The 113,082-nt window shown below is 32.3% G+C and overlaps 4 protein-coding genes across 35 annotated transcripts; 2 read left to right on the top strand and 2 right to left on the bottom strand.

The window, feature by feature from the left end:
• The first annotated feature begins 2,737 nt into the window (after nucleotides 1–2,737).
• Nucleotides 2,738–33,689, top strand: LOC139511982 (uncharacterized). 3 transcript variants are annotated; one of them, XM_071299231.1, is made up of 3 exons: nucleotides 2,738–2,848; nucleotides 11,051–11,172; nucleotides 30,744–33,689. In XM_071299231.1, exon 3 carries the CDS (start codon nucleotides 30,748–30,750, stop codon nucleotides 33,292–33,294), a length of 2,547 nt encoding a protein of 848 aa, XP_071155332.1. In that variant the 5' UTR covers nucleotides 2,738–2,848; nucleotides 11,051–11,172; nucleotides 30,744–30,747; the 3' UTR covers nucleotides 33,295–33,689. The 3 variants fall into 3 exon arrangements, with proteins under 3 accessions (XP_071155332.1, XP_071155329.1, XP_071155330.1); XM_071299228.1 differs by lacking the exon at nucleotides 2,738–2,848 and adding an exon at nucleotides 8,287–8,423; XM_071299229.1 differs by lacking the exon at nucleotides 2,738–2,848 and adding an exon at nucleotides 8,294–8,428.
• LOC139510817 (probable basic-leucine zipper transcription factor E) lies at nucleotides 25,085–26,839 on the bottom strand. The gene has a single exon (XM_071297350.1). The coding sequence runs from the start codon at nucleotides 26,837–26,839 to the stop codon at nucleotides 25,085–25,087; it is 1,755 nt and encodes a 584-aa protein (XP_071153451.1).
• A 6,338-nt stretch (nucleotides 33,690–40,027) lies between the features above and the next one.
• Nucleotides 40,028–58,827, bottom strand: LOC139511983 (protein PF3D7_1417600-like). Of its 2 annotated transcripts, none has more exons than XM_071299232.1 (3): nucleotides 58,722–58,827; nucleotides 47,326–47,414; nucleotides 40,028–45,489 (listed from the first exon to the last, which is right to left on the bottom strand). In XM_071299232.1, exon 3 carries the CDS (start codon nucleotides 45,478–45,480, stop codon nucleotides 41,668–41,670), a length of 3,813 nt encoding a protein of 1,270 aa, XP_071155333.1. In that variant the 5' UTR covers nucleotides 45,481–45,489; nucleotides 47,326–47,414; nucleotides 58,722–58,827; the 3' UTR covers nucleotides 40,028–41,667. The 2 variants fall into 2 exon arrangements, with proteins under 2 accessions (XP_071155333.1, XP_071155334.1); XM_071299233.1 differs by lacking the exon at nucleotides 58,722–58,827 and adding an exon at nucleotides 57,768–57,837.
• Nucleotides 58,828–58,873: 46 nt separating this feature from the next.
• On the top strand, nucleotides 58,874–107,849 carry LOC139511984 (peptidyl-prolyl cis-trans isomerase G-like). Of its 29 annotated transcripts, none has more exons than XM_071299243.1 (12): nucleotides 59,129–59,264; nucleotides 66,360–66,444; nucleotides 69,411–69,604; nucleotides 88,009–88,163; nucleotides 91,231–91,260; nucleotides 91,759–91,775; nucleotides 93,015–93,039; nucleotides 97,144–97,194; nucleotides 98,523–98,587; nucleotides 101,217–101,369; nucleotides 102,167–102,222; nucleotides 103,281–107,849. In XM_071299243.1, exon 12 carries the CDS (start codon nucleotides 103,468–103,470, stop codon nucleotides 106,456–106,458), a length of 2,991 nt encoding a protein of 996 aa, XP_071155344.1. In that variant the 5' UTR covers nucleotides 59,129–59,264; nucleotides 66,360–66,444; nucleotides 69,411–69,604; nucleotides 88,009–88,163; nucleotides 91,231–91,260; nucleotides 91,759–91,775; nucleotides 93,015–93,039; nucleotides 97,144–97,194; nucleotides 98,523–98,587; nucleotides 101,217–101,369; nucleotides 102,167–102,222; nucleotides 103,281–103,467; the 3' UTR covers nucleotides 106,459–107,849. The 29 variants fall into 29 exon arrangements, with proteins under 29 accessions (XP_071155335.1, XP_071155344.1, XP_071155347.1 ...); XM_071299246.1 differs by lacking the exon at nucleotides 93,015–93,039 and adding an exon at nucleotides 93,233–93,260; XM_071299258.1 differs by lacking the exons at nucleotides 93,015–93,039; nucleotides 97,144–97,194 and adding an exon at nucleotides 96,520–96,539 and having other exon boundaries at nucleotides 91,170–91,260.
• Nucleotides 107,850–113,082: the final 5,233 nt, after the last annotated feature.

Here is a 113,082-nt window from a genome sequence, read left to right on the forward strand (position 1 = left end):
TGTCGTAATGTTTATAATTTGGGGCCCATATACTGTAAATAAAATATCTTCTTCTTCTTCTTATGCTGATTTTCTCAGTCAGATGCACAGTAACTGTTTTATATTAAAAAAAATAAGTGCAATACGAAGTAGGAATTATTTTGTTCTTGCATTCCATTTTTTATTAGGCACAATATGTCTATTGTTTTTTTTCTGATATTGTTGTGGGAAAAACTGTAAGGAGAATTGCTTCGGTTTCTAGAAGACATAACAAGAATCAAAATAGATTAAGATGCACGATGCTACTTCTATGATTTAGCCAGAGGAATTAAACTGTTTATCTAAAATGCAACCTTTAGGAGTAAACAGGCCTGGGTGGGTATATAATATGACGAATATATGGATTTTATTGTAGGGGCTTTTTTCAAGAACATATATATATATATATATATATATAAAAAAAATGGACATTAATTCAGTATTTAATGATATATTTAGAAGGAGTTATGCTTCTCAATTTAAATCATAACTCTTAAACTTTAAATTTGTAAGTGTTGAGGTTTAAGTTTTTTTCATTTTTTGAAGACAGCCGATTTGGGTAAGAATTATAATTAAAAAAAGACTGATTTGAAAGAAATGTATATTATGACTTTTTGTAAGCATAAAAATTCAACTGATGTTTCAATTTATATCTTAATTAATCAAAACTAGTATGTGTTACTTTTTAAAAGAAAAAAGTTTTAAATTTGTGTAAATGAATAATACACTATAGCAAAGCCCAATCATTTTACATGCTTTTTTGTTTCTTCTTGATACATTTTTAGTATATTTATTTGGCACCTAACACAATCTTATTCACAGTGTTAATCATGTTTAATAATAACCATCTTGCAACAGAACTGTGAATTTAGTTAGAATAGCTAGATTGATTAAAAAAGCGGTTTGTTTTCGGCCCAAAACAAGAATTTTGGGTAAGAAGTCTGCTCTCAGATGGAAAATAAAAGAACATTCATTTAACAAGAGTTTTTTTCAATTAAACTAATTTATACATTAAAATTAAAGTGAATCTTAAGCTTGACGCTCGAAGGATTGGGTCACAAACAGAATTCAAACACTGTAGAAACCTTGATGACAGCCATGCGAAAAGCTTTGAAAAGTGTTCAGACATCATTCATCGCATTATAAATGCATTTTGATACTACTTTGCTCTGTGTTAGAATTGGCAAATTTTGTTTTTACTTTTATGATTACAACATGAAATTTTACGAATTAAATAACTATCAAGTAACCTCCAACTTCCGGGGTCCCTTCAGACACTTTTCAAAAACAAGAAGATAAAAAAAAAAAAGCCAGATAATTTAATTTCACATTTAAAAATATTTGATGATCTTCTTTCCAATAACAATCCAACTTTTCTAATTGGGTTTCATAAATATATCCTTCAACTAGACATTTTTAAAGAAACGACAGATAAAAATTATGGTTTCATATACCTATTTTAGACTTATACCTCGAATTTGACATAAACAGTTATCTCAGTACCAGAATCGAGACGATTTTAATTTTGAAATAATCTATTCCTTAACCTTAGTAGCAATATACCAACCTAACCTGAATATCGAATACACATTTCCCAACTCATTCGGTATTCAAGAGCTTGCAGATGCTACTCAGACTTTGCAAACGTCATCAGTGTTCGGTTGGGGGGGGGGGGGGGGGTGATAAACCAGGGTAATGTCAAAGAGCGCCTCGTACTTTTTCTCAAAAAGTACATCGGAAGATAACAAGACCTGACCTTGTTGATAAAAATTCCGTATCTACTCACAAATGATACACGAATGTCTGGAAGTATAGATGATAGGAACTGACGTTGTTTATCGTCTTAATTACGCGTTAAAGTAGTTGTGTCGTTTTACTTTGCTGAATTTTTATATTCTTGTCTTTCGTTTTGCTTATGTGCTTTGTCTGTATGCCTTTTTGCTTTTCTTTCTTGACATACTTTGATGACCACCATGTTCACACATTGTTGTCAATGTAATTGACCTTTATGCGACTGTCATACATGTTAGAGGTTAAGCTAGCTATAAAACCAGGGTTAATCCAGCATTTTTTACATTTAAGAAAATGCCTGAACCAAGTCAGTAATATGTCAGTTATTAACTTATTATCCATTCGTTTGATGTGTTTGACATGTTTGAGCATTTGATTTTGCCATTTGATCATTGGGATCGATTTTCGGTTTTGAATTAATCCACAGAGTTCGGTATTTTTTTTACTTTACTTTTTAAATTTATTAAATATCCTTGTGCAAGAATTTTTTCAGTGTTATAGTTTTTCAAGATGCAAAGCTGAAGGCAAACCGGAAGTAAAAAGTTGCATAAAATTTTCTGTTTTAATAATCAAATATTTAATTCATAAATTGCAACGGACTGAAATCTATGCAAGCTCAATTTACGCTTTCATTGTCTGTATTGTTCCTGGTGTGCTTATGAAGTATGTCAACTGTTTGTCCCTTTAAATAGATCTGAAAACGAAAGTTCTCGAAAATGGACTATGATATTTTGTCAGATACATGTTTTATGAGCTTTCTTCAAGTGTAAAATAGTATACCATGTCCATAAAGTACGATAATCATGATAATACTGATAAAAGATGGATAATAAAATTTCAATGAAAAGATCTACAGTTGATTGAAATTTAAAGTAGTTTAATCTTAACAAACGTATTTACAACTTAGTGCATGGTCAGGGGAGATAATGAATTTATACAATTTTCCGCCATTTTGTTGTTTCCTTCCTTTGCTGCGCATTGTACCTGAAGTTGTAAAAAGATTCTGCAATAACTTCGGTTTAAACTTCGAACAAATTTGGTAAATATTGTTTAAAAGGGGTGATGTAATCTTCAGGATATATTTGAAATACAGGTTACGCATGTGCAAGTGTGAAGACTACAGTAATTTTTACTTTTTGGCTGAGCATATTATTATGTATTTAAAGCAAAACCTTCTTATCTCGAATACTATGATAATTTAAGTGTTGTCACGGGTGTTATTAAATTGGGATGTCATGTAAAGATTTCGCTTTATATATTTATATAGGTATACTATTTTTACAGTGAAGGATTGGTTCAATATTTTTTGTGTGTGCATGAATTTACAGTATTTTAAAGGCCAGGTGAGCTGAGGCCATCGCTAAGCTGTTGTTTTTTTTTTATAGCTCTGGTTGACTACTAGTATGTGTCTATATAAAACAAAATGATGACAATATATGTAATCATATTAACTGGATATATGAAAGTATAGGGCAATAACACGGAGACATCACAATTCAAGCAAATTCAATGCACGAAAAGACATATAGAGCTTACCACATGGTCTTCAACGGAACACGAACTACCACACACAGGCAGTCACCGCTAGATAGCCACAAACACAATTAAAGCAATAAAATGATACAACTATATAAAACAAATAATGTTGCACTGATATCAATAAAATTGAGAATGGAAATGGGGAATGTGTCAAAGATACAATAACCCGACCAAAGAGCAGAAAACAGGCAAAGGCCATCGATGGGTCTTCAGCACAGCGAATAAGTATAGGGCAATAACACGGAGACATCACAATTCAAGCAATTTAATGCACGAAAAGACATACAGAGCTTACCACATGGTCTTCAACGGAACACGAACTACCACACACAGGCAGTCACCGCTAGATAGCCACAAACACAATTAAAGCAACAAAAAGATACAACTAGACACATCAATATAAAATAAATAATATTGCACTGATATCAATAAAATTGAGAATGGAAATGGGGAATGTGTCAAAGATACAATAACCCGACCAAAGAGCAGAAAACGGGCAAAGGCCATCAATGGGTCTTCAGCACAGTGAATAAGTGTAGGGCAATAACACGGAGACATCACAATTCAAGGAAATTCAATGCACGAAAAGACATATAGAGCTTACCACATGGTCTTCAACGGAACACGAACTACCACACACAGGCAGTCAACGCTAGATAGCCACAAACACAATTAAAGCAATAAAATGATACAACTAGACACATCAATATAAAACAAATAATGTTGCACTGATATCAATAAAATTGAGAATGGAAATGGGGAATGTGTCAAAGATACAATAACCCGACCAAAGAGCAGAAAACAGGCAAAGGCCATCGATGGGTCTTCAGCACAGTGAGAAAACCCCGAACCTTCATGTTTTGTTTTGGTGCATCACACCTATCTTTTGAGTTGGGCCAAGTGCTAAGTACTATTTTTTTTGTTCTTATTTTGTGCTGTTACACTGCTATCCCAGGTTAGAGGGAGCGTTGATTGCTCACAAATATGTTTAACGCCCCACATTCTCTATGTACATGTTCCACGTCAGGACTCCGAGCCTGTAGTTCTTCAGTGATTGTTATTGGTTCGTGTCTGTCGACTGATATTTGTGTTAGTAAATTGTCCTGTTTGAATTATGCCGTTGATTTTCTCGTTTGAATAGTTTTACATTTTTCATGTCGAGTACTTTTATAGCCAACTATATGATATGAGTTTTTTCATTGTTGAAGGTTTTATGGTGAGCAGGTTGCCTATAATTGCTTACTTTATTTTAACTTTTGTTGATAGTTGTCTCATTGGAAATCATACCACATCTCCTGATCTTTATATTAATATTGCCTCCATTTAGACTGTCTTTACTGTTTTCTTTTCTGACATTTGGATTGTTATCTGCTCTAAAAACTTTTGACTTTTTTTTTTAGTTTAACAACCATTTGGTTTCAAGCATTATAATACTAATTTAAAAACATGAATCGTCGAAATGTACATATGTGATAAATGGTATCGTTCGTTATCACTTATTTCTTTAGCACAGTACTGGAACAAATTATTTACACCTTTTTCTAATAACATTGATTTAGTTTTTCGTCGTTTTGTTTGAATTCTAAGTGCAAACACTTTATTCTATCTTACAAATGCAAACCTTTTTTAAAAATTCGTCTCTATAAATTTATCATTTTTGTGTTCTAGATATAAAAAACTTATGTGTTTTCGCTTTGTATTTTTTCCGCTCTGTTTCTGATGAACTATTTTTCTGAAAATTAAATTTTAAAACCTTTTCCCTGTCATTAGTACTGAAAAGGAGAATTTTTCTATATTTAAAAATGCGTTGATACATCATGTACATGTTGTGAAGTATATAGATACAAACTCAAGCCTGCAGTTGGAAGTTATTTCTTCAAATGTTGTTACTCAGACGTAAACCTCTTATACTATTTTAAAAAGTTCGGGTGTTGTGTATAAAATTTACATGAGCAACACGACGAATGTCACATGTAGAGCAGCGAGAGCTGCTTACCTTTCCCATGAATTAATGGTATATATTTAAATTTGTAACAAACAAGATATTTTCAATGTTGAATATCCAAGATTACTAAGAAGACAATCATTTAATATTCTGAGGGAGGGGAAGGGGGCGGAAGCAGGATTTTTTTTCAGTCGATATATGTAATTCATTTTCGTCTTTACGAGCATCGCTTATCACTTTTGAACACATTTATGTCATGCATTTTTTAGGGGTACAACGTTAATTTTCATTTCTTGATATTCACTATCAAATAATCGTCTAAAACAGCTACTGATTAAATATATGGAATATCTAATTTTGGGATAGATCAATGCATAAACAATAAATGATAATCTAAGATTCAGAATACCTCTTTGTCTGTTGAGTGTTCAATATATTAAAACAAAAGTAGAAAGGCAGACTGGATTAAAGATAAATAAAATAAAGTAGAAAGGCAGACTGGATTAAAGATAAATAAAATAAAGTAGAAAGGCAGACTGGATTAAAGATAAATAAAATAAAGTAGAAAGGCAGACTGGATTAAAGATAAATAAAATAAAGTAGAAAGGCAGACTGGATTAAAGATAAATAAAATAAAATATTATTTCAATCTTTACTGAGTTATGGATTATATTACTTTAAAAAAAAAATCCTACAAATTTACACCTCTTTCATGTCTAAATAAGCATGAATGACGGGAGTCACTCGTGGGGAGGGAGCTGGTAAAACTCCAAACACATAATTATGTTGTTGTTTTTTTTGTCATTTCTTTATTATGCAAGATGAGACCTGCGAAATAACATAATACAGTTTAATTCACACAATGTATAAAAATAACGAAACACTTGTAAAATTAATCCAGTCATAAGGATATAAGAAAAGATATCAAAGCTGATTTGGTTACTCATTGTTACTTAAATATTGCTTCAAACGATTGTCAGATCTGATTTATTTTAACTTATTGTGCAGGGGTTAAGAAAAAAAACGAGCATTTTTCTATACTAATTCAATAATTTATAATTTTAAATATTCTATCCCACCATATATATTTCATCATGGATAGCCAAAACATGTATACAAGTGTGATTTAATTGTTTTCTGATTTCTGAACAAAACTACACATTTAAATTGATTTCCTTTTTATTACGGAAGAAAAGGCCTATATTTTAACTCCCAAAAATATTTGAAATGCCGGTAACGCCAGTAAGAGCAATCAACTATCGATGTTCGCTAGAATTGCAATAATCTAAGAATAATTCCGGTTTTACAGTTTTAAACCAGTCGTAATTAATTGTTTACTGATGCTACACATTCCTCACTTTGAGGAGGTTTTTATTTAAATGGTTTCAAGTTCATTTTCAATAAGAAAACAAAGATTTTTTTTTAGAAAGCATTTAGCCTATGAGGTGACACATATAAGGAAATAATTGATTAAATAGCTGTTTTTAGTTGCAAATCGCGAGTTTCGGCTTTTGAATTTGTTTCATAAAGTTGTCATAACAAAATGTGGCGTATATATAATGTTGGTGTACACAAAAGAACACAAACGAAACTGATATTTAAGTTAAAAGTTCAAAAACTTCTTTTGTAAATGTCCATCGCGATGCTCGTGAAATAAATAAACGAATTTGATACTATTTCTACCTTTTCTTCAGTATTCTCGTTACTGCACAAAATCTTCAGATTTTACAATTTATATAATCTTTCTATAGTTATTTCAGCAAGTGTGCAGGTAAAAGTAATCGTTCAAGTGAAATGTAGCTAAACAAAACTTTGTGACGAGGACGGCAAGACTCTTCATTGTTTTTTTTCGATTGATTGCGTGTAATCAATTACATGCTGTTCGGTGTGAGCCAAGGCTCCGTGTTGAAGGCCGTACCTCGGCTTGACTTATAATGGTTTACTTTTATAAATTGTTACTTGGATGGAGAGTTGTCTGATTGGCACTCATACCACATCTTCCTATATCTATGTACAAAAGATCGGAAACTCAACAAAGTTTATGACGTTCATTAAACTTCATTTGTTTAAAATGTACTTCCTTGTTAACCATGTTCAAGTTCACTTGCTGATTTAGATTTAACGGGATAGTTATTATATATGCCGTTTATGCGTGCAAGTAAGTAAGGTCGTAAAGCTGAATAAATGTACCAAGCCATTTGATTGATGCGGCCACAGTCCTTTCCTCTAGCGAAATTACTATATGTATGTGACCTGTCACGGAACGTTTACTTGTAGAAGACAGGTGCGACACCAGGGTGCCATTTCCCAGAGTGGTGATCTTGGTGAGCCGGATTATTGTTACTTTGATTCTCTGTGAAATGTTTTGTAGACCATGTTATTGTTCGTCCTTTGTCTTTTTCTCATAGCATCTTATTTAAAAGGTACATTTAGTAGCAGGATCAATTTGTAGAATGCTATTAATATAAGTATAACATAAGTATAGATAAATATTATTACATTCAAATTTACGAATAACGAAGGTACCGTGTTTATTCCAACCTAATTGTGTATGCTGCAAACAAACAGGAGAACATACCACGACAATATTTCTTTGTATTAAAACTTTATCTAGAGGTCATTTGGATGATCTTGGATCATTTAAGACACACGACGCAGTAAAATACAGAATCTTCGTGTTTCTTTTTATTTGCTTGGTTGTTTTATTTCTTTTCGTCAATTATTGGTATTCATTTCATGAATTAGTTTCCCTTAATATAAAATGATATACTTTAAATGTATGCATCATGAATTAATCCGTAACAAAATGATGATTAACTACCATAACATCCTTGTAATCATCCTAAAATTCAGATAATTATTTCATTATGTATAACTACTGAAAAAACAACATTCATTTTTAATTTATATATATTAAACACTGCGTAAGTAAAATTATTTATGCAAAAAATACCGTGAAAAACTGGCAATGCGGCACTTCCTGAGATTATACCGGAAACTACAAATCCGCCATTTTGAAAAATTTACATTGTTAAAAAAATACTGAAAAAGTACGAATCTAATGGAACAGCAGATCTTATCGTCTATTGCGGTGGACGAACACAATATACAAGGAGACTTTCAACACAACGTAAAGTATTTGCATTTTATAAATGACAGTGTGATATAATAATCAAGTCGTATGCTAAAAATCAACAGAGAATATTAGTCTTTTTATTTTACATTTCCTTCAAAATTATGTCTTACCGAATTTATTTTCATCATATCGGTTTCATATATATATATTTTATTTTAATTTTAATTTTAATAAACTTATATTGCCTTGCTTAAATTTTGTGTCCTAGTATTAAATATGTGAACTTGTACAGTTAAGTAATGCTCTCAACGTGTTCAGGTAATATTGTAAACAAAAGTCCGCCATTTTGAACTCGTGAATAAGGTCAACAAACTTCTGACGATCATGTCGATTAGCAATATTATGGCTTGTTCGTAATAACTTAATGCTAAATATGATTTATTATTTGAAAAAACCCATTGTTTAAACAAATTTAAAACAGATATTAGTCAAACAGCTACTGGCAGGATTGTATTTGTTTATAGTTATAAACTGGTATTTTTAGTAGTAGCTATATAGCAACTATTTATAGAATTTTTATGAATATAAAAGGAAACAACACGGTGTACAATAGTAAATCTTTCCGGATCGATGTCCAAGTTATTATTGAAAGTGATTTCCCTCATTTACACGATATTTGGAGGTTACGAGTATATCTCTGTTGAAATATGTTTATCATTGCATACAGATCGATATATGGAGATCAAATGTTCTTTTTATGAAAACGTAAACAAGCTAAAATAGTAATATAAATAATGAATTATGTATTGAATATGTATATGATAACGGTTTCATAACATTTATTCTATGCCCGTCTAAAGAAATAAATTAATTTTTATAATTAAACACTTTAATGTTTATGTTTGTTGTTGGAAATTATTATTGTAAAGTATATTGTTTAAGATGAAACAAAAACAATATAACAAGACACAATAGAAAAAATATCACATATCATCTTCTATAAAACAATTAACAAAAAATCTGCAGGTGAAAAACGTTATTGTTTTTTTTTCTTTTAGAGAAAAACGCATACTTTATTTGTCACTGAATAAATACAAATGAGAATTTAATAATGAATAGAAAAATAAAATTCATGATACTGTAAACTCTTAAAAACATTGTTTGAATAATTGAGGGATTTCATGTTTTGTAATCATCAGTAGATTTTTTTTATTGTTGTTTAAACAAACTTAACTAATAAACTAAATGACTAATTTCTACTAATTTTGACTTAATTCTTGTTGATTAAAAAATGGTAAAAATGAAATGTAAATAAAAGACGGTGTCGGGTAACATCATTGCATTTTCCTTCTTTTTTCATTATTTCACGTTTACATGAGATGTGAATTGAAACAAGTATAAATATCAAGTTTTTCTATCATTGAAAAATAATTGTCCAGAGTCCAGTCCGTACATTGTTTATTTAAAGTTACGCTGACTATTCCCTGTTATGTTTATCATATAAATTGTCACAAAATTGTCACTTTTATTAAAAATAATTATTAAAGAGAATATTCCCTAAATCAATGTTGTTCAATTGCTATAAAAACACAGAGGTTTAATTTGTTTATTTAATATTTTTTTATCTAAATTCACATTTCGCCTTAGTTTAATTCCCATCTGGCCTTAGTATATATCTTTTACCATTTTTACTTGGAATTCACAGCTAAGGCGAAATGAGAACACACCATTTATACTGTCCGCAATTATTGTTGTTATATAAACATGTACCAAAATGTTATTAATATGGATAACACTTCAGTCTATCCGCCTCGTAACAGGACCACACATCCAGGCTTGTTACTGTATCAACGAAATTTTACTTAAATGTAACAGACAAAAAGTATTGATATATTTCTTTTGTCAAGTTTGTATACGTTTTAATATTCGACAAAACGAGCACCATAGCTAAGAGAGCTTGTGTTTGTATGCTTTTTTTTTTTACTGTAGAATCAAAATAAATAATTCTATTCTAATCAATATAGAGAATTTTCCAAACATTGAGCGTTGGCTTTGTGTCTGTAAGTTTATTGTGAAGCAGGACTATCATGATATCTTAAACATGTACATTAATATAAGATACACGATCGTGCATGTAAGATACAATGTACCTGTGAGTTCGTTTTTTATAAATGCTTTTGTGGGGATATCTGTTATTAATTTTTTAAGCAAACTTGCCAGTCGAGTGTAGGAATTGTGAAAGTCTTAATTTTTTGAGTGATTGACACTTTTATGCGATGCATTTCGTCTCTAATGCCCATTAAAATCAGCTCATAAACAAGGAGTTAGGTCATTTGATGTTCTCATAAAGCTTTCGTGACAGTGATTTGTTTCGTGTTTACAGAATGTGATGAACAATATTTGAATGCTTAACGATGTAAGATGCTTTTCAATTTTGGAATAAAATCGTTGTTAATTCATTGAGTCATCTTACATATTTATATTATATAAAAAAAATTTGACAGGAACACATTGCTAAAAACTTATATACACTACACACATATACTTCCGTAAGTTCTACACAAACTTTGATTTTGCTTCATACAAATCATTATCTGTTTTTATATTTCGTACGCCAGGGTTGCTTGTCGTAACTTGCCTTACTATGTACTTATGCACAGCATTTTGTTTTTATCTTACAGGTTTGATCGAAACTGAGTACCAAGCATCCTCCAAGAATCAAAGACAAAGAGTAGTTTTTTGTTTGTTAAAAAACCCCAACACAGCTGAATATCACATTATATTTATAATTTAGTAAGAAAGGGTAAGAATCTACATAAAATTGAGAATGGAAATGGGGAATGTGTCAAAGAGACAACAACCCGACCAAATAAAAAACAACAGCAGAGGGTCACCAACAGGTCTGTATATTCAATATTTGGTTGAGGCTACGAAGAATTCCTTAAAATTAACAGGCAACACCATTGCCAAACAAAAACAAGTTATAAAAATAATAAATAAAAAAAACCAAAAAAAACCAACGTTGACAACCTTAAGCAATGACAACGACGGTTCACAAAAAGAGTTCAAGAGTTCCGTAACGAATTTGCCCAATAAAAAAATTTCGGCGAAGAAATGTGCTTATTTCAGAAAGGATAAGATACCAACAAAATATGCATTTATTTCCTGTCTGCTTTGTAAAGAAAAAAATACTGATAGTATTTCACTTGTAGAAATGGTTTGTTTATAATATAGGAACATGTTCAAGACTGAAAAGTGATGAATAAAAAATGTTCGGACGACTATAAACCCAAAATGTCTATAAATATGTTAGGGTACTAAGGGTAGATACGCTATAAATGGTTCTTGATTAATAAGTTCTTGTTCCACGTAAGTTATTAATTGCGGAGCTCGGCGTACAGTTACAAAAAGGGAAGTAAGGGCAGATCGCAAGTTAGTAAGATTTGGGGGAAAACACGCAGTATGTGATTGCTGACATATGATATTTCGACTTTGATAAAAGACTTTTCCTTAGTTGCAGAGCCTTACATCTATGAGGGAAATAATATAAAGTGTAGGAACTAGGGTTAATGTTTTTGCAAAAGATTAAAACACTTGCCATTGAGCCAAGGACTTCGGTGATAACCAAACGAAAAAAAAAAACAAACTCTTTGTTAATTTTAAAAATACGGGAATTGTAAAAGAAGAAAAAACATGCCCATATGACTATATATAGATATTCAAGCCAAAACATGATTATGTTCAGTTGAACCAATTTTAACCAATGATTTTAAGTTATCAAAATGATTTCATTACATGTATTTGAAACTCTGCGGGCTCAATGATTACACACTATCTGTGACATAGATGACCACGGGTATGATCAATTTTCTTTTATTTCGGTTATGTCGTCACATTATGCGATTAATTACCAAGTTTTTATTTTGCTTAAGCCACACGCCCGAGGCCGATAATTGAGCAAAACACCCGAGGCGGATATTTGAGCTGCACGTTCGAGGGCCGATAGTCAAGCTTCTGAGTTCCCATTATGATGTTTAGTTTAAGGGTTGGGGTTTATGTGTAATTGTTTTTAGAATTTAATGCTTATTTTTTCATAGCGGTGAAACGCGTCGACTGAAGAACATTTTCTTTCAAGCTGTTCTGCCACATACTAATAATTTGCACATGTTCTACGCTTTTTCACCACTCTAAATTTAAAAAAAGAGGCATTCGATTCTTAGAACCATGAACTCAATGGAACTAGCTTTATTGATTGTTTTGCTGTGTATTGTTTTAACGTTGTCCCGTACTAGCTTGCACGTGCAGTCATATGTAATGCATTTTATACGGAAATAAAAGCTATAATGCAAAAGTCAATAAAATTTACGGAATCGTATGAAACTTCTATGTCATATTATGTAGTTAAATGTATATATTTGGTGCATTTTAATTTCATCCATGCTTATTCTGTATCTTTTTGTTTTGAAAAGCTTTTCATTTCAAATTGTCACAATCGTTAATGTATTAAGATTTATACAGAATTAACGTACAAATGATTTACGCCTCCTAGATTAACAAGATATATCTACCCGTCCGCTAATGGAGGATGCATTATCACTACTAAGTTGCATTATCACTACTAAGTTGCATTATCACTACTAAGTTGCATTATCCTCTATTACAAAATTACGGGCCAGTGTTAGCCTATCCTATCACTTAGCGTCTGTTTCTGTCGTCGTAGTTCGTTAACTTTTGAAAAAGGAGTAGGGGCAATAGGGCCCTAATTTGGCCTAAATATCACTACCAATTTTAAAGATATGATACATATACTGCCTTGAAATGATGTATTTTTCAATTTTTATTCGATTTTAGCTATTACATTGAAAACTCTAAGAGAGTGAAAAACTTTAAGAAGCAACAATGACCAGTAAGACCAGATCTACAATTAATACGATATGGTCGAAATCGTCAGTTGAATCCTTAAATGACTATTTGTTTATGCGTTGTTGTCTATTATGTTAAAAGTTAAGTAGATGGAAAGGATTTTTAGGTACAAAAAAAAATAAAAAAGACGTTATTTAACATGACCGGAATAGATTGTCAACATCTTATAGGTGTTATTGCTCTTTATTTTATAAAAAATAAGATGTGGTATGATTGCCAATGTGACAACTCTCCACAAGAGACAGAATGACACAGAAATTAACAACTACTAGTATAGGTCACCGTACGGCCTTCAACATTGAGCAAAGCCCAGACCGCATAGTCAGCTATAAAAAGGAAAGAAATGACAAATGTAAAACAATCCAAACGAGAAAACTAACGGCCTTATTTATGAACAACAAATGAACGAAAAACAAACATGTAACACATCAACAAACGACAACAACTGAATTTCAGGCTCCTGACTTGGGACTGTATGTATGTGCCTGTTTAAAGTCAGGATGTACTTATAATATAACTATCTTGAAAACGGTTTCACATAAAAAGAAACTTTAAAAGTCAAAATTGATCAGAAAAGCAAGATCTATATGAAAATCAGATAAATAAGCATACACGACTCACATCAATTGAATTTACCTTTTTCCTCCAAAAGTCCTATATGGCGTAATTATGCTTCTAAACTCCGTCCATCTTTTCGACCGTGACTATAAAAAAAACCCACACACACACATGATGACATCGCTTCTTTGCTCTCGTCCAAGCAGACTCAATCCGAGTGCAGAGGTCGAAGGTACGGAACCTAGCCGGGTCATACCAAAGACTTAGATTTGGTTGTATGAGCAGAGCGTGGTCGGTTCAACGTGTCGGTCAATAAAATGCATATTTTGTTATCATATCATATTAACATGTTATCGCCCTGATTTGCTACTGGACATTGAACAGCCATCCATCATATATATGGGATGCCTTTTTATAAGACCGCAAACACACATTTTGCAATCGTATATTGGTATCACGTCAACGTCGTCGTCGTCTGCGTCGTCCGAAAACACTTAGTTTCCGGACAATAACTTTAGTTTAAGTTAATGGATCTCCATGAAATTTAAACGCAAGGTTTGAAACCACAAATTGAAGGTTGGGATTGATTTTGGCGGTTATTGTCCAAACAGTTTAGGAATTAAGGGCCTAAAAGGGGTCCAAATAAGCATTTTTATTCTAGTTTCCAGACAATAACTTGTGTGGAAGTGTACGGAGCTCTCTGAAATTGTACCACAAGGTTCCATACCTTAAAAGGAATGTTGTGATTGATTTTGGGGGTTATGGCTCTAACTGTTTAGAAATTATTTCTTGACCAATTTAATTGGGTTTTATTCCTGAATTCTTTGGGCTCTTTAATATGCTGAATATAACCGTGTATAAAGTTTTTGGATTTTAGGCCCGTTTTTAAATTGGTCCACATTGTGGTCCAAAGGGTCCAAAACTAAACTTTGTATAATTTCATAAAAAAATGAATTATTGGGGTTCTTCGATATTCCGAATCTAACCGTGTATTTAGATTTTTATACGACCGCTAAAATTGAAAATTTTTTGGTCGTATATTGGTATCACGTTGGCGTCGTCGTCTGCGTCGTCGTCATCGTCGTCGTCGTCGTAGTCCAAAGACTTTTGGGATTCGCACTATAACTTTAGTTTAAGTAAATAGAAATCTATAAAAAATTTAAACACAAGGTTTATGACCACAAAAGGAAGGTTGGGATTGATTTTGGAAGTTTTGGTCCCAACAGTTTAGGAAAAAGGGTCCAAAAAGGGCCCAAATAAGCATTTTCTTGGTTTTCGCACTATAACTTTAGTTAAAACAAAATAGAAATCTATGACATTTTGGCACAAGGTTTATGACCACAAAAGGAAGGTTGGGATCGATTTTGGGAATTTTGGTTCCAACTGTTTAGGAATTAGGGGCCAAAAAGGGCCCAAATAAGCATTATTCTTGGTGTTCGCACAATAACTTTAGTTTAAGTAAATAAAAATCAATGAAATTTAAACACAAGGTTTATGAGCACAAAAGGAAGGTTGGGATTGATTTTGGGAGTTGAGATCTCAACAGTTTAGGAATAAGGGGCCAAAAGGGGCCCAAATAAGCATTTTTCTTGGTTTTCGCACCATAACTTTAGTATAAGTAAATAGAAATGTATGAAATTTAAACACAAGGTTTATGACCATTTGGAAGGTTGGGATTGATTTTGGAAGTTTTGGTCCCAACAGTTTAGGAATAAGGGGCCCAAAGGGTCCAAAATTAAACTTTGTTTGATTTCATCAAAAATTAAATAATTGGGGTTTTTTGATATGCCGAATCTAACTGTGTATGTAGATTCTTAATTTTTGGTCCCTTTTTCAAATTGGTCTACATTAAGGTCCAAAGGGTACAAAATTAAACTTAGTTTGATTTAACAAAAATTGAATCCTTGGGGTTCTTTGATAGGCTGAATCTAAAAATGTACTTAGATTTTTTATTATTGGCCCAGTTTTCAAGTTGGTCCTAATCGGGGTCCAAAATTAAACTGGTTTGATTTCATCAAAAATTGAATAATTGAGGTTCTTTGATATGCCAAATCTAACTGTGTATGTAGATTCTTAATTTTCGGTCCCGTTTTCAAATTGGTCTACATTAAAGTCCAAAAGGGTCCAAAATTAAACTAAGTTTGATTTTCACAAAAATTGCACAGTATTCAGCAATAGCAAGAAATCTTCAATTGCACAGTAATGTGCAATAGCAAGTATTTTCAATTGCACAGTATTGCGCAATAGCAAGAAATATCTAATTGCACAATATTGCGCAATAGCAAGAATTTTTCAATAGGAGTTATCTTTCTTTGTCCAGAATAGTAGTTGAATCAACTTAAATCATTGTTTTATACAATATACAATGTATATTCACTACCAACTGATAAATTAAAACGATCTTTACCATTCAGTGATTACAATCACTTTTTTTACATTTTAATATTTTATGATGTATTTAAATGAGTAGTTATTGTTGCAAACTCCATTAGAAATTTGAATTGAGATCAGTTTTGGAATAAGGGAAAGGGGATGTGAAAAATTAATTGCGGGGGGGGGTTCAATTTTTCTCATTTCAGATTTATACATAAAAAGAAAATTTCTTCAAACATTTTTTTGAGAGGATTAATATTCAACAGCATAGTGAATTGCTCAAAGGCAAAAAACAAATTTTAAGTCTATTAGACCACATTCATTCTGTGTCAGAAACCTATGCTGTGTCAACTATTTAATCACAATCCAAATTTAAAGCTGAATCCAGCTTGAATGTTGTGTCCATACTTGCCCCAACCGTTCAGGGTTCAACCTCTGCGGTCCTATAAAGCTGCGCCCTGCGGAGCATCTGGTTAATTCTTGGTCCCGTATTCAAATGGGTCCACATTAAGGTCCAAAGGGTTCAAAATTAAACTTAGTTTGATTTTAACAAAAATTGAATTCTTTGGGTTCTGAAATCTAAACATGTATTTAGACTTTTGATTATGGGCCCAGTTTTTAAGTTGGTTCAAATCGGGGTCCAAAATTAAACTTTGTTTGATTTCAACAAAAATTGAATATATTGGGTAATTTGATATGCTGAATCTAACCGTGTATTAAGTTTTTATACGACCGCAAAATTTGAAAATTTTTTCGTCGTATATTGCTATCACGTTGGCGTCGGCGTCGTCGTCGTCGTCGTCGTCGTCCGGCGTCCGAATACTTTTAGTTTTCGCACTCTAACTTTAGTAAAAGTGAATGGAAATCTATGAAATTTTAACACAAGGTTTATGACCACAAAAAGAAGGTTGGTATTGATTTTGGGAGTTTTGGTCCCAACATTTTAGGAATTAGGGGCCAAAAAGGGCCCAAATAAGCATTTTCTTGGTTTTCGCACTATAACTTTAGTTTAAGTGAATAGAAATCTATGAAATTTTGACACAAGGTTTATGACCACAAAAGGAAGGTTGGGATTGATTTTGGGGGTTTTGGTTCCAACAGTTTAGGAATTAAGGGCCAAAAAAGGGCCCAAATAAGCATTATTCTTGGTTTTCGCACAATAACTTTAGTATAAGTAAATAGAAATCAATGAAATTTTAGCACAAGGTTTATGACCACAAAAGGAAGGTTGGGATTGATTTTTGGAGTTGAGGTCACAACAGTTTATGAATTAGGGGCCAAAAAGGGGCCCTATTAAGCATTATTTTTGGTTTTTGCACCATAACTTTAGTATAAGTTAATAGAAATCTATGAAATTTAAACACAAGGTTTGTGACCATAAAAGGAAGGTTGGGTTTGATTTTGGGAGTTTTGGTCCTAACAGTTTAGGAATAAGGGGCCCAAAGGGTCCAAAATTGAACTTTGTGTGATTTCATCAAAAATTGAATAATTGGGGTTCTTTGATATGCCGAATCTAACTATGTATGTAGATTCTTAATTTTTGGTCCCGTTTTCAAATTGGTCTACATTAAGGTCCAAAGGGTCCAAAATTAAACTTAGTTTGATTTTAACAAAAATTGAATCCTTGGGGTTCTTTGATATGCTGAATTTAAAAATGTACTTAGATTTTTAATTATTGGCCTAGTTTTCAAGTTGGTCCAAATGGGGGTCCAAAATTAAACTTTGTTTGATTTCTTCAAAAATTGAATAAATGGGTTCTTTGATATGCCAAATCTAACTGTGTATGTAGATTCTTAATTTTTGGTCCAGTTTTCAAATTGGTCTACATTAAGGTCCAAAGGGTCCAAATTAAACTAAGTTTGATTTTAACAAAAATTAAATTCTTGGGCTTATTTGATATGCTTTATCTAAATATGTACTTTGATTTTTGATTATGGGCCCAGTTTTCAAGTTGGTCCAAATCAGGATTCCATATCAAGTATTGTGCAATAGCAAGACATTTTCAATTGCACAGTATTGCACAATAGCAAGAAATATCTAATTGCACAATATTGTGCAATAGCAATTAATTTTCAATTGGAGTTATCTTTCTTTGTATAGAATAGTAGTTGATAATATATGTTGGAAATTTGCCAGACATGACTATGATGTCATTTTCTATTTTTATTTGCCAATAACTTTATGTAAATAACTTCATTGGAAATTTGCCAATATAAAATGTTGCTGATGAAGCTTTTTTTCCTTATCTTATCTAAAATGTTTTAGATAATGTATGTTGGAAATTTGCCAGACATGACTATGATGTCATTTTCTATTTTTATTTGCCAATAACTTTATGTAAATAACTTCATTGGAAATTTGCCAATATAAAATGTTGCTGATGAAGTTTTTTTTATTGTTTTATACAATAAACAATGTATATTCACTTTTACTACCAACCAATCTTTACCAAATCAAATCAAATCAAATATTTTATTGTCATATAAACTTTACAGTTTGTGACCAACATATATTAATACAATAAACACAATAAACATATATACATACATATTAAACATACAAAATATTAACAGCATTAAAATTTATAACAACAAACAAGTTGTTAAGAGTCCCCTGCCCTCAGTTCTAATGACTTTTTCAAGAAGGATCCTAACTTATTTGTTTGTAAAGGCGATGATGGATTTAGTAAATAATGAATTTTTTCTTCTTCATTTAAATTATTAAAGTTATTATTTTCTGTACATATGTGATGAAAAAATTCATTTCTTAGAGTTTTATTATACTCACAATATAGTAAAAAATGTTTCTCATCCTCTAGTATTTTACATTTATGGCAAAGACGTTCCTCTCTTGGGATTTTAAAATATCTCCCCTTTTCAATCAAGAGGGAGTGATCACTTATTCTAAATTTAGTGATTAATCTCCTTATCTGAAAATTATATGTATTTAGATAATATTCTAGTTTGTAATCTTTTTTAAGTTTTTTATAGAGAAAAAATTTACTTTTATCATCGATGTTTTGAAATTTATTTTGAATTAAATCTTCATATCTATTTTTCATTTTTAACTTTATATCGTTTTTTATTTTATTTACATCTTTTATGTCCTTACAAGTAGAAAGAATATTAAGGTCAACGTTAGTCTCTTTAACAACATTTTTAGCATATGTATACCATGAGTAAGTTCCTGTCAAATCTAGAGACTGTGCTAGAGAAAAAGCTTCCTTTAACAATGGATTAATATTATTATTATATAGTCTAGCTAAATATAAAAGGGTTTGTGTTTTAATAAAACATTCTATAGGCAATCTTCCTAATTCAACTCTTGCTCCTAAATTGGATGCATTTTTTCTTATCCCTAGAGTAGATTTACAAAATTTAAGATGCATATTTTCTATGGGGGTTTTGTCTATAAAATCAAGTTGATTAATTTCTTTTCCTGAAGTTAAGGCTCTGCTTTTGGCTCGATGAAAAGAAATATATGTATCCAAATATGTTACTTCTGAATTATAGGTCATAATTGGTTTTACTAAAGAATCAAAAAGATTATTTGCTACTTTTATAGGTAGATTATTCAATGATTTAGTATATGATTTTATTGCAAAAAATACTTTTTTTGCTTTTTTTGTCAGCTCTAAAGTACTTTGTGATAAATTTCCATTACATTTTATCAACATTCCCAAAAATGAATATTCTGTTACACTCTCTATGGCTTTATTCTCATAGTAAATATGTGATGTTTCACTTTTATGTTTTGACTGACTAAAAATCATGGATTTAGTTTTGTTTGTATTCAAAGAGAGTTGCCATTTGTTACAATATAATTTAACGTTATTTAAACTGTTTTGTAGACCCTCTTTTGATTCTGACAGGATTAAAAGATCATCCGCAAAAAGAAGGCATCTTACCTTACTATTTATAAGTTTAAGGGGACTTGAATCATTTCCCTCAAAATTTTTTACAATATCATTTATAAAGACATTAAATAAAGTGGGACTTAGTGTGTCTCCCTGTTTAACCCCTCTAGCAATATTAAAATATTCTGATACATAATCTTTATATTTTAAAGATGATTTAGTATTTAAGTATTGTTGTTTTATAACTCTATAAAAAGACTTGCCAACTCCCATTTTACATAATTTATAAAGTAAAGCAGTTCTCCATACTGAATCAAAAGCCTTTTTCAGATCTATGAAGCAGGCATAAATCTTTTTTTTCTCTTTATGTAAATATTTATTAATCAAGGACTTTAATAAAAAGATGCTATCAGCTGTTCTGTGATTTTCTCTGAAACCAAACTGACAATCACTTAATTGTTTGTCAACAATCTTGATTAGCCTATTATTTAATATGGCATTAAAAATTTTTGGTAGATTACTTATAAGAGAAATGCCTCTATAATTATTAGGGTCTAACTTGTCACCTTTTTTATGTAAAGGGATCATGAAAGATAATTTCCAAGAATCTGGATAATTACCTGTCTTTAAAATCAAATTAAAAACTTTTACAATAGAATTAATTATCACAGGTTGTGAGTGTTTGAGTATTTCATTCACAATTCTATCTGGACCTGCTGATTTGTTTACTTTAAGGTTTGAAATGACCAGTTTTACTTCAGCAAATGTAATTGGTGCATCAGTTTCCATATTCAATTCAATATTATCTTCTATAATGTTTAGTTCACGTTCCAGTTTATTTACAAAGGATTTATCATATGAGGCTGGTGTACCCTGATCCTGAAAATGTTTTATGATTTTATTTTCATTCATTAAAATTTCAGGAATATCTTCTTCAATATTTGGTTTCTTTTTTATTGCCTTTAGAACATTCCAGTATTCTTTTGGATTATTTTTTAAATTATCTGAAAGTGATTTATAAAGTTTTTGGTGATATTCAAATTTTTTCTGTTTAATCATTTTTTTTAGTTTTTTACATAATTCAAAATATTTAGATTTTAAACTTTTGTCATTTAAGTTATTCTTGATTTTATTTCCTAAATAGTTTATTTGTCTTTTTGTTTCATATACTACATTATCTGACCATACTTGTTTAATTTTTTTCTTTTTCTTTTTTGTTGGTTTAGATATGACTTTACATGTATTTTCTGCAATAGTTTGTAAAATTTTGTTTAGTTTTTCAGTTGCACCATCAACGCCTAGTTTATTGCTATCAAAATGTTCCATCTCTAAATCTAAAATTTCCTTTTTAACATTTTCTGTTGATAGAACATCAATTAATTTTGAAGATGACAATTCTGTCCATTTGTATGATTTTATCAAATGCCATCTCTTCTCATCTAAACATTTCTTCATACATGTATCTGATATAATAGAACAATTCATATATAAGTTTATTTGAACATGATCTGATAAATATGTAAAGTCATTTGTTTTAAAGTATTTTACCTCAGGCAGGAGACTCTCACTTGCAATAGCATAATCAACTGTACTGAACCCAGTATTACACATATAAGTAAAATATCCCAGGGAATCTCCCAAAAAACGACCATTAAGTATACGAAGCCTTGAGGACGAACATAATTCAAGTAATTTATTCCCCAATGTATTCAAAGTGCTATCTTGGTTTACTCTTCTGATATCAATATCAGTTATATAGCTCTCTGGAAGAAGGTCAATACCATCAAAATTATTTATTTCATCCGAGTCATTTTCTATGTAATCTGCTTTCATTGCAGTCCTAGAATTAAAATCCCCTATTAAAATAATTTGTCCTTCAATAGAAAATGAACTAATTTCATTTTCAAGATTTTCCAAGTCACTATCATAATGTGCTGATGAAAAAGGGGGAATATAAACAGCACAAAGATATAAATCTTGTTTAAGTCCAAAGAAATACTTGTCAAGCTTTAACCATAATCTATTCTGGGATGACGTAGCATCTTTAAGATAAGAAATCCCCTTGTAAAATTGTTTTTTAATCATGACTATAATGCCTCCACTATGTCTTTTGGCTTTTTTTGTTTTCTTGCGTACTTTAGAGATAATGTTATAGCCTTCAATTTTAAAATCTTCTGACCCCCCCTTCCAGGTTTCTAACAATATATTTATATCTTTATTTAAAAAATCCAGAAACATTGGGTCTTTCATTTTATCCCCAAGGCCATGTACATTCCATGAGGAAATTGACAATTTTTTATGAATTCTGTTCATTTTTTATACGACCGCAAATTTTGAAAAAATTTTCGTCGTATATTGCTATCACGTTGGCGTCGTCGTCGTCGTCCAGCGTCCGAATACTTTTAGTTTTCGCACTCTAACTTTAGTAAAAGTGAATAGAAATCTATGAAATTTTAACACAAGGTTTATGACCATAAAAGGAAGGTTGGTATTGATTTTGGGAGTTTTGGTCCCAACATTTTAGGAATAAGGGGCCAAAAAGGGCCCAAATAAGCATTTTCTTGGTTTTCGCACCATAACTTTAGTTTAAGTTAATAGAAATCTATGAAATTTTGACACAAGGTTTATGACCACAAAAGAAAGATTGGGATTGATTTTGGGAGTTTTGGTTTCAATAGTTTAGGAATAAGGGGCCAATAAAGGGCCCAAATAAGCATTTTTCTTGGTTTTTGCACAATAACCTTAGGTTAAGTAAATAGAAATCTATGAAATTTAAACACAATGTTTATGACCACAAAAGGAAGGTTGGTATTGATTTTGGGAGTTTAGGACCCAACAGTTTAGGAATTAGGGGCCAAAAAGGGACCCAAATAAGCATTTTTCTTGGTTTTCGCACTATAATGTTAGTATAAGTAAATACAAATCTATGAAATTTAAACACAAGGCTTATGACCATAAAAGGAAGGTTGGTATTGATTTTGGGAGTTTTGGTCCCAACAGTTTAGGAAAAAGGGGCCCAAAGGGTCCAAAATTAAACTTTGTTTGATTTCATCAAAATTGAATAATTGGGGTTCTTTGATATGCCGAATCTAACTGTATATGTAGATTCTCAACTTTTGGTCCCGTTTTCAAATTGGTCTACATTAAGGTCCAAAGGGTCCAAAATTAAACTTAGTTTGATTTTGACAAAAAATGAATCGGTTGGGTTCTTTGATATGTTGAATCTAAAAATGTACTTAGATTCTTGATTATTGAAGTTTTTTGGTCCAGTTTTCAAATTGGTCTACATTAAGGTCCAAAGGGTCCAAAATTAAACTTTGTTTGATTTCATCAAAAATTGAATCCTTGGGGTTCTTTGATATGCCAAATCTAACTGTGTATGTAGATTCTTCATTTTTGGTCCTGTTTTCAAATTTCAAATTCTACATTAAAGTCCAAAGGGTCCAAAATTAAACTAAGTTTGATTTTAACAAAAATTGAATTCTTGGGCCTCTTTGATATGCTGAATCTAAACATGTACTTAGATTTTTGATTATGGGCCCAGTTTTCAAGTTGGTCCAAATCAGGATCTAAAATTATTATATTAAGTATTGTGCAATAGCAAGTCTTTTCAATTGCACAGTATTGTGCAATGGCAAGAAATATCTAATTGCACAATATTGTGAAATAGCAAATTTTTTTTTAATTAGAGTTATCTTTCTTTGTCCAGAATAGTAAGCAAGAAATATCCTATTGCACATATTGTGCAATAGCAAGAATTTTTTTTAATTGGAGTTATCTTTCTTTGTCCAGAATCAACTTAAATCTTTGTTATATACAATATACAATGTATATACACTTTTTACTACCAACTGATAAATTTAAATAATCTTTACCATTCAGTGATAACAAGCAGTTTTTTTACATCTTAATATTTTATGATGTATTTAAATGAGTAGTTATTGTTGCAAACTCCATTAGAAATTTGAATTGATATCAGTTTTGAAAAAGGGAAACGGGGATGTGAAAAAAAAGGGGGGGGGTTAAATTTTTCTCATTTCAGATTTCATAAATAAAAAGAAAATTTCTTCAAACATTTTTTTGAGAGGATTAATATTCAACAGCATAGTGATTTGCTCAAAGGCAAAAAAAACCTTTTAAGTTCATTAGACCACATTCATTCTGTGTCAGAAACCTATGCTGTGTCAACTATTTAATTTTAGATTTAAAAAGTTTGAAGAAGAAATCTTTAATTGATTTGTAAAATCTTGGCATTTGTTTTGTGTAAAAAAAACCCATGTAATGTCAAAAATTTGATCACAATCCAAATTCAGAGCTGTATCATGCTTGAATGTTTTGTCCATACTTGCCCCAACTGTTCAGGGTTCGACCTCTGCGGTCGTATAAAGCTGCGCCCTGCGGAGCACCTGGTTAATATTTGCTATTGTCAATTGTATAATAAACCTTTTTGTTAGCCTGAAAACCTTCTATTATAATTACACAGTTTGGTTAATGTTTCTATAAACATGATAGATTAAACAATAATCATAGTTCCAAAATACATTAATTTTTTTTACTATTATCCATGACTGCTAAAAATACAACAGTCTAAGGGAAATAACTCTTTTCATTGTTAAAATGAATATTACAAGTGTTCTGTATAACTAAAAATTAACTGAATCTTACAAGTATTCTGTAAAACTAACTTTAACATAATAAATCACCTCAAAAAATATACATACAGATATTTCTACCTTTCATCATGACACCAATATGTTTTTTCTGAAACACCCATCACTTACATGCATTTACAATGTATATTCAAAATAAGCATTTTTTATCTCATTACATGCAAAAGAAAATATTGGTTTTTTTTTTATCATCTTATTGTTGTGATAATACTAGTTGATCCATTTTATTATTTTGACTAAAATTTTTTATCAAAACTTGAATATTTACATTCTAAAATGCAAATTCTAAAGTGTACCTACATGTACATTTGATATTACTTATTTTTTTGTGCTTTTTACCTCATATTACTCATTTCTTGGAGCATATATTCCATCATTTCGAGCATTCTATCTCTGTTTCCATTACCCTCAACTTGATCTTTCCTATAGTTATTAGAATGATTACTTTGTGAAAACATGTTTTGATTTTGACCATAGTAATTATTAAATTGATCTTTTTTCATATAATTACCAGTGTTTGACTGATAATTTTTTTGCATATATTGTACACCTTTCTGACCATAATTTGATACTTTTTTATAATCAGATGCATGTGTATTCTGATCTCTTCTATCTCCTGATTTTACACCTATTAAAGGATTAATTACCCTTTTCATACAACTAACAAGTATTGCAATACCATAACCTTTAAGATGTATGCCATCTCTAAAATGATCTGGACTAATATAATCATATTTTATGAAATGACAATTTGTTTCTTTACACAGTTCAGACAATTCTAAATTTAGAATGTGTCCACGTTCATTGAACTCTTTAGTATGTACTTTGTCCCTGTATATTCTTGGTAGGCATTCCCCAAAGGTTATAGTAGCTTCAGGTACACATTCTTTAGTTTGTTGTATAAGATTTTCTATCTCCATAATGACTTGGTCTGCCTGTCGTTCTTCAATGTCATTTGATCCAATCTGGAATACAATATTTTTGGCTTTTACCTTGCCTGATGCTATGAATTTAGTTGCACCATAAACTGTCTTGTCATGTAAAGTAGTTACTTTTACTCTTTTGTATTGATACATTCTTTTTGCATCTAAGTCTTTAATGATCGACGATCCTATAATCCATACATCTGTAATGTCTTTCATTTCATTTTTGATTTGTTCTGTTGAGCTGCTATTTGAAGCTGTGTTGGAATTTTTCGTATTTTTGTTAATGTTGTTGTTTTCGTCATTAGTTTTGCTACCAATGTTGGTCAAAGGTTTGTTGTTGGAGTTTCTAGTACATGTAGCTACATGATCAGCTTGATCTGCTATCAATTGTTGAGTTTCAGTAATATTTTTATCACTAGTGGAGTTTTCAGATTTTTCCTTTGATTTTTCCCACATCTCTTTCATTTCAATTTTAATTCCATTTAATTTCTCTATGTTTTTTGCGTTATTGATGTTGTTTTCTTGACGCACATCTAAAGCTAATTGTCTGTTTTGTTGCTCTAATTGTGTAGATTTTACTTGAATTTGTTCATTTATTTCATGTTTTATTTTCTCTTTAATAATATTCATTCGCATACACATTTTATCTTCATCAATCTTTTCTTTTTCCATTTTGTCTACCCTTGATTTAAGTTCTTGACATGCACTTATAAATAAGTCTAATTTTACATCTTTTTCCACCAATTCCTTTTCTAGATCATGAATTGTTTTTGTAAGATTTGAGATATCTGCCTTTTGTTTCTGTAGTTGGCATATCATAGATTGATCATCATGTTCATGATTAGAAAGTAACAATTCCTCACCTTGTTTCATATTCTTATTGTTGATATTCTCATGAGGCTTATTCGATGTTACCAGCTGATCTGACTGTGAGTTGTTATTGTTTTTGTTTACCTGTGTTTCTTCACTCTCGTCCCTTTTCGTTTCGTCCCTTTTCGGAATTTGATTTAGTATGCACATGTTTGACTGTATTTCACCAAAAAGTTTATCTACATCATAATTGTTATTTTCTTTCTTTTGTAATTCTATAATAGTGTTAATCACTTCACTGATGGACTTGAACTCTGACTGTAGCCAGGTATTGGAGGCCTGACCCTGAACCATTCCAGTTTTTGTTGTGTAAAATAATGTAACTACAAACTGTTTTTGTTTCCCAACACTAACTGATACAGTTGATTTAAATAAATCTTTGGTTGTTTATTTGTAAATTTGTTTTTTTCATCAGAAATTTGAAGGATTTGCGATCTACGGTCATAGTCATTCCATACAATTCTTGAACTCGGGTCAGTTCCATTTATTGTGATATATCTAACGATCAATGCTCTTCTCCAAAGAAATATGGAGTCATTTGTTAAGGAAAAACTTCCTTGGTTTGATCCAGGAGTATATTGAAAGGGCATGGTGCCCGTTTTAAGCCTCGTGTTGTGGAGCGCTTTTGGACTTGGCATGTTTTGCGCTTAATCCGCAATTCTACTTTTATTTTGATAGTTCTATTTGTAATATGTTCCTTACATTTCACTATTTGATATGTTTAAAAGTTCATTCTTTCAGTTTTCAGGCCACAATTTGGTTAATTTATACTTGTTCTTGAAAACACATGGGCGCCGCCATGCTAACCGGAAGTTCTTCCATTCAGTGATAACAAGCACTTTATTTTACATTTTAATATTTTATGATGTATTTAAAAGAGTAGTTATTGTTGCAAACTCCATTAGAAATTTGAATTGATATCAGTTTTGGAAAAAGGGAAACGGGGATGTGAAAAAGGGGGGGGGGGTTAAATTTTTCTCATTTCAGATTTCATAAATAAAAAGAAAATTTCTTCAAACATTTTTTTGAGAGGATTAATATTCAACAGCATAGTGAATTGCTCAAAGGCAAAAAAAAACTTTTAAGTTCATTAGACCACATTCATTCTGTGTCAGAAACCTATGCTGTGTCAACTATTTAATTTTAGATTTAAATAAGAAGAAATCTTTAATTGATTTGTAAAATCTTGACATTTGTTTTGTGTAAAAAAACCCATGTAATGTCAAAAATTTGATCACAATCCAAATTCAGAGCTGTATCACGCTTGAATGTTTTGTCCATACTTGCCCCAACTGTTCAGGGTTCGACCTCTGCGGTCGTATAAAGCTGCGCCCTGCGGAGCACCTGGTTTTGATTTTGGGGCTATTTTTTAAATTGGTCCACATTGAGGTCCAAAGGGTCCAAAATTAAACTTTGTTTGATTTCATATAAAATTGAACTCTTGGGGTTCCTTGATATGATGAATCTAACCATGTATTTTGATACTATATACTGGAATTTGATGGACAATAAACATTAACTTCATTTCATATCATTTTTTTTGTCCAATCAAATCCCAGTATATATAAAATAGACTTAAACTCCGCCTACCATAATTGTTTGCAAACATCCAAGCAAACATAGCAAGCAAGTTGATCAAAGGTTTGCTTTCATAGAAGAGCTGTAAAGGTCCCAAAATGACAAATATGATGCTTCCGCAAAAAATTATACTTGTACATAATTGTTTCTGTTTACTTGCGTGGTATGGAAAATTAGATTTAAATACGTAACTTCGTACATGCTTTTTTCTTCTACGCTACGTTAACCTGATGGTACCTGATATCATACCGGGTTTTATTGGGATTCATTGCTCAGTCTTTAGTTTTCTATGTTGTGTTTTGTATACTGTTGTTTGACCCTTTCTGTTGTGGCTTTATCAGTTTATTTTCGTCTTTTTTTAGTTGAATGTCCATTTGGTATTTTTCGTCTTTCTTTTAAAAAGGAATAATGTTATCCTATTTAATTTGAATGTAGAATGTATTATTAATTACTCTTACACTGTCGTATGTTTTTGTTTTTTTGTTTTTCAACATTTTGTTTTAGCATATTTATAAATTTTCTTTTATATATTTAAATTTTAATTATATTAAAACAAAGTTACAACTCAGTCCCTGGTGTAGTTGGTATACGAGGGAAATGACCATTCTGTTAATGTGTTTTATGGCCCCGCCGTAACGGGGGTAGGGACATTAAGTTTAATACTTGTACGTCTGTACGTCCCGAAATTGGTTTCCTTACTCTAATTTTACCTCAACAAATTGTTATTAAACTTTTACACAATGCCTATTACAACGAAACGCAGATCACCTTTGAATTATGGTGGTATCTCTTTTACCATTCTAGGGTTATGCCCCTTTACAAATGAAAAAATTGCTTAATTTTTCGTTTCCATTCACTAACTTAAGTTTGCATCTACCAAATGTTATAAAACTTATACACAATGCTAATTACCACAAATCACAAATAAAATTTGAATTACAGTGCCCTTAATATTACCATTCTAGAGTTATGCCCCTTAACAAATAGAAAAATTGCTGAATTTATCGTTACCATTCCCTAACTTTAATGTGCTTCAATCAAACTTTATGAATCCTATACAAAAAATTTCCACAAAGCAGAAATCAAATTTGAATTTTGGTGCGTCACTTTTACCGTTCTAGAGGTATACCCTTCATAAATTGAAAAAAATGCTGAATTTTTCGTTACCGTTCTCTAACTGAAGTTTACTTCATCCAAATGTTATGATACTTAAATATAGTACTTACTACCACAAACTACCACAAAACTCAAATCAAGTACACATTTTAGTAGCGTCACTTTTACCATTATTGAGTAATAATAATGTTCTTTCACAAATCATAAAACTTGGGTAAAATGTTTTATGCCCCTTTTAGGTGCATTATGTTTTTCGGTCTGTGCGTTCGTTCGTTCTTGCGTTCGTCTGTCCCGCTTCAGGTTTAAGTTTTTCGGTTAAAGTTTTGGTCAAGATAGTTTTTGGTGAATTGAAGTCCAATCAACTTGAAACTTAGTACACATGTTCCCTAGGCTATGACCTTTCTCATTTTAATGCCAAATTAGAGTTTTGACCCCCTTTTTCACGATCCAATGAACATAGAAAGGATAGTGCCAGTGGAACACCCGTGTTTTGTGTACACATCTTTATTGAGGTATAAAGTAATTGTAAGGTTATCATGGCCATTTTGCAGGGTTTATCTGTGTTTGACCTCAATTGTATGGTTCATTGGTTAATGTAATGTTTTTACAATCAGATGCGTTTTTCGGGTTCTATCAGTTCTAGGTCAACTGTACTTGCAAAAACTCTTTGGTTTATGAAATGATTGTACGATGTAAGGTGAGCATGTCTATCTATTAGGTCTCATCTCATCTTAAACCCATTTTCATGGTTCAATGGTAAATGTTAAGTGCTTGAGGTTTCACGGATACTCTAAGCAATATGTCAGCTATAATACGTGTATTGACTGATGGTAGGGTGTCTGTCAGGTTTGTCTCATTTGACCTTAAATCTTGGTTCTGTTACGTGACGTGAAGTAAACCTTAATCTTGAGGACTTTCTACATTATATGCAATCATAATCAGCAAAGCAAATTATACATTCCAGCGTATACACTATTGTATTACTATCAATATGAATACATGTATGTCATACTTTCAATAGTTGAGCGATTCATCCCACTTGGAGTCTCTAGTATTTATACGAAGTATGAGCGTTATCAAAAGGGATTTAGAAAATTATAAACAAAAGTCACTCCGAGGTCGCTACCAAGCATACGAGTGTTACCGTTAGATTCAACAAAAGACATTATTTTCGACGTTATATTCAAATGTGACAAGCTTTTTCGATTGCTTCTTTATCGTGCTCTAAATGCAACTTACTGCATTTCTGTTTGTCTTGTTCACGGCTGCAGCAAAGTAAATGTATGGCTTGCCCATACAAGACCATTTTAAAACAAAATCCGTAATTTATGCGCACAAATAGGACATGAGCTATGTTGAAAGGTTTTCATATTTTTTTACACAAATACTATCCTTAAAACCAACGAATTGCAAGTAAATTGTAATTGTATATTTCTTTCCATGATAATAATAACATGTGTATACCCCCATTCAACTTACTCAATAAGTTTATTTACTGTTTCAGCTGAATGGCTTGCTTTAATGGAACAGATGATTCGTCCGCGGGTTTCGTGATTGGTGCAGTTTTCTCTTTGGCAGATGACCAAGAAAAAATAATACCCGAAAACGACGACACCAACATACAAGACAAACGTTCACAAACACAGCAAAAAGCACATGACGATGATATATATCTTCAAAATTTTCTTAGCAGCAGTCCTGTTCCTGTTAAAAAATGTTCAGTACGAGTAAAAAACTTTATTGAGAAAGATATTCGGAACACACTTACAGAAGCTTGTAACAATGCTATCGTAAAGCAAGAACCCGCTGTCGAAAATGAACAACAGTCATCAAATACCGAAGAGAATATAACAGATCGAACGAATCAAGTAGATAGGCGGCCATCTAGGAAACGAAAACCAAATTCTTTAATGTCATCCGATTTTTTGTTCAAGGCGACAGAAATACGTGAATTCCAAAAGTCAATATCTAGAAGGACTATAAAGCAAGATTCAGTTACTTGTCAGATTGACCATGACCTTGTAATGTCGGTCGCCGAGAAGTGTATTCCAGAAGTAGTAGAAAAATCCGGAACAGAAGATATCAAGATGGTTAGCATTTTGCCACCAACATTAAAAGTGAATATAAACGACACCTCAGTGCTAGTAGATTGGAAAGCGAAAATTTCTCATACTGTATCTGAATCTGAAGTTAAAAAACGTAGCCGCCCACAGACCGCTAGAACTAAAAAGAAGCTTCGCACTCAAGAACAAATTGACTTAGAAAATTCTAAAAAGAGTAGAAAATCCAAACCTAAGCCTAAGAGTAAAAAGAAAACTAACGTGGCTGATCCTTCACCACCGCATTTAGAACCATATGGTGGACAGTTATTAAATATTCATTCATCTAAATATATGTCATCTCCAAGTAGCCCGGATGGTTTACCACCACAATTGAAGCCTTATGAAATAGCTTCAAGTGAAAGCCGTACTTCAATTCATAAAAAATCAGACGGCCAAAGTAATTTGAAGAAACCATCAAAGCTTGATCAAATAGTTAGAAATGAACAAAGCAGTCGAGATCACAGCCCATCAGCTGATAACAGAGTTCCGTGTAGTTTAACAGGGCGAATGCGGAAACCAAATCAACAGTTTGAAAAGGACTATCTTACTGGAACTATTAAATATAAAAAAGAAGATCCTTACAAACAGATATCGAATAACAAATCGAATAACAAGGATTCAGATAACTCAACATCGCAAAACAAACTTGAGGAACAAAATAGCACCATTGATCACGACAGAAATAAAGTTCATGTGACAATGTTACCAAACAATAAACACTCAACAGTATCGTCAGATACAATGTCTTACATTATACAAACGGCAAATCAGTTTGCAGACAAGCACACAGAGAAAACACAGGTTATTAGTAGTAAAGGGATTCCATCTTTAGGGACTGCTTTACAAATACCAAAGACCACACAACAGAAAACATCAACAAACACAAAATTAACATCTGCAATAGGAGAACTTGCAAAAATGGAAAATACTAAGAAATTTTTTCAGCTTATAGTAGGAGATAAAGTAGTTTTGATTCCTACTAACGGAGAAAGTGTTGTACCTAAAGCCTTTGTGATGGACATTGCCGCAACTCGACCTGGTTCTTCAATTGCTCTTAATAAACAAACAGTTTCTGCATCTAACAATCCAAAAACATTTATGATGAATATAGCAGGAACAAAACAAGAAAACACCATTTCTCAGCCACAATCAGTACAATCTTCGAACTCTGTTTTAATTGCGTCATCACAGGGTCAAAATGTTCAAACGCAGCCAATTGTAAATAAAGTGTTGATTCAAAAGCAGAGCACTACTCAAATATTACAAACCACTTCCGTTTCATCATCACAAAATATACAAGGTACTCAAAGAATGCCACTTCTTGCCAATGTGTTAGAGTCCGCCACAAGACCAACGATTTTGCCGAATACGATATTAAGACCAGTAACAGCTCCTTTATTATCGAACATAGCCACAACAGTTGGTCCATCAGGACAGACGATTTTATATCCGTTTGGTAGAAGTACTGCCCCTAACAGTGGACAACCATTTCCTACATTCATTATAACAAACACTTCTCAGGCAGCAAACGGACAGCCTCCAGTGGTTACTTCTGTTTTAAAAGACGTCAGATCTAGTATATCTACGTCACCAGGAATTACTATAAAGACAGAACCGGCTAGTACAGTTTCTAATCCTGCAAGACCTGCTATAAAGAATGAACCGAATAATATCAAAGATTATGAAAAGGCAGCATCATCTTTCAAAGGAGTTCCTGATGATGGCAGTGAAACAGAGAGTGATGACGAAACCCAAAGTGCTCAATCAGAAAGACAGTCTAATAAAACGAAGGTATTAGTACCCGAAGTGGGCGTTCACGTACCCGCTTCTGAAAGTGAGACAAGTGAAAGAATCCGTAAACTCAAAGAAAAGCTTCGAGAACATCAAGTGCAGGTTGAAACCATGCGAAAAAATATGCCATCGAGACACGAAATCAATGACCACAATTCGTAGAAACGATATAAGAAAACGGTCCAAGTGAAATTTATATTCATTTTATATGATAATATTAATAAGACTGTGTTACCTATAAATGTATGCCTCGATGCATTGTGTTTGTTGCCATGAATGAAAGAGGCCGGTGGCTATAAAAATCCATGAATACATAATAGGTTTGTTTGTCTATCTTTTAACTTGAAGTCCTCATTTTATACCACATCAATTGCTTTTTTTAATTTTTATTTAATATTTTACATAGTGCTGAATGATTTCTTTTTTTCTAATTCTGATGGCACCATTTCAAGTTTGCTTTCAACGGAATTAAGTGATGTCTTCTTTTTTTTTATCATGATTGAACACGCAGCTTCTAATTGTTAATGAAAATTAAAACTGTTTGAGGAAGAACAAAACACAGTTGTATTGCATTTTTGACGCCACTATTTTAACAAAAATCTTAGACGTAACCTATTTGAAATAAAAGATTTTGGTTGGAAACAGACCGTAAACTATTGGATATGATGGTTTCCTTTAATATATGTGTAATCATACGGATGATCTTAGCTTCCCTCATATAGATATACGATGATGTGGTATGATTGCCAATGAGACAACTCTCCATTGAAGTCACAATTTGTAAAAGTAAACCATTATAGATCAAAGTACGGTCTTAAACACGTTGTTATAATCCATGTAATCAAACAAGAGCTTTCACTTATCTGGTTCTAAATGACAATGAGCAACACGTTGACACTATTTATTTTCTTCCTTGACAGTTTGTTTCAGTTCCTTATAATTTACCTTTATCCTTTTGCCGAGATAATAATGTTATCTTTTATTGTAAAATAAGAAACTCGGACGCCTTTTAATTATAAGTTATTTAATCATTATGGATGTAGAGATGAGTGATTGATTTTCCTGTCTTTAAATTGTTTGACCTATCCCTATTCGATTAGATAAATATGGAAACAGTATGTAGGATGACAACCATACTAATTAATAGTCCCTTGTGAATATACTATTTGAATTATATTCAAATAGCCAGGTACATACATCGCATTGAAATACAGAAGAAATAAAATCAATTGCACTGCTTAAAAACACGAACATCTCTCGTATAATATAAACGGTACAAAATTTGTCTGTACCAAATGCGGATTTTAACAAATGAATATCTTCTCAGTGATGCTAGAGGCAAAAAAAAAAAAAAAAAAAAAAAAATAGAAAATCCAAAGCTTATAGAAAATGAAGAGCTTTTTAATGAATCCCATAGTCAGGTAAGCAGTCAGAGCGTTACACGAGGGAGAAAAATGTAAATTATGTAAATAAAAAAAGTAAAATCACACACAAAAAAAATGAACTCCGTGGAAAATTCAAAACGGAAAGTTCCTAATCAAATGGTAAAATCAAATGATAAAACACATAAAACGAATGGACAACAACTGTCCTATTCCTGACTTGGTACAGGCATTGTCAAATGTAGAAAAAGGTTAGATTGAACTGTTCTAATTGAAAATTTCAAAATAAATTCCCAAATTTTGTAACAGCAACATTTGATAGCACAAAATCCGTATTTTCATACCAATACTGAAGCATTGTTTACCGGCCATGGGGTTGTGACACCAGTATACACTGCATTGGATTGTGAACAACTATAGTGGAGGAAGTGGGATAAATCTAAGGTTAAGCTATCTATTGTTACATTTGGGCAATGTTGCGCACTGAAGTGGGTATAATACGATAACATTATTACGACATGGTGCACAGTACTGATGGACTGTTTATCCCCAATGGTATTTGGCCGGTAACTAGTGATTCGGCACCTAGTTGATTTTTAAATTAATGAAACAATTTTGTAAGACCTTTTGAAATAGTTATGCTTATCAGATTAACAGGCTTAATAGGTCATTTGAGCTGTTGCCATCTCATTGCGACAGTCTTCCGTCCTTCCGGTCTTCGTCTGTTTACTTTTAAAGAACTTTAGCTATTTAATTCAAGGAGGGGCGAAAGATACCAGAGGAACAGTCAACTTCATAAATCGAAAACAAACTGGCAACGCCATGGCTTAAAATGAAAAAGACAAATAATAGTACACAAGAAACATCATAAAACACTACTGGAAGGGTAAGCAGATCCTGCTCCACATGTAATAATAAGTCAAGTTTGAATGATCCTAAGGTTATCTTATATAGAGTTCGTGTTATTTTAGTCGAGTCAGTCAAGAACCGTGCCCGCCGTTGTTGAACATATTCGAAAAAAAAGATACCTTAAAAATCCAGGTAGTTAGAAAAAATCTTTCGAAAATATTATTATTAAAGTTAAGGTCCATATCCAGCTTACAACCCGTTTTGGAGTTATTGCTCATGAAGAATCATGTTTGGCCGATATCTTAAACTCTTCAGAAGCAAATATGACATATGTAGAAAGATCCGCAATAATTGGGAGTTATTCTCCCTGAAATGTTTTAGTCAATTCTGCAGTATTTTGGTATTTATCTTGAAAAATGTTACAGAACAAGGGGAGCTTTGAATAGTAAAACTTGCTTGAACAATAATATAGATCTACAAATAATTCAAAGGGTAAACATGTTTAAACGACTCCTTTTAGGAGTTGTCGTCTTTGAATGAAATTGTTTATCTCTTTTTTTGCATACTTTTTAAGGAATGTTTAGTTTGTTTGATAATGAAATTGTTCAACAAAATATGATCTACACAGATTGATGTTTTCTATCGATACTTTTTTTGGTCAGATTGACCTTTTTTCTTGAATACTTCAATACATTTTCACACCAAGGGGTGTGGCTTCCATACATCTTGGTTGCACACTTTAATCAAATCTGTTATTTTAAGTCGATGTGGAAGTGTAAAAAAAAATTAGTCAGTTAAAGAAATACGTCAGAGGAATCATATTTTCATAGATGACATTCATATTCCCATAGTTGCACCCTCACACCAGATTACTAGTACATGTATGTGAATATAATTATCTTTTTAGATTAGGAAAAAATGGATTATAAAACTTTATCATATATATTTAGTACAAAATACAGCAATTTTATAATCCTGGTACTTTTGATAACTATTTACACCACTGGGTCGATGCCACTGCTGGTGGACGTTTCGTCCCCGAGGGTATCACCAGTCCAGTAGTCAGCACTTCGAGGTTGACATGAATATCAATTATGTGGTCATTTTTATAAATTTCCTGATACAAAACTTTGAATTTTTCGTAAAACTAAGGATTTTCTTGTCCCAGGAATAGATTACCTTAGCCGTATTTGGCACAACTTTTTGGAATTTTGAATCCTCAATGCTCTTTAACCTTGTACTTGTTTGGCTTTATAACTATTTTGATATGAGCGTCACTGATGAGTCTTATGTAGACGAAACGCGCGTCTGGCGTACTAAATTATAATCCTGGTACTTTTGATAACTATTATAATATATCTAATAAAGGTTCTTTTTTTTCAGTCTGTATCACGTACCCTGTATCGCATACCTGGCGTGACGTCATAATAAGAATAACGTCAACGTTTGACCTTTGACGTCCAGTTGCTGCATTTTCAGGCTTAGGAAAAAAAATGATTTCTATTAAAAAAAAAAAGTCCTATCATTTCAACTAAAATCGATTTTTTTCCAAATAATTATAACCCAGTAACTTGACGAGCGATTTTTATATAAAGTAGTACAATAAGATGTAGAAATATCTGAAGTTTTATTGTTTATTTGGTCATAATTTTCGTGAAGTTTGTTTCTGCACAAATGCATTTTTTACAATTTTAATTTGGTTTTAAAAAATATATGATAAACAGAATAATACATGGCAAAATCCATATCACACGCCGTATCACCCTCGACCAATATCATCCTTTGGGCCTAAGGCCCTCTAGCTGATATTGGTATCTCGGGTTGATACGGCATATGATACGGATTTTGCCATGTATTATTCTCTATGTATTAAAGTCTATGAACAATGAATTATTGATCATTTGACAGAATCTGGTCTGTCTTTTGAAAATGCACCTGTTTCCTAAGTAATATTGCCAATTAATTTCGTCTGGCTGTGAACACAGAAACCAATTCAATGCAGGTTTGGATGACAGGTGTTCTTCGTGAGTCCTTCTCATTTCCTTTATCGAATTGTCAAAGTCCAACCTCCAACTTGATATCCTTATTTTATTGTTATCAAGAACAATATTAGTGTGTTGCTATTTTGCTAATGCACACACTGGTTCTTAGTCTTGCGAAATTGCAATGAAGTGAATCTAACCTTTTCTGTAGTGTATACATTTAACAAAATGTCGTAGAATTTTCCTTAACATTGTTTAGTCTGTCTACGATAATTTAAAATCTTTAACTGGGGACAGTTCGAGAGGGACTATGGTTATTAAGTTATACAAAACGATTATAGTTTACTGATTTACAGAGACAACATAAATCATATGAAAAGGAAAATAACAAAAATACCGAACTGTCAGGAAAATCCAAAACGGAAAGTCCCTTATCAAATAGTAAAATCAAAAGATGTACCATACCAAACGAATGGAACACAACTGTCAAGTGACTTGGTACAGACATTTTCTTATGTAGAAATAGGTGGGTTAAACCCGATATAATAACTTGCTAAAACTCGATATCGCATATAATTCCATTTTATTGACTACATTGTGAAAGCAAAACAAACTGACATAATTTGTTAAACGTCATAAATTTAAAATTGAAAGGATTAAGATATTCTTTTTCTATTTGACTTTAAAAAAGTTTTATGCATAAATAATTATGAGGACAAAAAAGTCAGCAAGTATTGGTGTCATTTTATCAGTTTAATACCGAATGTCAATTTGAAAAACAATCTATACGACTGTCACTAAAGTGAGAGGCTTGACTAGCTATATAACAAGGTTTAATCAACCGTCTTGTACCTCAGGAAATGCTTGTACCAAGTTATGTTTTTTACAATTGTTTGTTTATTCTAAATTCTAAATAATATTTAAGATGTCCTTGTCCCAGGTGGACAACCCTGATTTGTTTAATGATGTGTTTGATATTTTGAAAAAGGACTTTTCAATTTGCATTTTCTTTGCAGTTCGGTAATTTTTGTTACTTTACTTTTTAGAATATCAATCATACTCATAAATCTAGTTGATCAAGTCTTTTGAAAACCCCTAAAATTTTCAATAATCATATGGAGTCCACAACGAGTAACAAGATACAAAATGTCCAGACTTAACACATAAATAAACGATGAAAAATTAAAAAGAAATAAATGGGGAATATTTCCATAGGACAGATATGATACCCCGCTTGCTTATAACGCTATTAAGGAATATAACTTAAGAACTGAAGAAGTGAAGCTACCAAATTTTGTACTTGATCTGAGTTATTTTTGGGAAATAAGCATTGTTTATAGGTATAACATTTATTTAAAGCAAACACAAAGTAGAAACAGAAACGAAAAATTCAGCAATTTGTCCACTTGTAAAAGGTCATAACTCTTAAAAGGGTAAAAGTGACACCACCAAAATTCGATCTTGATATGTGTTTTGTGGTAATGAGTATTGTTTATCAGTTTCATAACAATTGGTTAAGGCAAACTAAATTTAGAAAACAGAAACCAACGGTTCACCAATTTTTATGTTTAGAAAGGGGCATATTTTCTTTGGTTACATCTTCTGACATCAGACTCGGACTTCTCTTGAACTGAATTTTAATGTGCGTATTGTTATGCGTTTACTTTTCTACATTGGCTAGAGGTATAGGGGGAGGGTTGAGATCTCACAAACATGTCTAACCCCGCCGCATTTTTGCGCCTGTCCCAAGTCAGGAGCTTCTGGCCTTTGTTAGTCTTGTATTATTTTAATTTTAGTTTCTTGTGTACAATTTGGAAATTAGTATGGCGTTCATTATCACTGAACTAGTATATATTTGTTTAGGGGCCAGTTGAAGGACGCCTCAGAGTGCGGGAATTTCTCGCTACATTGAAGACCTGTTGGTGACCTTCTGCTGTTGTTTTTTTCTATGGTCGGGTTGTTGTCTCTTTGGCACATTCCCCATTTCCATTCTCAATTTTATATCTCAAGAAATGTATAAGTGACCACAACAAATTTCGAACTTGATCTATATTAAGGGGCAATACGCAGTGTGTAAAATTCTCATAGCATTTGGTTAGGCAACCTTAAGTTAAGAGAACGGAAACCAAAATGTCACCAATTTTGATGTTTTTATAGAGGCATAGCTCAAAATAAGCAAAAGTGATGCCACTCAATTTCGAGCTTGATCTGTATTGTGTGGTAATAAGCAGTGAGTATAAGTTTCATAACATATGGTTGAGGCAAAATTAAGTTAGGGAACGGAAACCAAAAATAATGTTTATAAAGGGGCATAACTCAAGAACCGTAAAAGTGAAACCACCAAATTTCAAACTTGATCTGTATAACGTGGTAACAAGCATTGTGTATAAGTTCCAAAATATTTGATTGAGGCAAACGGAAACCAATTTTGGGACGTATGGACGGACGTACGGACAGACGGACAAGGATAAAACTTAATGGCTCCTCCGCTACGGCTAGACAAGCAATTAAAATGAATTTAGTGGGTAAGTATGTCATTGTTGGCATGCAATTCTTGGCTTTGGACAAACACACAAGCTGAACAATATCAAGGTCGATCTACGTTTTCCGATTATATGACGCGTCATGCCTTACTTGGATCGGGTTTTTAAGCTTATCTTGTAAAATAATTATACGCAGAGCAATATCTTTTTGTTTATTAAGATCAACAATGGGTAAACATAAAGCAACATGCATAAAATACAATTCAAATATATATATTCTTATCAGATAATTCAACATTACCTTCAAAAAGCACTGTTTGGGATTTCAACAATAAAGAGAGGAAATAAAATCCTTAAGCAATTTAAACTTTTTAAAACTATAGAAAAGGAAAAGAAATTCAGAAAACCCAAACTATTTTGAAGTTCATTTGACAAATAAGTATCAAAAATGTCTACTTTAAGGTAGATCATAAGTAAATTTGTTTTTTAGACAGAATTTTCTTATAATTTGCCAAAATGAAGATTTTACTATTTGTTTATCAAAAATATAATAAAAAGTATGGGTCACCGTGCTATTTTTCAAGTTATGAGTCGTTGAAAATTGCCTAGATTTGGTTAGTTTGTTCATGAAAAAACACATAAGAGTGCAAAAAAAAAAAAAAAAAATTGTGAGGAGATAGGTTTCATAATATCTTTTAAGAAAATAAAAAGAAAACATGGTGTCACCTAACTTGTTTTCTTGCCACAAGTAAAAATTAAAAAAATCCCTATTAGCCCAGTATAAATTTTGCACTAAAAGAGTTATCTTCCCTTAAATGGCTCATTTGAAAGAAATGATTTAAAAACCAAAAAGGTTGATATTTGTTAAAATATTTTGAATAATACAATGAATTAACAAGTTTTCTTTATATAAATAAACAGTCTAACCATTATAAAATTGCAGATGTGTTGCCAAATTTGCTGATTTGGGCAAATAACTAGACCGATTTTGTAATGTGATTGTACAATTCAAGATGGCGGTATACCATGGATCTACCTTAAAACGCTGTAGATAAACTTATCAGACTTTACACATACATTGATAACTAATGAGCTATGGTTGTCTGTGAGAATAACTCACAAAAATTTTAGCCTGCAGAATGGTAGAAGAGTGTTGATCTATCTTAAGATTAACCTATTTTCTGTTTTTTTTTTCTTTTAATACATAGGAAAAAATAGAAAATAATAACCACTTCCGTTGAATAAGAATTTAAAAAAATCTATAATTTCCCTGTTATGAAATATACCCCATCATAACTGGTATGAATACAATGAAAATTATATCAATACCTAACACAAATATTCTAGCATCCAAATTCTGAAAAAAGAAAAAAAGAAAAGTACTGGTACTGCATGAATGCCCTCTCGTGCAACATTTTCTAACCAAAACAAAATTAGTCAAACTAAATTAAATTTAAAGTCGACATGCGAGTCATAAAAAAACGACGAGTACAGAGAAGTCCTATAAGGAACATATACTTCTGACAAAAGTCGGTCAACAAATATAAAACACTATAACTAGATCTGATTCAACATTATTCAATTATGTACCAAAAAAAACCCAGAATATTAAAATGACGAACAAAACGTCGGACAACTCGCTGAATTTTAGAAGGACGGAATGACGGGTTTAGGTCAAACTCTATTCCACGTTTAATGAGTGGTAAACATAACAAAACTAGCCTTTACAGCGGAAAACTAACTTTATATACACAATGTTTTATTCGACAATGCTACAAAATGTAAATAAGAGAGTACATTACGTTACAGGCGTGTAGAAAATACATGTCTGTTTCCCTGTTAAGTATGTTTATTAAGGAACAGTTTATTGAGCATCAGCTTCTGGATAGCTGTTTCAACTGAGTTTTGTTTTTTTTGAAGATTGGGTATATTTTTCCCCCGTAGTTCTTCCAGCATACTGTCTGGTATTCTTAGTCCCCTTTCAACTATAGTAGGGTCTATTCTTGGAGTTATCGATGTCGTTACTGCTGTTGACACGGAACAGGTACGAATATTAAACATTGAATAATCTTTTTCAGGACTCGAAGTTTCTTCGTCGACATCGATAGCATCAGGGTCAACACGAACAACAACCTGAGGTTTTCGTTTGCTTCTTTTCACATCCATGGACGTTGAGTAGTTGCCACTTTGCAATGATTTTTGCAGTAAAGGATGCGTCTCTGCAAGATCTTTAACAGTCTGAGTAACCAACGGAGATGCACTTGTTAAGTTTTGAGGACGAGTTGTCAACGCTGGAGACTTGGCGTATCCTTGAGCAGGTATTACAGTTTTGACCAACGTGTTTCCATTTTGGTGATTGTTTAGTTGGACCATTGGTTGGATTATGTACTGAGTTGCCGAGGAAGTGCGTATTGTTTTTTCACTAGAAGAAGGTGTAAATGCAGGAGTCACATTTTGAGGTCGATTTCCTTGCTCGATAAAAGGTTTTACAGTTGAAGTTGGCATTATATTTCCAGTAGATGTTCTTATGAAAATTGGTACAGGCAACGACCTAGTCAACTCCTTTTTTGAGTTTTGTGTTGAGATTTCAGCCATTTTGTTCATTTTTTTGGACTGACTGACATTCATTGCCGTGTCTTTACTTTCATTAATAGCATAAGTAGTAGGGGATTTTATATCTTTTTTGAAATCCCGCACCATAGTCTTATCGAACTGCACGGAAGACCAATTGCATGCAGAACTTGGTGCTGAATATTGGTGTTGCGAGGATTTAAATTGTGTTGTGGGTGTCTGAAATGAACAGACAGATTTCGTGTCTACCTCTTTACCAGCGGATGATACAGCAAGAGGCCTAAGTGGCCTTTGAGTAGTAATATGTTGAGATGATGTTTTACCAGTTTTGAGTTGAATATTTGCAGTCTTTGAATCATTGCTCACATTCCCCGTTTTAACAAATTTACCATCTGTTGCCGTTTTCATTTGAATGTTACTATTTGTCATCCTGGGTATATTTTGCGGAAAAGTAGACATAATTGGAGGATTTGCTGTCGATCCGGTTATAGTCGTTTTAGCTTGACCAATCTTGTGAGATGCTATGTTCAAGAGAAGCTGACTTGCTGATGGAAGTTGCTTGGCTGACGGTGCTGTTTGCATGTTTGGAACGGATTGTGTGGGTTGTGCCAACTGACCCAATAGTACAAGATTTTGTGTTGGAGTATTTTGACCTAACTGTAGATTAGTTAGATTAGAAAATTGTCCTAAGATTGTACTTATATCTAATCCTGGATTAAGTATTTGGTTTTGTCCAATCGCTGTATTGATAATAGGCATTTGCGAGATTCCTTGTTGCATGATTGGTAATTGTCCTCCATTCAATCCAATGATAATTGGCTGAGTCTGGCTATTAAAAACACCTTGATTATTTAGTTGTTGTTGATTCACTAGAACACTCTGGTTAAGACTAGACTGAACAGGGTTACTTAATGCACTCTGGTTATGACCTTGAGACGAGCTTATTAAAATATTCTGTTTTTCGGTTTTGATGTTATTACTTAAAGCTTGTTGGAGACTGATCTGCGGTTGGATGATCGGAATATTATGATTCACAAAATTTGTATTTGGATTGAATGATGCATTTTGGTTAGTTGTTACCTGTTGGTTTAAAGGAAAAAGTTGTTGTTGATTACCTATATTGCTGTTTGAGAAAAATCCTAAAACCTTATTGTGTTCATTGTTCCCTGGTGCTGTATTTTTTTGTCCTTCAACTGCAGATGATAATTGCAGGCGGCCGTCTGGTAACATATCAAACAAAACATTTTGCTGAACTCCGTTAATGTTCACTGGTAATATCAGCTTAGGTTGATTTGCCGGTACAAAGTTGTTCACATTACCTTGGGATGATAAATTACCTGCATTTTGATGAGACGCATTGAGGGTGTTTGTTATTTGTAATGTTCCTTGGGAATTTACTGCATTTGGTATCATTATATTTTGCTTAGAACTACTAGAAACTTGTGGAGACACTTGAGATTTCAAATCACGATTCAATTGGTTTACGAACTGAGGTAATATATTTGTCATGTTAGTCTGAATACGACCTGATTTTCCTTTCCCAACATCAGCGAGCAAACTTGGATTCGGAATTTGTAATTGACCTGACATACCTGGAGTGGATATGACTGAACCTCCGGTCTGAAAAGTCTTCGTCTTTGTATTTTCAATATTAAGATTCGTTTGAGTATCTGGTTTCGAAGGAACAGTTGTCTTACCTTCCAACAAAGGTAAGAAGAACTGTTTGCCATCAGATTGTGTGATAAGATGACCATGTAGCTCTTTGGGTTTTGACTGAGCGCTGTTTATTGTGTTAGTCTGATTCTGAGAGGGCAGAGATACTAAAGTGATATTGTTGTTGTTTACTGGGTACCTCTGGCTAACGTTTGAATATAAACTGGTTGGAGCGCTAGCGTTCACATTTAATGCATCTATATTTTTTGATTGACATTGGCTCTCTGATGATTCCACGTTCTGGTCTGCATTAGCTTGCATAACAAATTGTTTACCACCAATATTAAACATTTGAAATGCTGCTACAGTTTTAGTACTGTCAATTTCCAGAGTAGATTTGGTACAACTTTTAACAATTTTATTTTCATTTAAACTATCAACATTTTTCGGATCATCGTGAATTTTAACCTCAGATTTCCTATCTTCCTCAGTAGCTGCATTTTCGGCTGTATCATTAATATCACTTTCATCCAAAATTGACCTAAGTTTTTCAATGTAAGAAGCACGTTTTGCCTTCGGTGTCTTGGCAATTTTATCACATATGTCACGAAACGACTGTTCACTTACTGGGTTTTGCAAATCTTGAAAAACTTGTTGTTCCACGTTTTTCCTTGTTTCGAATTCGATGTCTGGTTCTTTCTTTATTTTTTTATGTGATGAAGGTTCGTCAATTTGTGGTTCGTTATTGGCTGTATTGTCGTGTGTTTTACCACTATATATAGTACTTGATATGTCATTTTTACTATCATCGTTTTTGTCCAACTTTTGTTCATTGTGTTGCCTTTTTGGTGTTCTTACACGAAGTCGTTTTTTTAAATTACCTTTTATCAAACTCGTACTAGGTATTATACTATCAAGAGCAAATTTTCCATGTTCTGTGTCATTTTCAAAAAAATCGTGATATATCTTTACACTTGATTTGGAGTTTCTGACTTTTCCAGTTCCTTCTAAATTTCCTACATTGTAAAGTTCAGTATTTCGATAATTTGTCTTATCATGTGTGGTTTCCACTGTACGTAATTTATTCAAATGCGGATTTTGGTTAGTTTCTGTATTAGTCAGTTCATGTTTTCTTTTCCTTGTTAAACGTCTATTGTCATCAATAACATTCAATTCCTCACACTGTCTATCTCCCCTCTTTTTAAAGCAGATCGAAGAACAATGTTTATGATTTTTCATCCATTTTCTATAAGAGACATATTGTTTGGTGCCAAGGTCTATTTTTTCAAGATTTACAGCACAATACTTTTCAGTTAAAGAATTAAAATTTTCTATGTCTTTTGTACAATCAGATGAACTCCCAGATGAATGTTTATCCTGAGTATTCAACGAAAACACTGAATCTATCCGTATATTCATTTCGCTCATTATTACGACCTGCAATTGATAATTGTAAAGAAATTATTCTAATGCAAACGTGTGATTTAATATACTGCTACCTTCAAAGATCCTTATCTTTCGTGGGTAAATTGTGATGGGGTGTAAAAAGAATGGGGGAATAAATGTTTGCCGTTACAGTTCAATTCAATCAGATATACCTTTCTCTTAACGTTTCAACTGTTTTCAATGTTATAAATGGACATAAATCAAGAACAGTAAAAGCGACGCTACCCAAATTCGTACTTGATCTAAGTTTTATGATAATACGCATATTGTATAAGTTTCATTACATTTTGTTGTTGCTAAATTAAAAGTAAGAGAACGGAAAACAAATTAGCAATTTTTCCATTTGTTAAGGGCATAACTATATAACAGTAAAAGTGACGCCAACAAAATTCAAAATCTGTGTATAGTGGTAAAAAGTATTGAGTAAAATATTGTATTTATAACAGTCACACGACAGTGGTCGACTGTGGAGCAGGATCTGCTATCCCTTGCATATTACACGAGAGCACCACGGTTTTTGATTGGGTTCATTTTGCTCAGTCTTTAATAAAAGAGGGACGAAAGATACCAAAGGGACAGTCAAACTCATAAATCTAAAACAAACTGACAACGCCATGGCTAAAAATGAAAAAGACAAACAGAAAAACAATAGTACACATGACACAACATAGAAAACTAAAGAATAAACAACACGAACCCCAGAATAAGTTTTCTTTGTTGAGTGTTGTTGGTCTTTTGTTAGTTTGTCGTTTTCTGCCATGGCGTTGTCAATTATTAGTTTGAATGTCCATTTGGTATCTTTTTTTATCTTTTTTTCCAACTTACGTCGTACATTAGAAGATATACTTGCAATGCTAATACTTGTATTAACAAGAATGTGTCCCCAGTACACGGATGCCCCGCTCGCATATGATCATGTCATAAGGAACATGTGTACTAAGTTTCAAGTTGATTGGACTTCAACTTTATCAAACACTACCTTGACCAAAAACTTTAACCTGAATCAGGACGAACGGACGGACGAACGAACAGACAGACGAACGGACGTACAGACCAGATTACATAATGCCCCTCTACTATCGTAGGTGGGGCATAAAAATGGTTAATGCAATGGTGTCAACCGATGGATGTTTTTAAAAGTATTATATATATTATACATCTTATCTTCACTGTTGACTGGTTGTATCAATGGTAAAGATCGAAGGTTACTGTTGTACAGTCAGGGCATGTTTACTCTTTCATGACACAAGTATTGACATACAAATTGGTGAGGGTGTTAATCCATAGATCGTTTAACATTTTATTTGTTTTGTTTTTGTTCTTATATTTATCTATGTCTGAATAAGTTTTATTTATGCAAAAAACAAACCTACAAAAATATATATTTTGGTGAATGTGTTTCATATTATTTCAGATACCACGTGTTTCAAGAGTTGATGAGTAAACCACGCCATATTCTGAATCCTGTTGATTTGGTGCCAAAGTCAAACGGATTTCCTTTTCAACTATTATTACACACTGGTTTCAGAAATGTTAGCTTTTACTAATATGTGCTTTAGTACAGAAAATGAGACTGTTGAATAGTCTTGTTACATCAAATAATCATGTTTACATTGTATCATCCTTCCAATGGGAAACATTTAATATAATTCGGAAACACGTTGTTGTGTATGCTTTTTCGAAAAGAATCGATTCGACAATTTTTATCTTGGTTTTGATAATTTAAATGGTGTTCTGTGACAAGTTCTATACCAGCTTTCAAAGACCTCCGTGTTTGAGAAAACCATGTAAGTTCAAATAAACAAATCTACAAATAAATAACCATACCTGCTTAACTCCAAAACATTCCTATGTGGTCATTTTTGCTTATTCCTGATTGATTTTTGTGACGATCCAGTCCGGTACAGGCAGACGCTCTGAAAATTAAAATATGATATAATTCATAAGGCGGATAATCTAAAAATAATATTAATAGATAGACAAAAGTATACACAATACGAAAATCCGAATCCTTAATACAAAACTACATTCGCCATATCCAAGAACGCCAAGAATTTAAGACTTAATCAAGTTATTGTCCAGAAACAACAAAAACTAATTATTAAACAGTGTGAGTCATGGCTACCCATAATCCTCTTTTAAAGACTGTGGTCTTGTGATGAAATTTCATAGAGATCCTTAGTCTTCTACTTAATTTACTGTCCTGAACCATAAAAAATACTTGTCCTCCTATTGTGATTTGGTACCTTGTGCTAAAATTTCATACAAATCCATACAAATTCATAAATTAATACTGATTACTCAAGTTATTTTCTGCGAACCTATTTATTGTCTATGAACCAGTAAAAAAACCCGATAGACTGAAGTGTATACTACCAATGTTTTTCGATTACCACCATGAATTTGTTAACCGATCGATTTGTCGGTGTCTTAAGTCATTCACAATATTGTTTTTTTTCACATTCTAAGATCTTCAGAAACAAACTAAGTCGTCTGCTCTGTGATTTTGTCCTTTGTGACAGCCTGACTGGTTGTGAGTTTGAATGATGCACGAATTGCAAGAGACGTTTACCCTGTCGCCACATCCGGTCTTGCTTTTGGAGGTCATGCGAATTGCAGACAATGTGTTGAAAAAAACATCTAAATTCAACCAATATGTTCATCAATAATAAAAAAAAACAAACTCCAGCAACTGATCACTTGTTTCTTGTGTAGCATGGTTTACTTTTTCGATCACTATTAACAAAATATGCTGTACATTTTTCTTCAGCAGAACATTTTAAGCGTATTCTACTATTTTCCCATTGAAAGGCACTGTGGATTCGTTCTTTAATATGCTTTTTTTCCAACTTCACATGGTGGTAGGAACATGATAAAAGGGTTGATAAATCATAGGTTTTGATCGAAGTAATTTCAGAGAATGATCAGGATTTAAAGTTATCCCGAAGTCTTTTAAGAGTTTGTTTTTAAATCATTACGCTATCAAACAGCTTCACAATATATTTTCGACTTTTTTTTCACTGCGGACATAATGTTCGTCAATCTAACAGACATATTTTTCGTAGAATATTCAGATGAGCCGACAGTGTACCGTTTTTTTAATGGAACTATGTGGAGCTTATATATTCAGTTAAGTCCTTAGACAAAATGTTAGATTGCTGTTCAATTATGTCAATGTAATGTTCATTCAAGCCATGGATGAAGGACTTACGATTTGCCACAATCTCATCCTATGTGAGATTACCTGAATGCTCATTTTCCCTTATGCTTTTGCAAGACACTCGTAGTAGTTCGATTAACATACAAACACAATATTATTTGGTTCCAACTGATGTGTCACTTTTTGGAAAATGGTCATGTTGAATTATGTTTAGATGAAACAATATGAAACGCGCGTCTGGGGTACTAAATTATAATCCTTGTACCTTTGATAACTATTTTTATTTATTTTAAACATATTTATTTATAGTGGATTGGGAAACAAGTTTTGCAACTTAAATTAATCCCTTTCCACTTTGCGGGTGCTAGTGCTGCCTTGTAGCGGCATTAGACTACTCTTTTTCGAAATCTACAAGGGTGTCTTTAACGTGCAAGAGATATGGCTCTCTCTTTACACGGGTCAGCCATTTATCGTCCCCTTCCGACGGACTATCATCGTTTCCTCAAGACCATACTCGCAGATGGTGTCAAGGGAGAGCTATATTCATCATGTAATGGTTCCAATCTTCCAAAAAGATGAAATAAAGCTACATCATAAATGATACTAACCCGTCTTTATATTTGAGAAAATTGATTTATGCATTCCTTGTCAAGTGCGTAATCTCTCAATATGTAAGAAAAATTAAAGGGCAGTTAATAAGATTGTTATTATGAAATGTAACCCTAGCGGATATGCAGGATGTGAAAGTAGGTCATCAAAGCTCCAAGAAGGCGATATAGATTTTGAAGACGTATTTTACATTCGTCCAATGGTAATCCCCCCCCCCCCCCCCCCCATGACAAGTGGGTCTTAAATGGGTCTTGAATACGCTCGTTATATTTACATCACTGCAGGCCGGACTTGACAAAACTTTTAACCTAATAATAGTTATCAAAGGTACCAGGATTATAATTTAAATACGCCAGATGCGCGTTTCGTCTACATAAGACTCATCAGTGACGATCAGATAAAAAAAATAAGGTGAGCTTTCAATACAAGGTAGCGAAGATACAAAAAAAACCCAGACAGGTACCTTATATCAAACCAACTAAAATATCAGCAATAGCAAGACATCAATAGATGCAAACTATGAAAGACCATCTTCAATTGGACACTTTAATTTAGTGGTCACAGAAATAAAATTGGTCAGAGACAAAAGAACAAGTTACCAGAATTTTGAACAAACAAAAAACCTTAACAACTCAAACAACAATTGGAAAACTGAGAAATGTTTTTTCAACCCATGGATTCTTGAAAGATTGGAAACAGGCAAGGAAAAATCATTTGACATTTAGCTCAAATTTATTTCCAACTTTTCAACTGAAACGAGATTTGATCACCTGAAGATAACACCAGATAATCCGAGGGAATATGGCAAAGCAGAGATTTTTAATAACTTGCGATTACTAAACAAAACGGAAAAAAACGCTCATATGAAAGAAATCACAGTGACGATGCGATTCAGGTATGTTAATAAGATATAGATCAACACCAAACCAAGCAACAGTATTCACACCTTATGAAGTATTTGTGAACTGAAAGGTGAGGATTAACGTACATTAGTATATGTACGGAACAGCGAAACATGAAGAAGGTTCCTATGACAGAGAGATGAGAAATACAATCACCGTTTTTAAAATAAACATTCATACAAAAAGGAAAACATTAATTTAAATTCAGGGAATGTGTCTTATTCAAGCAAGAAAAGGGCATTAAATGGTCAACTGCACATGAACATAATGTATATCATATACAACATGTTCAAAATATCAGGTCAGACTCTTTACACTTAAAACCCTCAAATAGCATTGACATTCCAAGCTCAAATGGTAATTGGTAAGAAAGCATTCTGATGCACACATTACTAGATGGAGATAAACCCATGGTAGCACCAGGACGATGAGATATCTTTCCGAACCTTGAGAGTACAAAGAAAGGATGTATGAAACAGTAGAGCACGAAACAGAAATATAAATGAGTGAACTATCATATTAAGATGATAGAGAGCCATCCAAATGTCATTAGATATGATTGAAAGACATCCATAATCTAGTCGGCATGGCGTTCAAAAATACAAACTAATGATAGATACTATATGACCGATACGTGGGAACCATTGGAGCAGAAACTTTAGAACTTCAACAAATGGAGAAGGACGAATTACGTAGTATGAAATGGTTTTGACAGCTTTTAAGCACTAGATCAAGCCTCTATTAGTATTCACATTTAACCAACTAACAGACAAAAGTTGTATGACATAAAGAAACAAGATATTCAAAATTAGTTTAGGAACAACAAAAATATGGCATGAAATTTAGGTTATAGGGAGATATTGCAAGACATCTAGAGGACAGGGAAATATTAACGAGATTATAAAACTATGGAAATATACCGCTGAAACAACTAAATTGTCTGCTGGATAAATGCTGAGAGAATGCACGCAACTTCTTTGGGATGGAAACGGCAAACAGAACAATTTGTTAGATGTTTTTGAAATTCAAAAATTCAACAGAAGATAGACCTTTATTTGTTAATCAATTTAACTCAGGTCAAATTTGCTCTTATTGCTTCAGTTTTTGATGTATAATCGAAAATCTACATTTCCCTCATGTGTTTTATTTTTTCCATGGCGGTCATCTTTTTGGACAAAAGCTGCATACTAGATATCCCAAGAAGTTCATTGAAGGACCATTCAGCTCAATTTTGTTTGAAACTGGTGCAGATCTTTAAAAAAGTTAACACCGAAAAACGACAGACGGACGAAAGATGCAAAGGAGTCGCAAATCTTGAAATGGCTTTTTAGCTGTAAAGACCAGTTTCAGAAAAAGGTAAAATTCGTCTTTTTATGGCAATAACTGCTATAAGAAGATGTCTGAGTTTTGATGCCAATGGACACCATCTCATAATGCTGATTCTGATTATTTCTACATCTGTCATATTTTCTCTGTCTATTATAATTTTAAAACAAAAGAAACAGACTTTATCCATGTCCTTTTTTTATTTCAATCATTAATTTTATATAAAAAAAAAGAATGGCCAACGAAGAAAAAGTATCTTGTCTTAGGGAGGGATAAATTCTACTTTGTAAAGAATCACTCTGATTTAAACAAAAAATTCTGACAATATCAAGGTGCTTTATTTCTTGATTGACAACATATTTGTTACGTTTGGAGGACGTGTTTTTCAACAAAGTATCGCATTCCCTTGGGAACCGATTATTTCCCTCTTCTTGTCGACTTGTTCCTTTATTCTTATGAGGCTGGCTTTAAACAGAAACTTCTTAGGAAGAAACAAAAGAAGTTAGCAATATACTTTAACTTTACTTTTCACTATATCAAATGTATATAGATGATGTTCTCCGACTAGATAATTCAAAATTTGGTGACCATGCTGAACGCATCTATCCCATCGAACTACAGATAATGAATACAACAATGAATATAGTTAATTAAGTCTTCATTATATCTTGATTTACATCTAGAAATTGACAATGAAGGTCGGTTGAAAACAAAACATTACGACAATTCATTCCAGCAGCGCCTGCATACATAGTATATATCTCCCAATTGATAAGATATTCCCTGGCTTGTATTTCCTATCATGATTTCCTTGATAGTGGTGTGCTGCTCACCAAGAAGCTATTAAACCAAAAGTTCCACATGGTGAAGTTGAAATCATCCTTTGTAAATGTTACGGACGCCATCACGAGTTAGTTGATCGTTATTAAATATCCGTTTCACAGATGACTTATCGGATATGTTCCTTATGTCGTAACTACAATCCCATTCCCTTTTCACGAATGTGACCTACCGAATAAGACCATTTACCGGGTTCATCATGACATGAGCAACAGGACGGGTGCCATATGTGGAGCAGGATCTGCTTACCCTTCCGGAGCACCTGAGATCATCCCATGTTTTTTTTTTTTGGGGGGGGGTCTTGTTGCTTGGTCTTTAGTTGTCTATGATGTGTCGTGTGTACCACTATTTGTCTATTTGTCTTTTCCTTTTTTTAGCCATGGCCATGATGGCGTTGTCAGTTTATTTTCTTTATATGAGTTTGGATGTCTCTTTAATATTTTTGGTCCCTCTTTTATAGAAAAATATTGACATAATACTTCGATAATTAGCTGTCAGATAAGTTCAATTTTTACATAACAAGCTAAAAACAATATCGTAAATGTATTATTGGCTATAAAGTCAATATTCTAACACAGTTGAACCTGTAATGATAAATCATGCAATCTTTTATTTGACCCTGTTACGTTTACATGCTAGCCATGTAGTTCGGATATCAAAGGCAAGGAAACTGAAACAAGACAGCCACCAGGAAAAAATATAATAGCTGGTCCCAAAAAATATGCAAATATACAGGTCAAAACCAGGATTTACATTTTAAAATCTAAATTAAGGCAACAGTAGCATACCACTGTTCAATAGTCATAAATCGGTGAAGCGAAAACAAATCCAGGTCTCAAACCAAAACCGAGGAAAACAACAGAATTACAGAAACACTGATTGCTACAAAAACAAACGTCAGCATAAATGTAAAAGAGGGACGAAAGATACCAAAGGGACAGTCAAACTCATAAATCTAAAACAAACTGACAACGCCATGGCTAAAAATGAAAAAGACAAACAGCACACACGACACAAATAGAAAACTAAAGAATAAACAACACGAACTCCACCAAAAAACTAGGGGTGATCTCAGGTGCTCCGGAAGGGTAAGCAGATCCTGCTCCACATGCAGCACCCGCCGTGTTGTTTATGTGATAACAAATCCGGTAAATAGTCTAATTCGGTAGGTCACATTCATGAAAGGGAAGGGGATTATAGTTACGACGTAAGGAACATATACGATATCATTTGTGAAACGGTTATTCCATAACGGTCAACCAACTCGTGATGGCGTCCGTAAAATTTACGAAGGGATGATTTCAAATTCACCATTTGGAACTCTTGGTGTAATAGCTTCCTTGTGAGCAGCAACCCTCTATCAAGAAAATCATGATAGGAAATGCAAGCACGGGAATACCGTATCAATTGGGAGATATATACCCCGTATGCAGGTGCTGCTGGAATGTTGCTACTTAAGAATGGAAAGTTCACAATTGGAAAGCTGAAATCATCTCTTTTGTCGTAAAGTTTTGTTTTCAACCGACCCTCATTGTCAATTTCTAGATGTAAGTCAAGATATGAGGCCGACTTAACTGTATCTGTAGTATCCTTTATCTCTAGCTCGATTGGATAGATGCGTCCCACATAGTCACCAAATTTTGAATTATTTAGTGAAAGAACATCATCTATATAGCAAAAAGTAGAGTTAAAGGATATTGCTAACGTCTTATCTTTTCTTCCTAAGAAGTTCCTGCATGAAGTCAGCCTCGTAATAATAAAGAAACAAGTCGGCAAGTAGATGGGCACAGTTTGTTCCCATTGGAATGTCGACAGTCTGTTGAAAAACACGTCCTCCGAACGTAACAAATATGTTGTCAATCAAGAAATCAAGCACCTTGATAATATCAGTTTCAGAGATTTTTTTGTTCGAATCAGAGTGATCCTTTACAAAGTAGGATTTATCCCTCCCTAAGACAAGATACTTGTATCTACGTTGGCCATTCTTTTTTACGAAGCAAAGCAGTACCAACTCTTTCAATTTGTCTTTTAGTTTGGAATGTGGAATACTAGTGTACAGAGTACAAAAGTCAAATGTTTTAATATTGTTACAAGATGAAAGAGAGTTAGATTGTATTTACTCTAAAAGATCTTTGGAATTTTTAAGTATCCACATCTGATTCACGCCCCCTCTAGAATAGGCAGTTTCACAATAACTTTGAAGCCCGTCTTTGAATGCTGATAAAATAGATGTTAATAATTCAGAAAGAGGTTTCGTGGAGCACTTGGAAGACCCAGCAATATACCGTTGTTAGTAAGGACACTTATGTAGTTTAGGTATCCAATACAGTGATGGCAGATCCAGTTCTTCATCTTTGGTTGAAATTCCAAAGGAACACAGAACAGACCTATGATTATCCAGGATTTCCTCTTTGGTAAGTGTCGTGAGGGTATATGTTGAGTTTCCAAGTGAATTGTCAATACCTAATTCGTTTATCAAGCAGTTACTGTAATGAATTTTACATACAAAAACGATGTTGTTTGGGGCTTTATCTGCGGGGACAACAACATATTTGTCATGGAGGTAGGATAAGTGTTTTGCAACATTTGGGTCTTTAAAGATTGACGTACCATGGGTATTGATAGACCCATTCAGTTTCTTAACTCTGATTTGTATCAACGACCTCACTGCCTTAATCCATTCGGAAAGAGTGTCTATGTTTTCCTTCTCGCGCTTAACCCATTGCCTGGCATAATTCTCAACTGAATCCATCAAAATTTTAAAGTTGTATTTCCAATTGATGGATTTAGGCTCACGATATTTCGTGCATGAAGTCTTATAAACGTGAAATCAAACAGACCTACATAATTGCACGTGTATAATGTTGTCTTCATACTTACAGCTATATCAATATCAGGTCGTAAGATCGTCGGCAGTCACCGTCAGTGGTAAGATTTCATTTCGTCTTAAAAAGACACGAGATACTTATACATTATAACGAGTTCATGCATTGTTAAGGGTGCATTAGTTGTCACGTTCACCTATTTTGACTCATATTCTCATATTTGATTTATAACACTAAAACTTATATATATCCAATTTATAAAAGTATAAAGTAAACAATTTTGTCGAGAGAACATCTAATTATTCCTCGATAGGACCCCCGAAGACTGCCGACTGCCATAGATACAAAGTTCTACATACATATAAACAGATAGCTTCCACGTGCAATTAGATTTTTTTCTAGGTCTGTTTGATTACAAATTGTAGATTTAAAAGTATGAGTTTATCGTCATTTGTAGCTGTAGAAAATTGATTCCTTGGTGGATCCGATCATCGAGTCAAACAGTCATATGCTTCATCCTTTTAAATTGTTAATAATGACATTATATTTCTTTCAATGGTCCATTTGCCAATTGCCGATTTGATTCTGTTATTACACACCTTTTAAGCAAATTACTTCCCTTTGTCAATCGTCGACTGGTTCCATACCGGACAAAATTGGCGTTTTCCAATGCAAAGCATGATGAATTGAAAGTGAAGTATCGTCGGTTTCACTAATTTTTCATTAAAAATAATTTCGGATGTCAAAAGTATTTAGCATGTTTAGCTGAATAACAAATTAATGTAATTATAAGATTTAAAAACCATAAAGATTACTCACATTACGCACAGGTAAATTTGCTCTTTCTGCTGGCTCTCCATTGTAAATAAAAATTAATGTCCCTCATAAGGGATACAACTAAAAGAGGGATCTCTAATTACAGTTTCAATTACGGGAATTGGCAAGTATAGCCTATTGCTGAATGAATACGTAACCCATCTCCAGCTATAATGGGTTAAATTGAAGGTCGTATAAATAAGGATTTACCAGGTCGAATTATTCACTTGCGAGTGAATTGTTCATCAGCGATGCTTATTTGCTTATTTTTGGCAAAATTTAAGGAAAATGTCTGCTAAAAGGAAATCATTATATCACTATATCTTGTTCAGTAATGATTGAAGAAAAAAATTAATCACATTTATTTTTTTTATATCTCGTCCATCATTGAACGTGTCGTAGCTAATGCCCTATTAATTGTTTCTTTGTTTGTTTTTGTAATTTGAATATTTATGTGGGGACGAAGTCCACTATTACAGTAGAAAATTCAATAATAAAAAAAAAAATCGGGAAAATTTCCCGAATTTTTTGTTGTACTAATGAACTCAAAATCGTTCAATTTTTTTTTTGTTGGGTTTTTAATTTCCGGATCTGCGCAGAAAACATAACTTTTCTTCCTTCTTCCGGTCTTGTTGTCGTGAGACTTTGATTAGTCTTTGGTATGAACAAACGTTACCTGATGCATTGCGTTTCTTTGTTTACATTGAACATGACGTCATAACTTAAATAACGTCACAAGTAAAATCCCTAACAACAGAACCAAAATCGGAAACGTTACGGTATTTCCGTTTCTTTTTTTTAACAAATATTTAAGTTACATAAAAAATTAATTTAAACAAACTTCGTCCCCATTCACAGGTAATGTCTGCCTCATATTACGTTTTAGTATACATTAGATCAAATATGAAAATGTGTATCAAATCTGTTATCATGGATTTAACAGCTAATTAATGCCACTTTTAAGTATTTCTTTTTCTCAATCATGTCAATATACAGACTGAACTTTTGTAAAATGGTAAGAGAAAACAAAATCGTGAATGAAATGTATTGCATGTTAATATGGGGACGAAGTCCCCTATTACAGTAGAAAATTCAAAAAAATAAAAATAAAAAAAAAAATTTTTGTCGTGTTTTTTAATTTCCGGATCTGCACAGAACACATAACTCTTCTTCCTTCTTCCGGTCTTGTTGTCGTGAGACTTTGATTAGTCTAGTAAAATATAGGAACTCAAGGAACACAATACCAATATTTCATTTTTAATCATTCTTTGTCTTTGGTATGAATAAACGTTAGGCCTACCTGATGCATTGCGTTTCTTTGTTTACATTGAACATGACGTCATAACTTAAATAACTTTAATAACGTCACAAGTAAAATCCCTAACAACAGAACCAAAATCGGAAACGTTACGGTATTTCCGTATCTTTTTTGTAACAAATATTTAAATTACAAAAAAAATAATTTAAACAAACTTCGTCCCCATTGACAGGTAATGCTTGCCTCATATTATGGGGACGAAGTCCCCAATAACAGTACAAAATTCAATAAAAAAAATTTAAAAAAAAAATCGGGAAAATTTTCCTGATATTTTCATTGTACTAATAACTCAAAATCGTTCAATTTTTTTTTTGTCGCGTTTTTGAATTTCCGGATCTGCGCAGAAATCTACTTCCGTTTACGGTCTTGTTTGCATGAGACTTTGAATAAAATGTATATAATTTATCAGTCTAAGAAAGGAACTCAATACTAATTCATTTTTAAAATTATTTGTTATAAAAAAAATACGTTACCTGATGACAGCGTTTCTTTGTTTACATTGAATATGACGTCATAACTTAAATAACGTCTCAACTAAAATCCCTAACAACAGAACCAAAATCGGAAACGTTACGTTCTCTGTTTACATTGAATATGACGTCATAACTTCACAACTAAATCCCTAACAACAGAACCAAAATCGGAAACGTTACGGTATTTCCGTTTCTCTTTTTAACATGTTTGATTTATAAAAAGATCATACAGACTTCGTCCCCATTCACAGGTAATGCCTGCCTCATATTAACTATAATATATATAGAGAAAGCAAAAAAAAAACGCCCCATAAAATATGGTTATCATGGAAAATATTTGGTTTAATAACTTTTTCTGTTAAAAAATATTGAAGTAAACACACAACACGTGATAGTTTGCTCTGATAATTTTCTAAAAAGGTTCTTTTTCTAAGCTTTTTCTAAATAAACTTACTTTTCTACCTCATGACGTCACCGATTTATTTACGTAATAGTAAGAGCGTTTATCTACTCTTATGTAAATTATCACGTGCACTCTCTCCAAAAACATCTATCCTGACTTATTTGTTTTTAAATATGAATGATAAATTATGCAGTCAAACTTTTCTTCTGTTGAAATATAAATTCGTTTATAAATTGATTGACGTGTAATATTTGTATCAATTCGTGTCGTAGTCTTATCGATTTCTTTTGTACCTTTTTAAATCCACGTCGGAAACGGTTGTCAATTTCAATGATTAAGCTTTCAAGCATGAATGCCAAGACACGCCCATCATTATTATTCATATCGATACAAAGATGGTGTCAGTAAAACATAGCATAATGGCGGCTATATCCAATCATATAAGTATATGGAACCAACTTAAACGATTGGCTACTTTTAAATTGTCATACTTTAACAACTAATAGAGGGAAATACGTCGTCTGCTTTATACACAAAAATAAGAAACTTACCGTTATGTCAGATTTGTTACAGACTTCTTGCAGGCAATATCAGACAATATTTATAACTATAAATAGGTCAAGGCGTAATGAATCACGAGGGTCATGCATAATTATTTTTAACCAATCAGATTGTTGACAGGTGTCTCCGCCTATCGAATCAAATGTCACAACGTCATGTGAACGCTTTTACTTGGAATACGAACTACCTGTAACTGACTTTTACAATAACTTACAAAAATTTTACAGTTTTTCATGCTGAACCATTCAATGCGTCAAGAATCATATCATATTGAGATGCAATTTTATGCTGTAATTTTATGAAAGATACAAATGAATTTGATTTGCCCAAATTGCACCTCATACAGCAATAGCTTTACGGAAATCTCCGATAATGACCGAGCGAAACGAGAATAACCAATCAAAATAAAGACGTCAGCAAATATGGCGACAAGAAAGGTGTCCTGTTGCAACCTGAAATCAGGAAAATCGGATTCTTCTTCTTCATAAAATGTTCAATTCATGTTTTTGCTTGAAAGAAATAAGGAGAATATTGTAAGCATTACTTTATTTTTACAAGAAACTTCCCAGTCCAGAATTTGTCCACTAGCGATCAAAAAAGTATTACGTCGTTAAGGTCGGCAGCACAGACTCTTTGATATGATCTGATATCAAAGGCCAGACCACTTCGCAATGCTTAGTTCAATGAACTGTTTATTGCAATCTTACAAAAAAACGTGTTCCATATTGTTTCATCTCATGAGAAAGTGGAGAGCCTCGAACTATTCACAGAAAGGGTCCTGTAACTTGTAACCCGTCGACGAAGAAATAGGGCTCTTCACGGTTAGTTCGGCCATATTGGATAGGGGGCAGATTTTTTGGAAGGAGGTGGAAATGGTATGAAAGTGTGGGAAATCCTATGTGTGTTTCCAAGCAACAGCTCTGTTTTAATGATGTTTTCCCGTATTTTTCACACCATTTTTACCTCTATAATGAAAATCTGCCCCCTATCCAATATGGCCGAACTAACCGTAAAGAGCCCTATTCATGATTCATCTTTAAGCTAGCTACGGAATTGTAGCTCATAAGTCCTTATGATAACTTTTCCTTGTTATAAAATATCATAATAGGACCACCCCTGCCTACTTCTGTGAGGTATACCCATCAGCTATGACACGAACAACATTTTAATGTCATGGTCCAGACATAAACTGGTCCGCCGTTCTATCTAAAGCTTTGCACCTAAGAAACGGGTTGGAGCTACTGTCACATTGGCATTAATTGGATGACTCTTACAAATTCAACGATTCGCTAATAAAATTGGCCAATTAAAGTGATAGGAAATTGACCTCAAATGTTAATACAGCGATGCCGCAAAATAAACAAGTATCTGCTAATTTACCACATGGTAGTAACGCAGATAAATGACCAACGAGCGTGTTAACATGTTTTTGACAAACTGAGCTGGTATCTTTTATTCCCTTTAGAACTCAGTAGGGTAATAATTGTGTTAATTTTTCTTTGATTTGCTATCAGTATAATACATAATTAAACAGCTCATGATGTACTAGTCTCGTCGAATTGTTAAATCCCTTGGTCAGAATTCTGACCATGGGATTTAGGCCATACCTGTTGTCAGTGTAGCGATAAGTGAACACAACAGGGGTCCAGACAGAGACCACCTTCTTGTTGGAGTTGTACATTGCAGAAATGAACCTCAACATGCTTAACATACTTGATTACTCAAGTATTGAACATAAAATTTGCTGTCGTACTGACCATAATTTTAAAATGATCGCCCAATCTTTATTTTTTTCTATTGTTTGTAACGAAAAAGCCAGAGAACTTCAAACACAGGTTATTCAAAGTCAAAATTACTGAAAGCGAACCATAAGAGAAATTTCAAGATTTTCATTTCTTGCACAGGAGACTTCCGATCGAAATTAGAGGGTTTGCATGTACATGCATGATCTGGACAGTCAATTTTATGCCTAGGTCAAACATTCACAGACTTTATGCCTGTTTAGCCATGCATACAATCCCGCATCATTCGTTGCAATCTGTATTTTAGCCGTCGTAGTAGTACTTGTATACATATCCTTGACAATTTTTTTACATGCTAAAAATTTAACCACGGATCAAACATTCGTAGTAAACCTAACTAAACCGTTTCACATGTATAAGAACAAACAAATCCGTTATAGTCCCTATCAAAACTGTTTTCACCCATACTTATTCGTAGGCCTAAATGATTACTACGGATAGTTACCGAGAACTACATACCAGTTACATGTACACCACATATTTGTTAAGGAAACAATACGATTTGTTACAAGTTTGCCACGGAACGGCACAATTTCATTATGTTGCAATAGGAATAGCTATGGATCAGCCAGTGATCTAACAGTCTGTTAGTGTTTGCAACATTACAACACGACACAATACGTAATATAACTGTCCACGACCAACTAAGGGACGACATCAAAAGATCAATGTAAGATAAAAATCTTAATTCAAATAGTTTGGGGGTGGGGGGGTTGAACTGCTGCAAGATTTGGTTATCCGACATTGATTTTTACATATATCAATATGGGTCAAACAATTTTTCCCAAATTAAGTTAATAGGGGGGTAGGGGGGGTCAGTGAAAAAACTATTTGAATTAAGTTTTTTATCCTTCATTGAACTTTTGATGTCGTCCCTAACATAATGATTCTGTTTAAATCATTGTACTAATAGGGTCCAACATATTCTATGGGTTACTGTCAGGTAAACATAACATTATCCAACATGAATGATCAACAACTGCTTCTTGTAAAAAAACTAATGAATCTGCTGGAATAAGATAGTGATATGGCATAATGGCACAAAATGCCAGAGCAGTGGTATAGCTACAGAAAATCCAGTTTCATTCAAGAACTCAAATAATCAGGAATTGCTACATGTCGTTCGTGCGAGGAATACAAAGAATAACACATTTTTCAGACACTGAAACAGACAGATAACTAATATATTTAACAGACAAAACAAAAATCTACAATTCACTGCCATAAAGAAATGATAAATCAAAGGCTTAAGTATAGAAAGGATAAAAATCTTTGAGAAAATGTGGCGGTTCGTACTATTTTGGTTCAGACCTTTCTCATTGGTCCTAAAATAACCCTTACTTATAAACGTTATTAAACAGCTGTTTATCTGCAGTACATACGCCTGACACATGTCGTTGCGAATTTAACTGTCATTTTTGTATTAAACCGTGTCTCACTATGAACCTGTATCACTCTTGCCCCAAAATGACCCTTGTCCTTAATTATCTGCATTGTAAAGTCTAAACCCGCAGTCAAACTGTTGTGCATCACCGTAAAAACATGTATCACTCTTGTTACCAAATGACCTTGTCCTTAATTATCCGTGTTGTAACGTCAAAACCTGTAGTCAAACTGTTATGCATACATATGGGATCTGTATCGGACTACAGAAACTAAATTTCAGGGATCATCCTTGAGATTTAATCTGCAGTCAATCCAGCGAGGTGATCAGTGAATGTGTGACCTACAGTCAGAGCTCAGACATAAACAGGTCTATTTCTGTTTTTGACTTAAAGAAGTCAATTCATGTATTTAACATAAAAATGTGTTTTCAATTTTAGACTTATCCAAGTCAGAAAATGACAGACTTGTTTAGGTCTATTTATGTTGATGAAAAAACTTAATTTAACTTGGTGGCCAAAGTACACCACCTATGACAGCAAAAACCTGTCTGAGAATTCAAAAGGACTTGACCTATCTATATTTAATTATCTAATTGAACATCCTTACTAAACACAGATGTTTTACCTCATTAAGTGTGGTTCCAGGTGGTTGCACTGTAAGGTAAATTAACATTATCTCCGATTTTTTAGGCTCTCATTCATATTTTTTTTTAGAAGACAAAGCATTGTCTTTCAATGTTGTCATTATTTGATTTAGATGCATGACCTTTTTATAAATATGCGTGGGTCTTGAAGTTAACAAATTTTGATAACTTATCGTCTTGTAGGAGTCGATAATTGCAACTTTTTGATTCTGGTCAATTGTTTCTTGCTTAACAATATTCAACTTATTAAAGTCGTATTTTGTCTTGCAATAAAGGGAGACAAATCCTAAATCTTACAAGTTTAGACCTTATTAAAGTCGTATTTTGTCTTGCAATAAAGGGAGACAAATCCTAAATCTTACAAGTTTAGACCTCTATGAGTCAAAAGCAGATTCAGACTCATTTATGTCTGAGCTCTGACTGACCTAGGCATTACTTCCAAATTATAACTTACTTTTTATTTGAGCCATCCTTCGTAGTTGCAAAAACTTTGATGGCAATGCAAACATGAGAATAAGCTTTAATTTGGACATCTAATATATACATTTACACCTTAGACCAGGGTTTTTTTAATTTGTTGGTTTACGGATCTGCCGACCGTATTTTGCCGATTTGCAGAATAAAAATTAAATTGACTTTTCCTGGTTTTTTTTATTCTCCCCGACCCTAACAAATACTTTATCCCTGAAAAATAAATAAAATATTCTTTTTTTTTATGAAATGAAATGCATTAATTAACACTAACAGAATTGATAACAACTTCCAATTAGTATATATGTTGTATCTAAAAATAGACAAATCAATCATACATTGTACATGTCATAACTGACCTTGAAATGTGGTTTGCGCAAATAATTTTGCGGAACGAAACCCGTGTTTAAAACCCTATACCCAATAAGTTTGTTTCCCGTATTTGTCATCATTCCGTAACTTAAGATGCATCAATTCATAGAAAAATGGAAAATGGACTTGTCCAAACGTGGAAGACGTCAAGTTAAAGAAATATAAACAAATCATTTGAAATTTTGTTGTTTCATAGATAACAGAAAAAAATCGTCCATTTAGATATTAAAAACAGGAATACATGACAACTGATGAACCAAATATCCTCAAGTTTCCAGTGGACGAGCCTATCATATACATTTTTGACATGTCTGTTAAAACCTATTTTTGTTCGACTTTTTTGCAATTTTTTCTTTACTGTATCAGTTTTCGTGATTGAAGATCATTTTTCACCAAGTATCCTGAAATTGAGTAAGATCTATGCGGATCTGTTTTATTTTTTCTTGTGAAGTTGTGTGAAAAATGACGAAATTTCTTTGTCTGTGGACAAAACCCCCCTTTTGACTTTTGTCACTTTTACTGTTCTAAAGTTATGATCCTTTACAAAAGGAAAAATTTTTCCTTTCTCTAACTTTAGTTTGTCTTGTTACTAAATGTTATGAAACTTATACACAATGCTTAATTATTACCTTTTAAAAAACACAGACCATGTTTGAAATTTGGTGGCATCACTTTTACCATTCTAGAGTTATGCCTCTTTACAAATGGATACATGTCGGATATTTTCGTCATCTGTGTCCCATGGACACATCCCCATTTATATTGTAAAGTGAAATATTATGAGTATCAGTAATAGGATCACTTTATTTGGTATATACATACATGTATGTATATCATGTACATGTATATAAAGGTTCCTTGCAGCAACTACATTGTACATGTCTGTAAGGTAGAGTTTGTACACGACTCAAAAAAGAATTTGTATATTGCTACATGTACATGTATCAAGTTGTCAGCTTCTGAATCCCCATATACATTTGTATTTCCCTCAAGATTAAAGAAATTAGAATTCCTGCATTATTATTTTTTTTTGGAAAGGAAAAAGGTAGGTGGGGTAAAAAAAATGAGGAAGGGTAAATATTTTCCTTTTAGATTTAAGAAATTCCAAAGTAAAATTGGGGGTCACAATTTATTTTTTTAATTCAGACTTGTATCAAGCTTAAATATTGTGTCCTTTTTTTGCCCTAACTTTTTCTCCAGTCGTATCCAGCTGTGCTTGTCAAAGCAGTATATTTTGTTTTGAAATCTAGTCTTTAATGTTGGTGAGCATCCATTGATACATATACACTTAAACCTAGGACAGGAGGTGAGCAACACAGGTTTATATCTTTGTATAAACTACATTCCATTGCAGTGTTTGAATAATATATAACATTTTTGATATTATGTAATGATTGAAGAAAATATTAAACTTTAAGTGTACATTTTGTAAATAAAGAGACAATTCATTTTGCCATTGTTTACTTTAGTTACATAGTATAACACAGGTATATCAGGCCTATTGATTAGGATATATAGATTCACTGGAGCATGACCTATCATGTTTAAACATTGACATTATTGAGTCTTTGTTGTCCTTTAAAAAAATAATGGTGGACATTTTATTACGGGAGATTAGCTATACATATAAAGAGGTAAACATTCTGTGATAACAAGGTGGTATTTAGTCAACTTATCTGTTAGTGTTATCCTTATTGTGATAATTATAAGAATGGTGTTACATGTAGTCGTGTTTGTGAGGTGGTCGAATTGAAAAAGGATGTTATAATTTGCATTACCTCATGTTTAAATAAAGGTAGGTTAGTTCTAGGAAAAAGAAACCGAAATTAGAAATTAGAAAAAATGCGTTATCATTGTTATGTTATATTATATTAAATATAAATAGCTTTTCTTGTACATGTACATGTTTTTATTTATGCACATGGTAATGATTTATATACATGTACTTAGATGTGTGATATTTTGTATATATACACATAATGTACTGTACATGTGGATTCAGTATTTTTTGTAGGAATCTGATAATTTTGGGAATTGTCTATTGGTAAACCTCAAACAAACAAAAAAAATCAACAAAGCCCAAATTTTCTATAAGGTTATTTTATATATATGGCAGGCAGTTATGCAGACTTTGGCAAAAACTACTAAAACAGACAAATCCATGTACTGTACTTTGTTAATTTTAATATTATACCCCGCTTTAAAAAAGTGGGGGTATACTGTTTTACGTCTGTCCGTCAGTCCGTCCCATGAAACTTTCGTCACATTTTTCCAAGGATTTCTGAAATTTGGTTTCAGGGTTTATCTAAGTCAGCTTTACCGTGTGATGCGTTTTCAGATTGATCACTTGACAACTTCCTGTTTACCGAACACTTGTATGATTTTACACATGATAGCCAAGTTGAAAATTTTCGTCACATTTTTCTCAGGAACTACACATCCACCCTTTCTGTAATTTGGTATCAAGATTTATATATGTCAGCCATACCGTGTGATGCGTTTTCAGATTCATCACTAGACAACTTCCTGTTTACCGAACACTTGTATGATTTTACACATGACAGCCAAGTTGAAAATTTTCGTCACATTTTTCTCAGGAACTACAATACAAGGATTTCTGAAATTTGGTTTCAGGATTTATATAAATCAGCTATATTGTGTGATGCGTTTTCAGATTCATCACTCGACAACTTCCTGTTTACCGAACACTTGCATATTTTTACACTATTAATATTATCCACTTGCGGCGGGGGTATCATCAGTGAGCAGTAGCTCGCAGTTTCACTTGTTAATTTTATTATCAACAATGTAAATTATGGACGAGAGGTAGTTGGATTGTAGTTCACCTAGACATGAATGTGTTTAAGATACATTTTGTATCTATGTAGTTTAGGGATCAACAAAAGCCTGAATTTATTTCAAACTTTAGTATATTTTTGTCTCTTTTTTTTCAGAAACAAAATTGAAGAAAATACAGAATCTTGATCAACATATATTTTTAATCATATCTTTGCCTTTGGGAAATTTTCAAGAAGTGTGGTAAGTGTTTATAACTAAATAAGTTTGTATTACCAGTATGCATGTTTACATGTAAATACATGTGTATATATATACTTGAGCAGAAGGTCACATATTTTACAGAAAACAATAAAAACAACACAAGTGAAATGGCATAAAAAATGAAGTAGTGGACTAGCAATGTATCTCACAAAAAACTGACTGAGACAACATTCATTTAGAATATAATATATTTCAGAAGAGGGAAAATGTATCCTGTTTTGAAGAACAATGTATAGTAAGACCATGTGATGTTGTTAAACATATAAAGTTTTGAAGTACATTTTCATTGTACTGTTATAAAAATAGTTGTTTTAAACTATATCATGTATATAGTCCTAAATTTTTAAAAGTAATTTTCCCCATATGTTTTGTACATTTGTGTTACATACATGTACTATGTGCAATACATCTTATTTAGGAGGAAGTTGTGGTATATTTGAAAAATTATCTATAGGGAAACAGTTTTATCATGTTTTTTATACAACAAACATGAAATGGTCAGATAATGATAGAAAACTTAATCCTTAATATTTTGACTTGGCAGGAAGAACATTATATATAGCTAATAATTGATTTTAAACATGTAAAATATAAACAATCGTCAGATCAGTGGTAAGTTCTTTTACTTACAGTCTTGGAAGACTATGAAATAACTATAAATATCTATGGATTTATATATACAATGAAAGTAACATGTAAGAATGTGTTTTATAGGACAAATGTTTTTGAACAAACAAAATATTGTCAGGTGTGCAATTGTATTTAAATTCTCAGAAGGGAGCAATATCAAATGTGCTTTTAAAAAGATAATATGATAAGTAAGATAATATTATACTAGGTATTCAACAATTATTGATTTATGATGATATAATTTATGATAGTCAAGCCCTTGTGTATTCCTAGTTAAAGTAGCTGTAACAGCAAAATTATACTGTATTTTATGATGCTTGTATGTGGCATAATGTGCCAGTCCATTTTAGAATGGATATTGTTACAAGCATCTTTTCTTGGCTCTGAAAATTGCCTATTAGCCTATTATCATAAAACTTTAAAAAGATAGTATGCAACACCTTCAGGCCAAAAAAAAAAGAATTAGATGTACTTGTTTAATATTTTTATGTTAGTTCCTTGTTACATAAAATATGTGTACACTTGTACCAGTAGGTAAGGTGACTAAGCTTTTTTTCAAAACCTTGTTTTCAAACAAATGATAACAAGATATATGTGTGTAAGATTTTAATAGTGAGTGGTACTTGTTTGAAAATGACAAAAGTATCCTTGTGTTTGTAGTTACGGCAAATTAAAGGTGACTACAGGTATATATATATTTTATTTTGGCTACTGAGCTACATTGTATTTGGCTTTTTCTTTTTAACAAGTGCAACAAGCTGCTGACACTTATCATGCTTATAGATTTATCTGTGCCCATTATATATATAGTCTTCTAAACTTGGTGACTGGGAGTTCAATGATTATTTTGGAGACTCTGTTTTTAAGTGAGAATCAGAGTTATATAATAGGATTGAGACTAACACCAATTGTAACAAACAATGGTTATAGTGGACCATGGCATTGTTTCACCTTTCTATATATATGATCAAGAATTAACATAAGAATAATTTTAGGTTAGAAAAGATGGACTTTCTTAAATCATCACAGATAGGAAGGAAACAATATGATTTGTTGGTTCTGCTCAGTTTATAGTTAAATTATATATTATTAGATGCTTAAAAGAACTTTGATGTTTGTTAAATGTTTGTTCAAAGAAGCTTAATGTCATTAACTAATGTTTTCTAGTTAGTGGTCTTTCATCATTGTTTATATGGTTTAATGTTTTTTCTACTAAATCAATAAGTTTTAGGAAAAAAAGATAGTTTTATCTACAACATTCAAGCTTACAGTTGATATAAATAATATAACATGCTAGCCAAGCATTGATTTGGAAAATCTAAGAAAGACTGTTAAGACTGCAGCTGTTATATATTATTATCCTGTGGCTGAAGATCTGAATCTTTAAAACATGAGAAACATGTTAATGGCTATACCAGAATATATATAGAGTAGAAGTGTAGTGATCTGAGACTTAATAGGTTGGAATTATTTATGAAAATCCTCCACACTTGGTTCAATTTTCAAAATTATGTTTAACCCCTGTCTGGCTGTCATCCAAACATTTAATATTCGTTTTAAATGTTTAATTTTAACCACCATTTCTAATATTGCTTGAATACTGGTAACCCTTGTTTGGAAAATATACAAATCCTGTTCACTGTCAAATGAAACATCAGTGGCTATCAGATAAACAGGACAAAACAAATGAAACTATCAAAAGTGGGACACATAAGAAGTTATTGGGAATAACATAAACTTAAATTTTATTTTTACATTTTAATTTAACATGATTAGCATCTCTTACTTTTAGCTTTGTCTCCTGAACTTAAATTTTAGTAGCATACATAAACAATTTATGAAAGAATAACTTATTGATTAATTTTACTGAACTGTAAAATTTAGTTTCCTCTCTGGATTCAGATTATCTGGCCAAATCAACAGGAGGCAATGAAGTAAAAGAACTAACAACATTCCAAAAATTCAATCGAAAAACCTTCCTAGAATACACTGTACTTTTTTCCCATATATATAATTTCCTGTTGAGAACAAATAGCATTAAAAGATACAAATGTTGTCATGCATGAATCTCATAGCCTTTAATTAATTAAAAATTTATGACCAATTAAGGCAGTGTTTACTAGAAGTAGTCATTGATTTTTGTACAAGTATAAAGATATTAACCTGATCATGTTGATTATAAGAAATGACTATGAAAGAAGACTTGGATTTTAGACTGGTTTTATCACAGACTTTTAGATATATATGTGTATTGGATTACAGGATATATAGTTCCTACAGAAATTTATCTCATAGATTGTGTCTCTCTTTTTCAGTGTTTTCAGTCTGTAAAATAAGAACAGTCTGATTTTTTCACAAGATTGGTACAGTTTAATATCAGAGGAGACATTTTCAGTTGACATTTGTTCTAAAACAAGGATTTGACAAGAATCTTGAGAGGCTACTGTTAAATAAACCAGATTTACATACTTAGCCCAGTTGGTTGGAAAGAAGGATTACAGCAGTGAAGGTATAAATCATGCATGTTGAGTTGCAGCTACATTGTATAATAAATACTCTTTGCTTGGAAAAATTTCACAGCACATTATTTTTACAATTTTTTACCATATACAACTAAATGTTTGCAATTTAAAATTAAATTCTGCTTATTTGTTGTACAAAATATTCATATAGATAAACATGATATAGGAAGATGTGGTATGAGTGCCAATGAGACAATTTTCCATCCAATATATATATTTTTTGTTAATTTTGTACAGTAGATCTAGACATGTACAGTTGTCTTAAAAATAAGAGTTCTTTAAATATTTCTTTGTAAAGAGTAACTTTTCTCATGTAAAAATGTGTTGGTCCGGATCCATGCTAAGAAATATGAGGAAAAGTTCCTATTAATAATGTTTACGGTTACCAGTCAGAAACAGATTTCTTGCATTTAAATTTAGGTGATAATATAAACATATATATACACAAATGCGGCCACTTTTATTTTTAATGCTAAAATTGTGAAAATGATGCGAGTACCTGATGTATGTGCAATGCGCATTGTATTGTCATAAACAGCCCATATTTATGTAGCAGAAGCATTCTACATTCATGACATTCCAATAAATTATACTAAAGTTTATATTTTAACAATTTTGTAAAACTGCTATATTTTGGGGCCAAAAGTGGGTCTTACTGGACATTCAGACCAGACATTAAACTAACAAGTATTACACACATATTTTAATAATCATTGCTACATTTGTTCATTCTTGTGTGTTAAAGTGTAACAGATGGTGTTTATTTGTATACTATGTACAAGTTTGTATAGGACAAGTAATTGACTCTCATTCAATAATACTGGATCACAAACATGTATTTGTTGTTATATTATGGAATTTGTAAATTGTCAGGAAGTTGACTGGTAATGTTTTCCTGTATTAATTATTTCATTACAAATAAATGATACAATATAGACAAATCTACGTATACATACATAATATACATGTTTTATCATTGAAATTAGAAGGCAAAGTTTTTATGATAGTTTCGAATTCTATATCAATTGTTTCTCAAATGTGATTCTATTGATCTCAAGTTTTTATGACCAAAATAATAGATGGCTTGTTGGTCAATATATATTTCTGAAAAAAATCCTGTGAAAAAGTTGAGTTCAATCATACATTTTGTAAATGTTGGCAAGAATGGTAGTCATTTTTAGTAGAAGGGCAACGTTTTAACAGTAGTTTCTAGTAAAATAATTTCTCAAAAGTGATTCTTACATGGGATATATTCATAACTGAAACAACAGATGGCATTGGCGGATCTAGGGGGGGGGGGGGGGGGGTTCATGGTTGGAACCCACCTTTTTTTTAGCGGATCAATGCATTTGAAAGGGGACACGTAATTGAACCCCCCCCTCTTTGTCCTAGGTTAGGAATCCCCCTTTTTAAAATGGCTGGATCCGACCCTGGATGGCTTGTTTCTTTAGAATTAACCTGCAAAACAGCTTTGTTTAAATGCAAGGTTTTAAACCTTAGAAAAGTGTCTATGGTAAGCAATTTTAAACCTATGGATGAAGCTTGCACTGCTGTTAATAGTGTTATGTCTATTGTCTTTAAAATTTTGCTACTTCTAATAAATCTGCAAAATTGTACTCCTTTTAAGAATACAAACAGATAATTACAATTTACAGCCATATATACGGGTGCAATAGGAGAGAAAATCCTACTAAGATATTTTAAAATTACAAAGGAGAGGTTTCAATTCCAGATGAAATTTCATAATTAAAAAAAAGTTGTGACTTAACAGAATTAGACTCCCATGCATGAGATCATGCAATTGAAACTGACTGTCTCTTTGGGCTCTTTACATATTTTTTGTGATTTGAAATTATAACTATCTTCAATTATTGGATTTATTTAGATGTAGAATTTAATTACACAAGACTAAAGACATTCCTTTTTATGTTAATGTTCACAATGCACATATTTATAGGATGATAATTTTTACAGAAAATCTATAATTGTTTGATGATTATAACATGCATCACTGACAGTTAGGTTTGATTGTATAAATTAAATACAAACTTTGTAAAACAGCTTTGTTAGTCATGTTAGTATTACTTTAATATGTTACATGACAGAAAGTAGTTTGAAATGAGAAGCATGGCTTAGCATTGTCTATTTCTGTTTCCTTTAGGTAAGTCCAAAATACTTTTGACATGTATTTGTACTTCACACAGTCATCTACATTGAGATATACATGTATTGTTAGTTCGATTTGGGGAATGATGCACCAATAAGAATCTCTGTTGAACTTGTGTTGTAAACATAAAATTGAGAATGGAAATGGGGAATGTGCCAAAGAGACAACAACCCGACCATAGAAAAAAACAACAGCAGAAGGTCACCAACAGGTCTTCAATGTAGCGTTAGTTTTATTTAGAGTAAAATGTTGCCTGAAAAGATGATACATATTTGAATGAAAGGAGATGTTGGGTTTATGTCAATGAGACCGTGATTGCATCAGTAGTCTCATAGTTGTGAGCTCCTTTCAAGTGTAGAGTTCCTGGTTAGTTTACTGTCTTGGTCAAACCAAACACTTGAAAATTGGTATTTTCTGCTTTTCAATATAGCACAAACCGTCAGCAGAGTTTGAGCTGTTTCTATGTAGGGTGACAAGATCCCTGTAAATTGATATCTTGAATCTAGCACTGTAAAAATTTGGCAGTGTTTCAGTCAAGTAGAGAGAAGGGATAATTTTCATATCAATCAACATGTTTTTGTCTAATATTTGCTACTAGAGTTAATGTCTAAAATGGATGTTGAAGAGCCATCCATCTTTATCTTCATTGAGATGGCAACCAAAAGAGACAAGAAAAACCCACAAGACATTTTAACACACATCCTTTAACAATAGGTTCGTTTTCTTACAATATATGTCATGGTCAAATAACATTGGGTATCTTCTGATGAAAAAAAACCCTTATACGCTGTTACCCTGTAATTTAAGAATGTTTTGACGTTGTTATTTTTCAAAATAAAAATCCAGTATTGTAAGTGACCCTATCAAAAAAGAAATAATGGGATAGATTAAGATTTGACCTTACACAATGTAGAGAATATATTACTTTTCCATGAATAATAGACAAACTTTACCTTTTTTGATGATCAATAACAATCAATAAGTAATATATCTGAAATCATGTAAGATAAAATGAAGGGAGAGTAAGTGATTTTAATAAAATGCCAGGATGTGATACTAGGATTGTAATTGAATTTTGACAATAGATTGATTTAGATTGTATGTAGAAGGTTAATTCAGCTCTGTGGGATGTTGTTGTTAGTCTGGGATGGAGTATATTTAACTACAGTTTCATTGGGAATAGAAACTTGACATTGAAGGATATTAGATTGTTCAAAGACATTATCTCTCAAGAAGCTAATAACAGTGTATTCGTAATGGTATAAATCATGTTATAGGTACCTAAAAATGTGAAATAATTTTATGAAAATTTGTAAATATACACTTTATTTTTATTCCTTTATAGAAATAAAAAGATATTAGCCCAAAATGACATGGAAGTAATTATTAGCAACTATAGTTCACCATGCAGCCTTCAACAATGACAAAACAATTAAACCCATATTGTATAGTCAGCCATTTGCATTTATAATGCTGTCTTGATGAGAATAAAACACCATAAACAATGCCCTGAGCAGATATTAACTTTTCGTTCTCTTTAATATTTTCAATCAAAAAATTTTTTTTGTACTGTAAATTCATCATCATTCATGGGGTCCAAATAGATTTTCAAAAAAAATAAAAATTCTACCAAATGAGATACATATTTTGAGAAAATGAGATCAATGCAATAATATCCCTATAAATAAAAACGACATGGATAAGACATCTTTTAGACAAAGTCATTATACATTTATATAAATTACCATTCTTGACCTAAACTGTTAATTAGTAAAGGTCATTTCTGTATGAATTATTGATGAGTGCAAGTTAAGCTAATTACACCATCTGTTCAGCTTTTATGTAGGTCATTTGTGCATGCAGTATGTGTGTCTGTGTATTTTGTTTTATTTTAAGATTGCATTTATTTGGGTTTAATAAAAATTGGTGTGTCTTTATTGTATGTATATCTTTTAATCCAGATTCCACAAGATGTTTCTTGCCTCCTTTGTAAAATAATCCAGATTGTTTGCTTGGTTTAACATGTACATGTTAAAGTAAATTAAAAAGTTGGTCTTTGTCATGAATTGCTTCTTTTCTTGAAATTCTCTTCAACTTGAGGCTTTATAATTGATATTATAATAGAGTGTTTAAAAATTGTTTCTTTACTTTATTTTAAAAAATATCATCATAATCATTTTATGGACTATAAAAACCTAATTTGTGAAGATCTGTTAGTATTATTATCAAAATACTGTCCATTTACAATGTATAAGTCTCTAAGGAGCAATTTTTAAGGCCTCTGGAGTTACTTAACAATTGAGTCAGTAGAAATCGTTGTTTAGTAACAACAAAAATAACTGTCTTAGGCTCTTTTTTAGCTCACCTGGCCCGAAGGGCCAAGTGAGCTTTTCCCATCACTTTGCGTCCGGCGTCCGTCGTCCGTCGTCGTCTGTCGTCGTTAACTTTTACAAAAATCTTCTCCTCTGAAACTGCTGGGCCAAATTTAACCAAACTTGGCCACAATCATCATTGGGGTATCTAGTTTAAAAAATGTGTGGCGTGACCCCGCCTACCAACCAAAATGGCCGCCATGGCTAAAAATAGAACATAGGGGTAAAATGCAGTTTTTGGCTTATAACTCAAAAACCAAAGCATTTAGAGCAAATCTGACATGGGGTAAAATTGTTTATCAGGTCAAGATCTATCTGCCCTGAAATTTTCAGATGATTCGGTCAACCCGTTGTTGGGTTGCTACCCCCACTGGTAGACCTATTTGGCAAATGACCGCGATTTTTGGCAAATCTACGCGGAACGGAGAATAAATAGAGGTTCATCGTAAATTTTCTGTTTTACAGAATATTTTGCGGTTCTCCGGAGATTTTCCGTGTCTCAGGGAATTATCCGCGTGTCTCAGGGAATTATCCGTTTGTCCGATTAAACTGGTGTGTATTGAGTCAGTGATAGAACCAGTGATGCGTGAGCGACGGTTATTAATAGATCGTTGTATAATCCGTTATCTGTGAGCAACGGATATTAATAGATCGTTGTGATTATATACACTGTTTACAGTCAGATAAAAATAACCGTCTTATTACCCTTTTCAGTCGAGAAATAAAAAGCGGTGGTTTTGATATTAAAGTTACTTGCAATTTAAATATCGAATTTAGTTCAATAAAGAATAATCTATTTAAATGTGACCAATGAACAGGAAAATGCACGTGGTAACTTTGCAATACTACAAATATGTTCACCTTACAAAATTCTTCTTTGTTTGTCATGTTAAGATAAATCAGTTCCTGTAAAAACAGTAAAAACAGACTCTTAATTACTGCAGATGCCGTAATCCGACATTATGTCATACTGATTTGACACTTGTCTTATGTGAGCAATACCTGCTGTGATATTTTTGCAATACAACATGGACAAGAGGAAGGTCGTAAATCAATCTGTTGATCCGAATTTAACTTTACCTGTTCAGATATTTATTTATGGAGGATATCATAGATACATTTAATAAATTGTATTGTATTCAATGGAGATAATTTAAATACACAATATAATTTATTAAGACATATTTGCAGGTATACATTGAACATGTTTTCTCCAACCAAGAAGGTTTGATATTGAATGCTTTTTTTTTTTTTTTTTTTTTTTTTTTTTTTATTATCAAACTTCGATCTGATCAGTCTCGTAGATTATAAACGAGTAATTCGTTTATAGTTACACATTGTTACTCTTCTAACGTCTTTTTCTTTGTGCTATTAAAAAAAAACTCACAATTTTCCACATCAGATCGACATTTATATATATATGAATACAGGAAATCTTTTTTCCGTCCGACACCACGCTCCCCACAAGAGCCCCAAGATATAATCATACCTGTCAATCACTAGCCGCAAGTTGAACATTTTGGCCAGCCTTCCTCGTGCTTTCAATTATGACATCGTTGCGAATTTCTTTTTTTAAATTGACATGTGAAAAGAATAAAGTGATGGGAAGTTTATTTTACGACCTATCAAGACTTCTTGTGATTCTAACAAGATTTTTCTTAGGCCGCATTTCTTTCTAACAAGAATTTTGTAAACGTTGTGTCGCGTGTGTTACTGTTTTCTACACGAGTAGAAACAAATACATCGTTTGATAAATCTTTAATGGCCCTGTTTGAATTTTCAATAATGCATGCAAATGTTGTTGGTAATCAGACTTTTTTACAAACGTAGAAACAAATACTTCGTTTAATCAGGTTGAAGTTAGAAAAAAATGCAGCGTTTGTACTAACAAACGACAAACTGCAGACGCATTTTTAGCGTTTGCATAGTTTGTCAAAGTTTATGTAAACTTTGCAAACGTATGTGTTTGAAAGAAATGATCAAAACATGTGCGAGCATAGCCGTTTGCATCGTTTGCATCTTTAATGAGTCTGAATCCGTAAACGTCAAAATAGCATGCTTTACAAAAAGATCAGCCAATTCAAACGTTTCTTTACACAAAGATGATTTTAAGTACGTCATACATTACATGTAAACATTGATTTAAGTAAATTTTTTTCGTATCCATCTTTTTCGTATCTATCAATTTGGTTACAGGGTTTATGCAAGTAAGTTGTACCGTGTGGTGCGTTTTCAGATTCATTTCTCAACAACTTCCTGTGAACCGAAATATTTCGGCGGGGGTATCAACGGCGGCAAGCTTACAGTTTAACTTGCTTAAATTTTATTCAAGTCAGTTTATTGAAATAAAATTGAAAATGGAAATGGGGAATGTGTCAAAGAGATAGCAACCCGACCATAGAAAAACAGCAGCAGAAGGTCACCAACAGGTCTTCAATGTAGCGAGAAACTCCCGCACCCGAAGGCGTCCTTCAGCTGGCCCCTAAACAAATATATACTAGTTCAGTGATAATGAACGCCATATTAATTTCCAAATTGTACACACGAGACTAAAATTAAAATAATACAAGACTAACAAAGGCCAGATGCTCCTGACTTGGGACAGGCGGGAAAATGTGGCGGGGTTAAACATGTTTATGAGATCTCAACCCTCCCCCTATACTTCTAGTAGCCAATGTAGAAAAGTAAACGCATAACAATACGCACATTTAAAATTCAGTTCTAAAGAAGTCCGAGTCTGATGTCAGAAGATTTAACCAGATAAAATAAACAAAATGACATTGTTTTTGCAGAAGATTAATCCAGACATTAACGTACTTTGGCTTCCCATTTGTTCCACTGTGTAGGATAACTTATTTACGCATTACATCATTAATAATTACCAATATTAAAATGCTGAAATGCTAGTTGTATACTTATTATTTTACTAATTTGCGTTTTGGTTCCGTTTAAATTTGCTGTTATAGCATGTATAGATTCCTTGATTTTCATAACTTATCTAGTTTCAGTTGTTAAATACTAGTCAGTAAAGAGCTAAATATTTTGCCTTCCAGCAGAGCCAACAATTAAGCATCAGACGTATACGTGATATATTAATCATATATATATTTAATATCAGTAATGGACTCCTAGACTTTTTCTCCTTTTATAGCCGACTATGCAGTATGGGCTATGCTCATTGTTGAAGGCCGTACGGTGACCTACATGTATAGTTGTTAATTTCTGTGGCATATGGTCTCTTAACGAGAGTTTTCTCATTGGCAATCACACCACATCTTTTTTTTAAACGGACTCATTTAGCATTTGTTATATTCTCAACGGTTGAGAAAAACTCCATGGATGACAAGTCAACTGGGGTTTTGAGTTGAACATTTTGATTGTGTATGTTTATAAGGGTTTGAATAGGATTTATATAGAAGAAGAGAGAATATATATGGACAAAAAGTGCACAACAAAGGGCCAAAAAAGTAAATAAAATAGACACCAAGAAAACAAAGAATATAGAATAATGGGGGAAAATATGAAGACTACAGAAAAATTACTTACAACTATAAGACAATATTCAAGACCCTCGTATGTGTTCAAATACAATCTGTATACACTATAGTATATATCTTGCTATAAAGTTCCGTTTCTCGAGCCTGACTGTCTGATTCTATTTAATTTTTAAATTGATGTCCAGTGGCAAACATTTCTAGAGTTGTGTCATTCAGGAAGTAAATACAAGAAAAAATGAATCTGTTCATGCACGGGTTGGTTAAAAATAGAGCTCCCTACATATATCTTGTTTAAAAAAATATTTATTTTACTCAGCTATCTTCAAGGCACTATCTTCTTCTGTTACATGAAATTGTGATACTGTAAAATTGACTGATTAGATTTTATTTTAGATTGCCAAAGTTTGAAGTAGTAGAAACCATTTCCGTGACCTGTGTTTGTTGCACTCTGTGGGTAAAATCCAGTAGTTTGTTTTAGCCTACTGAGATTTTAATAACTTATTTTCGAATGATGGAACCATATCAAAATAATAAATTGAACACGGGTTTGACAGTCAGTAAACTGTCACACAAGAAATAGATTGAATGTTGCATGTACACTAGTCCAATTTGTAATGTTGTCTTTACGTCCTTCCACATTCTTTTTTTTTTTTCAAAATCCGGGATCCGCTTTCGAATATATTATGGGAGTCTGTCAATGGAGCTAGAGATACATTTAACGACCTTGACTGGCTGCACAACCCTTGCACGGTAGATAAATACATCATACACAGATACACTGGCTGGTTAAAGGGACAATAAACCAGAAGTGTAAATTGCCCCAGGTATTTTAAGTATATTGTGTGTAATGTGTCAACAGCCACGTGTTTGTGAATTCATAGTCGCTTGAATTTTAGTGATATATGTATGAAAAAAAATTTAAAAAATACTGTTATATGTATAATATATATGAAAAAAAAAATTAAAAAATACTGTTATATGTATAATATATAATATGTATAATATATAGAGAATAATACATGGCAAAATCCGTATCATATGTCGTATCATCCCGAGACATCAATATCAGCCCAAGGGCCTTTAGGCCCGAGGGATGATATTGGTCGAGGGTGATACGGCATATGATACGGATTTTGCCATGTATTATTCTCTATTTATCATATGTTTAGTAGTAAATACAGTAGTTTTGCATATGTGATAAATAGCCTGTTGTTTAATCCATATCGCGCAACTTTGATGCGCACCCTTTATCGCACCCATATGATAAATATATATTATACATATAACAGTATTTTTTTTTCATACATATATCACTCAAATTCAAGCGACTGTGGTGAATTCAAAGATAATCAAAATGATCTAATTCACGTGGTAATCTACCATGCAGCTACGCATCATCGCACATCGCAAACAACTAGCTTTGCATTGTAAGATATTTAATTATACCCCCGCTTTGAAAAAAAGGGGGGTATACTGTTTTACCTCTGTCTGTCCTTCCGTCAGTCCGTCAGTCCATCCGTCCGTCAGTCTGTCAGTCAGTCCGTCCGTCCCATGAATATTTTTCGTCACATTTTTTGTCAGGAACTACACTACCAGGATTTCTGAAATTTGGTTTCAGGCTTGATATAAGTCAGCTATACTTGGAACTTGATGCGTTTTCAGATTCATCACTCAACAACTTCCTGTTTACCGAACACTTGTTTGATTTTACACATGATAGCCAAGTTGAAAAATTTTCGTCACATTTTTCTCAGGAACTACAATACAAGGATTTCTGAAATTTGGTTTAAGGGTTAATATAAGTCAGCTATACCGTGGTAACCAAGGTCTGTCTACTTAACTGTTTATATGGGAATTGGTGAAAAAGTCATAGTTCAAACAGTTATCAAAGGTACCAGGATTATAATTTAGTACGCCAGACGCGAGTTTCGTCTACATATGACTCATCAGTGACGCTCATATCAAAATATTTTTAAAGCCAAATAAGTACAAAGTTGAAGAGCATTGAGGATCCGAAATTCCAAAAAGTTGTGCCAAATACGGCTAAGGTAATCTATGCTTGGGATAAGAAAATCCTTAGTTTTCAGTCATAAATGAGCGTAAATAAGTGTTCCGTGAAAATTGTTTTCGAAAATCTAATTTGTTCATAATTCTTTTATGTAATAAACTTATTTAAATAAATTTGTACCTTCCCTTGTCTGATCACCAGCATGGCTAAAGGTATTACTCCCAAATGTATTGTGAGGTGACACGTTCAGGTATTCAAGCCATTTCCTGTCGGACTTGCAAGTTCATGCATCGCTTCACTTCTAAGGGTATTGATCAGTGTATACGACCGATAACTTGAAACTTTTGAACTATCAGGTGTATAGTATAAATCTCTGTCTTGCGTGTCCGATATACTAGTCATTACTAAACGCATAAGCTTGTTTATAAATTACATTTCTGTTGTAAAGAATATTATTTATAAAAATCTAAATAATTAAAAAAAAAAAAGATTTGATAAAATAAAAATCTGTTTTCACATTTTTTCCAAGGGTAAATTTGGGGAAATGTAAGTACTCGTTCTCAAAAGTGAAGGACAGTTTGAAACGTACAAGAAATATTGATTTAACAAAAATATACGCACATATCGACCATTCTTTAATACGCCTTGATAGAAAGTTACGGAACTATAGATAGTTGCAATTCAAAATTATATACATTTTTACATTGAACATAAGAAAGAAACATACATTTTGTTTATTTGGGTTAAAAGTTCTGTAAATAAACTAGTCCTCGTATGACAACAGTATGTTATCATGGGATGTCGATGGACGAAGAAGAAGAAGAGAACTTATTTGAATTAAATACAGGTCGATATTTAACTTGCTTTGGGTTCATCGAAGTTATGGACATAGTAAAATCACAGATTTCTATTTCAACAAGATTGTTCTCGAACAAAGGAAGGAGTTGTCGTCTCAATTGTTGGCTATAATGTATAATGATGTGAACATGGTTCTGAAAGTACATTATGCAAAATTTCCTGTTCCGACATGCATGTTATACATGCCACTGGACAAACACTAATTATCCCCAAGGGTTGTGAATATTTTGCTGGAAAACTATTGAGTATCAAAGTTTCAAATTAATTTCGGGATTTACTTTCCTTCTTGGTATTCAATATTCAATAACAGAAAAAAGAATAAACTGCTTGTCCGCTAAATAGGGGTATTCTTGTTATAGTTATATTAAAAAATAGGGATATATGACATTAAATTGGTTCTGTCTTTTTTTTTAAACATCGTTAAAAAGATGTGTGTCTAAGGTGAACGACACAAGAACCCTGTAATACTAGTACGAGAGCATGTAAACATTCCTTCTCAATAATATGCTTGTATTGGAAATCTTTTCATACAGATTGACAACTCATGGTCCGATATGCATGTAATATTTGCCACACGACGCCCATAGTTCTTTCTACCATCATCATCTTATTCTTTGATATTGCTGTAAACATCGATGGTTCACACCCAAACAAAATGGAAGTAATGTACCTTCTGATAGCTTCTCCGTGTTATACACTTGTGAAACTTAATATATAGACGAAATTTCGGTATTAAAATGAATCTACATCTCACAAACAGGATTTTTAAATCACGATTTTGAGCAATCGTTGTAGGTTCATGAATATTCATATGGTGCTTTTCTTTAGCGCCAATTGGAAAAAACGTATCTTTAAATAAAGTTTACATTATTACACATATTCCTCAGAAATCAGTTATCATAAAACCATACGAGTTATGATAAACCTTGATAAAACAAAGTTCTGTTATCATAAAACATAAAATAATGCACTATGTAAACTGGAGTAAAATTATGAGAGTTCTAAGCACTGTACATGTAGTATAGTAAAGTTGTAAGTCTGTTCTGTCACAAAACTTTTAAGCGATGGTCCATGCAGTTATATTCATGTCTGAAAATGTCCTTGGCTGTTTATCCAAAAGATATAGTCTGGTTTTTTCTGTTTCCATCGTTTTTTGAGAAATGCATTTAAGAGTGAATCGTTAACTGGGTAAAGACCAGTGGCAAATATCTCTCTGTTCGTTCTGTCGATTTGGGAAGATATTTTCTAATTCATTTGAAAATATTTATATGTGTTTGCAATGTTCAATGCTTGGACTTTGAAAAGGCGCTAATAAAGCTAACTAAATATTATTTTGATAAAAGAGGTAATACAACAAATTTAATTTTACAAACAAATAATTCTGTAAACATCGCGTGTGAGGGTTTACACGGAGTTAAAAGAAAAGACAACAGGGCAAATCTGATGAAAAAAAAATCCCGAAAATTCGTAGTAACAGGAAATTAAACAGTAATTGAAACCCCCTCCTCAAACAAATGTACCTCATGACCTGTATTATGCTGAGGTACAATTTTTTTGGTGAAAAAAATATAGAATGCTGGAAGTGTTTCGATGTGCTATTGGAAAATCCTTTGAAAAAAATGGGTAGGGTTCACCAGGCCACGGCTTAGGTAGCACTTCACAGAAAATATAGTTACAATTGAGCCACAGAATGTTGAATAACCTTCCAACCCTGGCCTTCTAATACGTTAGGCCAACTGTTAGTGTCATACATGCAAAACTACAGACCTATCTACGGAGTGCTACCATACTCACATGCTCCCGATACTAGTATGTTGAAGAAGTAATGAAATTAATAGAACCAGAGCCGGATTTAGTGGGGAATGGCGTTGATGAGAGTTTTTAATAGTCTTGATTTGATTGATTGATATCATGGAGGTTTTTAACGACACTGACTCAATGACTGGCTATACAACACATAGAAGCTTTTGACGACATAGACTGCCTAAACAGCCCTTTGAGTTTCTCAGTCGGCTATAAAGGGGGAATGACACGGTGTCCGCCCCCTTTTGTTGAAAAATAAATATTGATTATATAGGGAATCACTTGAGAATGACTGGAGCTGGTCCTCTCATGACATTATCAGTTAGTCTCCCCTCTCCTTATATATAAAAAAATCTGGATCTGCCACTGAGAACAAGTTTAATAAATTAAAAAAAAGAATGTGTCACTAGTATACACGGATGCCCAATCCGCACTATCATTTTCTATGTTTAACAGACCAAGGACTATCTTTAATTAGTATAGAAAGTCCCTGAGTGGACTGAGGAAATGAGGTAATTCTAATTTGGCATTAAATTTAGAAAGATCATATCATTGTGAACATGTGTACTAAGTTTAAAATTGATTGGATATCAACTTCATCAAACACTACCTCGACCAAAAACTTCAACCTGAAGCGGGACAGACGGACGAACGAACAAACGAACAGACAAGACCAGAAACAATGCTGAGAATGGAACATCCAAAATATATATTTTTAATCTTTATTGCAAAATTACACCCATAAGGGTCAAGCAATATGAACAAACATTGTAATATAAGGTAATCTTATACACTCCCACTCCTGAAACACAAACAAAATTAAAAGTCATCTGATTGCAATCTTATAACTGTTAATACTGATGAAGTCGCTTTATCATTGATTTATAAGATACAAGTTGTGACCTTCGAAATTGTTTTATAATATTTTATTTGTATATTTTCCTATAGACTTTTAAGGTACCTCCGTTGTCCTTAAAAAAATCCCTTCCATAATATCCAAAACTTCATCGTTGATTTGAGAAAAAAAATGATTTTAGATTTTCGATTATCAATTGAAATGAACCTACTAGAGCCTCAACTTTCAAGCGCACAATAATGTCAATCATTACACATCACTTTAACCCTTTAATTGACATTCCACAATCGGTCAGTAACATCACCTGTGTTTATAGTTACAGGGTATTTCCCGCCGTTGGACAATCCCGTGCAGTCGACACAATTGATTTTTAACATTCTCTATAATGAGCGAGGTCAAGTTTTAGATCAAGTTAATTACATATATTTTTAACGTTAATTATATATATTAATTATTAAAAAAAAACGTATCATCATTTCTATTCTTTTCTTTTTTTTTGCTAGTATAGTAAATAAATCTCAATCCCGGGATTTAGATACACTTAACATTAGACCTTGAAGTGCCTTCTTATAAATGGAGAAACTGTCTTTCACATTAAAATTTAAAAGAATATTATCGCTCAGGCATATTTTAAATTTTGTAATAAGATGATTGATTGTTGGTTGTTTAACTTCCAGTGGCAAATATTCCATAAATGTCAGGACGAACTTAGTTTTAAGATCGAACTCTCAAAAAATAATTGAAAAACAGTAATGATGACAGAAGAACTTTGATACGTGTGAAATAACCATCCAACCTTTTAAATATAACTTATTTATATTTCAAAAAGTAACAGATTAGTTTACAAGACGTGCATTGACGTACTTTCATATCTTTAAAATGGAACTTCTTTGTCTAAAAGACAACCAACGAGTTGTCGAAATCCAGTTGCATGCATACTATATACATACATATGCATATTATGCATCGACGATCGTTGTATTACGTAACATACTGCTATACCAATTGACCCCTGATATCAACTAAGGTTAGAACTTCCTCCAGGCCGTTCATTTTATTTTTGTTCCAATAAACGGTTCTTGAATCAATTATAATTTCTGAAGTATTTACGATGAAAGCATTATTCTCAAATCGTCTTACACAATGATAAAATTGTATTTATACCACAATTGAAAAGTAATTTAATAAAACAAATGACAGATGAACTGATTAATTATAAAGATGAATGTATGTCCATATGCTCATATATATATACACATTCGGACTAAAATTCGCAACTAGTTATTATCTCATCGTAGCATATTGTTAATTTTGCTAATATATGCCTTCAACCCCAAGAGGTATAAATGTGCATTTCATTCTGAAAGATTAATGGATCAGCAGGTGATCAAGACCGTTTTAAAAATTCCTATTTGCCAATGAAGTTTAAATGATCTGCGGCCTCAGAAATACACATGTATTTTTCCATCATAAAAGTAAACCTTTAACCCCGAGAAATATATAATCTGTTTCTCTCTAAATTTACAGAAACATTATCATATGTGATAAATTTTTGAAAATTCCTTATATCTCAATCGATTAATGATACTAGTAGTTCTGTAAACTTCTACATATATCACAATCTGTACCTCAATACAACCGTCCCTCACACTTAACGGATTATACAACGATCAATTAATGATTGAACGTCGCTCACGCATAACGGATTATACAACCGACCTTTTAATAACCGTCGCTCACGCATCACTGGTTCTATCAATGACTCAATACACACCCGTTTTATCGGACAAACGGATAATTCCCTGAGACATGGAAAATCTCCGGAGAACCGCAAAATATTCTGTAAAACGGAAAATTTACGATGAACCTCTATTTATTATCCGTTCCGCGCAGATTGGCCAAAAAACACCGAATTTTTTACAAAAATCACGGTGATTTTCCAAATAGGTCTGCCAGTGGCCCTGAATTGGTCATTTTGAGGAAATTTTGCTGTTTTTGGTTATTATCTTGAATATTATTATAGATAGAGATAAACTGTAAACAGCAATAATGTTCGGCAAAGTTAGATTTACAAATAAGTCAACATGACCGAAATGGTCAGTTGACCCCTTTAGGAGTTATTGCCCTTTATAGTCAATTTTTAACCATTTTTCATAAATCTAAGTAATCTTTTACAAAAATCTTCTCCTCTGAAACTACTGGGCCAAATTAATCCAAACTTGGCCACAATCATCTTTGGGGTATCTAGTTTAAAAAATGTGTGGCGTGACCCTGTCAACTAACCAAGATGGCCGCCACGGCTAAAAATAGAACATAGGGGTAAAATGCAGTTTTTGGCTTATAACTCAAAAACCAAAGCATTTAGAGGAAATCTGATGTGGGGTAAAAATGTTTATCAGGTCAAGATCTATCTGCCCTGAAATTTTCAGATGAATCGGTCAACCTGTTGTTGGGTTGCTGCCCCTGAATTGGTAATTTTGAGGAAATTTTGCCGTTTTTGGTTATTATCTTGAATATTATTATAGATAGAGATAAACTGTAAACAGCAATAATGTTCAGCAAAGTTAGATTTACAAATAAGTCAACATGACCGAAATGGTCAGTTGACCCCTTAAGGAGTTATTGCCCTTTATAGTCAATTTTTAACCATTTTTCATAAATCTAAGTAATCTTTTACAAAAATCTTCTCCTCTGAAATTACTGGGCCAAATTAATCCAAAGTTGGCCACAATCATCTTTGGGGTATCTAGTTTAAAAAATGTGTGGCTTGACCCGGTCAACCAACCAAGATGGCCGCCACGGCTAAAAATAGAACATAGGGGTAAAATGCAGTTTTTGGCTTATAACTCAAAAACCAAAGCATTTAGAGGAAATCTGATGTGGGGTAAAAATGTTTATCAGGTCAAGATCTATCTGCCCTGAAATTTTCAGATGAATCGGTCAACCTGTTGTTGGGTTGCTGCCCCTGAATTGGTAATTTTGAGGAAATTTTGCCGTTTTTGGTTATTATCTTGAATATTATTATAGATAGAGATAAACTGTAAACAGCAATAATGTTCAGCAAAGTTAGATTTACAAATAAGTCAACATGACCGAAATGGTCAGTTGACCCCTTAAGAAGTTATTGCCCTTTATAGTCAATTTTTAACCATTTTTCATAAATCTAAGTAATCTTTTACAAAAATCTTCTTCTCTGAAACTACTGGGCCAAATTAATCCAAAGTTGGCCACAATCATCTTTGGGGTATCTAGTTTAAAAAATGTGTGGCGTGACCCGGTCAACCAACCAAGATGGCCGCCACGGCTAAAAATAGAACATAGGGGTAAAATGCAGTTTTTGGCTTATAACTCAAAAACCAAAACATTTAGAGGAAATCTGACATGGAGTAAAAATGTTTATCAGGTCAAGATCTATCTGCCCTGAAATTTTCAGATGAATCGGTCAACCTGTTGTTGGGTTGCTGCCCCTGAATTGATAATTTTGAGGAAATTTTGCTGTTTTTGGTTATCTTGAATATTATTATAGATAGAGATAAACTGTAAACAGCAATAATGTTCATCAAAGTAAGATTTACAAATAAGTCAACATGACCGAAATGGTCAGTTGACCCCTTAAGGAGTTATTGCCCTTTATAGTCAATTTTTAACCATTTTTCGTAAATCTTAGTTATCTTTTACAAAAATCTTCTCCTCTGAAACTACTGGGCCAAATTAATTCAAACTTGGCCACAATCATCTTTGAGTTACCTTGTTTGAAAAATGTGTCCGATGACCTGGCCATCCAACCAAGATGGCCACCACGGCTAAAAATAGAACAGGGGTAAAATGTAGTTTTTTGCTTATAACTCTGAAACCAAATCATTTAGAGGAAATCTGACAAGGAGTTAAATTGTTAATCAAGTCAATATATATCTGCCCTGAAATATTCAAATGAATTGGACAACCGGTTGTTGGGTTGCTGCCCTCCAATTGGTAATTTTTAAAGAAATTTTGCTGTTTTTGGTTATTATCTTGAATACTATTATAGATAGCGAGAAACTGTAAACAGCGATAATGTTCATCAAAGTAAGATCTACAAATAAGTCCACATGACCTAAATGGTCAATTGACCCCTTAAGGAGTTATTGCCCTTTATAATCAATTTTTAACAATTTTCATTTATTTGGTAAATTTATGTAAATTTTTACCAAATATTTTTCTCTGTTACTAATGGGCAAAGTTTATTATAGATATAATTGTAAGAAGCAAGAATGTTCAGTAAAGTAAGAACTTCAAACACATCACCATCACCAAAATACAATTTTGTCATGAATCCATTTGTGTCCTTTGTTTAATATGCACATAGACCAAGGTGAGCGACACAGGCTCTTTAGAGCCTCTAGTTTACATCCCCTAACCTTAGAATTTGAGGGATTTTTACAATCAAATTACTTTTTTTTTTAAAGTGAAAAGGGAGATAATCAAACATTGAAATTAAAAATAAAACCTTGCAAATTGGCCTTTGCAAATAAATATTACTTGCATTTTCAACAGGTTCAAGTATATGAACATTACTCGTATAAGTGTTACCCCTGATTGATACGGGTTTTTAATTTGGGAAATTCTCAAATATTAACATGAAACTTGTGCATACAAAGATATAACACAAGTCATCGACACACATGACAGAAACTCATTATATATATATGTTATATGTACTATTTATAGACTATATATGTTATATGTACTATTTATAAACTATATATGTTATATGTACTATTTATAGACTATTCTTTTGGAAGAATATGATAAGTAAAATTTGTAAGGAAATGATTGCTTCATTCTTTTCAGGATTCTCAGCTTGAGTTCAAGCAACTTGATGTAAACAATAAAAATGAAGTCAATGGTAACCAGACCAAATACAATGACTGGTGGAGGTACCAGTGTTGGAACCAGTTCAACTGGTGATGGTGGTGGCTGCACTGAGGAAAAAGATAAAATATCAGGTAAAGACATTTTTCTTTTTTTAAATTAATAGCCAGAGACCAGAATATGGAGATGAAAGCCTTGTCTGGTCAGGTTTGTATTGCAGATATTGACCGCTGGTGGTGACCCGAACGTAAGACCTCACAATCATATTTAAACTGTCCAATGTCAAAACAAGCACATTTTGGCTAACTCAAAGAAATTAAACAGGAAGTCGAGACATTTTTGTTTGTTAAGGTGACAAGCAGATGTCATTTAAAGAATGTTGGATTACTAAGTGAAATCTAACATATGACAGAAAATTGAAATGTGTTTGTGTTGACATTTTTTGAGTTATATAATAGGATTGAGACTTACACCAATTGTAACAAACAATTGATTATAGTGGCATTTACATCACTGAGTTACATGTTATTGTTATTTGCAAGTTGAGTTCTTTATTAGTTTTATATGACAGTTTACCATTCACAAATGCTTTTTTCATCTTAATTCACTATCATGCACTGTAAAAAGACTGTTCACCAAGTTATTTTTACTGTATCTACAGAGCAGATGAATATTCTCTACTTGTTTTATCGGCAGATTAAACCATGATACAGGCTTTCATGGCTTTGGCTTTTAGTTTTTATGTTTCATTTAATCGTACAATTTTGTTGGAAACTTTGGCTTTTGCATTCTCCTTTAAATTTTATACGTATACTTTGTGGAAAAATGTATACTTTTAATGTACATGTTTAAAAATTTAAACAGCATAGTTTTAAGTCCTGCTGTAATTTGGTAATTTTACGTAGCAAAGGAGCAGTATAATACTTCGTGAACAGACTTTCAATGTAGCAACCATGTCTATATTTCTCATGGTGTTTAACCTAGTTTTGGTAGATTTGTTGACCTGTTGTTGCATGCTTATGTTGAGTAAATCTTCCTTATACAGAATATACAGTAATATAAATAGTATTAAAAAAACTAAGATATAATGTAAAGTTTCATAAAAACAAATTGATTTTGGGAATACAGAAAGTTGTTGTTATTTCTTCTTTATGTTGGTTAAAGCAGCTGTAAACATATTAAATAAATGACAAATAAATATGTTGAATAATTAAAAGATTGGTAATATGTATTTGTGCCATTATTCTATTCTTGGTTGAAATGTGTTTGAATATTTTCTGACAATAATGTTCAAGCATGTTTGTTTTGTGGATTTTCATAAGAGAAATAATTTATTTTACAACATGACTTAAAAAAAAAGCTTCTGCTTGTTACAGGATAAAGAAGCACTTCTTTTTCCAAAATTCTAAATTTTTAAATGTCAATCTTGATCAAACTTTTTTTATCTAAATCATACATGTACAAATCTGATTTATCAAAAAATAAATACCGGTAATTGTTTTTTGTTACAAGGAAATATAATTTAAGGAAAACCTGTCTTATTGAGTTTTGTTATCACACAATAGAATTTCTAAAACAAAAAAAATATGGTAAGGCAGTTTTTTATTTCCTTTGTCTGGGAGATTAGTATACTCATATTTTTTTTTTTTTAAATACTGGTTTGCTACAGTGTAAATCAATGGCAAGAAGCCAATAAAAAATTATGTGCAGTTTTAAACCTTTTTTAGCTTCATAATTTAGTTAAAATACAAGAATTTGTAATCATCGAGGATTGTAAAACACTAATTGAGGACTACTTTTATTACTTCATGACAAGGGAGATAATCTACTTTCTCTAATTCTATGGAAATTTATCCCTTTCCGAACCCATTGAATAAAAAAATTTAATCAACATGTGGTTGCTGTTGATCTCAAAAGATCATTGAATGATTTTAAGGGTCATGACCTTTTTAGCTAACTGGATGAATCAAAATATGCTATAACAGGTGTTAATGAAATTGACAACTTCGTGCAATGTGAAAGGCACTCGAAGGGGATTTTCGGTTAACAAAAACAGAAATGTATTTTTTAATCATTAGAGAAACAGATTCTTACATAGTTACTCATGGATTATCTGATTTATCCAATTTTGATAGCTAAATTATAAATTTTAAAGTCAATGCAGAGACTCGAACTTAAAAATTGATAATTTAACTATCTTGATTGGATAAATCTGATAATCCACTCGTATCAATGTAAGAATTTATATTTAAATTATGATTTTAGAGTAAAATTTGGGAAACAAGTTACTGGAAAGGTCTAAAATAATTATTTCTTGGCCGTTTTGGATTGCAGTAGTTCATATAACACATATTTTGAATAAAGTAATTTTAAGTTTGGCAGTAAGAATTAAAAGGAAATACTGTATTGAATTGTTTTAGGTGAAGTGATTCTTTCACATGGTGTGATTGCAGATTACATTTGTACAATGATCATGCTTCTAAATTTATCCCATTAAATTGTTCAATCTTTATAAGGAGGATCATTGACAATATTTTGATTGCTATTTTTATAACTATATATTATGAGAGAGAAAAATAAATATCTAGATTCACGTAGACAGTTTATTTTTCTTGCATAGATCCATTTATTGGCTTTATCTTCCCATATGAACTGTGAATTTTTTTCAAGATAAAATACTTAAGCTTACTGAAAAAAGGGGAAAAAATGAGATCTCAACTTTCATTGAATTTGAACAACAAAGGAATTTTTATGCCCTGTTAATGTTTTAAAGTCTTCATGATTCTTTTGGGTTTAATCTAACTCTTCAAAAAAGATATTGCAATAATAAAGTGAACCTTTACTGGTTCCCTAAACTGTTCTCAATTGTTAAAGAAAAAGGAGTATTGCTTTGACCTTTCTACATATTGTAAGTCTGATTTGTCTTTAGACTTGTACATTTAGAATAAACAAAAACATTCAAATTGAAAACTAAGATCAAGTTATCAAAAATAAGTTTTTTTTATTTAAGATTTCAAAATTTTAAGTTTGTCTTTAAGTAGATATTAGTAGAAAAAAATGACAAATATCTTTTGCATTTATTCTCAAATATGGTGACTTTCATATTTTAATATATACTGAGAGACGTTGATATTTTACAGGTTAATGCAGCACAGATAGTTTGCATTGAATCACTAATGACAATATCTGATTTGTTTTCAGTCGGATAAATGCCATTTACCAAGATAAAAGGTAAATAATCAGTCCCTGTGTAAAATTCAATACTTCCATTGACATCGACAATAATATTTATAAAACGTTTTTTGATTAAAATACTAAAAGTAATTAGCTAGATAAATATAAACCGTTGAAGTGTGAATTGTTTCCTGTTTTAGTGAATCTTTTATGTATATTATCCTGGAAAACAAATTTGAATTGCAATTCAGTATTAACGAGGGATGATTTCTATCAATTTCTATCAAAGAGATTTGGGGGGGGGGGGGGGGATGCAATGAGGGGTGTGATTTCTAAAAAAATTAAGTTATTTCAAATTATTTTATTTAATTACAAGATGATTTTTATCACCCCTGATTAATTTACGAATTTCTATTCTGTCGTAATTTATTCTGTCGTTCTTTTTCAAAGGTATTTAAATGCATAATTTTTTAATTGTACATGTAACTTTAAATAAATTAAACAATCAATTTAATGCTATAAATACTAATTAGGATTTCTGCCCTTGTATTAAAGGTCAAAGCCACCATCAGGTAATGTATTTCTGCATTTTATTGCCTTCTTTGTATTATAAACATCAAACAGTTGTACTATGCTCTGTACCTGTATAGACATTCAATCAACCCTAAATGGCTTCAGTCTTAAAACACATTTCTATATCCAGCCATTTTTAATACTTTTCATTTATGTTTTTGTTTATTTGAGGTTTCGTTAGACAAATTTATCAAAAAAAATAATTTGCCATTATTTTAAAGACAAATTAGCATCAATTTATTTCTGAGTATGAAAAGAGGGTTGATTCTGTTGAAAAATGAAAATTATTTTATACTGTGAAAGTACTATTGTTTGTGGATTACAAATTTTCATGGATTTGGTTGGTCCCTTCAATCTCAATAGTAAGTACTTAAACATAGAAATATAAAGTGAAATTTATTGATTTTAAAGCTATTTTTAAAAACCCATTAACCACTTATGTTTTAAAAAACCATGAACATTTATACCTGCGAATAACAAGACTTAATCAGAATTGGCAATATTTAAATTGCGTGTAGAAGTCAGAGGAATAGCTGGATGTCTTTACAGTCAGGGACAATTTAAAGTATTTAAGTATTATCCATCTTGCGTGCCTTTGGTTTGTAGAGACAGCTCTTTCAGCGTTGTTTTACTATACAGCGTGGTTATAATTATTTTTTTTACTAAAAATCATTTTAAAAGTTCTAAAAAGCCTACTGGATATGGTGATTTCGATCAGAATGGCTTTGAATTAACATACAAATTAATGCAAGAAATTTATAGAGAGAAAAGAACCAAAAATCTTTTTATTCTGTCAATTTTACGATGAAATTTTTTATCCAAATTGATTTATTGATATGATTTCCGTGTAATAAATTGCATGGGTTTTGGTGATCAGATAAAGCTAGCATGTGTCATTCAAGTTTAGTGATTTTGACTTGCTCCCAGAAAAACAAAATGACTAAAAAGAACTCAACTTGTTGATGATTATTAAAAAAAAATTCAAATTAATATAATTATTAATATTTATGAGTTTGTAAATTCAGACTTTGTTTTGATTTGTTTCAGTCTTATATATATTATACATGTATCTGCATACATTTTTGTGTGTCATATTGTGAAACAGTATACTTAGTTATGTAAATGCCACTACTTGTTCATAAATGTTATACTTTATTGTATTGGTTATTTTTGCTATTTTATGAGTACTTTATAATTATCTACCCTTTTGAGCATTTCTGCTTTCCATATTCATTTAGAATATTGAAGTTAATGAAATAAAAGGTAATGCATGACTTTCCATCTAGAGGGAAAACAAGATGCACTTATTTAATTATTTATCATTTTTATCTGGAACAAGAGTTCCAAGTGCTTTTTCCCTTCATTATAGTTTTTGTCATATTCAAAATATATAATGCACAAGTTAAAGGGTCACGACCTTTGACCTTTGTAACATATGTTTGCTGTCTACTCTCAGGCCTGATTCCTCCATGATTCAACAGCAGGTTAGAGGGTCACGACCTTTGACCTTTGTACGTTTGTGTTTCTCTTCTAACACCTATATCTGTCTGCTCTGCCGCTAGTTGTATTAGTGGCGTGCGCCGGTTTTGGACGTTGTGTTAACCTTGCTGTTTTCTTTGACTAATCTACCCCATTATGTATTCTTTACATATTTATGTAATAACTGATTAGCTACCCTTTAATTTGTGTTGTAAATCCTTTGCACTATCTCAAGAGCAACTTACATTAATGCAGTTTGATTAATTTCAAATGAAATTTAGTAACTTGGAAAGAAAATGATTTAGGACTTCGTTGTTTGGGTAAAATATGAAAAAGTCTAGATATAAATTTTTACTACAAAAATGAGTAATCTATCTTAGCCATCTTATAGACTACAGACTTATAAAGAAGTAAGTTGAGCTTGGGCACTCTTGCTTTGAATATAGTTTTATACACATAATGCTTGTTACAACCTGTTTACAAAGTTCTGTAAAGTTATTGAAAGAGTTGATTGATGCACAATGTTTAAGTAATATTTTCATATTATAAGATTGGTGCTTATCAAAGGAGAAGTTTTTAAAGTTCTTCCACATTTTAATAATATTTTAATATCGCAATTACTTACTCGCAGAAAGATTCTGACTTTGTTAACCTTTATTTAAACATGAACAGGAGAAAAAAGATTACAAAGCAACTCATACCTAGCACTTTTTACCATATATTATTTTTTCATAAAGTTCTCAATAGCATAAATTAGTGTTGTATATTTTATGTAAGCGTTATAGCTAATTAGTTAGTCTGTAACTAATACTATCGTCCCTGCATGCAAATATTTAGAATAACCTATACAAATTTTTATTATTAGAATGTTATGTTAAATGATGCATTTATCTTTCATTCCATTTACGCCAACATTTTTAAGTCACAACTAGTGCAGCTGAGCTCAATCATATAAGTAGTTATTTTTAAAAGATTGGCTTTAGAGAGATTAATCTGCTTAAGGAGAGAGATATCTTATTTTTCTGACTTTAAATGGTGTTACTCAGCTAAATAATATAATAAGAATGGTTGGTTATAACAGATCTTTTTTGTGTTGCTTTTATTTGATTTTTCAGCATGAGGATAAAAAACGGGGAGGTATCTATGTACCACTGTTGATGCTTCTGTGCTTGTATTTAATTTAGAATTCCCTTTACATATATTGCATCAAACCCATGAATTTTTACTACACTTTTCTACACTTATGTGTGAATGGGTGTTCAAACAATTTTTTCTTTGTCAAAACGTTTGTTAGATTTGATTAGGTCTTTGATACAAAAATAAAACAAATGTGAGTATAAAACATGAAAATTGTTTAGCTAGTTTTTGTTATTGTATCTTATTTATATTGTGCTATTTTATTAACATTTATTCCTTATAATTAGGCGATAACAATCTTTATAAGTATTTTTAATTATGAAGCAATTCTTCACAATTCTAGTTTTTACCTTCACAACCTTTTTCTATCTCTTTTCTGCAGAACATAACCTTTTTGTTATATGCTAAGAATTTCATTGAATTGTTTTTCAATTTATTAAAAATTCTTTATAGTACCAATTCTTGTTTGAATTGCAAGACAAAATGAAAAGAGACAAATTCTGAATTTATATAATGGACAATTCTATTGTTTATGGGCAAAGAAAGATAACTCTATCTTGAATTACAAAACACCAGTATAGAAATAGGTTTCACTAATGTATGTTTACATTTTTTGTATCAAGTATCTTAGTCACTTTTTTAAGAGTAAGTACATGTGGTTATTGCATCATACTCCAAAAATCTATAACATTTTTTTAATTGACCATATAATCAGAGATTTTTCTGACACCATTGTATACCATAGAAGCATTTGGTTCCTAGGGTAACAACACATCACACAGGTTTACTATTTCTCACTTAATAACTAATCCTAACCTTTAAATTGTATTTTAGTTTGGTGTAGGCTGCATGTTCTGTTGTTGAATGAACTTTGAAATAGTGAAATGTTAAAGAGAGGAGTTTTAACCTGGCTTGGGTCAAAGTCAATTTTATTGTGTATTCATTCATACTTTGTGCTAGATTCTTGTATTAGTTTTAGTTTTTCTGTCTTGACTTGAAGGAAAATCATATGTCTGTTATTAACAATAATTGCATTTGAAGTTTCATTAACTTTGTTGGAAAAGATATTGGAAGGATTATATTACCTATTCTATGTACCACATCTGAATGAATAAGATCAATGTTGTTTCATTTGAATATGTTTTGTTAGGGTTTAAAAAAACTTATTCTAACTTTACCATTGAGGAATTCTGACATGCAGTCCTCTATTGAATAGCAAGGGTAAACATATTTCATTGAGATGTGATCAATATTTTTATAGCTTTTTCTCTGTTGTAAGAACAAAATTCCTATTTGTTTAACGATTTGATAATGATTTTGTTGTTGCTATCATCATGTGAATGTATGCATGATCTGTTATGGTAATTCTAAGCGCTAAATTCTGCATGAAGATACATCATGTACTGTACATCAAAATAAAATTGAATTATAAGTCTTTTAAATGTTAAAGAAGGTTATATATAAACTTGAAATCAGGTAAATTTGTAGAAGTGTGATTATATATTTCACGAGCAGTTATAACTGGACTTGAGCTACTTCCGATACTTTTATATTTCACAAGCAGTTTTAACTGGACTTGAGCTTCTTCCGATACTTTTATATTTCAGTTATGCGCTAGCCTTATTGTAAAAAACTAATACTTGTTGACCTTCATTGGTTATACAGTTCCTTCAACAAAATATATGTATATGGTTCATTAGTCAATACAGTTTAAATAGAAGGGGAAAAAACAATGTTCCAATTAAAATTTGGGCAAATGATTGATAAATGTAATAGTGGCATTTCATATGTGTACAAAATTTGACCATGGAAAACATTCCTGATGACAATATAAGTCAATTTATACCAAGCCAGGATCCTGAAGGTCTTTTTGTTTCGGCACGGAGATAATGTAAAGCAATAGATGGCTGTGTAGAAATATAAATGTTTATAACAGGAAGTAGCTCATCACCTAGTAAAGGATATTAGACGGCTTCCAATTTCACTAATAAGCTTTAGCAAGTTGACTACTAGAGCATGGAATGGAGAATATAAAAACAATTTTATGTGCATGCTTGAGGAAGAACAATTAATGATTTTGTAGATGTTCTTAATATGGTTGAAATGGTTTATACTCTATAATTATAGGACACACTATGTCTCCATTAGTAAGTGATGAATTATAGGTGGAACTTTCTTTAGCTTTCACTCCTTTGTCTTGCATGGAGTTTCATTATAATTATTTTTTAAAGCTTTTTTTTTATAAAGCAATATAATATTACATTTGTCCATACTATCATCGTATATTATATACATCCTTCATTTGACCTTCATAACAATTCTTTTTTATACTAGCACTTTTCAGACAGTAAAAAGATTTTTTTACTGTTTCTGTTTTTGTTGACATTTTAATACATGCTTCTGTCCTCAAATGTATAAATGTTAAAACTTCTAAGTAAAAGTTTGTTTTTCATTCATTAAATCTGAATTTATAAACACTAGAAGATTTAAAGATACATCATGCCGTATGCAGTGTACATGTATACAATATTGAATTGAAACAAAGAAATTTTCTATAGAGATAAATAATTGAAAGCTGAATAAAATTCATATTTTTTGTTGGAACCTTTTGTTATATAATTTGAATCAAGGTTTTTATTTTCTGTTCTTTGACCTTATGATACATACAGGTAAAATCTATTGATATATTATATATATTTTTTGTTATATCCACATATGCCTGGTAATTATATGGTGTTTTTGTTCCAACAGGTAAAAAAGTTCTGCTTTGTGTATGTAGTGATGTTCTCCTCTAGCAGACAGGTACATTCAGCTGTAAATTGTTCAGGATGGTAGTGAACATGTCCAAATCAATTCTCCAAAAAATGGATTCAATTTTCATGAAAGTGTCTGGAACAAATTAAAAAAAATATTTTTAAATGCAGTTATTTACAGTATGTGGGACAAATAAATGTTCCTGAATAAGAAATAGCTGTTACAGCTGTTGAAATCCTCTAGATACTAAAATGATACCTATTATATGAAATTTTCTTTCTTGAGGGTGGGACAATATATTTGACATAGCTTGGTATGCTTTTTGTTACATTGTTTATTACCTTTTATGAACTTGATACTAGTTGAATGACCTGTGAATTAAATTTATTGAGATTACACTTCAATGTTGTTTTCTGTTCTTTTTTGGACTAAAAAAATAAAGTAATTTCATCAGAATTTTTTTTTCAAAAATCAAACAAAAAAACATCAGTTTAAACCAAGAATAGAAAATCTTATTTAATAACAAAACATCAACAGAACAGAAAATGGCATCATATAATATTGATGTATTTCACAATTTGGGATATTGCACGATCTTTTTATTATAGTTGGTGGATGTTATTGATACATGCACTAAGAATTGCTACAATTTAACAGTGTGAAGCTACTTATAAAACTAAACACCAGAAAATCTTCTAGCTTATTTTCATTACTCAGAAAGTCATGATATACTGCATGGAATTGATTTTATTGTTCTGTAATAACTATTGTATATATCCCTCATCAAAGATGAGTCAAATGCTGCAAAATATATATATACAGACATATTTATATAATGGAAGATAAATTATTGGACATCTGAAAACAAGTTTATATGATCGAAATATATAGTAGAGTGAAAATGATTATATATTAATTAAATTAAAGAAGTAGACATGTCTATCCTTATTGCTAAATTAACATTTCATACCCACTTAATTGAAATTATATGATAATTTCTCTGAATATTTACATACTAGCATGTACAGGTAAGAAAAGTCTTTTTCATTTTTTTTTCTTAGCAATGCTGTGTGTTGATCATGACTCTCTGATAACCAAACATGTTAAAGCTATCAACAAAATTGACAGTTAAATGCTATCTTGATTGCACATCGATTTCGTTTGGACGTGATCGATTTCTACTTGATTACATATATTTATAAATTTCTGGTGTTTAGTTATTCAATATCCTCCTATCTCTGGCATTTGGTTTGTCTAGCTTTGTCAAGTGTATCCAGTATCTTTGTAGTGTAGTCATCAGTTTTACTGGTATATTAACATTAATCTGACATTGTCCTCATTACAAGACCTCTAATTCTTGCTGTAATGTTTTTCAGCTAAAGCATTGGGGTCAAAATCTGGTCCTAAAGGAGACAATGTTGCAGGAGAGAAAACAATTGAGGTAATTTATGTTCATTTGTATGTTTTGAAAAAAAAAATGTTACAAGACACTAACAAAAGAAAAATACAGCAATAGTACTGTGTTCTCAAGAAATTTCAATTTGAATCCTTGTAAAGAAGGGATTTTCAGATATCATCCGTGCACAGAAGGAATTTTTAGATATTATCCATGCATAGAAGGAATTTTTAGATATCATCCGTGCATAGAAGGAATTTTTAGATATCATCCGTGCATAGAAGGAATTTTTAGATATCATCCGTGCATAGAAGGAATTCGTCTACTAAAGACTCATCAGTGACGCTCGAATCAAAAAAACTTAAAAAGGCCAAATAAAGTACGAAGTTGAATAGCATTGAGGACCAAAATTCCTAAAAGTTTTGCCAAATACAGCTAAGGTAATATATGCCTGAGGTAGACATACAGGACATTTATATTGTTTAGGTTTTATAGACTAAAAACAATTATATCTTTTTAGCTCACCTGGCCCGAAGGGCCAAGTGAGCTTTTCTCATCACTTGGCGTCCGGCGTCCGTCGTCCGTCGTCCGTCGTCCGTCGTCCGTCGTCGTCGTCGTCGTTAACTTTTACAAAAATCTTCTCCTCTGAAACTACTGGGCCAAATCAAACCAAACTTGGCCACAATCATCATTGGGGTATCTAGTTTAAAAAATGTGTGGCGTGACCCGGTCAACCAACCAAGATGGCCGCCACGGCTAAAAATAGAACATAGGGGTAAAATGCAGTTTTTGGCTTATAACTCAAAAACCAAAGCATTTAGAGCAAATCTGACATGGGGTAAAAATGTTTATCAGGTCAAGATCTATCTGCCCTGAAATTTTCAGATGAATCGGTCAATCGGTTGTTGGGTTGCTGCCCCTGAATTGGTAATTTTGAGGAAATTTTGCTGTTTTTGGTTATTATCTTGAATATTATTATAGATAGAGATAAACTGTAAACAGCAATAATGTTCAGCAAAGTAAGATCTACAAATAAGTCAACATGACCAAAATGGTCAGTTGACCCGTTTAGGAGTTATTGCCCTTTATAGTCAATTTTTAACCATTTTTCGTAAATTAAAGTAATCTTTTACAAAAATCTTCTCCTCTGAAACTACTGGGCCAAATTAATTCAAACTTGGCCACAATCATCTTTGGGGTATCTAGTTTAAAAAATGTGTGGCGTGACCTGGTCAACCAACCAAGATGGCCGCCACCGCTAAAAATAGAACATAGGGGTAAAATGCAGTTTTTGGCTTATAACTCAAAAACCAAAGCATTTTGAGGAAATCTGACATGGGATAAAAATGTTTATCAGGTCAAGATCTATCTTCCCTGAAATTTTCAGATGAATCGGTCAATGGGTTGTTGGGTTGCTGCCCCTGAATTGGTAATTTTGAGGAAATTTTGCTGTTTTTGGTTATTATCTTGAATATTATTATAGATAGAGATAAACTGTAAACAGCAATAATGTTCAGCAAAGTAAGATCTACAAATAAGTCAACATGACCAAAATGGTCAGTTGACCCGTTTAGGAGTTATTGCCCTTTATTGCCTTTTATCTAGTTTAAAAATTGTGTTTGGTGACCCCGCCAACTAACCAAGATGACCGCCATGGCTATAAATAGAACATGCCCTTTATTGCCTTTTATCTAGTTTAAAAATTGTGTTTGGTGACCCCGCCAACTAACCAAGATGACCGCCATGGCTATAAATAGAACATAGGGGTAAAATGCAGTTTTTGGCTTATAACTCAAAAACCAAAGCATTTTGAGGAAATCTGACATGGGATAAAAATGTTTATCAGGTCAAGATCTATCTTCCCTGAAATTTTCAGATGAATCGGTCAATGGGTTGTTGGGTTGCTGCCCCTGAATTGGTAATTTTGAGGAAATTTTGCTGTTTTTGGTTATTATCTTGAATATTATTATAGATAGAGATAAACTGTAAACAGCAATAATGTTCAGCAAAGTAAGATCTACAAATAAGTCAACATGACCAAAATGGTCAGTTGACCCGTTTAGGAGTTATTGCCCTTTATAGTCAATTTTTAACCATTTTTCGTAAATTAAAGTAATCTTTTACAAAAATCTTCTCCTCTGAAACTACTGGGCCAAATTAATTCAAACTTGGCCACAATCATCTTTGGGGTTTCTTGTTTAAAAAATTTGTCCGGTGACCTGGCCATCAAACCAAGATGGCCGCCACGGCTAAAAATAGAACATAGGGGTAAAATGCAGTTTTTGGCTTATAACTCAAAAACCAAATAATTTAGAGAAAATCTGACATGAAGTAAAATTGTTAATCAGGTGAAGATCTATCTGCCCTGAAATTTTCAGATGAATTGGACAACCTGTTTTTGGGTTGCGGCCCCTGAATTGGTAATTTTAAGGAAATTTTGCTGTTTTTGGTTATTATATTGAATATTATTATAGATATAGGTAAACTGTAAACAGCAATAATGTTCAGCAAAGTAAGATCTACAAATAAGTCAACATGAACGAAATGGTCAATTGACCCCTGTAGGAGTTATTGACCTTTGTAGTCAATTTTCAATCTGCTTCCTTTGTTTAATATTCACATAGACCAAGGTGAGCGACACAGGCTCTTTAGAGCCTCTAGTTTCAAATTGCAGGCGAAAAAGAAAGGAAAATTACAGAGACTTGATGTTGGTCCACCGAAAAAAGCGAACGAAAAAAATGGACATGAGAAGATAAATAACCAGCATGGACTGGAAGATGTTCCTCTACCAGAAGTTGACATTCCTTTACCACCACAGAAGCCAGATGTAATTATATGTTACTAGTATACTTTTCTTCCCATGACATTTTGATAGATATATGAGTGCCAATGAGACAACTCTCTCAGCCAAGTCACAAGGTTTAAAAGTAAACCATTATAAGTCAAGAGTATACAAAAGAAATTAGACAAGACTTCTCAAAGCCCTTCATTCCAAAACACAAAAAAACTATACATAAATGGAGCAATCTTAAAGCACAATTTAGATGACAAGATTGAGCAACAGGAACACTGCAAAATAACAAGATGGAGCAATATGGACACTAGTAAAAACTAGGATTGAGCAACATAAACCCCACAAAAAACAAAGATAAGAGTAACCTAAGCTCTGCCAAATACTAAGATAGAGCAACATAAACCCCACAAAAAAGTAAAATGTGAGTAACATATAAGCTCCACCAAAAACTGAGATAAAGCAATATAAACCACACAAAACACAAAATTGAGCAACATTTACCCCAAAATACACTAGGTTTCAGCCATATAAACACCACAAAACAATAAGATGGGGCAACATACAAGTTACATGTTAAAATGGCTTTTATTTAGAGGAAACTTGTAATTTTATAGAATTATCAAACTATCTTGGTGAACAACATTTGACTTCCAAGTTTACCCCTTAAATGATATACGCTCCCTAATGTTTTTTTATCTGGAAAATTTGTATATTTTTTTAGGGTTGTTTGTCCCAGCTTTCCCAAATGTTAAGTTGTAATATAAAGTATTAAAGAAACAAAACAAGATTCAAGTAGAAAATTTTATTTGTAATTGTAAATATGATTTCAGGAGAGCAAAGATGGAAAACAAAATTCAAAAGAAGGTGTTACAGTTAATAATGACAAGTAAGTAGATATGGTAGCACATACACTAATAACTACCTTGAGGCCTAAATTAAAATATTGTTTGTTTCCCCAATCCCGACCCTGCCAAGCAAGATGTGGTTAGGTAGGTAGGGAAATAATTTTATTTTTCCCAAAAGCTTGAACATTATTGGACGATCCAGCAAGCCTGAAAATCCAAAATGAATAAAATAATATTTGACTTAGTTTTGACAATCAAATTTCATGAGTAGCACCAATTTTGCAGGGTCGGTCGGGATTGGGGAAACAAACAATATTTTATTTTAGGCCTGATAGATCCATGCGTTTGGCTAGAGGTCATTTATAGAAAAGAAAGGATATGTGATATCCATCCATGACACATAATCATTCAATGTACAGCAAAAAACATAGCAAAGGAACAGCACTTATCTCAAATACACATTGAGGCCTTTAATTTACTAGCCTCACTGCAAGTTCAGATAACCGCTATCCATTTTAAGCAGAAGTCTTTGCAAATTGTTGATCATGCCACAACTTTGATTGAAAGAACAAAGGTGTGGAGTAATATCATTAAAACTAGCGACTGCATTCAAATGACAATAAACAAACCCAACAAAAAGATACTTAGAATTCAACATACTATCTTCAACGATAAACAAGTGTAGTTAACTAAAAAGCCACAATTTTGTAATCGATTGCTTGAACTTTAATTCTTCTGAAAGTGAAGCTTTGACAAAAAAAGTGTTAAATTGCAATAATTTTTTTTCCTGAAAAAGATATATGCACATTGTGTTACACATGAACACATGTTACTACTTGTTGTCAAGTAAACCATGACAAGAAAGCGTACCTAGAGGGTATGCAAAGTATAAAATTGAAACAAAAATGAATTAAGGAATAAATATATAATCCAATTAAAAAATATATGGAAAATTCTGTCTTCTTTTTACCCATTTTGATGAGTGAAAAAATATTTTTGGGTGCTTCAAGGCAAAATGATATTCTGTGTTAGGATTTATTTTACTGTAGTATCTAATCTTGTTATCCTCAAAATATAAAATGTTATTTTTATATTTCAGAGATGATGAGAGCAAAAGTGGAGTTGTTTCATTTTCATTCAAGAAAATTGGAACTAAATTATTAAATACTGCTTTTAATACGGCCCAGGAGGAGGATGACAAACAAGAAGCAGAGTCGGATGTAAAAATAGAAAAACCAAAGAAAATTCTGAGTGCGTTTACAAGAGTGAAAAACAAAGATGGAACAATGGAATTAGATTGGCCTTCAGAAATGATACAACATACCACCACTCAGCCAGTTATAACGTTCAGCTGTAACCCTCTTATGTTTGACTTTACTGCATTGTTTTCTAAGCAAAGTGTTATGTCAGAGCGACTGAAAATTTTAACGGAAGAAGATAAAAAAGAGGAAATGAATGATAAGTCGGTGAATTCCGTTGATGCTGAAGCAGTAGAAATATACAAAAGTACAGAAGTAAATGATTCCCAAGATAAAATTGTAAATGATGTTGCTAGTTCTCATTCTAAAAGCAAAACAAAAAAGAAAAAGAAAAGGAAACATAAAAAACATCATAAGGAAATAAAAGCTGACAAAACGGAGGCGAGTGAAAAGAAAAAGAAAAAGAAGAAACATAAACATAAACATGATAAGGATGATAAGGAAGAAAATAAGGAAAATAAAGACAGCTCGTCAAAAAAGCGTACCTATAGAAAAAGGACTGCTGATGCAATTGCAGAATCTGGAAATGAGTCGGATGGTAAAAAAGCAATAAAGCATAAAAAGCAGAAAAAATCTAAAAAGTCAAAGAAAAAGATTAAGCTACCAGAAGATAAAATTGAAAATAAAAAAAGTAGTGAAAAAACATCTAAGAAAAGCAAAGCGAAAAAGTCATCAAATGTATTAGATCATTTAATTGATGAAGTGGATGGAACAGATATCAAGATTAAGAAGGAAAACACCACTGATGACAAAAATCCAGTGAAAAAACTGAATATGAAATCTACAACAGAAACTGAAATTAAACAAATTGCAAAAACTACAGTAAATGAAACGAAAGTTACTCCTAGTGCTATAAACTCTGTTAAAGTTGAAACACAGGAGTCTGGATCTTTATCATCCAGAAAAAGACAAACCAGTGAATCTAGTCATAGTGAAGCTACTCCCAGCTCTTCAAAGAAACAAAAACTTACCCCCAGTCTTTCAAAAGAATCAGAGAAATCCGCAACAGCGAAACAGGAAGACACATGGAGCAAACTGGAACATATTTATGAACCTAAAATGGAGGAAAACCCAAAATCTAAATGGGATACTAGTGACAGTGATAGTGAAAATAAAATGGATGCAACAACGAAACAGAAAAAGTTAACGAAAAAGACAACAGATACTACTGTGAAGAAAGAAAAAACAGAAAAAACTTCACCCACTGCAAAAACTGTGGTCAAAACAGAGACTAGTTCAGAAGTTAAGAAAAAATCCAAAAGTAAAAAATATGACTCAAGTGAAAGAAGTTGGACACGATCACGTTCAAGATCTCGCAGATCACGTCGTAGTTCATACTCTCACAGTTCAAGTCGCTCACGTAGTCGTTCATATAGCACTTCATCATATGACTCTCGTTCAAGATCTAGTTCATATAGTAGGTCACGTTCTAGGTCCAGAAGATATCGGTCGAGCTCATACAGTAGTTACTCTTCAGGTTATAGTCGTTCAAGATCTCGCTCTTCAAGAAGTTATTATTCAAGATCAAGATCCCGGTACAGTTCTTATTCACGTAGTAGAAGTAGGTCATCGAGATATTCTACGTCAAGAAGTAGATCAAGGTCATATTCAAGGTCTCCTTCAAGACATAGTAAACATAGTAAACGTTCTTTCTCACATTCCTCTCATTCTAGTCATGCTAGTCAAGGAAGTTCCAAAGTTATGAATAGAAAACAAAGAAGAAAGAAAACATTGAAACAAAAACGCGAGGAGATGAAAAATATAGATCCCCTTAGTATTCCCTTGCCAGATCTTGGCGCTGATGACAAATCAACAACAGAAAGTAGTGAAATTAAAACTGAGGAGAAACAAGAAAATCCTGATCCCATGAGTATTCCATTACCTCTAATACCTACAAAAGATATCAAAGTAGAGAAAGCTGACAATGTCAGTCTTATATCAGCACCCCCTCCTCCTCCGCCAGGAGATCAAACAGTTCAGAATATTCCACCACCAGTCATGCAGAACTTTATGGCACCTCCCCCACCTCCAGGTATGATGGGACCAAACCATCATCATGGCATGTATCCTGGTATGCCATATGATCCTCGAATGAGAATGCCAATGCCGCATTATCCAAACATGCCGCCACCAAATTACGGTGGACACTATCATGGTCATCCACCATATTCACAGGATGTGGCCAAATCAAGGTCACCACCACCACTTCCACCTCCGAGGTCACCATCACCTCAGCGTCCACCTCCACCAACAGAGGAGGAAGAGAAAAAGGAAGTTGAAGCAATGTCTATGGATATTCCAGCTGATCAAGCTGAAAGATTTCAGAAATTACAAAAACTAGCTCAGAAGCATGCTATGAGATCCTTGAAAAGACAAATGAGACAGTTAAAGGGAGAGAATCCAAGTGACTCTTCTTCATCTTCAGAGGAGGAGGAAGAAAAACCTGCAAGTCTGCAGGGTGAAGAATTAGATGAAGATGTTCAATTGATGCCTATCATGTCACCATCTCTTAGCATGGGACAGCCAACTTATATATTGGCTCAACCTAATCAGACAAGTAGTCCTCTCACTCATCAAATAGTAGTAGGGAGTGATGGAAGACAATTTATTATACCATCTGTATCTGCCAATAACTTTGCAGGTGTACCTATTCAAGCAGGTGCACCTATGTTTGCCATGCCTGGAGCTCATCATTCAGCACAGCCATCAATGTTACAATTAACTCCTGGAGCAGGAGCCACACCTGCTCATCTTACGGGTGCTGTTCAGTCCCCATTCTTGACAGGAGGAATACCTCTTGGAGCCTCATCATTTTTACCTGGACATCATCCGTTATTTCATTCACAGTTGGCTCAGTCACAGCTAGCTCATTCACAATTAGCTCATTCACAGTTGGGTGGTTTACATCATTTAATGCAGCCATCCATGTCTGGCATGTCATCAGCCTTTGGAGGACATGGACCTATTGTCGTAGGCAATCAAATACTTATACCTCGTTTAATTAGGCCAACATTATAAAACTTTATGATATGTGATAGACTTGTGACTAAATTGTGAATATATTTAAAATGGTGATATCTGACTACAAAGTTTTCAAATTGAAAACTAAAAAAAAAAATCATGGTGTTGCAAATGTACATTTTAAGAATATATTTCATTTCTGTGAGTTCTGTTGCGAAGTTGGAAAAGAATATAGCTTGTTTGTTCATGTTAGACATAGAAAATAATTGGTCTTTTACTTTGTTAATTTGAATTTTGTGTCATTACTTCTATATCACCATTTATCTTTTAATTGGTTTTGCATTAAGCATGTGAAGTTGGAGCTTCTAGGGGTTTCTTTTAATTTTGTGTCCCATCATTGTAAGTGCTATAATTTTAAGGAATGATTTGGTTTTTGTATTTAGATTGTAAAATTTTAATGAATTTTAAATAATTGTGTGAAAAAAGCCAAAATCATTTGATATGAATTTTAAGTATTGTGCTTTGAAATTTTAATTTAAAATGTGTGAAATGTTTGTCTACAAATTTGTAGAAATGTTATTTCTTTCCTTTGAATGCATTCATTTTTAAATGTCCAAGAAAGTCTTCTATTATTTAAATTTTTGTTTTTGATTTAAGGAGCATGTATCGTTAATATTTAAGAAATGGGAAAATAGATTGGTGGATGTTGTTTAAAAAAACACTTGACTTGTTTTGTAATATTTTTGTTGGTAAATTATTTAAAATGTTGATTGTTGTATTTGTACAAATTCTTCTATGCAAATGTTGTCTTTATTGATGCGGTTGAAAGAATGTTCAAATAGTCTGAAATTCAAGTTTTAATGCCTAGTGAATCTTTAAAAATTTTAAAACAAAAAAATAACTTTCACAGAAAAATATTTTCAAAAAGTATTAATTCTCATGATTATTAAGAGTAAATTCTGATACATATCATGCATATTTATCAATATATTCCATTATTTCCCTTTAGACATGACATATTAATGAATTTCATATGATGAAAATCATAATTTTTATTTGGTCTGTTTATAAATCAGTTCACTGTTCTGATGACAGAATACTGGTAACCATTCCAGTAAATTTTGTTGGCAATAAGTTATTTTTTATGCATTCGAACCTTTGCAGATTGTTCAAAGATGATCAAGTCTTAGTAAGCACTTCTCATGACATGATTCATAGACTTAACTATATGGGCTAATAAAGACTCTTCATTTGAATCCTATAGAAAATCTGCTTAAGTTAAAGTGATAAAACAACAAGGTTCAGCTATTAATGATTTGTGTGATTGTGGTATGAATAATGTATTTTAATTTGTTAATAATTATAATTTGTTTGTTGACCTTTAAGGAATGTGCAGACTGTTCTCCTAGTATGGAGTATAAAGGAGTAAAATAAACATAAACATATGATGTTTGATCTTTTTTATGCTGTTTGAAGTCATTGGTTTAGTTATAATGATTAATTGCTAATGCCTCTTCTGCTACAAAAAGTAAAATCACAAAAATACTGAACTCTGAAGAAAATCAAAAATGGGAAGTCTCTAATAAAATGGCAAAATAAAAGCTCAAACATGTCAAACGAATGGATAACAACTGTCTTATTCTTGACTTGGTACAGGCATTTTCTCAACTTTTCCCTTGTATGACAGTTGCATCAAATTCCATTAAACAAACAGACATAATCAAAAATAGGGTTTCAGCAGTCAATATTTAGTTATAATCTTTATCACAAGAAAAAACACATATATTTAACAAAGAAACAAGAAAAATTTGCAGAAAAAGTGAGATTTAGATGAACTTTTATTATCTACAGCAACAACAATTGTTAAAGTATATTATTAGGTCACTCAGGTGAGACACTTCTCTGTAACAAGTTACATATATTTACATAATTTCGGAATATATCTTATTCATTAACTAAAAATGAAAAGAGGTTTATTGATTATTTTGGGTTAACATTTGAATTTTGAATATTTCATTGATATTTAAGATGAATAATTAATTAAATGCCTGTTATGTTACAGTTAGTCTGGTCGGGTAAATGTCAAAATATATAGTGAACTTTCATATGGTAATATTTTTAGAATCTCTTAGAATATTATCAATTCGATTCCTTTTTGAAATAATCATTTTTTTTTTTTGGCTTTTATGATTTGTTTAAAACTTACAAGAAGACTTTTTAGATATCACCGTTTCCCCAAGGATCGGGATTAAACAGAGGTGGCAATTGCCATAAAAATTAACCAGATAGGATGCATCAGACGAAATAAAACAGTAATGAACATTTTTTTTGTATGTATTCATTGCGGTGATAGGGACAAACAATTACAGGACAAATGTCCATCTGTCCCTCTGTACAGCCCAGCATAAGGGAATTCCGTATGTACAATTCTTGCCAGATTTTAATGAAATTTTTATGAAGGGTTTATATCATTAAATGGACATGGACATGTTGGAAAATCAGTGCTAACAACTATTTTTACAGGACCAAATGTCCAATTAAAATATTATATTGAAAATTGCATCGTTAGTCTATAAAATAAATTTATAAAAGGATTATCACGAAAAAAAATATTTATATCAACGCATTGGGACGATTTTATAAATCAATAGATATAGGAAAATGTGGTATGAGTGCCAATGAAACAACTCTCCATCCAAGTAACAATTTATAAAAGTAAACCATTATAGGTTAAGGTACGGCCTTCAACACGGAGCCTTGGCTCACACCGAACAGCAAGCTATAAAGGGCCCCAAACATTACTAGTGTAAAACCATTCAAACGGGAAAACCAACGGTCTAATCTATATAAAAACGAAAAATGCGTATGAAGTACATAAACAGACGATAACCACTGCACATCAGATTCCTGACTTGGCACAGGTGCAAACATTTGAAGCGGGAATAAAAGTTTTAATGGTACCAAACCTTCTCCTTTTTCTGAAACAATAGTATAACATCACATCATAGAAAGACACTAAAAACTCAATTGGAAGGCTTAACTCAATCAAAAAACGCAAATTAACACACAATGAACAAATAAATTTTATCCGTGATACCTGAATGCAAATATATAGGTTATAAAAATTATATGGGATAAATTATTAAGATAAAAAGTAAATAAACAGGTTTAAACAAAGTTAAAGTATGATATGTGCGTCATATACACAGGTAAATGAAAATAATTTTGTTGTTCAGTATACTTCTTCTGCTCTGTGTATAATCTTCAACTATTTTAAATTTTATTCTCCCTGAAATAAAAACAAATTGAAAAATTTCTAAGCACTCTCATATTATTTCTTTTAGGGTTGCAGATACATTTACAAGTAGGGTTTATATCAGCAATATTTTAGTGTTCAGAAATCATTGTAATTCAATTATTTTTAAGGAAATATGTTTCTTTAAAATTTGATATCAGCCGTCTGTCCATCTGTTTGGTCAAACCAACTTATCGATTCATTGATTGATTCACTTCAAACTTTGCAAAATTATTGATCTTGATATGCTCAGTTTAAGATCTATGAGATTGTTTTATTGACCTATTTTGAATAATATATAGACATTTTTCACGCATATGGGTTGTGCAATAGTATGAACAATTAATTCAATGTCTATTAAAGGCAAGATCATCCATACTTTCTATAGAGTTGCATCGCAACACCGTTACACAGGGTCACTTAAACTCGCTTTAACCTATCTTGAGTAATTGTATACTGTCCAAAAGATAATCAACATGCAGTTAAACATGCGATAACGTCAGTGAATTAGTTCCAATATTTTACAATACTGAAGACACGGTATATGGTGTCCATTGAATTTTGATAAGGTCTTGATCAGAAATAAAGTTACATTGTAGGTACCCGCAACCTCTTCCTCTCTACCACTTACAAAAAGAACTGCAGCAAAGGGGCGAAAAATCTTATTATGTGACGGGTGCGAAAGGCCACATTCGGACCCTTCATAGAGTTCATCAAATGGTTCTTTTCGTGTAGAGAGCGTTGCATTATACAAGGCTCATCGGATTTAAAATCATCATTTATTTCATCGCTTTGCCCTTGGTCGATTATGACTTAGAACAGTTTGTTTAAACTTCTTCTCAGTTGAACAGTTTTATTTCAAATAATCAAAATGGTCAGAAGATGATATAACTTTGTTTTGTTAACTCTCTGTTGTAAAGCTACCAATACTGGTAGTTCTCTCATCAGCTCATTACAAAACAAAGTTATAACATCTACACAAGTTCCAACTGTAAAACTTAGAACTCAATGCAATTAATGTATTTGCATACAATATTATGTTACTTTTGCGAATTCTTATCCATGCCCATATTTTCTCTCTATATATCAGTTATTATAATCATGGCACCTTTGATAACTATTTACACAACTGGGTCGATGCCACTGCTGGTGGACGTTTCATCCCCGAGGGTATTAACAGCCAAGTAGTCAGCACTTCCATGTTAGCATGAATATCAATTATATGGTAATTTTTATAAATTTTCTGTTACAAAACTTTGAATATTTCGAAAAACAAAGGATTTTCTTATCCAAGGAATAGATTACCGTAGCCGTATCTGGCACAACGTTTTGGAATTTTGGGTCATCAATGCTCTTTAACTTTGGCTTTCTAACTATTTTGATCTGAGCGCCTGGAGTATTAAATTATAATCCTGGTATCTTGATAACTAATTATTTTCTTAATTTCGCAAATAACAATTTGGAAGGACTGAACAAGGAAGGCAATGTTTTTTTGGGGAAATGTTTTTCTATTAATTTTGTACGGAAGTGTTTTGATGAATAGTTGTATGTATGTTATCGTTCATTGGTAAATATATAACATGCATTTTCTAATCAATAAATCAAAATGGTAGGTTCACAAAGTTCGTCTATAGTATAATGACGGACGATAACTTGGAATGTCACTAGAAATGAATAATGTGGACCTAATCGCACATAACAGAAAATTTTGATTGAAACAGACATCTAAGGACCTTCTAAAAGACTTGCTGCATTGATTTGAAAAATGCACAAACAATTACATTGTCCGTACACGAGCAATATGCGGAAATGCACTTATTCGGACAGGAGGTGTTTGCGTATTAAACATCCGCCCATTCAAACAGAAGCTCTCCTAAGCATTGGGTACTACTAATTTTTATACTTACGTTTACGGAACGTATTATGGTACACCGTTGTCTGTCCGTCCGTCGTCAACATGTCAGACATTAACTCAAAAACGCTTCAAACAATGTGCATGAAAATTTGGTGAATTGTAAATTTTACACTTTTAAGTTATTGGATTTTATTCATAACAAAAAAGGGAGGATTTTCCAGTTGATAAATTAAGATAACCATACTTTAGTTTTTCACCTATTTCTGATATGACATTGCGAAGTTATTGAACTTAATTCTTAAAAAAAAAGCAACGGGTGTATCCTTTGCTAATGGCGCAGCTGTTTATTATTAACTTTTGTCTGACATTTTAAACCTTTAAACGACCTGATTATACTTCTACATATGACGAATTCAAATCATAGATCATGAATAAAAAAGGAGTTCTCACTACAAGCTCTAATATCTTCTACTATTTTGTAAGCAAACGTACACTAAAAGCTGTGGATAAAGTTTACGATTAAGAATAGAGGTTAAAATCTTTTGATTTCGTCAATTTCAAAGGAAATCACACTTCTCAAAAGTGCATGTATCATATGCATCTGCAAATATTATGAAGATCTATGAACATCTTGTTAATAAAAAAAGATAATGTAAATGATTAAAGAAAGTTTACATCTATAATACCATTATTAAGAGAAGAAAAAACAAAAAAGGAATATTGAAAAGAAATTTTTGTCAACTTTTAAAAATAAGTCAAAATATAGATTATGTACGCATGCATAATGATCGTTGTATATTCATTCTAACTGTTACCTGAACTGCGTTCCTTTCTTAATCATAAACCATTCCATTACTTTTACATTGTCCATTGTTAACTCTTTATATGCATTGTTTTTTTAAAGTTGTATCTGTCATACAAAATTAAAAGTCTTCATGGTAAGTTGGACTAGTTTTAAAATGTTTATAATTTTTTTGAATGTTAAAAAAATTATATTTCATGTCTTCAGAACTTGTAATATCAAAATTAATAAAGAGCTTTATATTTTAAAAGAGGATATTTTAAGCTAAGTAAAGCAATATAATTACTACTTTTTTTTAAATAATAAATTATGAACCCCGGCTGGTAAATATACTAATTGGTATCTACTTAGGAGTATTTAACGGCATTGACAACCCGGCCCTAATACAATCACATTATCAGGAAAAAAATATGTGACAGTGATCATTAAAATAATGTTATACTATTTTCATTTCTAATTTTTTAAAATTTGCGTGCTTTTTTTCCTTATTGGTAGGATTGTTCTTTTTGTATGGTTATTTTTTTCTAATGTTTGCATTCTGTTTGAAAATTAAGGTTTTTCTCCTTGATGTTCAAAATGTTAGAATATGAAACAATACTATCCAGGGTTATTATTTATATTGAAAGATCTTCACGTTTTCGGCGTGTATCCCTAAAACGTGCGATCAGAATTGGAATGTTAAATTCGATACTTCATGTAGAGATAGCGTCATGATCTTTGCATGTTATA

Source organism: Mytilus edulis, chromosome 2, assembly GCF_963676685.1.
Source record: "Mytilus edulis chromosome 2, xbMytEdul2.2, whole genome shotgun sequence".
Lineage (NCBI taxonomy): Eukaryota > Metazoa > Mollusca > Bivalvia > Mytilida > Mytilidae > Mytilus > Mytilus edulis.

What these genes read in the sequence shown, in the direction of transcription:
- LOC139510817 (XM_071297350.1), bottom strand. Translation starts at nt 26,839, where the DNA reads ATGGTTCAGGGTCAGGCCTCCAATACCTGGCTACAGTCAGAGTTCAAG.
- LOC139511982 (XM_071299231.1), top strand. Translation starts at nt 30,748, where the DNA reads ATGGCTTGCTTTAATGGAACAGATGATTCGTCCGCGGGTTTCGTGATT.
- LOC139511983 (XM_071299232.1), bottom strand. Translation starts at nt 45,480, where the DNA reads ATGAGCGAAATGAATATACGGATAGATTCAGTGTTTTCGTTGAATACT.
- LOC139511984 (XM_071299234.1), top strand. Translation starts at nt 88,052, where the DNA reads ATGAAGTCAATGGTAACCAGACCAAATACAATGACTGGTGGAGGTACC. An exon ending in GGAAAAAGATAAAATATCAG is followed by an intron (nt 88,164 to 98,522) that starts GTAAAGACATTT and finishes AATGTTTTTCAG; the next exon opens with CTAAAGCATTGGGGTCAAAA. An exon ending in TACCACCACAGAAGCCAGAT is followed by an intron (nt 101,370 to 102,166) that starts GTAATTATATGT and finishes ATATGATTTCAG; the next exon opens with GAGAGCAAAGATGGAAAACA.